The sequence below is a fragment of the Euleptes europaea genome, chromosome 15 (genome assembly GCF_029931775.1).
Source record: "Euleptes europaea isolate rEulEur1 chromosome 15, rEulEur1.hap1, whole genome shotgun sequence".
Taxonomy (NCBI): Eukaryota; Metazoa; Chordata; class Lepidosauria; order Squamata; family Sphaerodactylidae; genus Euleptes; species Euleptes europaea.
In genome coordinates, this window is record NC_079326.1 from 6018704 (window position 1) to 6162882 (window position 144179).

A 144179-nucleotide genomic window follows, 5' to 3' on the forward strand; every position below is an offset into this window, starting at 1 on the left:
AGAGCATCCGCCAGTAGGTTTTGCTTTCCAGGAACATGTTTCAGCACAAAACTGAACTTGGAAAAGAAATCCGCCCACCGCACCTGTTTCGCGGAGAGCTTGCGAACTCCTGTTAGAGCTTCCAAGTTCTTGTGATCACTCCAGACCTCAAAGGGGACTTTAGAGCCTTCTAGATACTGTCTCCATAGTGTCAAGGCATGTTTAACTGCTGCTGCCTCCTTTTCCCATATAGGCCAATTGAGTTGAGATTGGGCGAACTTCTTAGAGAAGTATGCGCAAGGGTGCAGCCGTCCGTCCTCCCCCCTCTGTAGAAGTGCACCCCCCATTGCTACTTCAGAAGCATCTACTTGGACTATGAAGGGCTGTTCGCAGTCAGGGTGTCGCAACACTGGTTCAGAAGTGAACAGTTGTTTAAGATTGTCAAAAGCAGTTTGACATTGGGGGGTCCAATCCACTCGGGCAGAAGGCAGGGCAGCTGCACTCACCTTCCCCTTCGTTTTGAGAAGGTCAGTGATGGGTAGTGCAACTTGTGCGAAGTTGGGGAGGAACCCTCAGTTAAAATTTGCGAAGCCGAGAAATCTTTGCACCTGTTTTCGAGTTGTGGGTGGCTCCCAGTCAATCACTGCCTGCACCTTCTCCGGGTCCATAGTTAATCCATGATGCGAGATAATGTAGCCTAGGAAAGTCGATTGCTTTTGGTGAAATTCGCACTTAGACACCTTAGCATAGAGTTGGTTGTCTCTGAGACGTTGTAACACTTCTTTAACCAGAGCAACGTGCTCTTTGTAGGTTTTAGAGTAAATTAAAATGTCGTCTAGATAAACCACCACCCCCTTAAATAGTAAATCGTGTAGGACTTCGTTAATTAATTGCATGAAGACCCCTGGGGCCCCTTTCAAGCCAAAGGGCATCACCAGATATTCAAACATCCCAAAGCAACTTGAAAAGGCTGTCAAGGGCTCATCCCCTTCCCGGATCCTAACACGGTAGTAGGCTTCAACTAAGTCCAACTTGGTAAAAATGTGCCCCTCCTTCAGTTGCCCCAAAAGATCGGAGATCAGGGGAATAGGGTCAGCGTTTGCTTGAGTCACTGCATTGAGTTTTCGAAAATCAACGCACAATCGTAAATTGCCCGTTTTCTTACGCACAAAAAAGGCTGGTGCCGAGTACGGTGCTGTGGAGGGGCGAATGAAACCAAGAGCCAAATTCTTGTCCAGGAACTCACAGAGCACTGTCCTCTCAGTAGGACTCATGGGATAAATTCTGCTTTTAGGCAGTTTGCCATCCCCCACCACCTCAATCGCACAGTCTGTAGGGCGGTGGTTGGGGTAGCACGTCGCATTCTTGTACATTGAAAACATCCGCAAAGTCCCGATACTCGGGGGGTAGTTGGGACGAATTGGGCGCCTCCGATGCTAGAGCTGGAGTTAAAACGGCTACTTCTCAATGGTGTAGTACACATTGCGGGCTGTTGAAAGCTAAGGTTTTGGCCACCCAGTCTATGGTGGGACTGTGTCCAACTAATCAGTTTGCTCCCAATACAATGGCGTAACGAATCCGGGGACAATGGTAAAATGAATCTGTTCCCAGTGCTGACCTATACCCATCGCTACCCCACTTGTGTGACGGTTTACTGCCCCCCTAAAACCACTGCCATCCATTTGGGCGAACTGGACTGGCGCTGGTAACGGCACAGCTTTCACTTTTAGAGCTTTAAAAGTGTCTTCATTGATTAGAGTGCGAGCACACCCCGAGTCTACTAAGGCTTTCACCTGTACCTGGGGGCCCCCTCTATACTTTTGCAAAACCACATCCAAATATACAGTCTCTTCTACATCTCTCACCATTAATGGAGCCTTGGGTCGTGTAGGAGGCTCTGCAGTGGTCTGCGGTGTTGCTCCATCTACCGCAGACCCTGTCCGTTTTTTGGCTGCTCAAGGAGCGCTACGGGATTCAATGCAGGGGAGTCCCACTGTCCACCTTCCTCGGATGAAGCAGAGCTGTCCCCGCCCGGGGGAGTTGTAATTGTAATCCTGGACCCTGACGGGTCCGCCAGTGGAGGATCCTTGGAGGCCTGCCCGATGTACATTAAAGGTGCTTGGGGTGCCTTCCGCCCGGGAGCAACGCTACGATTGGCTACAGCACTCCTCCTCCGAGTATTTCCCCTCCCCCGGGGAGTCCCCTCCGCTCGGGGGTGTTGGGTTGGCCGCTCCGGGCGCGACGGGCAGGCTGCAGCAAAATGACCCATGGCACCACAAACGAGGCAGGCTCCCTTCTGGAAGTGCATCACCCGATCCAGTGAGGTTTGAGCTTGCCTCCGCAGCTCAACAACTGGAGGTTTGGTAGGGAGCTTGGCCCCTTCCTTAGCCCAGCGTTGGGCAAGGGACACGACCTGGTGGCAGCTCTCCACTTCCTCCGCCAGCAGAATCCACTCCTCTAGGGTGGCTGGATCCCGCTGCATGTATGCCCAATTCAGGATTTCAGGGTGTAAGGCCTCCCGAAAGTAATGTATACGGTTGGCCTCTCTCCAGTCCACAATTTTACTAGTGAGTCTTTGGAACTCATCAGCAAATTCCCTGACTGAGGAGGACCCCTGACGAAGCTGTAGAATGGTGGTTTTGGCCTTCTCACCTCGAAACTGGTCATCAAAACGTTTTCTTAACGCTCGCATGAACTCATTGAAGGAGCGAACGGATCGGGCCCTGGTATCGAATTGTAAAATCATCCACTCAGCGGCCCTCCCTGTCAATAGAGACGAGACAAACCTCACCCAACTGTCTTCTGTAGGGAAAGCGTGCCCTTGTTCTCTCATGTAACTATCCACTTGATGCAGGAAGCAAGGTAGCGCTTCCGCAGACCCGTCAAAAGTCACTTGCAAATGGGGCTGCTGCCATGGCACCACGAGTGCCGCTGGTGGGATTGGGACCACCGGCTGGATTGGGGCAGCCAGCTGAAACGGTGCCGCCGGTTGGAGTGGGACCGCAGGTTGAGCCGGCTGGAGAGGGACCGCTGGCTGAACTGGGGCGGCTGGTTGGAGTGGTGCCGCCAGTTGAGCCAGCCCCCTTCTGGGAGGCACAGCCGAACCCAACTGAGGCAGTCCTGGGGTCGGTGCGGTTACAGTTTGGGTCTGGTGCAAACGTCCATACTCCAGCACCAGAACGTCCATTTGGTCTTGCATCAGGGCCATCCGCTCCAATAGTTCCCGATTCTGGTACTTTAACGCCTGTATTTCCTCTTCGCCCCCCCCCCCCGTACGGTGGGGGTGGCTAACAATGAGGTTAGTATTCCATTCGTCTGAGTCCCCTTCATCTGAATTGCCCTCCTCCATGTAGTTCCATACGTTGGGTGCAAAGGTGCAATGAGAGGTTGCTCCAGCAAGCCGTCGTCTGCGGGCCTCGCTCCATAACGGATGTCCGGAGAGGATGAGGGGAAGGATGGGAGAGAGGGCCAGTCCACACCCCCACTGCCTTTCGGGGGCGCTCCAGCCGCTGCTGCCGCCCGTTCCAGGGAGGCCCTTGCCTGGGCTGCGGCCATCTTCGCCAACAGTTGCTCCGTCACCCATTGCCAGGTGGCAAGAGCTTGTGCCCCCTGCACTTTGGCTGCCCGGGCCACCGCGGCGGCTGCCACCAGCGGCTCAGCCGCTCGCTGTAGCAACAACTTCAGTTCACAATAGTCAGTGAGCAACGGCTGGGCTTGCTGGGCGAGATCCACGGAGGAAGGGTCGTACTCCAGTTCCAGAATTTGCTGGACATCCTCCTCTGTCACCGTCTTCAGCGGCAGATCCATGAGGCATAGAAGCTTCCTGGCGGCGGCATTTTGAGTGTCCAGGCTGGACTGGTCGAGATTCGGGATGTGTTCCCCCTGGCCTTCCGTCATGGGTGAAGGATGGGTGGGCTCCTGGGTTGGAGTGGCCACGTCCCTCCGCGCCATCTGGGATGCACCGAAGTCGGCTACCAGTCGAGTCAGGAGGGCAGAGTCCTCTTGCGCCAAGCACACCTCCTCCAGTCAAGCCACCAAAGTTCGTCCCGGACACGGAGATTAGAGTCCCATGGGGTCGCTGAATTTTTCCCCTAACTCCAAATCTCGCACCGAATTCCATGGATCCGATTCGGGGGAGTTCAGACTTTGGCATTTCCTGAATCAAAACAAGCCAAATTTTGCCGAATCCGAATTTAACCGAATTTTTTTTTCAACAGCCATAGTCAGCATATAAAAACTAACTCTTCTTCTTATCCAAATCTTATACTGATGCAATAGAGGTCTTGAGTTGCAGCCTGGCTGCTGTAGTTAATTGGCTAAAAGAGAACAAATTAAAACTAAACCCTGAAAAGACAGGGGTAATGCTGGCTGGGAAGGTGAAGGTCTTGAAGGACATTGTTCTCCTCACTTTTGATGGAGTTCAGGTGACATTTGCTGACACAGTTTAAAGCCTTGGTGTTATACTAAATCCATCTTTATTACTGGAGAAGCAAGTTAATGTAGCTGCAAAATAACAGCCCAGCCGTTGCTCACTGACTATTGTGAACTGAAGTTGTTGCTACAGCGAGCGGCTGAGCCGCTGGTGGCAGCCGCCGCGGTGGCCCGGGCAGCCAAAGTGCAGGGGGCACAAGCTCTTGCCACCTGGCAATGGGTGACGGAGCAACTACCTATTCAGCCTAGCCTATAAAATGGCCCCTTATTTTGACACAGCTGATCTGGCCAACTGGATCCACACCACAGTAACACTGAGACTAACCTACTGTCATGCACTGTACATTGGCCTCCCTTCAAAATTAATTTGGAAACTCCAACTGGTCCAGAATGCCACAGCTTGATGAAGCATGCAGATTACTCTCATTCCACAGACATTCCATTGGCTGCCCATTTGTTACTGGGCTCAGTTGGCTATCCCATACAAAGGACTTCATGGCTTTGGTCCGTCTTATCTGTGGGACTGCCCATGCTCTACCACAACAACTTCACTCATGTCAACAGGGCTGTTGTGAGTCAGCCTGAACTTTCCTCTTCTGAAAATGAAGGGGTGGCACAGCAGGGCCCCACACCCTCAGAGTACTTACTAGAGAGGCGGGACCTGGACTCTGAGCCAGCAAAAACATCATCTGGGGATAAAGGCTGTTCCTCTTGGCAAGGGACGAAAGAGCAGAGGCAGCAACAGGAGAGCTTATCACCTCCAGGATCTCCCAGGCTGGCCGAACAGCAGAGATTAAAGGCATAGCTCACAATACAAAAAAGAAGAAGGAACACACACTTATCAGCACAGCATCATAAGTTCACACAAGAATTGGCACCACCAGGTGATACGAAACAGCTGAGTGCAGAAGAGGGCTTAGCTACATAGGGCAATAAAAGCTGGGCTGCCAGCCAGATTCCTTGTGGGAACAACTCTGTTGTTTCTGCCAGCTCTGACACTCATGTCAGAGATTCCTCTTGTCTACATCCTACTGATAAGCTCTGTGCTTAGTGTTTTCCTGTCTGGGTGCCAGATTCCAGCTCCTGCATCTGAACTGCCTAGAGACCTCGTGCCAGTGAGTGACCTTGTTCCTTTGCTTTGCATGCTAGCTTTGCACTTTCTCTCGTGCGGCCCGGCATTCCTGGGAAGAGTAAAACCAGTGTAAGGATCTGCTCAATATAGTATCGCCATTGCTGTGATTGGAGTCAGAGGCCAAGCACCACTACCTGGTCCCTGACTGAAGGGCTTTCTGTGGGTGCCAACCTGCAGGTGAACAAATTCGACAGCTGCCAGTACATACGCTTTCTCTACTGTGGTTCCCTTCTTATGGAATAGCCTATCTGAGGAGGTCAGGAAAGCTCCCACTCTCCTGGCTTTCTTCTAACTGTGCAAAACTGATTTATTCAAGAGCCTCCCTTGGATCTGATGGAAATATGAGATAGAGCTGAGTGTCATTCACATATCGGTGGCAACTCAGCACAGATCTCTCAATCACCTCATCCAGTGGCTTCATGTAGATGTTGAAAAGCATAGGGCACAAGATGAAACCTTGTGGGGCCCTGTAGGCCAGAAGCCAATGTGCCAAGCTGTAGCCCCCAGCTGAAATTTTCAAACCTACCTTTGAAGTAGGACTGCAACCACCACAAAACAGTGTCTTCCAGTCCCAGCTCTGAAAGGCGGTCCAGAAGAATACCATGATTGATGGCACTGAAAGCTGTTAAGAGGTCCAGGAGCATTAACAGGGTTGCACTAGGCCTATCTATCTCCTGGCACAGGTTATCCACCAGAGAAGGGGCAACCACCCCCTCTCTCAGGGAGGCATTTCCCTGACCCAATCCTCCAGCTGCATCTACAGAGTGATGGTTTTCTGTATTGCTTTCATGCAACCAAGAAAGCAAAATTCTCTTTACCAGAGTAAACAAATTGAAATGGAAAGGATGTGCTTAAAGAGGAAAGGCTAGAGCCAAAGGGAAGGGATAGAGCCAAATGGAAGGCTAGAGCCAAATGGAAGGGATATAGTTAGGGGAGAAAGGGGTTGTACCATTAGGGAAAGGAGGCTCAGTTATTCTGTGTTGGCCAGGGCCCATGAAAACCTGGAACTGGCTTTAATTTAAATCAGGTGGGACCATAATAACCATCCTGTTGGATCATATGTTTTAGTCCAGCATTCTTATCCTAGATGCCTTTGGTTGTGCATATGCAACAGATGATTGTGAAGGCCATCCATAGCTATTTGACATTACTATTTGGTATTCAGGAATATATAACATAGGGGTTCTGTTTAATTACTATGGCTAATAGTTGTTGACAAATTAAATTGATATTGACTTGTCTATTTTTAATGCTACCTAATCTAGTTAATCATGTCTTGCACAAGTGGACTATGCATTGTGTGAAGAGAAGCTTTATTTTGCCAAAAGCTACCACAAATCAACTCCATTGGGTGACCCTGACCCCTGCATTCTAGTGTTATGGCAGAGGCAGAAGAATATCTTCTCTACCCTGCCCACACTATTACATCTAATTTTTTTAACAGAGTGAACTCATTATAGGGACTGTGATGACAGTAGAAAGGTAAGCCTTTTAAAGTTGTATAGATTAAATCCAGCTCTTTGAATTGTTTTTGTAAAAAAAAAAAAAAAAAAAAAGGAAGGAGAGCACTAATGATCCAGAAGGGCTGCTGCAGTATGAATATCTCTGCATTTGTAAGGATGTCATTTTCTGAACAAATTGAAGATTCTGAACAGTAGTGATTCCCTATTCTACAATAATATATTAAAACAAAATGATTAATTATAGTGCCTTGAAGATATGGATAATGGTTGGTGGGGCTTGATCTATATGAAGGCATTACAATTTCTGTTCCAGATTAATAGTCTTGGTACAACTGCAGTTCCAAAGTTCTAAACCACACTGACCATGGATAGGCCAAACTCCTGCCTGAGAAAAGTATACCCATTCACTTTGGGGTACCTGCATTTTGCAACAGGAACCACACAATAGCATCCCCAGTATGACAAGATGCCCCAAATATTAATAGCATCAAAGTTAGCAAGGAAATTAGATATAAGAATATGATTGTGTGCGCAGAACTGTCATATGAGCTAAGTAGAAAACTATGGTTGTTTACATTTTCTTGCAATAAGAGCTACAAAACCAGCTTGCTCACCCCCCCATCTCTGCTTTGAAACATAGTGTGCATTTGATTCAATGTTTCTTCGAGACCAGGAAATCTCCTGAGTAGAGAACTCTGGTACATATATAAAGAACAGATGGCAGCTTTACAAGATGCAGTTTTGTGAGCAAAAATATTGAGGAGACAATCAAAACATCCTACAAATTCAAAGATACTGAACAAAATCAAATGGAAATCAAAGCAAGAAGTTCCCCAAGGCTATAAAGGATATTAATGAGCAGCACAGATCAAAGAGCCACAGTGCATGTTCCCTGCTTGATGAAATCTTCATATTACCCTTACGTACTCTGTTCAGCACAACTAATGGGATTATTTGACAGGTAACCAGCATAAACCTAGCTTCTCTCAGAGTTGAAGTGGATGATGGGAGTCAGCTGCAGGCAAGTAGCTACCTGCTCCAGAAGTTACCCCTTCTCCAGTTTTGTACAATACATCTGGTGGGCCAGGCTTGATTGACCACTTTGTCATTATTTAATACCTGTCTTTTTTAAAACACTATGGTGATATCCAGAAATGCAATGAAACATAATGATCTTCAAGTAAAAATCAGTTTATTTTTTGCAGTCAATTAAAACATGGGGCCCAATAATCAAGGGAGCCCTAGGGTACTCATAATACCAACTCACCAATGGTTATTTCAGCAGTGAATCAGAGAGACCTGATGAAAAACAAATTACACTCCACCAGAAGAATACTGTTCACAGTCACTTCAGCAATGCTAGCAAGAAATTATAGCGGCTGCAGCAGAGATAGTGGCGATGGCAGCAACTATAGCAATGTATTTGTTAGATCTTTATGATTTCTCAGCAGAGCAAGGAACCAGACTGCTTATAGATCGACAATCTACGTTTAGTGATGAATGTAGGTTAAATGTTTTACCAGATACTCTACAGTGTTTCAATGCTATTCTTAACTGTCCATTCTTGTCCACTAAAACACATACAAAACAAGCTTCAGGGAAACAAACAAACAAACCTTGAGAAGAGGCAGCTGGGGGTGATGACCTAGGCTTTCATTCATCTATATATTTTCTTTAGCAGCCTTTTCTTACCGCATTTCTACTTTTACAAGCATTTGGAAAGAAAAGACATTCAGCTCCTACAGTCATCACTTTGGGAAAAAGAATCAGGCACTTTAAACCAGAGGCAGGTTGACAGTTGAGATGCCTAACCACTCAATGTGTCCCTTTTGCTTCATCCTGCCTTCTCCCAAATGCACTTTCGGGGGGCTGTGGTTTTCAGCACTGTCCTTTCGGCCGTTGCCTGAAGATGCATTCCTTCTAGCACTTCAGCCTCCCGTATGTGGCTGTGCCATCTTCCAGGGAGCTGTCACCAAAATTTAAGGTGGGTTCTGTATGAGCAACTGTTTGCCTTTTATTGTTTAGATCTGCATTCTATTAAAAACAGACTAAAATTTCACTTCCTGTTCCTTGCTTTGATCCAGCTGTTCAGAAAGCCCTGCTGCCGTAGAAAAGCAATTAATCTATTTCTCCAAGTCTTTTGGTAAGCCAAAAGTATGGAACCATCCTTGACCAAATTGTGGATGCAAAAAAGAATAAAGAAATACCTACAGTGCTGTGTATAGCTCTCTTTTACAAACTGTAACACTGAGTTTGCTGAGAATGAAGATTGTTGGGTGGGATTTAAGCATAGTTATATTTTATTTATATATATATTTTTAAAAGCACATAAAATAAAAAGTTCTCTGAAGCTGTACAAGCTTAGACCTCCTTTGCACATACTCTGAGTGGACCAGTTGCCTCTCTCTCCATAGTTGCTTCCACACCAGCTTGGGCTTTTGCCCAAACGGTTCAGCATACCTTGTAAGCCACACCCTGCTCCATTGGTTCTACCTTTCTGATTAGGAAAACACACTGGCTTGGATCCTATGTAGCCTCAGCAGAACTGCATAGATGAAGGGCAACTTTTAAAATTGTACAATTTTGTATATCTAAAATTTTAACGATGTTTTATGAAAGCTGTAAATGTAATTCCTATATTTGAACTTGTATATTTAATCATTATGTTGTTTAACAGTATACCTTTTTCCTATGCTCATGACTGATTGGTCTATGAGCATAAAATAAATGAACTGAACTCTGAAATAAGGACAACTTTCTTCCCTCCCCCGGTTTCTGTGTCCCCTGAAATTGGGTCCCGGTGGGTCAAAGGAACCACAGGAACAGAGTGGGAGGCAAAATGGGGCTCTAGAGTGGGAGTTGCCCTTTCTTCCTCAATCACAAGACATTTATTTATCAAACATTTAAACCTGGCATTACCTCTTGACTCAAGGCAGTTTACAAGTGGCTATTAAAACATTAGAGATTAAAATCAAATAAAACTCCCAAATGCCTTCTGCCCTCCCCCCGCACAAGAAAGTTGCCTGCTGTTAATACCCCTCCAAAGTCCTGGCGAACAAACAAGCCTTGAATTACTTCCTGAATATCTCCAGTGAGTGGACTCCCCAAGGGTCTAATACCAGGCAGGCCACCCTGAGCCAGCAGGGGGTAGCCTGAAGACCACAAGTAGTGCATGGGAAATTATGGGAGGAGACCGACTGTTCTGTTCTGCCAGTGTTTCTGCTGTTATGCTGGCGGAATGGCACTTTAGGAATCCAGCCCGTTGTCTTTAGCCCTCTCACCAGATCACTTCAACATTGCTGTTTGATGTCCGATTCAATACTCAAAAGACTGTGCTGAGAGGCTTTGCAATTACCCAGAAGCTGCTTGTGCTACAGGGCCACAGCTCAGTTGAGCTCCACTCCATTTGTTTCTTGAACAGTATGTGAAGACAGCCACACTCACAGCAGCTTTTGCTTAAAGAATGCCAGGCTCAAGTGCAGATTTATCTGTGCTTTGGACCATTTAGCAGCTGTTCCTTTTTGTTATCTGTGTGGGGTGCCATGTGCTAGGATGTCCTGACACATATCCATCTTAGTAGTTTTAAAGATTTTTATAAAATGGGTGGGTGACAGGGATGATAACAGGGAAGGAGGGAAATAAACAACTCTCATGAGGCTGCGTGAGAATCTGCATGCCCAAATTGATCTGGAGCTAGACAACTTGGCAGCTGTTAATGGAGAGTGAGCGATGCTCTCATATAACAGACATAACAGAGAAGTAATGCTGTACACAAAATGTAAAACATTATTTTCCCCTTTTAATCATTTGCCTTTTAAGTTGGAGGGAACTCCAGACATGGGATGGGGTGTGGACTGCCTCTGTTGGAAAGCAGCATGTAATCACACATCTCCTCCCCTCCACACACACACACCAATTAGACACATTCGTGTCATTCAGATACAGGTGAACAGTCCATGTGGCATTCAGCTTCCTTGATCAAAACCTGTAAACAGGTCACAAGCCAAACTGGTAGCAGCATTCCTAGTCTTTAATGACCTTTTGTTATGGCATTTCCAATAACTGCCTTTGCAAACATTTGGAAATCAAAGAAGATCAGGCACCCATTCATATCTCTGGGGGGAAATCAGTGGCATGGACATAATTGTAGCAACTCAGTATTATTAAGGGGGAAAACTGAATCCTATAGGTACAGGAGTAGAAAGTACCTAGGTATAGGATATGAAGATTAAGCATTACTTCTGGGTGGCAGTCAGTGTAAGATTAAATTTCATAAAACTGGTAAAGTGTGTTGAACAGTGTATGGTTTTAATAACAATTACATTATTATTAATAGTTGTTCTTGTGATTTATATAACCTCATCAATGGGCAGAACACAAGAAGACAGACCCTTGCTCTGAGAGAACTTACCGTTCAAATTTGCCAGAAGGGAGGCAGAAAATGGATGGGAGGAAGGATAAAGTGAAGAAGAACAGGTGTTCGTTCCACTTCCCCATGCTCAGGCTTTGCCTTGCTTTAACTGGGAAGGAGTGACATATAAAACAGGAAGAGCAATGCATGACCATGGAATTGTCTATTCCACATGTTTGTGTTTTTAAAGAACAACGTTTAATGAAAACAACATTAACTGCCACAAAAATCAAGACTCTGTGCAGACAGTTAATTTGGTTTAGCAAAGTCTTGGTTCACTTTATTGTCAATACTATTCTCTTTGTGAGTAGGAAACACCAAATGCTTCTCCCACATGGTCAGGCCTCCATATTGCATAATTGCATTGAAAGCACACCTGCGCTGAAGCTTAGGGCTGTTGAAAAAAATAATTCGGTAAAATTCAGATTTGGCAAAATTCAGCCCGTTTTGATTTGGGAAATGCCAAAGTCCAAACTCCCCCGATTCAGATCCGTGGAATTCAGCATTAAGTTCAGAGTTCGGGGAAAAATTCGGCCGAATAAAGCCATTAAAAACACATTCGCTCCTTTCTGCGGCTCCGGGGGGCATTTTTGGAGGTAGAGGTCCCAAACCTTCAGTGTAGCTTGAGGGGACCCTTCTTGCAAGAACCCCCAAGTTTTGTGACGATTGGGGCAGGGGTTCCCGAGTTATGGGGCTCGGAAGGGGTCCCCCCATGATCAGCCCATTGGACTCGGAGTTTGCAAAACCATGCAAAGCAACATGTGACGCGACCTTGGGAGTTTGCAAGCCATGGAAAAGGACAGAGGCTTGCTAGCTATGCATAAGGAGCAGGTGGGGGTGGAATTTCCCCTTTTGCATCCGACTCGGGAGTCGGGACCAGGCAAATGCATTGTTTAAGTCACAATTTGAACACCAGTTTTTTCCCCCCAGCTGAATTAGCTGAATATAATCCGGATATCCCAGTTGCCATGATATTCATAGATGCAGAGAAGGCTTTTTATAATGTCAACTGGAATTTTATGAAAAAAATCTTACAATTTATGGAATTTGGGGCTGGCTTTAAAAGAGCTATCGAGAGCATATATACGCAACAGACGGCCAGATTGCTCATTAATGGTGAATTACACCACAACTAGAAATTCAGAAAGGAACCAGGCAGGGTTGTCTTCTTTCACCTTTATTGTTTATTTTAGTTTTAGCAATATTGTTGAATAAGATTAGGCAGAATAATAATTTAGTAGGGGTAAGGTTTGGGAGAAATCATTATAAAGTCAAAGCCTATGCAGATGATTTAGTATGTTTTTTGACTAACCCTAATTGTCAAGTCACAAATTGGAATAATATCATTGAGGTCTATGGAAAGCTTGCAGGATTCAAGATAAATAGAAATAAGACAAAAAATTTGGTTGAAAATATGACTATCACAACAAAGAGAATTGATTAGCAAAACTGGATTTTGCATTGAAAGTAAAATAAGATATTTAGGAATTTGGTTAACTTCAAATAATTTAAATCTGTTTCAGAACAATTATGTTAAAATCTGGCAAAACATAGTAAGGGATCTTAAAAAGTGGGAGAAGTTGCCGCTATCGCTTTGGGGATGGATTTCAGTAGTTAAAATGATGGTTTTACCCAAAATGCTTTTTTTAGTTCAGAATTTACCGATCATAAAAGGAGTACAAAAATTTAAACAATGGAAGAAAGAAATTCTAAATTTTATTTGGGGTAATGAAAAGCACAGGATAGCTTATAATAATTTAATTGAGCTAAAAGAATCAGGGGGTTTAGGGCTCCCAGATTTGAAAATGTATTATGAAGCATCTTGTTTTGGCTGGTTAAAAAATTGGATCTTATTAGAAAACTTTAGGTTATTAGAATTGGAAGGTTTTAATCTAAGATTTGGTTGGCATGCATACTTGTGGTATGAAAAGGATAAGGTAAATAGCAATTTTAATCAACATATTATTAGGGCCAGCTTATTACAAGTTTGGAAAAGATATAAGAGATTTTTAGAAAATAAAACCCCAGGCTGGCTCAACCCTATTGAAGCATTTATGAAAAGAGGAAATCAATTTAGATCTGGGTAGTTATAGAGATATTATTGATTATATTAGAGAAGATTGGCAACTTAAATCAAGAGAAGAGCTTAAAATTAGAGATTGGTTTATATATTATAAATTAAACGATATATTTAGTAAAGATAAATGTACAGGTTTTAATAGAAGTAAATCTAAATTGGAATTAATGTTAAATTCAGGAAATAAAGGACTGATAGGTAAGGTATATAGAATTTTAACAGAAATGAATTTAGAACAAGAGAGGATTAAACCAGTGATGATAAAATGGATGAGAGATTTAGATTATACTATTAACTTAGAGGTATGGGAAACCCTATGGAAAAGAGAATTTAAATTTACAATTTGTAATGAAATAAGAGAAAACATGTACAAAATGTTTTACAGATGATATATTACACCAGTAATGGTAAATAAAATGAGAATAGGAAATGTGGAATTGAAAGTGGAACATTTATGCACACTTGGTGGTTTTGTAAAAAGATCAAACATTTTTGGAGAAAGGTAGTTAAAGAAACCAATAATTTGATTAATAATAAGATAAAACTTGATCCGGCTTTTTGTTTATTGGGGATTGTAAGGGAGAAAATTAGCAGAAGTGATAGAGTCATATGCCAATATAGTTTTGCAGTGACAAGAATTACAATAGCAAGATCCTGGAAGCTGTTAATAGACCTGCAATTAAAGACTGGAGAGAGAAATTATGGTTCTATGTGCAAATGGCCAAACTAACAGATTCCCTACATGGGAAAGACATGGAAGAATTTAAACAATCTTGGTCAAAGGCCTTTGCATATTGTGAACGGGCTGTAGATATATATATTTTTAAGTTTAGTAGTAATTGTTGTAATGCTAACCTGTTAAGACACTTCACTGGAAGTTCTGCACAGTGATGGATGGATATGGGGGGTACACTATTGGTGGGTGGTGGATATTAAAAGTACTACATATGGATTTATTTCTTTTTTAATTCAATTAACATAATTCAACTTTTTGTATTTTATTATTCTGTATTTCAAATTGACTTTTTGTATTCTTTTTTATTCATGTTAAAATATTTTTTTAAAACAACAACAACAATTTGAACACCAGTTTTGAGCGAGCATCAAAATAGACCTAACCGATCTTATGAATGAGGGAAAACCTGAGGACACACAACTGAAGCCCCCCCCCAAACCAGAGAGAGAGAGAGACGCGAGTGGGCACCCCCCCAAGGGAGAACGGGCGAAAAAAACCCCTCTCAAACCAGTACAGCTCGGCCCCAAATGGGAAAAAAACCAAGGAGGAGGAGGCGCAGCCCAGGTGCCGAGGGGAGAGAGACTCGCTAGCAGCCGCACAGACTCAACTTTACACTTCAAAACTTTAAAAGCAGAACACACACTCCTGCAGAGGCGAGTGGGCACACACCCCTCAGCAGAATGGGCGAAAGCCCCCTTTGGCTTCCCCCCCACCCACAGAAACTGCTCCCCCCCACACACAGACTCTGCTTCCCCCCCCCCACACACACACAGGAGAAAAGGTATAGAGAAAAAAACCCCAAAATCAAACTGTTTGGATGTCTTCCAGCAGGAGCATGGAGAAGTAAATCTTTAGGCACACACCCCTCAACAGAACGGGCGAAAGCCCCCTTTGGCTCCCCCCCACCCACAGAAACTGCTACCCCACACACAGAGACTCTGCTTCCCCCCCCACACACACACAGGAAAAAAATTATAGAGAAAAGCCCCAAAATGGGTCTTACTGTGGATGTCTTCTCAGGAGTAATCCAATACGATTCCATTTATGCACGGGAGGTTTTGCCTTGGATTTGCCGCTCTCTAGATGCACAGGATCGCAGTGGTTGGATGGGGGGGGACCACATAACTCGGGACCCCCTGACCCAATCTTCACAAAACTTGGGGGTTCTTGCAAGAAGGGTCCCCTGAAGGTACATTGAAATTTTGGGACCTCTACCTTCAAAAATGCCCCCCCCCCCGTAGCCATGGAAAGCCACGAATGTGCACCTCCCCACGGGGATCTCTCTCTCACACAAACAGACACTCTCTCCCCGGGCTGTACAGCAGCTGGGCTCACGCACTCAACCGTGACTGATTGGCCAGAAGAAGACCCAGCTTGGCAACCGATTGGCCGTGGGAGAATGCTGCTTACTAACTGATGGTTATGCTGCTGATTCGGAGCCCCCAAATTTGCCAAATTTATTCAACGATCGCCTCCAACTCGCCGAATTCGGTTCGTTGTTTTCCCGCCTTTTTTTGAATTTGGTTCCATCTGAACTGAAAACCGCTGAATCGGGGAAATTCAGCAGTTTTTCGGTTCGGGATGAACCGAATCGACAGACCTACTGAAGTGATTGCATGATCCTGGTGTTCCCTGTGCACTAACATAGAATTAGAAGACACAACAGGAACAGAGCAACTACCAGTGGTGCAGGAAGGCAGGTCAGTCACTTGCTTTCCTAAAACTAAGCCAGGTTTGCCCTTGCCTCTCCTATCTTGTTAGCCAAATTGCTCGGTTATGAATATTTATGGGAAAATTAGCAAATCAATAACCGGCTAGAGGCATAACCCGCAGGATCTAAACCTGTGTCTACGGGAGTCCAAACCGTGATTCAATGAATAAGGCAGAGTCAATGGATTTTAGTTTCAAGAGTTTTACTTGTTATTATTAAAAATGTGTGCACCAGCACTCAGATATCATACACACACCAACATACAGAGTCTAAGAATAAAAGGGAGGAGTAGAGAGACATTTGCCAATGTGGCAGGCCCATGATGATGGGTTATACTGTATCTTGGAGTGGAGTTGTCCTGAGTTCCGTAGGCTAAGATACTGGGGAAAGGGGGCAAGAAAGAGCAGTTCTCGGGGACTCGACCAGCGAGGCAGGAGGGGAGCGTGGTCAGGCTGCGCAAAACCTCAACCAGCAGAGTGGCGGCAAGTAAGCCAAAGGAAGACCTAAGGTAAAGAAAGGACTGTGGGGACCCCAGATATACTGTTTTCTGGGTGATTGGATTACCCCTTCATGGTTCCTGGGTGACAAAAGGTGATAAAGACCCTAATGGTCGGCTGCCGGGGTGAGGCAATTGGGCAATTGAGTAAACTATCCTATTTCCATTGATTTGCGCAATTCTGGGAGGACCAGGAGCTTCGTGCAGATGGGATTAATGTTCTATCACAAAGGCGCGTACAGCTGTCTCCGGGGCGCGTCACTTTGCATAGCGGAAGGAACAATCTTTCGCTGGTATCTCAACATCTTCCAATGGGCACTTAATTCTGGTCAGTTTCACTTGCTGTCGCGGGAACCATTCCCATTGTGTTTGGGGCTCGGCGCGCGGTTGGAACAGAGTGTGCACGTGTCTGCTGGGGTTGCCATGACCAGTCCGGGAGATTGGCAACCCTTTTGGCAACAAGCTCTTCAGGGAACAGGTGGAATAAAAGTGTAATATCTATATGAGAAAAACTGACACCACTGGCTTTTTGCTATACCATTGCCACTTTGGGAAGGGTATAGGTTGCCAGGATTTTAAACTATTCCCCAAATTATCACCAGTTCTCATAGACTTGGCTGCCAATATATTCAGACAATATGGTCAGGCTGAAGACTATAAATTCTTGAAAGGGGGGGAGACACCTTAAATTTGGTTTCCACTGAAGTTTAGCTCTTTGGGCGGTGGGTGGGGGAGTTTTTCTGCTGCTGACTTATTCAATTTGAAATTTAATTTAAAAAGGGTTGTGCATTTTGATTTATCCGGACTGAAAATAAACCTGAAATTAGCCGTTTCTGAAATATTTGGGTTTCGGTCAACCAAATACCAAAATTTGGGAATCTGCCCGAAGTTGAATAGGCGATTCACGAAAACGCTGAATAGATATTCATCTTTGTCAGGTTTTGGATGTTCGCCTTTGGTCAGATGCACAGCTCTGTACTTTCTCCCATTTTTCTGTCTTTGACTGGTTTTGTTAGGGCCCCATAGTTGGGACCATTTTGAAGTAAGGGTCATGTAATCAGAGACAAATTGTTCTGACCAAACTATCCATCACCATTCAGTGGGTTAATCTGGATCAGGATAGTCTGGAGGCAGAAAGGTCATTTAAAAGACGGGGCTCACCTAGTCCCGTCCAGAGGGATATACCCTTCAACTAAAAAAGCACGAGCTTCAACAGCTTCTGAACAGGCTTCGTTCTGAAGAAGACTGCTCACCTGTGTGGATGTGCACTCTCCTTCACAAGAGCTGCCTTAGTCATGACTTTGGCTGGTTCCAATATCAACACCCCCCTTGAAAACCTGCTCTCAAACTGAAGGTTGCCCCGAGTAGAGGCTTTGTTTCCCCGCACTGTGACTATCTCTTAAATCAGATTTTTGATCACTATAATAAAAGACAGGATGTTGTTTGCCACCAAAAGAAATGTTTTCTGTGCCTTATTTTTCTTGCATGTAAGCCGTTTTCCTCAGTTTTGAAGCTAATTTGAGGCACCAGCCTGCCAATTGGCTCTTTCCACCAGTCCTCAGCAACGCTGAACTTCTAAACCTGAAAACTGATGGACAGCTCAGCTTGCAAATACCTAGAGGATGGGGGTGAACCCTTGCAGGCCCATAAAATTGGACCTCCTGTCCCAAATGTCACCAAACCTCGGTGTCCATCTAAGGAGAATTCCTTGCAGCTACACAGCAGGTTTGGTGACACTATCTCCAAAAATGCCCCCACAGGAGCTTTGGGAAAAAAATCCCCATATTGGGCCTGATTTTTTTTTGGTAAACCTGGAAATAAAGCCAAAATGCCTCTTTACCAATATGCATATTTGGCTGATTCCGGGTTTACCGAAAAAATCGGGCCCGATACACTTGAACCCGAAATTTACCGATTTTGTTTTGCATGACCCTATCCACAATAACAACAAGACAAACATTAGAAAATGAACATCAGTACTTATGTGACTACAGAGCTTTTTGCTGCATAAATACATAGATTGTGAAATGATAAGGGTGGCGGGAAAGGGAGAATGCTAATAAAACAGATTCTAAAAATAAAGAACATGGATAAAAGATGAAGCTTTAGCCCTGAAGCCTCCAGGTTATGGGACAAAAGGTTAGAAGATTTTGATTTCCCATTTCTAATCTTCTATAGCTTGCATCCCATTTTACTATCAGCTTTTTATCTGCCTGTCAAAATCTTTGCCTTTGCCATACAAACCAAAGGAGGATTTCTGAGCATTATAGATCTTTGTGTTTTCAGAGACAGTGATTTACCTTATATCTGACCCTTTTAACATTAGAAAGAGAGTTTAAATATCATTTTTTTCCCCTTCAAATCACAGCTTTATTCTAGAATTGGGAATCTAAGATATATTACTTAGAATTTTGTGACAATTTTCCACTACAGATCCTTGTCTTTCTTTCTTTCTTTCTTTCTTTCTTTCTTTCTTTCTTTCTTTCTTTCTTTCTTTCTTTCTTTCTTTCTTTCTTTCTTTCTTTTTCTTTCTTTCTTTCTTTCTTTCTTTCTTTCTTTCTTTCTTTCTTTCTTTCTTCCTTCCTTCCTTCCTTCCTTCCTTCCTTCCTTCCTTCCTTCCTTCCTTCCTTCCTTTCTTTCCTATTGACACCTACATGTTCTTTTTAAAAAAATAAAAACATCTCTCACTTAGACTAGATGGCAACAATTCCTTCCTTCCTTGAGGTGAGCATATCCTTATTAAAATATTTAACCCAACCTTTCCCTTCCAGCTCAGCGGTTTATAATTAAAACCATTAAAAATAAAAGCCCATTAACCCTCATTAAAAGCTCTAGCAAATCCGACTTAACAGTCCTGAAGACTTTTAAAGATGGTGCTCGCCTTGCCTCCTCAGGGAGTCTGCTCCACAAAGAAAAGGCTCAATTAGATTCCAAGCAGGACCCCTTAACAAGGGAAGGGCTACATGGTAGCTTCTAGATGGAGGACCAAAATTGGAGCACAAGGACATATGGGAAGAGATAGTCTTCCTGGATCATGTTGTGGTCACTAATATTGAACTAGGCATCAGAAAGAGACAAGAGTGCAACAATGACAGAGCATCATCTTACCTGTGTGGGTTCAGAGTATCTCTTTTTCACAAAAAGCTTTATCCATTCCCCAATAAGGCTCCCCAGTACCACCCCAATACCACTCATGGGCTGTGCCTCAACTATTTCACTTATTTGCCACTAGGCCATTTCATCTATATTAAGTAGTGGTGGTTGAACTTCCCTCAGATCAGTTAAGAATAGCATCAATAAGACCAGTTTATAATTCCCCTCCCCACAAATCCCTAGCAACATTGCTGAGAGTACTACATGGCCAGAACACATATCCCTCCCAACTCCTCTATGAGCCTCCTTCTTCCTTCATAAGGCCCTGAACACTACCTTGTAAAGACCTTCCAAAATGTATTTGACAGTGACAACACAGCAACAATTATAGTCAGATTTTTAGGTGGACAAATGAGTAGAATTTGTCCAAGAATGGATAGAAAACCCATACTTGCTGTAGACAGAAGGGACCTGAGGAAAAGGGAGGAAACGTCTGGGGCACTGCCCCTCTTTAGATACTAATTTCCCTTACCCAATATTAAAAAGACTCTTATAGTGATTGAAAGCCTCTCTTTGGAAGCTAGATTTCACTTCATATTAGGTTTGCCAACACTAGCTTGGGAAAGTCTAGGAGACTGGGAGAGAGAGCTCAGAGTCCACTCTCCAAAGTCGATATTTCCTCCAGGGGAATTGATCATTATAGTTTGGATATCAGCTTCATTTCTGAGAGAACTCCAGTCTCTATCACAGACACAAAATGAACCTCCAATTACAGTAACCTGGAAGGGTAAAGAGTATAAACTTGCAGAGGTTATCGTTGAAAGATACTTGGATGGGTCATTAAAGATAAGAGAAGGGGAAACATTTTGGTAAGGGGTGGTCATTTTCAACTCAAGTGCTAACACTTCAAGCAAGTGATTTCTCCAGCCAACTAGAAGGTGATAATTACTGGGGAAATCTACAGAATTTAAAGATTTTTCATTCATGATTCTGACAACCATCTAAAATAGAGGAAGGTTAATAAGATGATGAATTAAAAAGTTGATCAGAAAAAATACTTTTCATTTTCCTTCACAAGGAGGCAGCAAGAAAATCAGCAAGATATACAGACAGCCTGGTGCAGCGCTTTGCTTCCAGCTTCAGCCTGCTCTCAATGTATGTTATGGTACAGAAGAAAAATTTCCCTGAAAGAAATATTGTCTGCCTCCAAAAATCTATGTGGGCAATCTGAAGCAATTTTCCCTTTGTCCGTGTGCACTGAGTTTGCCCGAACCGGATGCTTCTCAGCTCCTGTCAGCTTTCCCCCCAGGTTCAGTTTAAAAGCTGCTCTGCCACCCTTTTTGTATTAAGCACCAGCAGTCTGGTTCCATCCTGGTTCAAGTGGAGCCCATCCCTTTTGTATAGGCCCGGCTTGTCTCAAAATGTTGCCCTGTTCCTTACAAATCTAAAGCCCTCTTCCCTGCACCACCATCTCATCCACACATTGAGACTCACCAACGGTGCCTGCCTAGCTGGTCCTGCACGTGGAACAGGTAGCATTTCTGAGAAAGCTACCTTGGAGGTCCTGGCTTTTAATATCCTGCCTAGCAACCTAAATTTGGATTCCAAGACCTCCAGACTACATTTCCCCATGTCATTGGTGCCAACATGCACCACAACCACTGGCTCCTCCCCAGCACTATCTACCAGACTACCTATATGACGGGTAATGTCCGCAACCTTCGCACCAGACAGGCAAGTCACCATGTGGTCCATGCACCCGCCAGAAACCCAGCTATCTACATTCCTAAGGATTGAATCCCCCACTACAAGAAGCCCCCTTCCTCTCTGAGGCATATCCTCGGTACAAGATGATATCTGTTCATCCACCAAGGAAGAGGTCCCTTCTAAGGTACCATATCCCCTTACCTCAGTGAGATGGCCTCCTTCCCCAAGTGCTCCATCATCCATGACTGGCAGTTTGCTGTCACCTTGGGACTGGGATGTGACTATTTCATCCCTGGAGTCCTTAGTCACCTCTTTCTCTGCCTGCCTCAGCTTATCCAGTTGCGCTACCTTGGCCTCATGGAAGCGAACTCCCTTCCTGAGAGCCAGGAGCTCCCTGCACGGAAAATATAATTTATTAGAAGCACTATATAAAGGTTAAAAATATTTAAAAACATTAAAATAGCACAATGACATTTCTTAGGGTTGGTATCTGTAACCACATACCAAACTCACCGGTCCCAACACTGATCCCTGAGGCACCCCACTGCTCACATCCCTCCATTGTGAGAACTTACCATTGATTCCTACTCTCTGCTTCCTATTTTTCAGCCAGCTCTCAACCCATAAGTCCTCTGGTCCCATGACTAGGAAGTTTGCTTAGCAGTCTTTGGTGGGGGACTTTGTCAAAAGCCTTTTGGAAATCCAAATACACAATGTCCACAGGCTCATTCCTGCCACATGCTTACTGACACTTTCAAAAAAAATCTAATAGGTTAGTGAGACAGGTCCTACCTTTACAGAAGCCATGTTGGGTTTTGTTCAGCAGGCCTTACCCTTCTATATTCTTGACAATTCTATCTTTAATAATGCTTCCCATCAATTTACCTAGAACAGACGTTAAGCTAACTAGTCTGTAATTTCCTGGGTCCCCCCTGGAACCTTTTATTATAAATGGGTGAATGGACATTGGCCATTCTCCAGTCCTCTGGTACAGAGGCTGATCAAAGGGATACATTGGATATCTTTGATAGTAGTTCAGCAATTTCCCATTTGAGTTCTTGAAGAACTCTAGGATGAATGCCGTCTGGGCCCTGTGACTTGTTAGTTTGCAGTTTGTCTAGACGTTCTAGGACTTCCTGCCTTGTTATCACTATTTGCCCCAGTGCCTCGTTCTCCCCTTCCCAAAAGTTCAGAGAAAGTTCAGAGAGAGAGAGAGTTATGCAGTAAATGCAAATATGTTCTGAGATCCAGGCATCGGATAGAGACCATCAGGGTCTGGTCACCAGTGAGTAGAATACATTCAAGATAATCTATAGTGACAATGTCTACTTCCTGAAGAGAAGTTCTAACCTGCTGTTTTATCAAGAACCCTGGTAGGCAGAGACAGGGCAGATTGACCATTAAGGCCACCAAAGTAAGTCCCAGTAGGTGGATAGCCTGGGGGGCTGCCCCCGCACCAGGGTCTCCCTACCCTGCCCCCAATCCAGGGCTATACTGACCCCAACAGAGGGGTGGGTGTGATCTGTCACCATTGTGAGCCAGTGGCAGTCGCTTCATGAGGCAAGCAGAAAAAGGTGCCTGGTCTCACCCCTTCTGGTATGGTGAACAACATGGCTAGCACACCCTTGCCTCACCTGGCATGGTGAAGGATACAGCCAGAGCAGCTTCACCCTACCTTGCCTGGCCTGGCCTCACCCAGTGTAGGAAAGGACACTGCCAGCCCAGCCTTGCCATTCTTGGCATTGCCTCTCATGGCATGGAGAAGGACATGCCTGGCCACAACTTGCCACATCTGACCTCACCTTGTGCTATGAAAGATGTGACTGTTGTAGCTCTGCACTGTGTAGGGTTGCCAGCACTAGGATGGGAAATACCTGGATAATTTTGGTGTAGAGCCTGAGGAGGGCAGGGTGTGGGGAGGGGAGGGATTTCAATGCCATAGAGTCCAATTGCCAAAGCAGACATATTCTCCAGGTGAACTGATCTCTATCGGCTGGAGATCAGTTGTAATAGCAGAAGATCTCCAGTTAGTACCCAGAGGTTGGCAAGCCTAGTAGGGAAATGGCAGTTCCCCTTGTTGCTTCTTCCACCTTTTCGACAATGAAGTTGTCTGCAAGGGAAGCGAAGAATTTGTTGGACCTTATTGTCTTGGCAGAGTTTGTCTTCCAGCAGATGTCAGGATAATTGAAATCTCCCATTACTACTACATGTCTCTTTTTTGAATGCTTGGACATCTGTTCCAGGAAGACATCATCTAACTCTTCAGTCTGGCTTGGGGATCTATAATAGACCCCCACAATGACATCATTGTGTCATTCATAGGGTCGCCATGAGTCGGAAGCGACTTGATGACACTTAAAACACACACACAATGACATCACTGTTTTTCTCCTGCTTTATTTTTACTCAGATGCTTTCAAGCTGGCTTCCAGTGTTTAAGTCCTGGAGCTCCTCGCAGGTGTAATCATCCCTAACATATAATGCTACTCCTCCCCCTTCCGATTTGGTCTATTTCTCCGAAATAGGTTATACCCTTCAAGTAATACATTCCAATCATGAGACTTGTCCCACCAGGTTTCCGTAATGCCTATTATATCATATTTGCTTCATTCTGTTAAGAGTTCTAGTTCATCTTGCTTATTGCCCATGCTCTGTGCATTAGTGTAGAGACATCTTAGACCTCGGGTCCTTCTTTTTGGCAGCTTGTTTAAAATTGTTTCCATCCCATTGTTGAGTTTTTGAGCTGTCTTTCCTTGCATATGTGCTACCCTCCTCAAATCCTTCGTATCTATATCTGCAGTTATTGTCCTCATGTGAGGCTTTAAATTTACGTCTCGCTCCCATGGAAGATTTAGTTTAAAGCCCTCCTTATCAGGCTTGCAAGGCTCTGACCAAACACATTTCCCCCCACCTCTGTGAGGTGTAAGCCATCTCCCGATAGAAGACCATCATCTAGGTAGCGTAAATCATGGTCCAAAAAAACAAACACCAACTTACACTTACTGCATGTGTAGTTGTAGTTACCCTCAGGTAGGAAAACAAACATTCCACAATCTGTGCACGTCACTACCTCCACTCCCTCACCAGCCATTCCGCTTTGATTCATTGCAGATGTTGTATGGTTTCTTAAGAACATAAGAAAGGCCCTGCTGGATCAGACCAAGGCCCATCAAGTCCATCAGTCTGTTCACACAGTGGCCAACCAGGTGCCTCTAGGAAGCCACAAACAAGACGAGTGCAGCAGCACCGTCCTGCCTGTGTTCCACCGCACCCAAAATAATAGGCATGCTCCTCTGATACTAGAGAGAATAGGTATGCAGCATGACTAGTATCCATTCTAACTAATAGCCACGAATACCCTTCTCCTCCATGAATATGTCCACTCCCCTCTTATGGGAGAGGGAGAAAAACTTCTCCCTGTCCATTCTCTCCAAACCATGCATAATTTTATAGACCTCTATCATGTCTCCCCTCAGCCGCCTTCTTTCCAAGCTAAACAGCCCTAAGCGTCTTAACCGCTCCCCATAGGACAGTTGCTCTAGTCCCCTAATCGTTTTGGTTGCTCTTTTCTGCACCTTCTCAAGCTCTGTAATATCCTTTTTTAGGTGTGGTGACCTTGCACAATTCCCCAATGGTAAAAAGCTTACCAAAAGCTTCACGAGACTCACTGGTTTCAGAGTAAAGTACAAATACAAAACTTTGTTTCAAGGCCCCCAGACACGACCCCCAGGCTAAGAGCCACAGGGCAAGAGCCCTTGTGCTCTCGCCAAAGGCTCACACCCCTAGCGAGCTCAGCCGTCTAATGAAGAGCTCTCAGTCCTACCCCTCAATAGCTTACTGCAGAGGGTGGAGCCAGCAATTACCCCCAGCAATTACACTGTGCTCCTCGTAGCAGACCAACCTCGTTTCCTTCTTTGATCAAGTGTCATGCTTACTGGATTGAGGGAATGTGGTTGATGTTGTTTACCTGGATTTCAGAAAGGCTTTTGACAGAGTTTCCCATTATGTTCTGATGGGTAAACCAGAAGACTGTGGACTGGACCCTAGGATAGTTAGGTGGATAGGGAGAACCGCACTGAAAGAGGAGTTGTCAATGGCATTTCATCTGAATAGAGGAAGGTGTCCAGTGGGGTGCCACAGGATTCGGTTATGGGCCCAGTACTTTTCAATATTTTTGTAAATTATCTGGATGAGGGTGTGGAGGGACTACTCATTAAATTTGCAGATGACACCAAATTTGGAGGAGTTGAGAACACACCAGAAGATAGGGATAGAATTCAATGAGATCTGAGCATACTGGAAAAGTGGGTGGATGTGAACAAGATGCAATTCAACAAGGATAAGTTCTGAGTTCTACATCTGGAAAACAAAAATGAGGGATATGTATACTGGATGAGGGATACACTTCTGCGTAGTAGTGTGTATGAATGATATCTTTGGGTACGAGTGGATCGTAAGTTAAATATGAGCAGCCAGTGTGATGCAGTGACAAAAAAAGCTAATGTGATCTTGTGATGCATCAACAGAGGCATAAATCGCAAGATGTCATAGTTTTGCTGTACACTGCATTGGTCAGGCCACACCTGGAGTATTGTCCGCAGTTCTGGAGGCTTCACTTCAGAAAGGATATAGACAGAATCAAGCAACGAGGATGATCAGGGGCTTGGAAACCTAGCCCTATGAGGAAAGGATGAGGGAGTTGGGAATGTTTAGTCTGGAGAAGAGGAAGTTGATTGCTCTCTTTAAGTATTTGAAGGGCTGTCACTTAGAGGAGGGCAGGGAGCTGTTTCTGTTGGCAGCAGAGGATAGGACCCTCAATAATGGGTTTAAATTGTGGGTGGAAAGGTACTGGCTGGATATTAGGGGGGAATTACAGTAAGAGTCGTTCGACAGTGAAATCAGCAACCTAGGGAGGTGGTGAGCTCCCCCTCTCTAGCAGTCTTTAAGCAAAGGCTGGACAAAGGCTTGTCAGGGATGCTCTAGGCTGATCCTGCATTAAGCATGGGGTTGGACTGGATGGCCTGTATGGCCCCTTCCAACTCTATGATTCTCTGTCTGATTCTATGAACAACTGTTTTTTTTTTTAAAAGAACAACTGCTAGATAGTTTTAGCATCATATGGATAGCAAATCAAGGACAGCATTAAATTCTAAATAATCAGTAAGCATTTACTTACAATACAAATGGAGAACCAAAATAAAACCTGTCATAAAGGCTTCACCAAGTACAGACTGCTGCAAGCAATTGCTTAAAATTACGCCTGCATTTTGCCAATTTATTGGACTTACAAAAAATGGTAGTTTCATGATTATCTAGGAACTCAAAATCCCAGTCCATAGGGTTGTTTTAAGGAAGTAAGTATAAAGGCATGAGGCTGAAACTGGTTCCCAGTTCCTTTTTCACACTTCCTAGTATCGAGCTACAGATACTGATGATACTTAAGAAGCTCTGTATCCAAACATAAGTGTTGGACCACCTCAATCCATATACCCCATGTTCAGTGGATTCTGCGCTTGTAGGGGCCCTATTTTTGTGTGACTTGATCCAAAGTGGGGAGAAACACAGATTAGGAAACTGGGTGTAGTGGTACCAAAAATAATCTTTGGATCACTTGAAATCACACATCCTTAGACTCTGGAGACTGTCCCCTGTAAGGTGATATACACTAGTGCATAGTTCAAACACTGGTTCTGTTACCAAGAGAATCTATTCTTGATGCCCCCAGTAAGTCTATATCATTATATTGGGGAAATGCCCTGAATAAAGAACTGGGGCAGCTGCATTCCAAAATAAGCTTTGAAAAACCCTGAATCACATGCACCCACTTTCTGAAGACTGCTGTCTACAATGTACCCCCTAGTGATGCCCAGTCCAAACACTGGTTCTGGCATCAAGAGTTTCTATTTTGGAATGCATCAGTGCATGCCACCACGCTGGGGACAGTCTCCAGAGCATGTGGGGTGATTTGTTGTGGTCCAGAGCTTATTTTGGGGTGCAAATGGCATGCAGCTGCCAACTATTTATCCCTCACCAAGCCAGGTTTCTGAGATATGTTGTTGTTGTTGGTGGTGATGATGATGATGAAGAAGAAGAGTTGGTTTTTATATGCCGACTTTCTCTACTACTTAAGGAAGAATCAAACCAGCTTACAATCACCTTCCCTTCCCCTCCCCACAACAGACACCATGTGAGGTAGGTGGGGCTGAGAGTGTGTGACTAGCCCAAGGTCACCCAGCTGGATTCATGTGTAGGAGTGAAGAAACAAATCCAGTTCACCAAATTAGTGTCCATCGCTCATGTGGAGGAATGGGGAATCAAACCCAATTCTCCAGATCAGAGTCCACCACTCCAAACCACTACACCACGCTGGTTTCATATCCAGAAAGTTGGCCCTCAGATTAAACTATTCATGTGTGACAGGAATTTTATCTCACTCCCCAATTTTTCCCAATGCATTACTCATACATTTCAAATGTACTTGAATAAATATATGTTTTTTTTTCTTTGAGGGATACAACTTTTTATTTAAAAATTAGGATTATTTGATTTGTAAGAGACAATGAAGACAGAGGCTCCTGAGATAGTAGAGCACCTTCCTTCATATGTATTCTCACTGTAGCCTTGCTATAGCAACTCTCCCTGAGTGGAACTTCTCCACCTTAGCTGCTCATGTTCCACTTATACAGCAAATATTTTTTGGGGGGAGCAGTGTTACTGCCTTATAAACCCGGCAAGACTTGCATGCTTCTGCTATTTTCAGTGGTGATGTGACAATTTACCAGGACAGCAAAACCCTTCTTTCTTTTAGGGTGCTCCCCCCACAGTTATGTTTGAGCAGCTGTGATGTTACAGCAACTTTAGAAGATGAAATGAGCCCTCAGAAGTGCGATTTTCTTTGTGCGCTGATATGAAAAAATGTGTTTCAATTAATTAACCACCAAGGGCAGAGGAAATTAAAATTCATGTTTCAACATTGCTCAATGAAAATGGAATCTGCCTTTGTGTTTGTAAAAGGTTTTGCTCTATTGGGTAAAAGCTTACAGGTGCGACTGCCAGTATGCATCTCTGTATATATAACCTTTTGTTCTGTTTGCATTGTACATCCCCTGCCCTGCCAGCAATCAGAACTATGGAGAACACTAGGCTTTTATACCTCCTAGACTAAGAAACATGGGCCGTTGTCTTCATGCTGTGTGGATCTGTGTGTTAGCTCCAGGGGACAAGGTGTTCACCCAGGAGTCATGGGCAAAATAAATTCACTGCCACCATACAATATGAATTCTAATTATCTGGTTGACGTGCTCAAAACAATACATTTGTACTCAATTTACATACATTAAGACATAGATGATATTATCCAATGAGAGCTAATGTAGCATATAGTTAAGAATATCGGGCTAGGACCAGAGAGATCCAGCTTCAAACCTTCACTCAGGGCCTAACTACATGTTACATTTTCTCCAGAAACGTAAATGGGCCAGGTGTAGGGCTGTCAATTCGGTTCGGTCCGAACTGAAAATCAACCGAATTTCCCCTGATTCAGTGATTTTCTGTTCGGACGGATCCGAACTCAAAACTGGCGGGCAACCGGGGGGGGGGGCGAATTCAGCGAGTTCGTGAGTTCGTGAATAAATTCGGCAAATTCGGCCCCCCTTCAGGGGAGCCCGCTGAAAGGCGCGGGCTGCCCTTTAAACTGATCTGAGCCTCCCAGCTGGGAGGCGCAGGTCAGTTTAAAGGGCAGCCCGCCCCCCTTCAGCGGGCTCCGCTGGAGAGGCGCGGGTTGCCCTTTAAACTGACCTGCGCCTCCCAGCTGGGAGGCTCAGATCAGTTTAAAGGGCAGCCCGAGCCTCTCCAGCGGAGCCCGCTGAAGGGGGGCGGGCTGCCCTTTAAACTCATCTGCGCCTTCCAGCTGGGAGGCTCAGATGAGTTTAAAGGGCAGCCCGCCCCCCTTCAGCGGGCTCCGCTGGAGAGGCGCGGGCTGCCCTTTAAACTGACCTGCGCCTCCCAGCTGGGAGGCTCAGATCAGTTTAAAGGGCAGCCCGAGCCTCTCCAGCGGAGCCCGCTGAAGGGGGGCGGGCTGCCCTTTAACCTCATCTGCGCCTTCCAGCTGGGAGGCTCAGATGAGTTTAAAGGGCAGCCCGCCCCCCTTCAGCGGGCTCCGCTGGAGAGGCGCGGGCTGCCCTTTAAACTGACCTGCGCCTCCCGGCCGAGAGACGCAGATGAGTTTAAAGGGCAGCCCGCCCCCCTTCAGCGGGCTCCGCTGGAGAGGCGCGGGCTGTCATTTAAACTGATCTGCACCTCCCGGCCGGGAGGCACAGATGAGTTTAAAGGGCAGCCCGCCCCCCTTCAGCGAGCTCCGCTGGAGAGGCGCGGGCTGCCCTTTAAACTGACCTGCGCCTCCCGGCCGGGAGGCTCAGATCAGTTTAAAGGGCAGCCCGAGCCTCTCCAGCGGAGCCCGCTGAAGGGGGGCGGGCTGCCCTTTAAACTCATCTGCGCCTCCCAGCTGGGAGGCTCAGATCAGTTTAAAGGGCCCCCGCGCGCCTTCAGGGAATCCCTCTGAAGGCGCGCTGGGGCCGAATTTTCCCCCGAACTCCGGATCCCCCCGAATTACCGGGGATCCGAAGCGGGGGAGTTCGGACTTCGGCACGTACCGAACCCACAAGGGTCAAATTCGGCCGAATCCGAACTGTACTGAATGTTTTTTTTTTTGACAGCCCTAGCCAGGTGGAGAGAAGTGTACTGAAGTACCACTCTTCCTAAACTCATATGGTCTCATTTTGAATTAAGACCCTGATACATAGAGAGATGGATTTAGACCTTGTCCACACTCCGTTTTTCCATCTTGAAACAGTCCTGGGGTGTTATTGCCCTACTGGGGAATTTCTGTGGACCTCTAACTCCCAAACTTAGTTTTGGTCAGCTCATTTCTAGAAGAAGGGTTTTTAAAAATGAGGTTCAGGCTACTTGAAGGAAGATTTTAATTTTATTATGAATTCCCTGACTCTCCAAAAACTCAAAGTGGCTTACAAAAACCACTAAAAAAACTTTTAAAAAACTTACAACATTTAGATTTGAGTCCACTAGTACCTTAGAGGCTGCATTTGAATCAGCTGAGCTGGGGACTACAGTCAGGGATAAGTCTTAAGTTTTGCCTTTACTAAACCTAAGCTTAATTCAGCTGAGAAATAACTAAGTGAGGCTTGCTGGGAGAGCATTGTGTTTGTTGTGCCAGAGGGTGAATGGGTAATTAAAGCTTGATTACTGTCTTAAAGCTTGATTGCTGCTCCTAAAGAGGGGGTATTTTGATTGGTGCTGGGTGGAGCTTGTGTGTGAAAGGCAGGGGCTGTGAGCATATAAATTGCAAAGGCTCCTGCTCGCCAGAGGTGTGAGCCTTTGGCGCGAGCCAAAGGGCGAGAGCACAAGGGCTCTTGCCCTGCGGCTCTTAGCCTGGGGATCGTGACTGGAGACATGTAAGGTGGGTAATAAATCTTGTTATCTTGTTATTTTGTATAGGAAGAGTGTGGGGTTTAAAAATCAAAGAATAATATAATAATAAATCAATTAATAAAATACCAGTTATGAAGGTCGAAAGCCGGCAGGGGTCGGGGGGTATCCAGTGTGCTGCATAGAGTGTCACATTTATGATTATCTGCCTGCTGGGCAGAAGTCATGGATGTGTGCTCCATGCAGGGAGCTCCTGGCCCTCAGGAAGGGAGTTCGCTTCCATGAGGCCAAGGTAGCGCAACTGGATAAGCTGAGGCAGGCAGAGAAAGAGGTGACTAAGGACTCCAGGGATGAAATAGTCACATCCCAGTCCCAAGGTGACAGCAAACTGCCAGTCATGGATGATGGAGCACTTGGGGAAGGAGGCCATCTCACTGAGGTAAGGGGATATGGTACCTTAGAAGGGACCTCTTCCTTGGTGGATGAACAGATATCATCTTGTACCGAGGATATGCCTCAGAGAGGAGGGGGGCTTCTTGTAGTGGGGGATTCAATCCTTAGGAATGTAGATAGCTGGGTTTCTGGCGGGTGCATGGACAGCATGGTGACTTGCCTGCCTGGTGCGAAGGTTGCGGACATTACCCATCATATAGGTAGTCTGGTAGATAGTGCTGGGGAGGAGCCAGTGGTTGTGGTGCATGTTGGCACCAATGACATGGGGAAATGTAGTCTGGAGGTCTTGGAATCCAAATTTAGGTTGCTAGGCAGGATATTAAAAGCCAGGACCTCCAAGGTAGCTTTCTCAGATATGCTACCTGTTCCACTTGCAGGACCAGCTAGGCAGGCACCGTTGGTGAGTCTCAATGCATGGATGAGATGGTGGTACAGGGAAGAGGGTTTTAGATTTGTAAGGAACTGGGCAACATTTTGAGACAAGCCGGGCCTATACAAAAGGGATGGGCTCCACTTGAACCAGGATGGAACCAGACTGCTGGTGCTTAATACAAAAAGGGTGGCAGAGCAGCTTTTAAACTGAACCTGGGGGGAAAGCTGACAGGAGCTGAGAAGCATCTGGTTCGGACAAACTCAGTGCACACGGACAAAGGGGAAATTGCTTCAGATTTCCCACATGGGAATTACTTAGACATGAAAGGGGATGGGAAAAAAAGATGGATAGCCACTTAAAGATGCCCAAAAGCACATGCCAGGCAAGTCGAAAGAGAGAAACAGTGTGGAGATGTTTATATGCTAACGCTAGAAGCCTCCAAGCAAAAATGGGGGAGTTACAGTGCATGGTTTTAAGAGAAAACATAGATATAGTGAGCATTACAGAAACCTGGTGGAGGGGAGAGAACCAGTGGGATATGGTCATCCCTAGTTACAAAATGTATAGAAATGACAGGGAAGAGCGTATTGGAGGGGGTGTTGCTATGTATATCAAGGAAGGCATAGTGTCTAATAAGCTAGAGACCATAAAAAGGGCAGACTCGTCCACAGAATCCTTATGGGTGACGATTCCGGGCCCCAAAGGTGATTTAGTACTGGGGACGTTCTATCCCCCTGACCAAATGGCTCAGGGTGATCTTGAGATGGAGAATGAAATTAGGGAAGCATGTAAAGGTAATGAAGTAGTAATAATGGGAGACTTTAACTTCCCTCATATTGATTGGATAAATGTATGTTCCAGTCAAGCCAAAGAGATAAAAAATTTAGACATCCTAAATGACTGAGCCCTCGAACAGTTGGTCAGAGACCCAACCAGAGGGGAGGCAATCCTGGATTTAATACTCTGTGGTGCTGCCAGTGACTTAGTGTGGGATATGGATGTAGTTGAGCTAGTTGGCAATAGTGATCACAATGGCATCACATTTAATTTATATGTAAGTGGGAAAGTGACTGGGAAATCTCACACAATTACCTTTGACTTTAAAAGAGGGAACTTCTCTAAAATGAGAAAACTGGTAAAGAGGAAGTTGAAAGGAACAGTTAGGAGGGTTAAATCTCTGGAAAAGGCTTGGGGGTTACTCAGGTCCACATTACTAGAGGCTCAGCTAGATTGTATACTGCAGGTCAGGAAAGGTAGTAATACGTCCAAGAGGTCACCACCATGGCTAACAGGTAAGGTGAAGAAAGCAATTAGAGAAAAAAGTCTTCCTTCATAGACTGGAAGGTTTGCCCAAACGAGGCGAACAGAAGCAAACACAAACTTGCACAAAGGAAATGCAAGCAGATAATTAGAGATGCAAAAAAAGATTTTGAGGGGCATATTGCTAAACACATCAAAATAAACAATAAGAAATTCTTTAAGTATATTAGGAGTAGGAAACCAGCTGGGAAGCAGTTGGACCATTCGATGACAATGGGAGTAAAGGAACTCTAAGGAAGGATAAAGCAATTGCTGAAAAACTAAATGAATTCTTCTCATCTGTCTTCACTGTTGAAGATACAGGGCAGATTCCTTCTGAACAGAGATTTTGGAGAGGGGAGAATGAGGAACTGAGGCAAATAGTGGTAACAAGGCAGGAAGTCCTAGAACGTCTAGACCAACTGCAAACTAACAAGTCACAGGGACCAGATGGTATTCATCCTAGAGTTCTTCAAGAACTCAAAAGGGAAATTGTTGAACTTCTAACAAAGATATGTAATATGTCCCTTTGATCAGCCTCTGTACCAGAGGACTGGAGAATGGACAATGTAAAACTCATTTATAAAAAAGGTTACGGGGGGACCCAGGTGATAGAATTGTCAAGCATATAGAAGGGCAGGGTCTGTTGAGCAAAATCCAACATGGCTTCTGTAAAAGTAGGTCCTGTCTCACTAACGTATTAGAGTTTTTTGAAAGCGTCAATAACCATGTGGACAGGAATGAGCCTGTGGACATCGTGTATTTGGATTTCCAAAAGGCTTTTGACAAAGTCCCCCACCAAAGACTGCTAAGCAAACTTCATAGTCATGGGATAAGAGGACAAGTGCTCTTATGGATTGAGAGCTGGCTGAAAAATTAGGAAGCAGAAAGTAGGAATCAATGGTCAGTTCTCACAATGGCGGGGTGTGAGCAGTGGGGTGCCTCAGGGATCTGTGTTGGGACCGGTGCTTTTCAACCTGTTCATCAATGACCTGGAGTGGGGGTTAAACAGTGAAGTAGCCAAGTTTTCAGATGACACCAAATTATTTAGGGTGGTTAAAACAAAATTGGACTGTGAAGAGCTCCAGAAGGATCTCTACATACTGGAAGAATGGGCATTAAAATGGCAAATGAGATTCAATGTAAGTGTAAAGTGAAGCATATTGGGGCAAAAAATCCCAACTTCAGATATACACTGATGGGATCTGTGCTGGCAGTGACAGACCAAGAAAGGGATCTCAGGGTGGTAGTGGATAGCTCGATGAAGATGTCAACCCAGTGGACATACTCATGGAGGAAAAGGTATTCATGGCTATTAGTTAGAATGGATACTAGTCATGCTGCATACCTATTCTCTCTAGTATCAGAGAAGCATGCCTGTTATATTGGGTGAGGTGGAACACAGGCAGGACGGTGCTGCTGCACTCGTCTTGTTTGTGGCTTCCTAGAGGCACCTGGTTGGCCACTGTGTGAACAGACTGCTGGACTTGATGGGCCTTGGTCTGATCCAGCAGGGCCTTTCTTATGTTCTTAAAAAGAGTTTCAGGGGATAAGCATTTGAACGTCAAAGCTTCTGAGACGAAAAAATCCTTTTGCCCTCTGAAACTAATTTTTTTAAATTACCCTATCAACAATAAAACATCATTAAAAGCAAACAAAACCAGATCTTATGAATACCACAATGAAAAAGCAATCATTAGCCAACACCCTCACTGTCATTCTCCAGATTTGTCTTAAAAGATGCTCTCTAGACTGCCTTGGGTAGGTCATTTAACTAATTGAGTGCCATATTGGTAGGTCATTTAACTAATTGAGCTCTTGCTGTGGAGGATTTCATTTGATGGGGAGGCAGACATTTCAGGAGCTATTTTTTGTGTGGAATTGAGCTGGTTGGTGGGTTTATAAAAGAGGGAAGTGGTCCCTCAAATATTTTAAAGAACTTTCGAGACTGAAGGCACCAGCTTAATACTAGAGCTAAAGAGAGTTCTGTTCTGATGTGGATGTTTTCAGCAAAGAAAAAAAATCATGACTTTGCTCCTAATAGTGAGGTTAATTTTCAACAATACCAATTTAGCTGACAGCACAGACTGTTTGAGAAACAATCTTTTAGAACAAGGATGTACTACATTTTTACTTCTTAAATATTTTAGTATTTGGGGAATAATGTTGAATGACACTAATAATGTAAACATTTATGACATCTAAATATTTGTCCTTCTACTTCTTTGTTTAGCGACATATTTTAAACATTTTCAGTTGAGCAACACCAGCAATATTAGCATGAAACCTACATAGGGTTGCCAGGTTGGTGTTTTCGGCAGGCAATTGCCTGTCAATCCACCACACTGCTTGGAGTGGCTATAACGTGTGTGTGCGGCCATGCACAATGCGATTACTTACCTGGAAGTGCCACATCACGATGGGATTCTTTAGCACTCAAACACCAAGAGTTTGGGTGTTAAAGCATCCCTTCGCAATGCAGTGCTTCTGGGTTTACCCCTGGAATGATGTAATTGCGTTGTGCACAGCTGCACATGATTTCCACCCCAGCCTCAGTCCCAAAAACAGGGGGGACCTGGCAAACCTAGCCCTGCAGATCCTTCCATCTAATTAGGCAAAATGGCCTAAATCTTAATGAGGAGCGTGTCACTCCAGGCTCATTTCAACCCTTCCCTCCATACAAATAAGATCCATTCACCACTTGTCATTAGCAGGAGTAGGGTTGCCAATGCCAACTTCCAGATGGGGCCTGAAATTCTTTCAAGATTCCAACTAATCTTCAGAGATCGAGTCCCCTGGGGAAATGGCAGTTTTGGAGGGTGGAGAGTGGGCTCTATGGCATCACATCTCTGTTGAGCTCCCTCCTCTTCCCCAACTCTGCCCTTCTCAGGCTTCACCCCCAGATCTGCATGAATTTCCCAACCCCAAGTTGACAACCCTAAGCAGGAAAAATATATAGTTTGCCAACCAAAAGTCTCTCCTCACATACTTTTGTAGCAGTGCTAGGCACATATAGCCTTAAAGAATATATATATTCATGCAACATATGTTAATTAAAGTTAAATCTCCTGCCAGGAGACTGGCAAATACGAAAACTCCATGCTTTAGCTTCATTGCTAGCTAGCAGTTAGATGCTTCTAGGCATGCTGCCAAGACCTTCGATAAATGTCAACATAGATAAAAACGGAAAAATGTTCTCCTCTTTGAATCCTGGATGGGGCGTGTTTTAAATCCATTGAGATGCTTTATTCTGTATGCCTCAAGCATCCTTTCTGTAACTTTCTCACCATATTATAATTAATTGGCTTGACATTGAAGATCTGATTATCTATCTATGCACATCTATATCAGAAAACCTTGCCCAGGGCCGTGTAAAGAAACCTTGGTGGGTGTGAACGATAAATTTTGTTGTGGGATAGTTTCAGATCCTTGAGAAGGTGTAATGTAAAGATTGTGATGCATAACCACAGATTAAGATTCCCATGAAAAAAGGTATATAAGGGGCTGGAAATTGTAAAACGTTGGAGGTCTTTCTTAGACTTCCCGGGTGGTACCTTGGCATGTATAGAAACTTTGTTATATGAATGTTATGATCTGTGTACTCTGTGCAAATCATGTAACCTAGTCTGTTGTGACTTTGCCAATATTGTTATACTCGTGGGGACTAGCCTGTTTTATCTCTACTTCTTTAAGCATAAGCTCAATTGACTTTCTTGTGGCTGATGAATTGGCTCTGTCTTGCACTTAGATTAAATTTTACCTCTTTCTCATTGATTTTATTTTCTCTATATATATCTCCTGCTGGGTCAAGCAACACTGCATGAAACTGGACCTGTCTAGGATAATTATTTGATGATATCAAAAAACAACCATCCAACTATTCCAGTTCTTATGGCTGGTGATTTCAACACATGAATAGGGCCAGACGATCATACTCTTCCAGAATCTCATAGGGAATTTTGATGAATGCTTTCTGAACTCACTATGGTACATTAGAACTTCTAGAGACTCGGTAATAAACTCTGCTGGCTTAAGCTTGGTCCAATTTGCTATTCAGAGAAATCTAATAATAGTAAATGGGTGATCACAGGTTGACCCAAATGAAATTTTACTTTTTTTGGTCAAAATGGTGCCAATGTTACTGACTACTTTCTACCTTTAAAAATGGTAAGCGCTCTGACCCAAGTTGTTATCATCCAATCAGTCTACTGTCTTGCTTAGGCAAACTGTATTCCTCTTACTTATTAAAGAAGCTGCTTGAGTGGATTGAGAGTAATTACATTCTTGGCTGGGAGCAGATTGGCTTTAGAAAAGGTTGGTCTGTCATGGGCCACTGTTTAATACTCTCTTACTTAGCTGAGAAATATTCCTCTCCCCCAACTGGCACCCTTTATGCTGGTTTTATGGATTTTTTTTTAATTTTTATTAGATTTTTTTTCTTTAAGAAAAACATGAAAAACAAACAAATACAACAAGAAAAAACAAAAAAACAAAAAAACACAAAAAAGAATACAAGAGATTATAAAAGGGTATTCATATACCATAATTAATACATTCATAATTACTAATTTATAATGTTAAGCAAAGATACCCTTTCCCCTCCACCCACCTAAAGAGTGACCCTTCACCCGACTTCCGCAGAAGTGTCTTAACAGTTTTATTTTATCCATTAATATTATAAATCACAATTGTTAAAAAATTGATTTCTATATCTCATTAATTAATAAAGTAAAAAGTCCGTTTTTGCCAACTTATCCCAATATGAGGTGGCCTTAACCCGTGTTTTTTTTAATTCTCCCATATCCTTTCCATGAAGAAATTCCGTTAACCTGGCCATCCTCATATACATCCATAATTTCTCTCTCCAGTCAATGATTGAAGGTTTATTTACTTGTTTCCATACTTTGGCTATCACAATTCTTGCAGCAGCAAAACTGTATTGACAGATAATCCTATCCTGGTCAGATATATTTTTTGGTGGGATTCCCAATAAGCAAAATGATGGTTTCCTTTTTACTCTACTATTAATCAAATTATTTGTTTCCCTTAATATTTTTTTCCAATTTTTTTTAAAAAATTTGCATAACCACCATACATGCATATATGTTCCTCTTTCCTTTCCACCTTTCCAACAGATTCCCTTGTCTTCCCTATTCATCTTGGATATCATAATTGGGATTATATGCCATCTATAAAACATTTTATATAAATTTTCTCTGATTTCATTGGTTATTGTAAATCTAAACTCTCTCTTCCATAAATTTTCCCATATATCCAAATTGATATTAAATCCTAATTCCATCCATTTAATCATAACTGGTTTGATTCTTTCTTGTTCTAGATTGGTCGTAATTAGTAATTTATACATTCTACCTATCAGTCCTTTATTTCCTTTATTTAATATTTTCTCTAACTCAGATTTATTTCTGTTAAATCCAAGCTGATTATCTTTATTAAATATATCTCTTAACCTATAATACACAAACCAATCCTTTATATCTAATTCTTCCCTACTTTTTAAAACCCATTTCCCTTCTTTTCAGTCAATAATATTTCTATACATATCTATATCTAAATTCAGCTGTAATCCTCTTCTCATATGGGCTTCTGTTGGATTAACCCATCCCAGAGTCCTTTTTTCTAAAATCCTTCTATATTTTTTCCAAATTTGTAATAACCCTGCTCTAATTATATGAATATTAAAATCCCTATTTACCTTTTCCTTCTCATACCACAAATATGCATGCCAGCCAAAATGGAGATTATAACCTTCTAATTCTAATATTTTGGGATTCTCTAGCATAATCCAGGTCTTTAACCAAACAAAACAAGATGCTTCATAATACATTTTTAAATCTGGCAACCCTAATCCTCCTGTTTCTCTTAATTGAATCAAATTATTATATGCTATTCTATGTTTTGCTTTACCCCACAAAAAGTTTAAAATATATTTTTTCCAGATTTTAAATATTTTAGATTCTTTAATGATTGGTAAATTTTGAAATAAAAAAAGCATTTTAGGTAATACCATCATTTTAATTACCGAAATTCTACCCCATAATGATAAAGGTATTTTTTCCCCAATTCTTCAAATCTATATTGATTTGCTGCCAAGTTTTAATATAATTATTTTTAAATAGATTAAAATTATTTGAGGTTAACCAAATACCCAAATATTTTACCCGATGTTCAATACAAAAACCAGTACATTTTGATAATTCTTGCTGCTGCAAAGGTGTGATATTTTTAACCAAAAGTTTTGTTTTATTTTTATTTATTTTAAAACCTGTGAGCTTCCCATAAACCTCAACCATTTTATTCCATTCCACAATCTGAGTAATAGGATTAGTTAAAAAACAAACTAAATCATCTGCATATGCTTTAACCTTAAAATGATTTCTCCCTATTTTATAACCTACGATATCTACATTATTTCTAATCTTTCTCAACAATACTTCTAACATAATAATAAACAATAAACATGAATGAGGGCAACCTTGCCTGGTGCCCTTTTGAATTTCAAATTGTGAAGTTAATTCCCCATTAATCAACAACCTAGCAGTTTGATAAGTATAAATATTAACAATGGCCGATTGAAATTTCCCCCCGAAATCCATATATTCCAACACTTTTCTCATAAATTTCCAATTTACGTTGTCAAACGCTTTCTCTGCATCCAAAAATATCATTGAAAAAGGTGTAGTATCAAATTCTGCGTATTCTAAAAGATCTAGCACTATTCTAACATTCTGGCTTATCTATCTTCCGGTTTTATGGATCTTGAGGGAGCCTTTGATGCCATTCCTAGAGAAAGACTATGGACAAAATTATCCAATTCTAGTATGAATAGGAGGCTTTTGTGGATTATACAGCAATTTCATATTAACCTTACAGCTCAGGTTCGCTGTGGTGATCAAGGAAAATTAACTGCGCCCTTTGATTTGGCCAAGGGAGGTAGACAAGGTTGACTCCTTGCTCCTCTTGTGTTTAACTTATTTCAGAGTTCTGCCACCCTCCGAAGCTTGCAAGACATAGTATCCCAATCCTACTTTATGCTGACGATGCAGTTCTTCTGTCCCACGCAAGAATTGGTCTGAAAAGATCCCTACAACCTTTCTCCAAGTATTGCTCTAGAGAAGATCCAAGATCATGATCTTCTCTAAGAGGAGAAAAACGTCTTCTTTCCATTGGGTATTAGATGGCTTTGATATTGACCAAGTCAAGGAGTTCATTTATCTTGGTGTTCTTTTTTCTTATAACCTAAACTGGAAAGTTCATCTAAAAACAGTATTTAACAAAATTAAACCTGGGGCTGGGGCTATTGTTAACTTTTTCCAACTAAAGGCAGAAAATATATTCCAGAGGCCATCCAAGTTTTTTATTTAAATTATTTCAATTATTCTTTTTGGTGTTGCCATCTGTATAACTGCTGTTAATGAGTCCATAGATCGACCATTGCTTCAGTTTTAATGAAAATTGTTAAATGCCCCTCTATGTGTTGCTGGCGTTACCCTTTGCTCTGAGTTTGGCCAAATATCTCTCAAGGCTAGGGCATGGTTGTTTGCTTTTAAGCTACAACTTGTTGGTTTTTTTTAGCACTGAAAGGTATCTAGTTTCTCTGAAGCATGACTCATATAGATCCTCATGGCAAAAAATCTTTGATGAAAAACTATCACTGATAGGCATCTCATGGGATATGATATCAGATCTTGGAAAAACAGAAGCTTTTGCTATAATAAAAAATATCAAAGAGGTTGATTATGATAGCACATCTTTCCGTGCTTGTTGCATTTGCTCATCTCAGTTTTTTGGAATACCACCACCACATGGCTTGCCTGCCTATACTTATTACTTGACAGTCTCTTGTCTCTCTAGAGCCTTCTTTCTAGCCAGATCAAACGCTAACCCTTCTATGGTAATGGAAAGCAAAACTTTAAATTTCCTCAGAGGTCAGTATAAAATTATAACTTATCACACATCCTAATATTGTAATCATAACATAATGGGCAGTAAGAAATATCTAAAAGCCCTTCTAGTACAGTGAAGCTCTCTGTGAATTTCTTTATTTCTTATACGTTAAAACTTGGCTTCACTGTCTCACCTTCTGGTGTATGCCGGGTTCTTAAGGATGTGGATGCATCAAGCAGTGTATTAAGTCAAAATGAGGAAGGCCTATCCAGGCCGAAACGCATCTGGTCCTTTTTGGATCTCATATTGGTTAAAAAAGAAAGAAAGAAAGAAAGAAAGAAAGAAAGAAAGAAAGAAAGAAAGAAAGAAAGAAAGAAAGAAAGAAAGAAAGAGAAATATTGTACATCGCAGTTGTTTATGTTTGTATATACTGAATGTGTAAGTTTTTGCCTTTACTAGGAGTTTTATGCTTTTAATCTACAAGTGCACCATATTAAAATTTATATATTTGTAATATTAACTTTTTCCAGCTCAGCCTCTTTGGTTTGCAATCAGGAGTCCCCCCCTCTTTAGTTGTTTTTTCAGAATTTTGAATTTACCATATTCAGAAAGGACTTGTCCCTGTGCTTCTGGCTCTATCGACTCATTAGCTCATGCGCTCTTGGAATGTCGTTTCTGTGAGGATCTTAGATCACAATATATTTATCCTCTTTTAATTCATAAATCCAATGCCTCTGTGTCTGATTTAATGCCTTTTTTTGTTAAGTGATAGGGATCCCAAGGCTACATTGGCAATGGTAAGATTTATCTCAGTCCCTCAAACATTAGACTTAAAAGTACGCTGTTCAAGATCAATGGATCAAGGAGCTTCTAAGGGATAAAGGAAAGGGAAGGAATTTATTCAGCATTATTTGGGGCTGCTATGGCCCTGCCGCCATATTTTAGCCTCCCCCTCCTTTACTTACCTGTACTTAGCTTCACCGCAGCAGCAGAGCTCTGCTACCATGCTGAAGCTAAGTGCAAGTAAGTAAGGGAGGGGAAGGGAGGGGTGCCCTGTGGGGGGAGGGGGAGCCCTGCCTCCTGTCTGCTTCAGCATGGAAGCAGATCTCTGCTGCTGAGCCAAAGCAAACTGAAGACGGGGCTGGATGCAACCTGGATTGCTTTTGGATCCCCCTCCCCCAGTCTTCTCTGGACCCTGGAGAAGGCCAGCAGGGTGGAACTGATAGAAATTCACACTGTGCCACTTCTTCAAAGTCCAGAGAAGTGGCACAGCATGGATTGCTTTCAGATCCCCCCCGGGCTTCTCCAGACCCCAAAGAAGGCTGGCTGGTGGATCTGAAAGATCTTTTGTTTTTGATATTTTTCAGGTTTGTATTTATTAACCAGGAAATTTTCAAACAATCTAGGTTTTCCAGATTTCTTTAAAATTTCCGGGTTTAATAAAACAGAAAAATAAAAAAATAAAAATTGTGCACATCCCTAAAAGTGATATCTTATGGCTATTGGCAAACAGATAGCTAAGAAATATAATAAACATAATCCTCTTTTCCTATATAAAATCAGGAATACCATCTTCAAGGTGGGGCCTGGAGTTTTCCCCAGAATTGCAACTGATTTCCAGACTACAAAGGAAATGACATTTTTGAAATTTCCTTCCCTCCTATGCTCCTGTCCTCCCCGGGCACCTCCCCCAAATCTCTAGGAATTTCTCAAGCAGGAGATGACAACACTGCATCTAAACCTACCTCTTCTGTTACGATATGGGTTGCTTATTTCCCGGACTGGTCATGGCAACCCCAGTCGATGTGTGCCCCCGCCTCTCCAGAGCAAGCGGCAAGCCTAAAGCCGCCTGGAGAGGAGCTCTCTGTCATCCCGCGAACCGGCAGTCAAGGAGCGGAGGCCAGGTCAAACCTCCAGTGAACCAGAGGGAGTCCACTGTTCGCAGTGCCCCCGTTCCAGTGGAAGCCATATTGCAGGGAGCTGACAGCATGCAACCACCGGCAGCGCTTCCCCCCCCTTGAGTTGATCGACTTAATGAACTAATCATCGAGAGACGATAAGACAACAAATAAACACCATTCCTCCGGCTATGCAAAGCCATGCATTCCCGGACATCACAATGTGCAACTTGTGTATGAGCAGTAAAACCCATCAACGAGCGACACCTGACTCCCCCGGGGTTGCGCAAATCAATGGAAACAGTCTAGACTACTAAATTATCACACTCCCCCACCCCGGTAGCCGATCATTAATCCTTTTGTCACCTTTTGTCTTAGCTTGGGAACCACAAGGGTAATCCAATCACCCTCCCCATCAGAAAATAGTATAACTGGGGTCCCCGCAAACCATACGTTACCTTAGGTCTTCCCTTGGCTTCTTTGCCGCCACTCTGTGCGTTGGGTTTTTCATAGCCCAATCACTCACCCCCCTCTCTCTCTCCCCCGACTCGCTGGGTGAGTCCCCGGGAACCCCTCCACTGTGCCCCCGCTCACCCCAGTGTTTTAGCCTACAGAACTCAAGACACCTCCGCTTCAGGACAGGTACCATATAACCCGTCATCTGGACCTGACACATTGGCGACCGTCCCTATACTCCTCTCCTTTGCTCTTAGAATCTGAATGAACATTGTATAAATGAAATTTGCATGCTTGTGAACATATTTAAGTAATAAGTAAACCTTTAAACAAAAGTTCAGTTGCCTTCGTCTTTTCTATTATGTCTCGGATTGGACTCCCGTAAACGTTGGTTAATGATCCCTAGGTTATTCCCACTGCCGGTTATTGTACGCTAATTCCCCCATATTATTCATAACCGAGCATTTTGGCTAACACTTCCTATGCTGTTAATTAATGGAAATGTGTATTAATCTTAGTTACTAGATGTGTTTCCATCTATTTGTGTTGGTTCTGTCCAAGTCACCTCCTGAAGCTATGTTTCTTTCTTCAGCCGGCACACTTGCCATTTTCTTTTTTTCCCTCCAGCCAGGTAAAGAGCCAAAGAGCCCTTTCTTCCTCTACCTCTCAGAAGCTCAGAAATGTCTTCTCTGTTATATCTCATGCATATTGTTTACCAGTATCTTTTAGGTTTGCATACCACTTTTCTGTCAAAGAGGCTTACAATTTAAAATAATGGCTAAGAAACATGGTACAAAATGAGTTTAAGAAACATAATCAAAATGGGAAAGAGGAAAGTAATCAAGTGCAACGTGTCATCACTTTCATAAAACTGTCTCCCCACATATGTCCATGTACAATGACTACAGTCCCCAGGCTGCCACCAACTGGTTGTTCTCCTGCTTAAGGTATCCAATATGGCATCAACCAGACCCTTGGGTCAAATTGTGATTCATGATATTCTAACTGCACATCTTTAATGATCACTATCCTCTTTTATCCAACAATATGATAAGCCACATCATGTTACAAGAGACTGTTTGGTCAGAGATTACCAAATGTTAATGGTGCAAGTATTGGGCACTGCTATTTTCCTAGCAGGAGCAAAAACTTTCAGTGTTTCTGCATGTCTTCATAGAGATGAGTACATTAATATCAAATGACAGGTTGTTGGAATGGTCGAAATGATGCTTGAAAATATATTGTTAACACAGAGTGAAAGTGCCTACAATAATGTAAATCAAATCCAGGTTCAGCAATCAAAGGTGACAGAATGCAAGTAACATCAGCGTTCTTTGCACTTCGTTGAGTGACAGGATGGCATTTAAGGCATGCTCACCCACTGCTTTTGGCAGCAGTCCAGTACTTATAATGCCATGATGAAACCACAAATGCACATAATGTGATAAATACTTTTAAGTGGCTTTGAAAAGTGATTCTCAGTTATCTCTCTCAGAGAGGCATAAACAGGATAATTTCAGCAGCAATGCTGGGGATACAATGTAGGAAGTTTGCCAAGATTTTAAAAGTCATGAAACAAATGGCGCTTCAGATAATTGCTCTGCTATGTGGTGCTAAATTAATCCTTTTCACACTGGATTGGAGAAGGGGTTGGTTAATATTTGTATTCGTTTCATTTCTCTGAATAGCCTTTCCACAAATTAGATGCTCAAGGTGATCTATCCAAACTACAAAAAGAACATTTTAAAAGCACTCTGCTTTAAGAATCCAGCAAGAGGAATAAAAGACTAAAAAAAAAAAAAAAGATTTTCAAAAATGATACTGGCCTTGTTCAGATTATACAACCATCCTGAACATAATAGGTCACATTACTGGAAGTAAATGAAATAATGAGACAAAAATGGTGAGGACACTTTAACAACTGAATTTTTCTGCACTGGTTTCTGATGCTTAGTGACAAAATTCATAGAGGAGAAACTTGATGGTTGAAGAAACATTTTCCAGGCATTTACTTTGCTTTGGACCTTACAGAAGGAAACTAGACTGCAATTAAGAACACTCTCCTGGAAGTAAGACATACTGAATAAAATGAGATTTACTACTGACAAGACCTGATTAGGATTGTCTTCTTAATTTCTGAGTGAATGACCTCTTAATTTGTCCCAGGTCTCAGGAGCCTTTGAGTCAAACCAAACCAAACCAAGCCAAACTACTTGTTTAGCAGTTTCCTTCTCTACTCCATAAAGAACCATGCAATTGGAATACTAGAATCATAGAATCATAGAGTTGGAAAGGTACCACCAGGGTCATCTAGTCCAACCCCCCGAACAATGCAGGAAATTCACAATCACCTCCACCCACACCCCCAGTGTCCCCCACTACATGCCCAGAAGATGACCCAGATGCATTCCCTCTCATCATCTGCTTAAGGTTATAGAATCAGCATTGCTGACAGGGAAGGAGAGCTCACCATCTCCTGAGGAAGTCTGTTCCACTGAGGAATTGCTCTAACTGTTAGAAAATTCTTCCTAATGTCTACACAGAAACTCTTTTGATTCAATTTCAACCCGTTGGTTCTGCTCCGACCTTCTGGGGCAACAGAAAACAACTTGGCACCCTCCTCTATGTGTCAGCCCTTCAAGTACTTGAAGATGGTTATCATCCCCTCTCAGTCATCTCCTCTTCAGGCTAAACATACCCACCTCCTTCAACCTTTCCTCATATGATTTGGTCTCCAGATCCCTCACCATCTTTGTTGCCCTCATATGGACATGTTCCAGCTTGTCTACATCTTTCTTAAATTGTGGTGCCCAAAACTTAAACACAGTATTCTAGGTGAGGTCTAACCAGAGCAGAGTAAAGCGATACCAGCACTTCAGGTGATCTGGACACTATACTTCTGTTGATACACCCCAAAATCGCATTTGCCTTTTTAGCTACTGCATCACACTGCTGACTCATGTTCAGTATTTGGTCTAATAAGACCCCAAGATCCTTTTCACACACACTACTGCTCAGACAAGTCTCCCCCGTCTTATAATTATGAATTTGATTTTTCCTACCTAAATGTAGAACTTTAGATTTATCTGTGTTGAAGTGCATTTTATTAGTTTTAGCCCAGTTCACCAGCCTGTCCAGATCATGTTGTATCCTGGCTGTGTCCTCTACTGTATTTGCTACCCCTCTCAATTTAGTATCATCTGCATAGGGCTGTTGATTCGGTTCCATACTAACTGAAAAACAGCCGAATTTTCCCCGGTTCGCCGGTTTTCAGTTCGGATGGAACCAAATTTAGAAAAAGGCGGGAAAACGACGAGCCGAATTCAGCGAGTTTGGGCAATCGCCGAATAAATTCAGCAAATTCGGAGGGCTCCGAATCAACAGCATAACCGTCAGTTAGTAAGCAACTAGCAGCATTCTCCCGCGGCTAATGGTGGCCAAGCTGGGTCTTCTCCTGGCCAATCAGAACAGGGATTCCCCCTTTTGAATTGGCCAGGAGAAGAGTATAAAAACTCCCGTCCTCCTGTCCCGTCCTGAGTCTGGAACTCATTTCTTTCCATTTTGGTGGTGTTGCTCCTGACTCTGAGAGATCCCGATTCCTGCTTACTGGAATAGGACTGGGTTGGATTTACTTCTCATCCCTGCTCCTGCTGGAAGACATCCACACAGTTTGATTTTTGGGGTTTTCCTCTATACTTTTTCTCCTGGGTGTGTGTGTGTGTGGGGGGGGGGAAAGCAGATTCTCTCTCTGTGTGTGGGGGGGAGCAGTTTCTGTGGGTGGGGGGAAGCCAAAGGGGGGTTTTGCTTGTTCTGCCGTGTGTTTGTGCCCGCTCGCCTCTGTGGGAGTTTACGTTCTGCTATTTTTCTGCCCGTGGCCTGGCCACCCTCGCCTGGAGTTGAGTCCATGCAGCGGTGCACGCGTGTGAGTCTCTCCCTCCACAAGCCAACCGCCCCACCTCCTCCTTGGGTCATTTGTAGGTGGTTGAGCCAAACTGTACTGGCTTGAGGGAGGGGGATTTGGTGCCCACCTTTATTTGGGGTTGAGCCGAGCTGTACTGGTTTGAGGGAGAGGGGGTTTGCCAGTTTTGCCGTATAAGCACCTGAAAGTAAAAAGATTTTAACCAGGAAAAGATTATGTTTTCTTCGCCATTGTACTATTACCATCATACCTTGAAACGTTATGTAAAATTGCTCCCACCCCCTTGGACTGTCCTTAGCTTTTAAAGTGTGCAAAGTTTTTTTCTCCAGCCGGTATTCAAGCCCAAGGTTTTTTTCTACCCTTAAGGTGGGACCTCAACCTCCAAAAATGCCCCCCCTGAGCCGCGGAAAGCCGCAAATGTGTTTGTAATGGCTTTATTGTAGTGGGCAGATGGGGGACCCCTTCCAGGCCCCATAACTAGGGACCTACTGACCCAATCTTCACAAAACTTGGGGGTCTTGCAAGAAGGGTCCCCTCAAGCTACACTGAAAGTTTGGGACCTCTACCTCCAAAAACGCCCCGCCCCCGAAGCCGCAGAAATGCACAAATGTGTTTTTAATGACTTTAAATGGCCGAATTTATTTGCAAACTCCAAACTTAGTGCCGAATTCCACGGATCCGAATCGAGGGAGTTCGGACTTTGGCATTTCCCGAATAAAAACAGGCCAAATTTTGCTGAATCCGAATTTTACCTAATTTTCCCCCCAACATCCCTACATCTGCAAATTTAATAAGCATCCCCTCTTATCAGAAGCCTTACTGAAATCTAGAGAAACTATGTCTACAGCATTCCCCTGATCCAGCAAGGTAGCAACTTTCTCAAAAAAGGAGATAGGTTTAGTCCAGCATGACTTGTTCTTGAGAAACCCATGCTGGCTCTTAGTGATCAGAGCCATCCTTTCTAAATCCTCAAGGACTGACTGTTTGATGATTTGTTCGAAAACTTTTCCTGGTATAGACGTCAAGCTGATGGATCGGTAGTTACCCGGATCCTCCTTTTTCCCCTTCTTGAAGATGGGGACAACATTTGCCCGCCTCCAATCTTCTGGCACCTTTCCTGATCTCCAAGACTTTCCAAAAATAATGGTAAGAGGCTCAGAAATTACATTTTAAAAAGATGTAGACAAGCTGGAATGTGTCCAGAGGAGGGCAACAAAGATGGTGAGGGGTCTGGAGACCAAGCCCTATGAGGAAAGGTTGAAGGAGCTGGGTATGTTTAGCCTGAAGAGGAGAAGACTGAGAGGGGATATGATAACCATGTTCAAGTGCTTGAGGGGCTGTCATATTGAGGATGGTGCTGAGTTGTTTTCTGTTGCTCAAGAAGGTCGGACCAGAACCAACAGGTTGAAATTAAATCAAAAGAGTTTCCGTCTAGACATTAGGAAGAATTTTCTAACAGTTACAGCGGTTCCTCAGTGGAACAGGCTTCCTCGGGAGGTGGTAAGCTCTCCTTCTCTGGAGGTTTTTAAGAAGAGATTAGATGGCCATCTGTCAGCAATGCTGATTCTGTGACCTTAGGCAGATGATGAGAGGGAGGGCATCTTGGCCATCTTCTGGTCACTAGGGGTGTGGAGGGGGGAGGTAGTTGTGAATTTCTTGCATTGTGCAGGGGTTGGACTTGATGACCCTGGTGGTCCCTTCCAACTCTATGATTCTATGATCTGCAAGTTCTTTGAGTACCCTTGGATGCAGTTCATCTGACCCAGAGGACTTTGTTTCATTTAAAGAAACTAGGTGTTTGTGCACTACCCCAATGCCAATCCTAGGATGCAAATCCCTTCCCTCATCATGTGTTCTATTTATGCCTTGTTGAGCACCTCCTCCCTCACAAGAAAAGACTGAGGAAAAGAAGGAATTGAGGAGTTCTGCCCTCTCTTCATCTCCTGTTACAATTTCACTTTCCGGTCCCCGCAATGGGCTTATCTTATTCTTATCCTTACTCTGTACATAGGAAAAGAACTCTTTTTTGTTGTGTTTAGCATCTCTCGCTAGCCTAAGCTCATACTGAGCTTTAGCTTTCCTAACACTCTCCCTACAAGCACTAGTTATTTTTTATATTCCTCTTTGGTTATAAGGCCCTCCTTCCACTTCCTAAATGAATCTTTTTTACTTCTCAACTCTTTAAAAAGCTGTTTATGGAGCCACCCTGGCATCTTTAAGCTCCTCCCATTTCCCTTCTTATAGGAATGGTTTGTGATTGCGCCTTCAGTATTTCATTTTTAAGAAACTCCCACCCTTCTTGAACTCCCTTCTCCTTAAGTATTTCTGACCATGGGATTCTTCCCAGCATAAATTTAAGTTTGTTAAAATTTGCTTTCCTAAAGTCCAACCTATATGTCTGACTACGTACAGTTTTCCCTTTCCCCAAGATTGTAAATTCCAAGATTACATAATCACTACTACCCAGAGTGCCTACTACTTTAACCTCATCAACCAGTTCTTCCCTGTTGGTGAGAATCAAATCTAAGATAGCAGATCCCCTTGTTTCCCTGGTCACTTTCTGGAAAATGAAGTTGTCAGCAAGACAAGTCAGGAATTTATTGGATCTTGCATTTTTAGCAGAGTTGGACTTCCAACAGATATCCGGGTAATTAAAATCCCCCATGACCACCACGTCCCGTCTCTTTGAGAATTTAGTAATCTGATCTAGGAGTGTCTCATCCAAGTCCTCAGCTTTGACAGGAAGTAGGAAGTATCGCGGACCTTCTGCTGTTCCTTTCTTTGGTTGATCAGGACAAATATATCTGTTACACCAGGAAACGCGCTTCTGGTCCTACGATGGTGGTTTGTAACCGGTGTTCTCTGTCTTTGCCTGTTGCCTGTTGCCTGGTACCTCTATATTGCCATGCAGTCGGAGTTTTCCCCCGCAGCAGCCATTGCCAGAAGGAGGGTCTAAGGTGACTTCCTCTTTCTTTCTTGGATTTCACAGCATTTTATTGGAGGTCAGTATGTCAGTTCAACGTCCCTTTTGTTTAGTCTAGCACGCTGTTTAATTGATAAGCCTCTTGCCGATTTTCCACACCAAGTTAAATAGATTCAATTAATCGAACGTCTTTTGGGGGGGAGGTAAGGATTCGCCAGTTATCAAATTCTTAAAACCAAGTTGGTTCTCAGGATGAAAGCAGAGGGGTTCTTGTCACTCACTTGGATTTCGGAGGATGAGGCTTTCATTTCTTTAAGTTGGTTGCATAGATGGTATAGGGTAAGGGAGAATGAAGCCAAAATAAACGTCTGTGGCGAATTCCAATCCCCTCAAGCCCGTGGGACCAAACATTCAAGCCTTCAGGAGTCTTTAAAAAAGCACTCTCGGAAAGCTTAGGGGTCAAACCGCTCTTCTAGGGCAGCAGGAACATTCCTGAGTCCCGATCCACCGTTTAGGAATCGGGGGTGGGGGTGGCAGAGCACCCTAATTTGATATTTTTTGGATCTCCAACCGGAACACCCCGGGGAGACAAATTTGCTTCGGTCAGCGTCCTTACCGGAAGTCCCAAATAAAATTCTTAAGAGCATTGCTTCAGGTTCCTAACTGTGTATCAAACTCTTTGTTGAGGTTGGAGACTGGCCAAACAAAAGTCAAGGCCAGGATCATTTTATTATCGATCGATTCATGGCTTAAATTGAACCTTAGACCCCGTGGACTTCTTCCACTGATTTTAGAGGATAATTGTGCATCAAACTGGCTTAAAGCCGTTAGAAACAAAATAGAACAACTTGGATTTCCCCCAGAATATCTGAGGGCTTTAGGTTATGATACAGCAAGATAAGTATTAAAACAAAGAATAAAAGACACTGAAAGGCAATTCAACTTAGCCAGGGCACCCTTCTTTAGGGCGCCTGCCAATACCAAGTATATCCCTTGCCCAGTGGCATCTTTCAACGTTAGAAGTAAATACTATTAGTAGAGCATTACTTTAGCTTGGTGTTCTGCTTTGCCCTCTGCAGTACTGCAAGGGAAATTTTAAAAGATTTCATATTCACAAAGACTCTGTCCCTGTATTAGTGGAGAACCAGAAACACTGGAACATGACCTAAAGTGCAGTTATTATAATGAGGACCGGGTGAAGATCCTGGGCACTCTTTTGAGAAAGAGTACTGGTTATCCTGAAGCCTATTGAGCCAATATCCTCCCTAAGGATGAATTTCCACAGTTAACAAAGCTGGTGGCCAAGCTTTGTAAAATAGTATATAATTTCCGGAAATTTAAACAGAAATGAAAAGGTGTTTGCCATTACTGATCATATAAATTTATACTCTTTATTAGTTTTTAATCATTTTAAAGATATTAACATTCTGTAGAGTGTTTTAACCAAAACTATTGCAATGGGTAAGGCAATGTAATTTTCTAAAATTATATTTTTGGTCCAGCAACCATAATAATAAATAGATTGATTGCCTTCCAAGCATCACTTAAGAACCTCTTTGTTTCATTTTCCTATCAGGAGCTGCCAAGGTACTTAGTGCCAGCTTTCCTCTCTGATTTCAAAATAAAGAAATAAAAGTATGGTCACTTGACAGTGATTGCAAGGAAAATTCAGTGGCCCTATTTACATGTTACAATGAACGCATGTACATCTTGCATAACACACATGCACTTTACAAATGCAACTGTAGACCAGTACTTGGATAAATGTGGGGTTACATGCATTGACTGTAAATGAGAATTGTTCAACACACAAAAATCAAGCATATACTGAGTTCACTGTAACTTGTGAACAGGGCTAGTAAAGAGGAGAAGACCCATAGTGTTGTTAAAGATGAGACAGTACACATTCAAAATGATGTATGAGCTCAGGGGTGCTTACACAACAATTTCCTGCTCATATGCTCAGTAGGCATGCCACAGACTCTGACACAAATGCGGCACCCAGGTGAACTTACTTTGCTTTAACACCCTTAATGGTTAGCACCTTCATGAGTGTCTGTATCTGGACAAACACTTAGGTGTAGGAATGAGTATCTGAATTTTCTCCTTTTCAGAAGTGGAGAGCCATGGGCTTTTTGTTCCTGCACATGTTTATTGGTTGGCTCAGCCTTCCTCTCAAAAGCTGTCCCACTTGAAAAATAAAGGAGGAGCATCCAAACTATAACAAAGTTTGAAAGAAAACCAACAGATATTACAATATCGAATCTTCATTTTAATAGTCAAAATTATAATTAGCAATGGATAGAAATGGGCTGATGCATTTGGACTGTTTCTTTGGTTAAATCAATACCTTTAACAAGAAGAAAAGAATAAATGCAAATGAAATAAATGGCTAATGTAGTGTCAAAAGCTTGTTTCAGTTGTGGAGACACAATACAGTCGTGGAATCAGTTTTGTGTATTTTATAAATGTGTGTAGGCTTACTGAAAACAATCAATGCAGCTTGAAAATCTTACCCTTTATTGCTGAAAAACGCCTTATTTTTGTAGATAAGTAAAGGCTCAATTGGAGTGAAGGGATCCAGACAAAGGAAAGTCTAGTTCAAAAGGATGTATGACTCATACAAGAGTTGTTAACAGATGACACTGTAGAGATGTTGATAGCAAGTACCAAGGCGAACATGGTTTCCCAAATGGTGCTTATATCATTCAGGATGGATTCAGACACATAAGTCCATTAGTTTTCATAAGGTGAGTAGTCATTTGAATGAATAATATCAGCATCCTTGCCAAGAGCAAGACTGCTGTTCACTGTGTTCTTGACCTCTCTTTACTTTTATTTTAAGTATTTAAATCCCTTTAACCTCAACTCACATTTCAAAGATAACCCAGGACCGCTGACTGCAGTATCATCTTTTGTTACCAAGAGGAAGATTTAAGTAGTCACCTCTAGGTTGTTTTATTGCCTTATTGATTTCCTCACCATTTCCCCCCTGAACCTGCTGAAACACAAAAGGCCCATCTATGCATTAAAATTTCTTCTATGTGGAAACTCTCCACATTCTCCACTCATGGAAACTCTCCACAATGAAACTGGTGACTTCCACATGTTTTTTTTTTTTTTTAACTCCGGTCTGGGATTCCAAGTGCAGCAGATTATTTCTGAGCTTCCACACTGCTTTGATGTCTTCCCATGATTCCCCTATGCTTTCTCCATGTTTTCTCAAACTACGTTTGGTCTGATGTTTCCTACTGGCATGCAGCTGAAACATGTTTGCCTTCCATATGGATTGTACGCTGTGCTTCAAAAGGTGCTGGCTGACCCAGCTGCACTTGGGAAAAATAAAGAAGAGTTGCTTAGATATATGATTACAGCACCAAGAGTGATAATTGCATCTCATTGGATATTAGAAGCAATTCTGTCTACAGATAACTGGCTGGAGACACTAGCTGAATATGCAATGATGGCCAAATTGACAAACATTGACAACAAAAGACTGTTGGAAGAATTTAAAAAGAATTGGAAATTATATTATGAATATGTGTCCAATTAACTACTGTCAAATAAACCTATAGAAGGGAAGCTTTTGTTAGTATATTAGAATATTAAGTAGACTATTAATTGTAGTTTATCAACAATGTAAAGCAGTGATGTATTTTTTCTCTGATTGTAGAATACTATATATGTGTAGCTGACATAATTCAAAGTATTAAAAATGAAATGTTACGTGGATAATTTTGTATGAGGGGAATATAATATTACAGAACATAGTATTTTTGATCATAGGGATGTAAAGGAAGATCTTTAAGTTAGGTTTGGGATGATGTGCCACACATATGTTTATGAAGCGTATAGTACAATGTTGTGTGTGTGTGTTATGTTTGTTATGTTTGAAATAATAAAAATTTAATTTTAAAAAAGGTGTTGGCCAATGTGGTGCCATTTCCCCGGCCCTGTTCCCTCACAGCTGTCATTTCCTCTCCTGTGCCACCTGGACTTCAGGGAGGTTCCGTTTCTTTGTTAAAATTGGCACTGTCTAGATGGTTATTATCAGTGTGTCTAATTCTCAATGTGGCTGGATCTGTGGATACTTAAATCCAGAGACTAGAGCCAAGAACCAACAAGAAAGATCTTTCTACAAACCTGAAAAGAAAAAAAAACAGGTTTGCAGAAAAATCTGAAATCTAAATACACACACTCACACACATGTTGGGGATTACCCTCCCCCCATAATAAAGCAGCACCTGCACACAGTAGCCTTCAAGACAGTAAAAGTCAGGGCCCTTTCCAGGGCTATTTTGGCCTTTGAGGGGGGATCCATTGGGGCCAGGCCTACCAGCAACCACTAGGACACTTGATACCACATGAGTTCCATGGCTCACTCAGGCCCTGCAGCTTGCTACTGTTCCAACAGTAGCTGAAGACAGGGGAGGGATAAAGGTAGGTTGGTTGGTGGGCAGAAAGGAGAGAAGGAAGCAGGGAAAAAAATGAGGATATGGGGGTTGCCAGGAAGAGGGAAAGAGGAAATAGTGTAGGGAAGGGGATATAGGGGGGAAATTAGGTGCCTCTGCAAGTTCTTGTGGGTCCCCCACTGTGCAACTGAGGCTGGTAAGGCAGCTGGCACTGCACAACTGGGCTGTAGTTTTCCCTGAGAGAGGCTGCCGGGGTAGAGAAGGAAGGACAGTTGAAGACAGGCAGGAGGGCAGAAATAGGTAGATAGGCTGGTGGGTAGGGTTACCAGGTCCCTCCTTGCAACCGGCGGGAGGTTTAGGGAGGTGGGGTTAGGGGCTGTGATCAGAGTCAGGTCCAGTTTGTTCAGGGTGGCCCTGTTATGGTTTCCAACATATATAAGGTTAAAAAGAGTAAATATTGACAAACTGCAGCATTAAATTGAACCTTTTTGGCATTGAGTTTGTGTTTCCCCGGGAGAGTGGCATCCGAGAGAGTAGACTGGTTACAGAAAAAGGAAGCCAGGAAAGTATTTAATAAACATCAGCTAGGAAGTCAGCTGAAGTCTGGGCGAAGAGCCAGCCTCAGAAATAAGATTGTTTCTTTCAGAGTGAAGACAGAAAATCAGTAGAGGAAGTACACTTTTAAATTCAGCTGTGAGAAGTGTGATTCTCAGTCTTTATGGTTTATTCAGCATCTTTTTGGCTTGTTAAGTTTAATATAAAGTGCAAATACGTGCATTTTAATAATGATTGTTTATCTTTGTGGTTAGCCAACTTTGAAGTGGGGATGGCAGCAGTGGGGGAAAGGCAGGGAAAGTGCAGGGAAATCCACCATCTGGAAGCCCATTTCCACTGTACTGAATTGGTAGCCACAATGGCAGTAGCAAAACTACAGGTGATTCAGTCTGGAAGACACTACGTTTAGCGTGGTTTGCCACATGGATTTTCCCAGTTATGCGGAGTTTCTACGCCAACAGTGCACACTCTAAAGAACATCCAATACAGGCATGAAATTGAAAGGGTCCATGTTGCAAGCTCTCTCAACAGAGGCAATGAAACTCTAGAACTCTCTCCATAGGGAAATCTATCTCACACTCTCAGGTACCTGGCAAAGATGGGACATTTCTAGCTGTCTTGTCATTTTTGTTATTCTTAGTTGAATGTTGCCAATAATTTCTGACACTGTTAGACTCCTATTGGTTTCATTATTGTGTTTTTGCATTATTGTTCTAGTATATCTTGTGGCATTTTTAAGACTTTTTGAAATTAAAAATTTAATTTAAAAAGCCATTCTAGCTGTTGAATGATATGGCCTGGAGAATGGCATATAGCAATGACCTCCAATGCAGCAACAAAATCCTACCTAATTTGTGGTCACCTATGATGGCTGGCTCAAGGTTGACTCAGCCTTCCATCCTTCCAAGGTCGGTAAAATGAGTACCCAGCTTGCTGGAGGTAAAGGGAAGATGACTGGGGAAGGCACTGGCAAACCACCCCGCAAACAAAGTCTGCCTAGGAAACGTCGGGATGTGATGTCACCCCATGGGTCAGGAATGACCTGGTGCTTGCACAGGGGACCTTTACCTTTATATGATGGCTTAGCAAGCACTGGATAAACTCCTGCTGTTTCTGCCTGCCTTTGGAGGGATAGGTCATGCACATGGCAGGCCATAATGCATGGCTGGTGGGCTATGTTTGACTTGGTGGGTCAGAAGTTGGGCAGGCCTGAGTTGTGTATCCAGGGCAGACTCAGCCTTTGAGAGAGTCTACACATTTTTGAAGCCTGTGCAGACTGGGTTAGTTTAGATAGGATTTAAGGATGAGTCCACATTGTACTTAAACCTCAATCTTCTTTCAGTTGAAGAGGGAGGAATAGTACACAGTAATAGGACAAATGAGTCTTTGTGGACATGAATGATGGCATTTGTGATCATCTCAATAGCTCTTCCTTGTGCAGATCATCCTGGGCTGCAGAAGCACCACTTCAACAAACACTGTGGTTGTAAAACCACCTTGAAAGTTAACTAGTTCAAGACAGATACATAAACACAGTTATACAATTTGAGAAGAGCCCTAGAAGATGATCTACACTCCAGGACAGATGATAATAGGGTTTTAAAAAGAAATGAGTCAAGGGAAGTCCTAAGCAATTCATTCTAGCCTCCTAGCAGAGAAGAAACTGACATTAACACAACATATATTCAGAAACCTAATCCTTTTAAAAACCTTTTGCTAACATTTCCCCATAATGTTTTTCTGCAAGGTTCTAGATATTGGGTTGTTTTGTTGTCAAGGGGGGCAAATCTATGAGGATGTTTTCCATTGGTACTTGCTATTTTTGCCAAATGTCAAGGTTTGACATTTGATGTTATTATCTGCTTCCAGTTAATCACTCATCCTGAGATTTATTTTTTTGTTTCTCCTGATCTGCTATTCAATTGAGCTATGCTGCTAAATCAAATAAACAGCCATGGACCTGGCGTTTAGTTCTTCTTGGGGGCAAACAGCAATATTTCAATTAGTCCCCTTGTTCTCCTCTGTGCAATCTTCATATCCTGATGCTTTTTGATGTAGTGCCTCTGATCAATTCCCTTGAGAAGGAGAGACTTACTAAGTGAGTCTCAGTGGGGCTGCCTTTGCTCTCAGATGAAATATTCTTTCCGGCTCTCATCCATGGCTTCTTGAAGGGTAGGGTCATTTTTCAAAGCAGCATCTGCGCTTTTGGCAAATTCGGTTCCCTTTGCTTCGTTGGTGTGGTAGGTGCCCTTGTGCCGGTACATGTATCGTAGCATCACTACCAAGAGACAAATCAAGACAAAAGCCACAGCAGCAATGACACCTATGGGAACAAGACACATTTGAAAATGTCTTTTCATTACCAATTCCAAATAGCTGTTTTTGTTTTTAATAAAAACTAGATTGGTGCTTTCATCTAGATCCATCAAAGAGAAAACATGCATAGATAACAACACATTAGAAAGGGAGTTTGACATTGTGATGAGAAGACATTTGTTAATTTCTCCCAGAACAGGCAAGATAAATACAAGAAAACAACAACAAATTCAGATCCTTTTCCTTCAAATTCTGGTTACTGTGTTATATACCCCAGCAGTTGATGGAAAGATCCAGATACTAGCTTGGACCCAGTAGAGAATTTCTGTGGGAGGATGATTTATGTCAATCCCCCATCCTGATGCAAATCTCCGACTTCTTCCTCATGCTTTTCTTGGGCATCCCCTCTCCACTCAGAACAATATTTCAGGAGGCATTTTAAGCTGAAGCAGGAGAGGGAATGTGAGCAAGTCACACTCTCTGGATGGAAATTTCTTCCATCTGTGGAAATTATTGGTGATCCAAGACATTGGCAGTGCAGGGCAGCTCATTTTGCTGTCAATCACAAAGTAGAATTAAATACTTTGGACCGTGTCTTGTTTCTGGCCATGGATTTGATTTGTATCTGTACTGTGGCTTCTCATGGGGTGGGGCAGATGGTGGACTGCAGCAGTAAAGGGAGGTGGCACCTACGACAGCAGCTGGTGAATGACCAGTAGGATGGGTTGATGACATTATCAGCCCATCCCCTGTGACTGGACATTCACCAGCCATGCACCAGCATAGTGGTGCCCCAGTCCCCCACCTCCCCTGGCCATTGTTGCTGAGATGAGATGTGGGGCAAGGAGACTCCTTCCTCTCAGCTCCTACACAGTGCCATCGGCCTGTTACAATTTGACATTTTCCCTACCAGCTACAACTGGACTTGTTGCACATGTATTGAACTTGCCGCTTTGCTGTGGCTTTCAGTAGCACTTGGGCAGTTAGCCTCTTGAGCTTGATATAACATGAATATTTAGCTCTAAATCAGTTTCTCTACTGGAAATCTTGAAGCCAGCTTCCAATGGTTATAGCATGAGCATAGGGAAACCACTCTAGCTGTACAAAATCCATGTCAATGTATACCATTAACAAATCTTCAGAGCTTTGTGGTACCTGGTTCCAAACCAAAGTTACAGCTATCAAAAAGAAAATTGCCCATGTAAAGATGTTGCTTCTTCCACAGTAATGCAAGTCCAATAGGGGATCCATAAGTTTTAAAGGACTATTTTCGACTCCCAAAACACAATAGACTTTAATGCTTTTTAGATGTTTTATAGTATTAGTAAGCCTCAGGGACTGAACACAATCCAATTTTCCTCCTAGTAACTGGTAGGAAGCTGAAATTAAAGTCAAAGGAGATGGAACCTGAGGGGAAATGCAGCAGAACTTCACTAATTTGCACTAATGATTGGGAACTCACCTGGCAAATTACTGAAAGTAGCAAGTACAACAAGGAAGTGAGCAAACACAATAGAAATAAAAAAGATTCAGAAAATACACTTAACATTTAAGATGCTGCATTGGGGAGGGATTGTAATTTGAGCGAACAACCTGAATTAGCACGGTAGTGTGCTAATGGGACTGCAGCCAAATTGCTGTACATTTGTGTCAGAATAATATCAGTGGAAAACAATGATCATTTTGATACCAGTTGAAAATTTATCCTGTACATTGTCTATTGTTTATTACAATTTCCACCACCTGCTAATAATTTATTTATTATTATTAAAGGATAACCTGCTTTTATACATGAAAATCAGTATCAAGATTTTTTTATCTTTTACATCATTTTGAAGGATTTATTTCTATGATGCGTTTTTTTTGAGTGATCAAATTGCTATGGTTTTCTTAATATAATGTACAGCCCAGACCTCTAACAGCAGTCTCAGAACTGTGCTATCCAGACCTTCTATGACGCACCTCCCCTTCCAACCACTTCAATATCCCACTCACTCAGCCCGGCCGTATATATATGCTGAGGGGAAAAGGTGTTGGCCTGAGTATATTTGTGAGGAGAATTATTTTCCTTCTTCTCCTCCAGTCCCACACCTGTATTTACCTCAGTGAGAAATAGGAGACAAGAGGCTTTTCAACTTTAACAGAGAAAACAGGGAAGTTTATTAAAGAGAACTTACAGAGATTGGTTTTTAAGAAAAGGCAGAATATTTTGGAGGGAAAACTCAGAGTTAGATTGATACAAGCAAGATTACTTCAGAGAAATAGCTTAGATGTTCCCTTTACTCAAGTTACTTTCAGTGCTCAGTTCTCAAGCTTAGTTCTATCTCTTCAGAACTATTAGACACATTCAGCTTCAGCTTTAGTTCTATCCCTTAGAACTATTGTTCAGACGTTCAGACTCTCAGTCTGTCATTCAGCTTCAGACTCTCAAAACTCTGTCCCCAGCCCAGCTCTCTCTCTCTGACTACCCCACCTCAGTGGCTGTAATCCTCCACACCTTCCTGCTACCGGAATAGCTCCACCTCAGAGACTGAGTCCCCTTGTGACTTGAGAATGGGCCCTCAGTCTCTAACCCAGTTCTCACTCCTGTCACTCCCACAGGGGTTGTGTGTGTCAATAGCTTTGTCTTTCACAGAACCCCCCTCAGGTTCACAGAGTATAGTCTGGCTTCCGCTCGGTCTTGCAACCAAGCTCTGAATCTATCACAGCCTCCTCTCTGGCTGGTCTCAAGCTTCCACTACTTTCCCAGCCTCCTCTCAGGCTGGTTCCACGCTTCAAATCCTATCACAGCCCTCCTATCCAGGCTGGGTCCCAAACTTCGAATCTTTCTCAGCCCTCCTATCCAGGCTGGGTCCCAAACTTCGAATCCTATCACAGCCCTCCTATCCAGGCTGGGTCCCAAACTTCAAATGCTTCCTCTGTCTCTCTCAGCTCAGCGTGTCAGCTCTCTGGCTTGGCCTACTCTTCGCCTATCAGCTCTTGCTGCTGGTTAACCCCTTATTCGTCACACCTTCTATGTCTACCAGACTTTGAGTCATTATCTCTTAAATATATTTCCATGCCCTCAAAACATAGAAACCAGGTGTATCTGCTTGGGGTGCCCCTTGTCCTTTTTCTTTGCCATCCATTCCAACTGGTGAACTAGTTCTTGCCTCACCACACTAGATTCTAAACACTTTCTCTCCATGGGATGTCATTTACAGGTAGAATATATATGGACCTATAGCAGTATGGAATTTAGAACCTTGTTGCTGCATTTTTCAGCATGTATCTGAGGAATGTTTGTTTCCCCCCCCCCCTAAGGTTGAGGAAGAATCTGATTCAGATTGGAGCTACTGTGTGCAGCCATAGGGGGTTTAATTCTTCTCCCTGAGCAATTTGCAAATGAAATCAACCCTTCACCCAGGCTGTTGGTAGCCCTGGAAAAAGAAAACAAGCAAACATTTAATTTTTTTCTTATATCTTAGTATACATTTTAGTTCTGTTTCAATTGTTTTAATGATGTGGTTTTTTCGTGTGGGGGGTTGGTTTTAAAAAGTTCTAAAATGTGATTTGGGAGGGAAGGTGGCATGGTATAGCCTGATCTCATCAGATCTCAGAAGCTTAGGAGGGTCGATACTTGGAAGGGAGACCTCCAAGGAAAACTCTGCAGAGGAAGGCAATGGCAAACCACCTCTGCGTCTCACTTGCCTTGAAAGCTCCTTGCTGGGATAGCCAGAAGTTGTCTGCGACTTGACAGTTCGATATACACACAAAATGTGATTTTATTATGTATTTTTTTAATTTGTTACTTGCTTTGGTAACTCTTGTGAGGGAAGAAAGGCAGGATATAAATTTTGTCAATGATAATAAATAAATAAAAATTATAACATATAAAAAAGATATGTATCCTTTCTTAGCAAGTATTTCCCCCTTTCGGGAATGTAGTAGTGATGGGCATTAAAATAATTGAGATAGCATGGCGGGGGGGAGAGACTGCAAATAAACTTCCTGGAATGCAACCCCAATCCAATTCAGAGCCCTGTCAGGTTTTTTTTAATGTTTTTTTAATGCTAATGGAACATCCATTCATAGCCTGGCTCTATGAAACCTCTGAAGGGCTGTAGCTTTGGGAAACGTTAGCCTTGACTGTTTATATGTTTCTTACAAATACCAAATGTCAAATTTGCTATTCCCTGCTCCCCATGCTATCCCACAATCCCTAGAAGAACCCTCATCCCCTGTGTGAGAAACCTGTTAAATAACAGTTTCTTGAAAGGCGTCTCAGGTTTTGTTTGTTTGTTTGTTTTGCCTGAATGCCGTTGCACATTTTTAGGACTATGGGCACAACTGAGATGGTACTGGATTGCATCATGGTACTGATTTCTATAGAAAGCTGACAAGGGAGGTTTTTTTCTGTCTCTCAGATGGAGAATCTTTTTTTTCCCCCTTCTTCAAAACAATCCCTGAAATCCAGTCATTGTTCTAGAAATATCATAGTCTTACCTCCAATGACAGCAATATCAGCTCCTGCTGGAGAGCTTCCAATATTTGCAGCTAGAAATAAAATATATAAGATCCAATGAGACAGGAGACCTCAGGTGATAGATAGCCACAGCAGAGATGGAGTGATGCTGTTTCTAACCCTTCCATTGAAATAATGAATGTGAAGCATCCAAAAAGCAAAAGGAAGCCTTTGAAAAGTCTCATTCAAACACTGAGATTCGCCAACATTATACAACATACTTCCTTACTGCAGGATACCTTGGATTTTCTTCATAGCTATTCCTAGGGGTCTTCTGTCCTCCAGGAGCAGCATTTTTGGGGGGAGGCATTTGAACTGCCACAGGAGGATGGAATTAGCAAAAATGGTTCTCCCCTCCTATGGAGATCTAGGCAGGATCCAACCTACCAGTGGCCAGAATCAAAATTAGCTCTTGCAAGGCAGGGGAGGGGGAACAACGCAAATCTGGGCTAACTATAATCAGATTAATGAAAGTTAGTAACAATGAAAAAAATAGATAGGTGCATCAGTATCCATTAGTGAGGTTTTTGTTTTTGTTTTGCAATTTGATCCGTAGCCCTTTTTTATATAGATGGAAAGAATAACCATGCCGTAAAAGTCATCAGTACAAGTCCCTCTGCATATATTAAATGGAAGAGAAAGATGAAAGAGGAGAAAATGAATTAGGATCTGCATTGTTTATTTTATTTTATGGTTTTGATTTTCTTTTTTCCCACCAGTATATTTCATGTTACTGTACAACATTGTTATGGGATGCATCTGTGTTAAGATATCTTTACCGGGATATGAAAATAAAGCTAAAAGAAAATTATTTTTACAAAATTAAAAACAAACACAAGAAGATGCAAGTTTGGTCTGATTTCATCTTAATATCATTTATAAACTTTAATATAATATATACTCAGCATGGAACCGCTTGTTCTCTAAATATTCTGCATAATCTGCACAAAATGCAACTAAAATTTTGCCAAACTAAAGAAATGCACGTACACATATCCTCATACTTAAATGACATGCTTCCGTTGTGTGTGTGTGTGTGTTTGGGGGGGGGGGATTAAACTTGGTTTGTGCTTTCTTCTGGCCTTTCAGATAAATTTGATTGTAGTGAGAATCCCCCACCCCCCAGCTACAGCAGTTATTATGACCTAGTTCTCACTGGTATAGTAAACCTCTGTGACGGCTGAACCACATCGGACTGCAGTCAGGGAATTCACAAAATTGTGTGCTCCTATATCTGAAGAATTTCCTTGCGCACAGAAAACAGTCAAGGAAAGTCTTGGCTAGACAAAATGGACATCTAATTTTCTGTATACCGGGAATATTTTGTGTAGATAATTATTCAGCTGCACGAGCTGCCACCTGCAGCCTGAATTGGTACAGCCCAGACACAGGTGTAATAACTTCAGTTAGAACTAGGCATTTCTTTCTGTGAAAGAACAGGGATTTATTACAAACAGCTGCAGCAGCAGTAAAAGTGGAGGGAAGATATCTATCTAGGTCACTTGTCATAAGTAGGTGCATTATTTGTGGAGTGGCATTTTCCTACAGCAGGGATGAATATCTCCAGGAATCCCAATTACATTCGCGACTGGATTATAATAACTCTGGAGTACATGATTTTGCAGTTTAAAAGCTTATGAGTTGAGAAGAAGAAAAACCAAGCATGGTCTTTTAAGGATCTGAGAAAAGGAATTGGTTGGAAAGACTTATGAGAGGCTGAAAGAAGGGGAAACAAAACCTTGGCCTTAATTATAGCTATCACGATCCCTCTTACCTGGGTACTGAGGGAGACAGAGAGCTTTGCTTGTTGCCAGAATGTTTATTTGGAGTTTTAATTTTTAAAATTAAATTTCCTTCTTAGTCCCCTTTACTTATTTTACCTCAAGAAATGAGACACCAGAGGCTTTTTCAAGTTAACAAGCAAGTAACAGAGATTTATTCAACGCTGTACAAGGGATGGATTTGGAGGGGAAACTGTCATTAGGAAAAGCATAGAACTTGAGCTGTTTTATAAGTTTCACTTCAGAGAAGGCATAGATCTTAGATGGCTTAGTTGGTACAAAATTATAGATATACCCCACTTCTGTGGCAGTAATCCCTGAACAGCACCATGTATTTGGAATATGTCCTTCCCAGAACCTATTCCCTTCCAGTGACCTGACAAACGGCCCTTTCCCTCCCAATCTCTGCCTGTCACTCCACATGATTTGTTTTACACCAGCTTAGGCAAATCTGAACCCTCAGGTTCCCAGAGTCAGATTCATTTATTAATACGGCAAATACCATTAAAATTCGTATCAGTTACAGAATTAAAACTGGTTCCCAGAGTCAAACACAGCTTCTGAACAAGCATGTTACCAATATCAGAAACAATTCCTTTCTTCAGAACTGAGAGAGTGAGTTTCTTATCGGACTTTTCGATTGTCTGATATTGTTTTATTACAATTTATGTAGCTCTTGATTAGATGTTCTACTTTTGGTCAAATGACCGTAAAATAAAGATTGATCGATCATGAGTTTCTTAGTTCTACCCACTCCCTCTCTGAGCTTCTCTCAAAGATTAACTCGTTCATCACAATAGCCTTTAAAAAATCCAGACTAATAAAAGGTTAAAGTGTTTTTTCACAAAGAAAATCAAATTTCAGACAAGGCTTTTTTCTTTCTTTCAATGTCTGGTAGGATTTAATGCATCAGTACATTGAGACAGTTTTATTTCCCTATTGCTCTCTTATTTTCTTTGATGCAGTGTCCACAATCTAGAATTCATTTTCTCCATGGCAGTTGTAGAAATAGTCAATGGGTCTTGTGAATCTTTTATTGCATCTTTAAAAATTCTTGTGTATATACATACCATCCATATCCTGTGACTTGTTAATTTGTAATTTATCAATTAGCCATAGAACATCTTAGGATACCATTAGATGATTCAGTGCTTCGCACATCTTGCCTAAAAAAACTGGATCAGAGACAGGCCTGACATCTTTCACAGTGAAGACAGATAATATCCTCCATCAGTAATCTGCTTATAGCTTTTTAATCGAATAGTTCAACAGCTTTCCTTTGTAGTTTTCTGCATCTATTTTGTTGAAAGAGGTTCCTGTTCTTCATCCTAATGCTTATGCCAATGTGTTCCTTGAGTGCTTCTTCTTTTTTTTTTTTTGCTTGCTTTATTGCTGTCTTGGATTTCTTTGGCCAGAGTGCATGTTCCCTCAAATTTTCCCTATTTGGGGTACATTTCCACTTTTTGAAGGATTTCTATTTTCTTTCATGGTTTGTTGACTCTACCTGTTAACCATGCCAACCATTTTTACCCTTCCTAGTCACGGCAAACATTTTAGCTGAATTTCTATTGTGACTTTAAAAAATGTCTAAGCATCATGAATTTTTTATTTTATTTTACTGACTCTTTATTTCATTTCCTCTGGGAGCCTCTATGGATTCTTCCTCCACCCTTGGATCATGCTCTGAGCTTGACAATAGTGTACTCCGGTAGTGTACTCCAAACACTAAGTTACTGTTCTGGTCACCATTCCTAAGGATTTCTAACTCATTAGACTTTCTCACACAGAGAGCTGCTACACTCCCCCCAAATGACTTTCCTTCTTGTTCCTATAGCGCTCATATCTACAGATAAATCTACAGTTTTCAGATGGGGCTTTTACATATATGCCTTCTTGCAGTACTAAGAACTCCAATTTCCTCATCTCGGCTCAGAGTCTTCTAGCATTGGCATTAGGGTTGCCCACCTTTTGTTGGGGCCTGGAGATCTCCTAGAATTACAACTGATCTCCAGAGTACAGATATTAGTCCCCCAGGAGGAAGTGGCTGCTTTGGAGGGTGGACTCAATGGTCCACTGAGATCCCTGTCCTCCTCAGCCAAATCTCCAGGAATTTCCCAGCCCAGGGTTAGTAAACCTAATTGGCATATAAAACTAATTAATTGTATAGAAAACTTGTGTCCTACCACTGAATCACAGGACCTTCCTGCACATAAAACAAGGCATGGATGCATAATGACTTGAAGTGTCCTAAAACCTTTCACTCTTTCTCTGCCCCCCACCCCAGTTCTTCCACCAGCCCAGATGCAATGGCATGTAGGAGGAGTAGACCAACAGGGGGTTGCCCACCCAAAGAGGGCAAATGGCAAGGCTAATCATTAGTGAGTTTTTCTCTTGGTTCAAATTGCCAATAATTCACCAACTGTGAGTGGCACATGCAAATAGTTTGTAAAAGCTTGTTGTTTTATTAATGGTTCTAAATTGGCTCTCTGTTTTTGTGCAAGAGTTTTCTCGCATTGCCACTTAGGGATTGTACTGAGGGATGGACAAAGGCAATGTGATGCCTAGGCAACTATACAATTTTCCCTTTTGCAAATATGTCTCATAATACCTCATACCAGTATGGTAGAGGGCTCCACCCCCCAAAAAAACCCTGTATCCTAATTGGTTTTTGAAGATAGTATTTACTTGACGCATGCCCTGCTGTTGAAGTATATATATAATTTCTGGTCACAATCATTGCTCAAGTCACAACTCATAGGAGCCAGGCAATTTGCAAAGAATTTCCTATGCTTACAAATGTAATCCAGCCTCTAGAAAGGTCAGTTACTGAATTTTAGGCATGTATGTTCTTCTCAACAAAGCATATAGCCTTTCCAGGATAAGTAAGAATCATTTGGAAGAGGCTCATTTATCTGACCTACTCCTGTTCCAAAAAAGGAAACCATTCCTGATTGAACAATTGTTCTGATATAACAAAAGGAAGGGTTCAAGAAAGATTTTTTTTTAAAAAAATATTCATATACAAAAATAGGAGTATATGTATGTACAAAGCACAACAGCTTTGTACATACATTAGCAGCAACAGGATCAGATGATCCCAGGGTGCTGATTTGTCCAGTTGTGTGGGATACCTTTGCAGCTTGTGCAGTCTGAGGATGTGGACAGGATTCTTGGAAGTCAGAGACCTACCGCCTGCTTCTATGACCCTTGCCCTTCCTGACTACTTAAATCTGTTGAGGGGGGCTGGTGGAATAGGTCCAGAAAACAGCATGGTTTCAGAGTGTGGTGCTGGGGACTGTTGCTCTGTCCCTAGGCCTTTGGTCTACAAGGTTCCCCAAGGTTCCATCTTGTCCCCCATGCTTTTCAACAGAGATTTAGGCTGAGCTGCCACCAAAATGCAAAAGTCACTTTGCTCTGTCTTAGCCTACCAGCAGATCCCAAGGAGACTGTGGAAACTGTGAATGGGTACCTGGAGGCAGTTTTGGAATGAGATGAGGCTAACAAACTGAAATTTAATCCCCACAAAACAGAGGTGCTATTGGTGAGGGAAGGTCTGACCTGGGAAATGGGTTATTCCTTTACTGGATGGGGTTGCACTCCCCCCAAAAAGGAGGTTCATAGCTTGGGGGTGCTCTTGGACCTGGGCCCCTGTTGCATAAACAGGTGGCAGTGGTGGCTAGTGGTGACTTTCCACAGCTTCAGCTGGTGTACCAGCACCAGCCCTTCCTGGGCAGGAAAGATCTTGCCATTGTGGTGCATGCCTTGGTAACATCTAGATTAGATTACTGCAGTGCACTCTATGTGGAACTGCCTTTGAAGACTATCAGGAAGCTGTAGTTGGTTCTAAATGCTGAGGCTAGAGTGTTTGGTGGAGTGGGTCATAGGGACCGTATCACTCCAGTCTTGTTCCATCTACACTGACTTCCTATTCATTTCTGGGCTCAATTCAAGGTGCTAGTATTGACCTTTAAAGGAAACCTCCTGGGAGTCTTATGCTGACCTATGCTTTTCCATGCTGGAAGAAAGGCTGGACAGAAATGAAATGAATAAATACAAAAAGCATTTGTTGCAACTTCCAGTTGAGTGTATATGGATTTCATTCATTCCCAGTTCATTCTTGCAGGAGAATGAGATGGCAGATACTGGAGGTGACAAAATGGACCATTTCAGATTGCAGGTGGTAAATTTCAGCTCTGAATGTGCATTTGCATAAAAAAAATTTCTGTGCAAACAGAAAACTAGCACAGCTACTAATCACCTCTCTTCAGTTATTCTGATGGTTTTCTATTTGTATAGAACTTTTAAGAAAGGGTAGCCTACCAAGACACTATTAGGGTTCCCAACACTGCCTCAGCAAATGCCAGGAGATTTGGGGACAGTGTCTGAGGAGGGTGGAGTTTGGGGAGGGTGTGGTGCCACTTCTGGGTGATGATCTAGGCTGCCTCCCCTAGTGTCCCTGGCCTTTACCATAGAAACCAGGTGAAATTCCTTGATGTAGAAGTCATTTTTCTCCCACCTCTCAGGTCTTTAGAGGCAGGAAAATGGGGCTGGGGCAGGTAATGCCCCAGCCAAGAGGGAAAATGGGAGATTTAGACATGATCGTGCAGTCTGCAATTTTATATCAAAAGTATTTACATATTCAGAATCTGATTCAAAACTCGTACATCTTTTAAGGGTTAAGTCTTATTCATTATCTATTTAAATACTTGCTACTAACTCATTGGAGTCAGCATCCACTTTTCTGAAGGGGTCATCAGGGTGAACTCATCAATCTGACACTCTCTGTACTGGATACCCCATTGCCACCTTCTCTTAGATAGTGAAATTCATCAACGCTGCTCTTTGAAAATTAAGGAACAGTTTCTCATCTGTCAATCTGGACAGGAGATAGAATAATTTGTCCTCCTTTTGTGTTCTAAATTATTACAAGGATAATAATGGGGTGGCCAGAAAAAAAAAAGGCTCAGCCAGACCAATCATTTAGGTGACTGTAAATGGATTGGTTTCAAAAGTCAAGGTTAAAAAAATGCAGATAAACACAAGGTTTACTTCAAAATCAAAACTCTCATGGCTCCATGTTCTCTTTCTGCAACTAATGGCCATTCAGATTGCATTCAGATGCAAATATTTAATTGCATCAGTATAAAATAAAACTGACCCTGGGTATTTGCTGAAACAAACATGAAAAAGGCATGGATACTTCAGAACATCTCTGCTAGTGGAAGGGACTTCCATCAGTGGAGCAGATCTTTTTCACTTCACCTGCAGCCCCAAATGCTTCCTCAAATGCTGCTCCTGGGAAACAAGGAAGCTCTAGAAACAGCACAGGGGAGGAGTTCTGCAGCAGGAAAGGGGAATTGGAGAAAATTACCAATTTAATTCACAGAAATTCTCCACAGGATCCAACCAATAGTAAGGGTTGAGATAGCAGGAAATGATAGGCGTGGATATGTATTTGTTTTCAAGCAAATGAAAAACACACACCAAAAATCCCCATTTATTATAGATAATAAATGTGTGTGTGTGTTAAGTGCCGTCAAGTCGCTTCCGACTCATGGCGACCCGATGAATGAAAGTCCTCCAAAATGTCCTATCTTTGACAGCCTTGCTCAGATCTTGCAAATTGAAGGCTGTGGCTTCCTTTATTGAGTCAATCCATCTCTTGTTGGGTCTTCCTCTTTTCCTGCTGCCCTCAACTTTTCCTAGCATGACTGTCTTTTCCAGTGACTCTTGTCGTCTCATGACGTGACCAAAATACGATAGCCTCAGTTTAGTCATTTTAGCTTCTAGGGTCAGTTCAGGCTAATTTATTTATTAAGATAATAAATATGAATGGATAAATAAATCATTGAACAAATGAATTTCTTTTTTTCCCCATGGTGCCTGACAGTCTGGTTTAGAGACTTCAAGCAGATATCCAGCACAGGAAGAGGCAGGATTAAGTCAGGAGAAGTGGAAACACCAATGATGTTTTCAAATTACCTCAGTCAAACAGACCTGGGCATCCCATTCCTGAGCTCTGGGACCAAAAGTCAGCAGTGTGGTGCTGTAACTAAAAAGGCAAGCAGTCTTGGGCTGCATCAACAGAAGTATAGTGTCCAGATCATGCGAAGTGATGGTATTGCTTTACTCTGCTCTGGTTAGACCTCAACTAGAGTACTATGTTCAGTTTTGGGCACCACAATTTAAGAAAGATGTAGACAAGCTGGAACGTGTCCAGAGAAGGGCAACAAAGATGGTGAGGGGTCTGGAGACCAAGTCCTATGAGGAAAGGTTGAAGGAGCTGGGTATGTTTAGCCTGAAGAGGAGAAGACTGAGAGGGGATATGATAACCATGTTCAAGTACTTGAAGGGCTGTCATATAGAGGAGGGTGCCGAGTTGTTTTCTGTTGCTCAAGAAGGTCGAACCAGAACCAACGGGTTGAAATTAAATCAAAAGAGTTTCCGTCTAGACATTAGGAAGAATTTTCTAACAGTTAGAGCGGTTCCTCAGTTGAACAGGCTTCCTCGGGAGGTAGTAAGCTCTCCTTCCCTGGAGGTTTTTAAGAAGAGGTTAGATGGCCATCTGTCAGCAATGCTGATTCTGTGACCTTAGGCAGATGATGAGAGGGAGGGCATCTTGGCCATCTTCTGGTCACTAGGGGTGTGGAGGGGGGAGGTAGTTGTGAATTTCCTGCATTGTGCAGGGGGTTGGACTTGATGGCCCTGGTGGTCCCTTCCAACTCTATGATTTTATGATTCTAAAAGAGCTCAGGAGGTGCGCAAGTGGCTGCGCTGGCATCTGGGCCGCTTGTGCTGGTGCCTGGGCCACTTGCACTACCGAGAGAGGCAGGGACGCTGGCGTTGGGGTGCTCATGCTGGCCTCCCTGCGTTGGCGCTGCAGCACGGCCCTGGGAAACAGGCTCGGCCTCCCACTGGCAACCTGCCAGCACAGATCCCCATGCCGTCATCCCAAGGGGCATTCCTAGGGTGTTCCGGGGGCAGAGCTGCCAGTAGGCAGCTTCCTGACCCCTCCAACAACAGCGTTGCTGCTCCAGGTTTTTCCTTGTGCAGCCTCACTGTTCTCAATAAAGAAAAATGCTCCATTTTAAGGGGAAAAAAGATTTTAAAAGGCTTTTTAAAGTCTTTTGGTGGCCGGGGAACTGCTTTGAAGGTGCCGTGTGTGTGTGGGGGGAAGAGTTTCTGTTCTTGTTTACCACCTTTATGGACCCTCACAAATTTCTCCCTGTTACCAGTAGCTGAGAGGAGGATTTAATACCCCACAGTCTGTCACCTTGCTTAAGTGAGGAGAGTTTCCCTTTCCTTCCCCCCAGTAGAAATAGAAAGGGTTAGAGGCTTAGAGGCTGAATTTTAAAGTTGAATAAAAAGATGTTTATTATTTACAGAAAGGTTTTAAAATTGTTGGTTATTCTTCACGAGAGGCACAAAGCTTAAATGGTTACAGGCAGTTCAAAATCTTAGTTGGTTTCATGCACAGTTCTTAGTTCTCAGTTCAGTTACTTCAAAATACTCGGTAATAAACTTAAATGTTATTCAAAATGTTCACAGACGCAAAATACCTGATGTAGACTCAGACTAACCTGTGTGTGTGTAAAGTACCGTCAAGTCGCAGCCGACTTATGGTGACCCCTTTTGGGGGTTTTCATGGCAAGAGACTAACAGAGGTGGTTTGCCAGTGCCTTCCTCTGCACAGCAACCCTGGTATGCCTTGGTGGTCTCCCATCCAAATACTAACCAGGGCTGAACCTGCTTAGCTTCTGAGATCTGACGAGATCAGGCTAGCCTGGGCCATCCACACACAAAATACCGGTGAGTGGAGGTTCATCCACAACCTTTCCCACTCCTTAGATTTGCCCACCTCCTGTGGAAACAAATCACTCTTCCCCAAAACACTGAGTCAGGAGTCTCCCTGTTTCAGAAGCCACCTACAACCAAGTGACTGAAGAAAGGGGCCATCATCACACACTGCCACAATCTTCCCCTTGCCACTACTCAGGTTTGGTTATAAAACAAGCTAGGTAGTGTTTGAACAAGTGCTCTCAGAGTCTCTCCACACCACCACACAGTTTAGGAGCTCAGAGCTATAACCTTCCCAAGAGCTAACCTCAAGATCTCTTCTCTCCCTCCCAAAAAAAGCCTGTCAGCTTTCCAGACTGCTTGCTGGCATTGGCTGACAGTTACCAAGTTACACAGTTTAACCCTGTATCCGTCACACCATGGTGGCGCCTTGACCATGCTATCCCCAGCCGCTGAAAGGCTCAGGAAGGAACTGTGAGTTGCAACAAAAGAAGATTATCTTGGCTCCTCTGTCTTCCTACACCACTTCTACCTATTTTTCTAGCTCAGTGGATTTCTTGCTATATTTGGAATTTAGTTGATTTGGAAGAAATTCTGATGCTGTACAGAAACGTGCCCATCTCTGGGTTCCATATTTTCCTGAGGTTTTTTTTTGGGGGGGAGAGTGGGTGTTTTCAAGTTCTGTCTTATGCTTTGCTATAGCTAAAATGTGAGGGTTTTGGGAAAGGATTCTGGTATAGTGAAGCAAAACAATATTGTATTCCCAATATCCTCAAATTCCAATACTGGTATGGCATTTGGATTCAGGTTTTATTTGGGAACTTGAAATTATTCGGCTCCATTATAGCCTATGGGGAAGTTATCTGGGGGTGTGGAGGTCTGTAGTTTAAGCTAGAGATGCCAAATTTGCAACAGAGCTGCTGGTGCCTGTCCACAGAAGAACCCCAAAGTTTCAATAAGATTGGCTCAGGGGGTCCAATTTTATGGGCCCCAAAGAAGGTGCCCCCATCCATCCTCCATTGTTTCCAATGGGGGGAAAGCTTTCCCCCCCTCCAGGGTAAAAGCAGAGAGGCATGCCCACAGCAACCACTGGTCAATGCCTGCCATGCCAAGAACCAATACAAGCTCAACAAAACCAAAGCAGAACCCAGGAATCCCATCAGAACCACAAGGCAATGTGGCAAGCCCAACAGAACCAATGTGAAACCAGAGAATCCAAGCAGAACAAAATCAAGCAGGGACACTTTTGCAATCCCAATGTGTAACAGAGAAGTTCAGCAGAACCCAGGGCCAATGTGGCAGTGCAAGCCTGACAGAACCGACGTGAAGCCAGAGAATCCTGGAAAGTCACTTTTAAAAAAAATAATAACCAAGGGCTATCCACAGAAGCCCAGCACAAGAATCTTAAGCACATTGGGCCCACCTTTGCAAGCCCAGCAGAACCAAGAGCAATATGCAGAAGCCCAGCAGAACCCAGGGTCAATGTGGCAGTACCTTGTTGGAACACTCAATATGTCCCTCAGCCTGTTCCACAGGTGAGAATTTTAAATGCCTGTTAAACGGGAGTCTTTATCCCATTGATAGGGAGCCATCTCTCCTTTGGCTCCGCTTTATGAGTAGTGGATGGAAAATAAAGTCATTGCTGACAAAATGTGCTTGCCTTAAACTGACTGTAAAAAAATTGTCTGAAATTTAGCAAGGAGGTTTCCTTTGGTGACTGGTACAATGGCTGAAAATCTCATTCATATTGGATGAAAAAGTTATAGCAAGAAGTCGTTTCCTATTGTCAGCAATGGAAAACAAATACAAATTAATTAATGCCATAATAAATTAAACAAAATGAAGATGAGAGCAGAGAGTAAATAAAGCAAAGGGAGGGAAGGGATTTACAATTCCATCCTAAATTGGACTACTCAGAATCCTACTCAGGTCTATTCAATGGGGCTTACTCCCAGGAACGTGTTCTTAAGACTGATATAAGCTTGGTGTAAAGAGACTGATTCCTTTTTAGGGAAGAGGGAAAGGCTTCTGGCCTATAGGATATCTTGCCAAAGGTACTTCTCATTTGGGACCTTTCAGCAAATATCATGATGCATTTTCATAGAATTTCCAAATAATTTATGCAAGGCAAAGGAGACAGTGCTGTCCAAACTAAACTATTTGACTAGTACTATTAGAACATTTTTAGAACCTCTCTGCTCTCTTAACCCCATCCTCCCTCTGTGCCCTGCCACAATGCCTTTGCCTGATCTTAGGGATGCATTTGTTTATTTCTAATCTGCCTGTTTGCCGCAAAGGGAGACCTGTTCTGATGTCCCAGTGAAATTTTGCAGGTAGGTGTGATTGTCTCTTTGGATGCCATTGGCTAATATTTGCTGATGTCACAGATGGTTTGTCCAATTCTGTGGACATGCAGCTGACTGCAAAGACCAACTTTGGAAACCCTAGCATTGCATTCAACAGTCTTTGGATTTACCATGCTTTTTGTATGATGTTTTGTTGGCGCAAATCAATTTAGTGGTTCTGGAACTTTCAGATGGGGGGGGGGCAGGAAGACAGAAGGACAAATCTTCTCCTTCTGGTATGTGATGTGTGTTCCTTTTAAACATGATGACTATCCAAATACAAAAGTGATAATCTAAATAGACAATATGATACCTTTCCTGGATCAATTTCACTTCTAAAAATCTCTGAAAAACTGTGGCTTTAACAATTTCTTGACTATCCTCCTGTCATAATATAGGCTGCAGCATATTTAATGTGGAACCCCTAGGCATCCAGATGACAGCAGATGTTGTAGAGGCATTGGATCAGACCATTAAGCAGTGACAGAATATGCCATTCATTTCCTCAAGAATAACCCAAGTTCTCTTTTGAAACCCTTTTGTGTCACTTACCAAAGCAGTGTTGATAAAACTCAGCAACACTAAGGGTCAAAGCATAAGATTATGTGGCACAAAGAGGGCAAAAATAGATCACAAGTACACTTCCAAGCAATTATGTCTGTGGAAAAACATGGAGGGTAATCTTTTAAAATTCTTCACACATAAAAATTCAGAAGTGCTACAGATGGGACTCCAAAGTATATGTCAGGCTGCTATCTCGGTTTCGTTATTGCCTCTGTCTCTGTGCTGTATTGTCTGCCCCCCAAGGTCGCATGCCTAAGCCTAAGCCTGGGAACTCAGCTCCTGGGAAACTGTATCCCTGCGTGTAATCTCCCGCCTTTCCTGCCTTATAATATCTCCCAGCTAGTGAGCCTTTCATAGCTGTCATTTTATTCGTTTGCACTGTATGCCTATTTGATCAGTAAAATCCATCTGTTTGGACTCTATACGACTTTGTGGTGATTTCTGGTTCTGTGGGCCAAGGGCTGACATTATGACAGCTATCTCACATCTTCACCGTTCTCCTAGCCAGGCTGGAGCCCAGGGGGGTTCGCCTGCCACTTGGATGGGAGCTGTGCAGCTCTCCAGGTGATCTACTACCCTGGAGCCCTTCTCAGAGGACCCTACTCTGTTACAGGACTTAATCGCTGAACTTTTCCGGACGAACCGAGAGGTTTGCCGCTTGAGGGGACTGGTACACGCGCAGTGGCAATCTCTTACAGGACGTCTCTGGATGTTAACATCGGAGGATACTGATGCTCGTTTAGATCTTCAGGACTTGGATCAATTACTGGACGATGCCCGATTGGCGACTGAGGATTTACAAATATTAACTGGACTTTTGGATAATCTTATTTCTCGACAAACTCTTTCTACCATGGCGGGAGCCCCACCGGAGGGTTTTTCCCTGATCCCGGATGCGGCCAGCTGCCAGGCTGAGGCCAAGCGAGTCGCTATTAGCACCGCTCTTCTCCTTGTGGAATGTACAAAGGACACCCCGGTAGCCACCTTGGCTCAAGTTTTGACCCCGACGTTTGGAGCCGAGGCATCCGCACTGGCGGTTCGAGTACAACCTCTGCTGGGCGGGGAACCTGACCCCATACTCTTGCTCCTCGAGACAGAACTTTTGCCGCGCATTACGGCAGAGGCTGCCCTAAGACTTGAGAACGCCAAAGTTCTTGCGGATCAGCAAGCCGCCGAAGCGGCTAGGGTCGCAAGAGAGAGAGAGGCGGCGGAAGCAGCCAGGGCGGCTGCAGCAAGGAATCAGGCGAACGTGGACACGCGCCCCAAGGACTATGTACTGGGACTATCAGGTCTAACCTTTTCCCCGGCGTTTGTCCCGTCGCGTGCGACTCAACGCGCACGCCGTTTGGCTGACCGACGTCGAGACTCAGATGAGTCTGAAGACGAGGATTTATATGGGGATAGCTCTCAATGGGCCACGAGCTTCCGAACCAGTAAGCCTCATCTTACTGGGGGCCCAAGTGAGGAGGTTCATCTTTTACGAGCCCAGAATCGGGAGCTCTCCGACCGTGTTGATCAACTCCAAGAAGTAATGGAACTTATGCTTCACGAGAACAGGCAATTACAACAAACCCTGATAGCTCAGAGACAGCCCGTTCCGATACCGGGTCAGGCGGTACCCGTACAACCACCCGCTAATGTGCCTGCTCCACCCTTACCTCCTGGAGCTCCTGTTGCTCCTCCGCCCCGACCACCCGTGCAACCACCTGCTAATGTGCCTGCTCCACCCTTGCCTCCTGGAGCTCCTGTTGCTCCTCCGCCCGGACCACCCGTGCAACCGGGTCAGCCCGCGCCCGGCCCTTGGAAGCAACTCAAATTGAGGACTACGTATGACGGATCTCTTGAGACTTTGCCTTGTTTCTTGCATCAAGTGGACAGTTATATGCGAGAACAAGGTCAACTTTTCCCCACGGAAGATAGCCGGGTGCGGTACGTAGCTTCCCTCCTGACAGGCAAAGCGGCTGACTGGATGGTCCTCCAGTTTGACACCCGCTCTCGTGCGATTCGTTCCCTCAACAACTTCATGACTGCCCTAAGAAGGAGGTTTGAGGACCCCTTCCTGGGAGAAAGAGCCAAAACGGAACTTTTACAATTAAAACAAGGCTCTGCTACAGTTCGGGAATTTGCCGATGAATTTCAGCGACTGGCAAGTAAAATTGTAGGTTGGCCCGAGACCACCCTAATCCATCATTTCAGGGAAGCCTTGCATCCTGACATTCTGAACTGGTCTTACATGCGGGGCGATCCCGATACCCTCGAAGGCTGGATCCTATTAGCCGAGGAAGTGGAAAGCCGCCGCCGCTTTATTTCTCTCGTCCGTCAAAAGCACAAGGAGAAGGGCACCCAAAAGCCTCAACCCAAGGCACCACTGCTCGTCCCGCGAAATCCCCCACGTCCGCTCCAGGAACGTGAAGCCCGATTTCAGAGGGGTGCCTGTCTTACATGCGGAGAAATGGGCCACTTTGCAGCCGTTTGCCCACGCCGCCAGGAATTATTTCGTCCCAGCACGACAACCCGCGCCCGAGGTCGTCCACCACGCAGAGGCACCGCGGCCACCCGCAGCGCAGCTCCGGGAAGGCCCACACCCTCTGCACTCCATGCCGGGGACCCAGCCTCCCTGCCTGCTTCCAACGACCCCGCCGGGTCTCGGATTACAAGTGCCCCATTGGGGGACAGCTTTCCCTCTTCGGATGAGGAAAACCCTTGGATTTCTCCAGCCTTAAACCTGGAATCTCCCCTCGACTTGTCAAAAAACGGCTCCGGTCTGTGGTGAATGGAGCATCTCCACAGACCTCTCAGGATCTTCCTATCAAACCGAATGCTCCTACCAAAATCAAAGAAGTGGACTCCACCGTCTACGTAGATGCAGTTTTACAACAACTTAACGGAGGTCCACAAATCCCCGTCAAAGCACTAATTGACTCCGGTTGCTGTCGCACTCTCATAAGCGAAGCCACGTTTGCTGCCCTCAGAGCCGACTCAGAGGCTTTACCCGCCCCCGTCCAATTTGCTCAAATGGACGGGAGCCAATTCCAGGGGGGTCCAGTTGATCATCGCACCATAGGGGTGGCAATGGGAATTGGTTTCCACTGGGAACAAATAGACTTCACTATAGCCCCTATCCGATTTGACGTGGTCTTGGGAATTAACTGGATTAAAGGACATAGTCCCAGTATTGATTGGGAAACAAACACTATTTCTTTCGCTAGTCCCACCTGCGACCAGCATCGGCAAAACTTTGCTCTGCCATTTCCGCCCGTTCCAGCGTTAACCTCTACTGCTCCAGTACCACCGGCTCTACCCGCTGTATACCGGGACTTTGAAGATGTCTTCGACCTTAAGGAATGTGATGCCTTACCCCCCCACCGGGCCTCAGACTGTGCGATTGAAGTAGTAAAGGACTGCACATTAACCAAAAGTAAGATTTACCCTATGAGCGCTTCCGAGCGCACTGTCCTCCGGGACTTTTTGGACAAAAACCTCGCCAGAGGGTTCATTCGCCCTTCGAATGCCCCAAACTCGGCCCCCGCGTTTTTCGTCCGGAAAAAAGAGGGCGACCTTCGCCTGTGCATTGACTTCAGAAAGCTCAATGCGGTTACCCAGACCAACGCCTATCCTATCCCATTAATATCGGATATTTTGGGACAATTACAGGAAGGCCGTGTATTCTCTAAATTAGACTTGGTGGAAGCCTACTACCGAGTCCGTATCCGCGAAGGAGATGAACACCTCACTGCCTTCTCTAGCTGTTTCGGAATGTATGAATTCCTTGTAATGCCGTTCGGATTAAAAGGGGCCCCGGGGGTCTTCATGCAACTCATCAATGAAATCCTACATGACCTTCTATATCGTGGGGTGGTGGTCTACTTAGATGACATTCTCATTTATTCGAAAACTATGGACGAGCATGTGACTCTGGTCAGAGAAGTTCTACAACGCCTGCGTAACCATCAACTGTTCGCTAAACTAGCTAAGTGTGAATTTCACCAAAGCAAACTCACGTTTTTGGGATACATCATCTCCCACCAAGGTCTTCGCATGGACCCCGCCAAAGTCCAAGCCGTCCTCGATTGGACTCCCCCCACCAACCGTAAGCAAGTACAGCAATTTCTGGGATTTGCAAACTTCTATCAAGGATTCATCCCTAACTTCGCCCAAGTGGCTCTACCCATTACGGACCTACTGAAAACTAAAGGAAAAGTAAGCTCGGCTGCCTTGCCCTCCGCAAAAATCCTATGGACTGAGCAATGCCAAGCCGCCTTTCTGGCCCTCAAACGCCTCTTCACTTCGGAGCCGGTGCTACGGCACCCAGACCCAAATCAAATGTTCATTGTGCAAGTCGATGCTTCCGATGTAGCCATGGGAGGGGCTCTCCTCCAACAAGGACCGGACGGTCTTCTTCACCCTTGCGCTTACTTTTCAAAAAAATTTGCGCACGCTCAATTAAACTGGCCCATCTGGGAGAAAGAGGCCTCTGCAGTTCATCATGCACTGACTTTATGGCGGCAATTCTTGGAAGGGTCTAAAGTACCCTTTGAAGTTTGGACCGATCACAAAAATCTAGCTGCCCTCACGGGGTCCCATAAACTATCGGCGAAACAACAACGGTGGGCGGAGTTCTTTGCTCAGTTCCGTTTCACCCTGAAGCACGTCCCTGGGAAGCAGAACGTTCTCGCGGATGCCCTCTCCCGTTTACCACAATATCCGGTAAAACTCGAAAGACCCACCAACTCTCTGTTCACCCCTATGCAACGTGGGGCCCTACCTATGCTGGCTGTGCAAACCCGATCCCAGCATCAACACACCTTCCCTAACTCGCAAGCTCCGCCAGCCCAACCGGCTGCCCAGCCGCCACCGCAACAGACCGGAGTTCCCGCCCCTCCTACCCCTCCGACCGCTCAGCCGCCTGCAGTCTGCGCGCCGCCACACGTAAGCACTAACCCTATAACTATTTCTCAAATCTCCGGGACCGACGGGGGGGCTCCCTCCAAGCTCCCCATCTCCGAATCCTTTTTAACTGTCCTTCGGGACCAGTGCCTTTTAGAACGTTCCGCTCATACCCTACCTCCTGGTGTTTTGGAACAAGGGGGGTCCTGGTACAAAGACTCAAAATTGTATGTACCCAAAGCTCTCCGGAAAGACGTTTTACATTTAGCTCATGGAGCCAAAACAGCTGGGCACTTTGGGTTTCTGAAGACCCTTCACTTATTGCGCAGACAGTTCTGGTGGGGGGGAATGCGTTCCGACATTGACTCCTTCATCCGCAGCTGTCCCGTTTGTGCCGCTGCGAAACGATCGCAGGGCAAACCCCCGGGATTGCTACAACCTCTTGAAACGCCCAGCAGACCTTGGGAAGTGATTGCTATGGACTTCATGACTGATCTCCCTCTCAGTGGGGGTAAAACTGTGTTGTGGGTTGTTACTGATTTGTTTTCTAAGCAAATACATTTGATTCCATGCGCAGGGATCCCCTCTGCTCAGAAACTGGCCCGCCTCTTCGTGACGCATATATTTCGTTTACATTCGTTTCCGCGTAAAATAATTTGTGACCGCGGAAGTGGTTTCGTTTCTAAGTTTTGGAAAGCTTTCCTCAAGTTGGTGGGGGTGGAACAGGGAATGTCTAGTGCATACCATCCTCAAACTGATGGTCAAACTGAACGTGTCAATGCTGTACTCGAATGTTATTTGCGTTGTTATGTTAACTACCACCAGGATAACTGGGTAGAACTGTTACCTTTAGCAGAATATGCCTACAATAATGCCATGCATCAATCCACAGGTTTTAGCCCGTTTTTTGCTGTGTATGGACAAGATTTCAGTCCCATCGTTCCTACAGATGATGTAGAGGGGGAGGGGAACCCCGACATTGCCTCCTGGGCACACGCCCTCCGTACCACTTGGCCCTGGCTCGTTAGCAACCTCGACCGGGCCAAACGTAAATACAAAGCGCAAGCTGACAAACATCGCTCCCCCGGGGGTGATCTGCAAGTGGGTGCTTTGGTTTACCTTTCCACCAAAAACCTCCGTTCCACCCAACCGTGCCATAAACTCAGCGCCAAATTCATTGGCCCTTTCCCCATTACTCGGGTCATAAACCCTGTCACAGTGGAACTGGCTCTCCCCAAATCCTTGAGGCGTGTGCATCCTGTTTTCCACATAAGCCTCCTCAAACCCCATGTTGCTTCTCCACGGTGGCATCCGGACCCACCGCCTGCGCAACCCATCATGGTGGGGGGGGAAGAACACTTCGAAGTCTCCAAGATCCTTGACTCCCGTATTCACCATGGTACTCTCCAATATCTAGTTCGTTGGAAACATTTCCCCCCTGCCTATGACGAATGGGTGCGCGCACGGGATGTCTCCGCCCCCGACCTCGTCGACGCCTTTCACATTGCTTACCCGAACAGGCCAGCCCCCTTGCGAACTAGGAGGGGGCCTTGAGGGGAGCAGAATGTCAGGCTGCTATCTCGGTTTCGTTATTGCCTCTGTCTCTGTGCTGTATTGTCTGCCCCCCAAGGTCGCATGCCTAAGCCTAAGCCTGGGAACTCAGCTCCTGGGAAACTGTATCCCTGCGTGTAATCTCCCGCCTTTCCTGCCTTATAATATCTCCCAGCTAGTGAGCCTTTCATAGCTGTCATTTTATTCGTTTGCACTGTATGCCTATTTGATCAGTAAAATCCATCTGTTTGGACTCTATACGACTTTGTGGTGATTTCTGGTTCTGTGGGCCAAGGGCTGACAGTATAAGACAATCCACAGTTCGGTGATAATCATAAAATGAATGATAACAAATGGGGGCAATCATAAAATAAACGTTTGTGACATTTAAATGTCACATATGTTCCTTTTATGATTATCATCCAAGTATTTGTTGTTTTGGTAGGCTATTGAGGCACATTGTCCTAGCAAAAGACCTGCCTAGGTGCTGAATGTAAGGGAAGATCTACTAATAAAATAGTTCTGGAAAATAAGACTTATAAAGCTCTGCTGGGAAATGTAAACATCTGAATTTGACAGAGAGCCAAATGTTGTCTTCAGATACATAGGCAAAATAGGCCCATATCAAACTAGAGACTGTGTGGCCATTTACCCAGGGGAAAATTTTGCTTGGTTTGCTGCTCTCTTGGTGCACAGTTTTCTACTGTGAGGTTTCAATCCCTGTTCAGGGGGGCATTTTGCCCCGCAAAACGTCCTGGCATTCAGGAATAATTTGCTGCAATGAAGAAGTCATGGCAAAGTGTGGCTCATCAAAACCCCTCCCCCCCAGGCCCTCTTTTATTGGATGGTTTTTCCCCATGGAAAATCATGTCACCATCCCTGTTAAGCCCCGCCATGGTGATGAGCATTTAAAACAAAAACAAAAACTGGCCATATCAGTGTTTGGGGGTATTTGGGAGTGAAGGGGAGAAAGCTTCTCATGCCCAGAGATATGCAAACACTTCTTAAAGTGGACAGGTCAGCATTTGGGGGTGGGGGGGAGTAGCTCTGTGCACAGATATATGCAAATGCTGCTTAAGCTGGGCAAGCACATTTACCTATACAACTCCAGCATTCTCTCCTTCCTACCTTCCACTCACTAAACAAAATGGCTTCCAAGGGGAGGGATTGCATGAAAGAGGGACAAGCAGAACAGTAGGCGTGGGGAGAGAAGCCTGATGTCAGGCACCGGCCTGGTTCTCAGTGGTTAGGCCAGATGGTGCTCCAAGGTCGAATTGTTGTTCAACTCTGTTATGTTTTGTCTCACTCTTCTCTGGGGACAAGGGCTATTTATGGATTGCCGTAGCAACCAGGAGTCTTCCAGAAAGTTCAGTTCAACTTTATATCTACTGTACTCTCATTCCTACCCCCATTAGTATCCTTGCTATTTCCAAGTTGGTTTCCATATTTTCCATTAAATCAACCTTCTAAGGAGAACCTGCCTAGAAGTCGTTTGTGGGATTTGTCTGGTGAGGCCAGAGCTGACATTAGGATACTAATCTGAAATATCTCTTTTTGTCTACTGCGACCGCCCGCGCCCTGGCAGGGTCCGCAGAGGAGGACCTCCAGCGATCGCTCCTGGAGGATGCACGCCACTCTCTTCAGGGGTCCTTGCAGTGGGCCACCCTTGCGGGAGCAGAGACTGTGGAGTCGGAAGAGGCCGCAGTCGTGGAATCATTGCTCCGGCAGCGCCGATGCCTCGACAAGAGTTCCCAAGCCCCGCCATGGAAGGAACCCTACCGGCAGTGCTGCGTGGAGAGGTTGAAGAACAGCAGGGCCAGGCTATTGGACTGATACCACCACGTGGGAGGGAATGCTGCCGCAGGCGGCAGAAACGAGACTTTCCTGGAGGGGCCCGATCCACATGTTCGGGGTCCCATACCATTCTCCCTCATGGTGAAGCAGTTGGAGAAGGTGAGTCCTGATCGACCCCATTTTCACCAGGAGGCTGAAATGCGCGAACCGCCGAGTTGGCAGCGGCGCAAGCAGAGGCACTTGCGGCCGTGCAGGTGGCGGCCGCACTCGGAGCACGGCCCAAAGACCTTGGGATTTCGGACACAGAGGGGGAGGATTGGACACAATCCTCATCCTCCCCCGATCTCCCATTCTACGATCTCCCTAGTAGAGTGACGGCTCGCCCGCAAAGACTGACGGGCCTGGGCCGCTGCAGTAGTTTTTCACAAGATGTTGGGGGGTATCCGGATGAGTACGACCTCGGTGAGTGGAATACAAATCTCCGAGTGCCCCAGGCTGGGTGGACCGGGGGGGCCAGGGACGAGGTCCAACGCTTGCGGTACTGTAACCAGGACTTGCAGGAGCAAGTGACTCAGATGCGGGACTTGGATGCAACCCCCTGCACCGGTTCCGCCGCTCCCTGGGCAACCTGGACCACCGGGAGTGCCCCTCCCGGGACAACCCAGTGTACCCATCCCAGGACAACCAATGCAATTGATTAATGAAATACTTCATGACCTGTTGTTTAAAGGAGTGGTGGTCTACTTAGTTGACATTCTTATTTACTCCAAGTCTTATGAGGAGCGTGTTGCCATGGTCAAAGAAGTGCTACGGTGCCTCAGAGAAAATCAGCTCTATGCCAAAGTATCTAAATGCGAGTTCCACCAGGACCAATTGACTTTCCTAGGCTACATAATTTCGCACCAAGGACTAGCCATGGATCCTGAAAAGGTGCAAGCCGTGATGGAATGGAAACCTCCCTCCACCCGTAAACAAGTGCAACAATTCTTGGGATTCACAAATTTCTATAGGGGGTTCCTCAACAACTTTGCTCAAGTTGCGTTATCCATCACTGACCTCCTTAAGACCAAGGGGAAGGGGAGTGCGGCTTCTCAGCTGGGTGCGTGGGTGGAGTGGACACCGGAGTGTCAAAGGGCTTTTGAGACTCTTAAATGGTTGTTTACAACTGAACCCGTGCTGAAGCATCTGGATTGCGGGCGGCCATTCGTTGTTCAGGTAGATGCTTCCAAGGTAGCCATGGGGGAGGGCCTCTTGCAGCGGGGGGAAGACGGTCAGCTGCACCCCTGTGCTTATTTTTCCAAGAAGTTTTCCCAATCCCAGCTGAACTGGCCCATTTGGGAAAAAGAGGCCGCCGTGGTAAAGCATGCTTTAATGGTGTGGAGACATTTTCTAGTGGGGGCAGACACCCCCTTTGAGGTGTGTACCGATCACAAGAACTTGGAAGCCTTAACGGGGACTCGCAAGCTCTCCGCCAAACAAGTGCGATAGGCGGATTTCTTTTCCAAGTTCAATTTCGTGCTACGCCATGTCCCGGGGAAACAAAACCAGCTGGCGGATGCTTTGTCCCGGCTTCCCAATTACCCAAGCAAGCTGGAGCGCCCCACGGAGTCTGTTTTCACTCCCGCACAGAGGGGTCTGATGCCTACGTTAGCCATGCAGACCCGTGCCCAAGCACAATGGTCCATCGAGGTTATGGACATACTGCGCCCGAGTGAGACGCTCGCCCCCCTCCCTCCATCACAGCAGACTGAAGTGTCAGGGGAACCCACGAGACCTACTCCCGAGGAGCCTTCTGAATCCCCTCCCCCATTTTCTCTCCTGGAGGGACTACCTAATTCCTTCAGAGGCACTTTGGTCCAGGGTTACCAAACGGAACAGTTAACCAATGCCTTCCCTGCAAACCTTGTTAAGCGGGGGGAGCTGTGGTTTAAAGACACCAAGTTGTATGTGCCTGAAATACACTGGGGGGAGGTGTTGGGTCTTGCTCCTGGGGCGAAATCGGCAGGACATTTTGGTTTCGTAAAGTCGCTACACCTACTCCGTCGGCAGTTTTGGTGGCCGAAAATGCGATCAGACTTAGACGCCTTCATTTGCATTTGTCCCACCTGTGCCATCGCCAAACGATCCCCAGGAAAGCCTCCCGGGTTATTGCAGCCGTTGGAAACACCCTCAAGACCGTGGGAAGTCATTGCCATGGATTTCATGACTGATCTCCCTCTCAGCAGGGGGAAAATGGTACTATGGGTGGTTACGGATCTATTTTCCAAGCAAGTACATTTGATTCCGTGTGCGGGCTTGTCCTCCGCCCCAAAATTGGCCCGTTTGTTTGTGTCACATGTCTTCAAATACCATTCTTTCCCGTGCAAGGTAATTTCCTACCGCGGGGTTCAGTATGTAGCCAAGTTTTGGAGGTCTTTTCTCAAATTGGTGGGGGTGGAGCAGGGGCTGTCAAGTGCATTTCACCCTCAGACCGATGGGCAGACCGAATGGGTAAATGCTGTATTGGAGTTTTATTTACGGTGTTATGTCAATTACCATCAAGATGACTGGGTCAACCTCTTGCTTTTTGCGGAGTATGCTTATAATAATGCTGTGCATCAGTCTACAGGATTTAGCCCGTTCTACGCAGTATATGGGAGAGAGTTCGGCCCCCTAGGTAGTGTTGACTTTTCGGGGGAGGAGGGGGATGCCGACATAACTGAGTGGGTCCACGCAATTCAGACCACTTGGCCGTAGTTGCAAAAGAATTTGGAACGGGCTAAACGAAAGTACAAGGCTCAAGCAGATAAACATTGTTCGCCTGGCTGGGAATTCAAGGTGGGGGATCTAGTGTACCTGTCCACCAAAAACGTACGCTCCCTGTGCCTGTGTAGGAAACTCAGTGAAAAGTTTGTAGGACCTTTTCCCATATCGAGAATCATCAACAAAGTGACTGTAGGGCTCTCCCTCCCCAAGGCTTTGAGAAAAGTACATCCAGTGCTCCATATTAGTTTTTTAAAACAACACGTACCCTCGCCTGAATGGCACCCGGAAGCTCCTCCAGAGGTGCCTAGCATGGGGGGGGGAGGAACACTTTGAAATTTCCAAGATCCTCGACTCCCGTGTCCACAGGGGGATGCTGCAGTATCTGGTTCATTGGAAACATTTCAGTCCTGCTTACGATGAATGGGTGAACCATCACCACGTATCTGCCCCCCCCCGGTTGGTTCGCCAATTCCATGCATTATACCCAAAGAGTCCCTCCCCACCAGACATGGGAGGAGGGGGGCCTTAGAGGGGGCAGAATGTCAGACACTGGCCTGGTTTTCAGCGGTTAGGCCAGATGATGCTCCAAGGTCGAATTGTTGTTCAACTTTGTTATGTTTTGTCTCGCTCTTCTCTGGGAACAAGGGCTATCTATGGGTTGCCGTAGCAACCAGGAGTAGTTCAGAAAGTTCATTTCAACTTTATATCTACTGTACTCATTCCTACCCCCATTAGTATCCTTGCTATTTCCAAGTTGGTTTCTGTAACTTGCTGTATATTTTTCATTAAATCAACCTTCTAAGGAGAACCTGCCTAGAAGTCGTTTGTGGGATTTGTCTGGCGAGCCCAGAGCTGACACCTGAAGCTAAAACCTATTCATGGAAATGGTGATGATTTGCCTCACTTTGGAATTGAGGCAAACTTAGAATTCGTGCTAAAACAGGTTGCTTAAAACATGAGTCAAGTGCATGGTGGGGGCAACTTCTGAAGGAAGGAAAAATCATTAATAACTCCAACAAAGCCCCAAAGCAGTCTTGTGGGGATCCCGAGGCAAGTACCCGAGCATAAATGGCCTGTGAGTCTGGTCCAAAGTTATTTTCAATTAGATAAACATAGTTAACTAACTCAAAACAATGTTATTACAAAGGAGGGCCCAGTTTATACTGGGTGGTTATGGATCAGCATTTATGATAGAGGAACCAAAGCTGCCCAACTAGGTAGGTAGCAAGCAGTGAAGGTGAGATGAGCAGGGCCGAGGTGCTCCTTGTAACTAAGAAGTGATGCTCAAAAAAGATATATTTGTCTGGTAGTGAAATATATTTCACAGAAGTGAAATCACATCAGACAGAACTCTAGTGTTCACCCAAAACTATGTGGTTATACAATGGAATTTGGGGCGAATGCTACAGCATCTCTGGTGACCCTGTTGACATCACTGCCCAGTCATGACAGAAGTGGCATCATCATGTCACCTGTGATGATCTTACATGGCTGGCAAGGGACTTCCCCAAATTAGAGTCTCTTGCCAGATTACTTTAGTCACATTATTCTGCTCCATGTATAGACCAGTCCTTAGTTGCACGGTGGAAGAAAAGGGGCTATGCCTACTCCTTCATCACATGTAAAGAAGCATGCTGTCCAGCATGTATATACTGGACCATAACTGATAACCAATGTGGTATAGTGAAATTTCTACTCTCTGGAGCCTCACCAACTGCCTCCTGCAAGGCAGATGGAATCTTACCTTCCCTCAAAGTACCTTCACTCCCTGAACCCAGCAGTGCAATCCATGGTGGACAAGGGCTGAGGATAGGTAAGCCTCTTGTCAACATCCTTAGAATTCAGCATCCTTAGACTTCAGCAGCATCCAAGCAACCATGAAACTAGCTTTGATCAGATAACATTCTGAGATGGGTCTGCATAAATAAGTGGCTTCCAATTCTGAGTAGGTATGAGTGATTGTATCTGCAAAATGCTTTCAAATAAGACATCAAGCTTCTTAGTTAGCTATATTCACATTGTGAGGGATTTGATGGAAGAAGCTGCTCACATGAGAAGCTACATCTTGAGCCTTGATATAAATAGAATCTTGAAAATGTAAAGTGTAAGAATGTCATGTGCTACAGAATTTGCCCCCAATCAACTCATATACACACAGACACTGGAGGTGTCTGTTATGCCTTTGTGTAATCTGTAGAACAGCTATATGACTATTCCCGGGGAAGTGCTCTACATATTTCAAGGTTAACTACTTGATGCCACTAGAGATGTTGTGTAACCATCCTTTCACTCTTGGGCGATGATTCATACTTTGGAAACAGGACCCTGTAACATTGTGGGGGGTTTTATATCCTTGTGAAATGCAGTACTACACAGGAAGTGTTTTATGCTTACACTATTTCCCTGTCCTTTGAAGACAGGCAAAAACATCTTCCTCTGAGAAGCCAATAGTAAGGCAGTATCTCCATACTAGGCCAGGAAACAATAGGAGGTACTCTCCCATGCCCTAAAACATTCATTATAGGCAAGACAAACATCCACTTAAGTAAAACTGCAGTATATATTTGTAAAGGGGTGTGTGTGTGCCTGTGTACTGTGTTTTAGACTCCAAGTTTCTAATGGGAAAGAAGGATTGGGTATGGAAGAGTCCCTGATCTTGCATAAAAATATCAAGGGATCCAAATCCACAGAACAGGATGCAGTTTATGCCTCTGTCCTACTGCTGGGAAATAGATCGATTGATCGATAGATTGATCGATAGATAGATAGATAATTTATTTACGGCCCTTAGCCAGATAAAACAAGATAAAACAGAAAACATGGGCTAATAAATTCTTACAAACAAAGAATTACAGTCCGAGTCTTATAACACTTAAAAAGAAAATTACAGCTGGGACACATCTGTCAATTGCGCTAAGAGGCTGTTCTATGGCGTCCAATTTTCATTGCTGCCATGCAAAATTTCACAACCTGAAGAGTGATTGAAGGATTATCCCCTTGTAGGAGCATCTCAGTCCTTTCTCCTGCCCTGTCAGGTCCCATTCTCGATAAGAGGGGCTCAATAAACTTCGAACGGGGTAATGTATAAAAATTGCAGTTCAGGAGGGCATGCTCAACAGTTTCTAAGTCCCCTGATTTGCAAGGGCAGAATCTCTCCTCCCAGGGTGTCTTCTTAAATTTCCCCTCTAGCAGAGCAGAAGGTAAGGCTGCACATCTGGCCAGGGTAAAGGCCCTTCTATAATTATTTATCTCTAAATAGTGGAGATAGGCTGCTGGTGCTAGGATGTATTTAGAATGGAGGGGTATGCTGGGAAACACTAGTCACAGTGGATAGCAAACAGAGAGAAGGAAAATTGTTGAGATTTCTGGAGATTTGGCGGTAGAGCTTAGGGAGGGTAGGGTTTGTGAAGGGGAAGGACCTCAGTTGGGTATAAATGCATACAGTCTGCCCTCCATTTTCTCCAGGGGAACTGATTTCTGTGGTCTGAAGATCAGTTGTAATTTGGGGAGATATGCAGACTCCATCTGGAGGTTGGCAACCCTACCAAAGGGACAGAGGGCTATGTTACAATGGCAGCCTTAGCCCTCCCCTCATTATAGACTGTGAGAGTGAATTTAGGCTTAGTGCTAGTGGCTTACTAAAAGAACTTCATGCCTAAATAAGGATTTGAAGTTGTTCTTCCCATATCCAAATACAGAAAACACTATGCAATAATAAAATAAGAATTGAGCTGAACACAGCCCACAAGCCAAGTATGATTCAGATCACTTCAAATGAGATTGGCAAGTCTCATCTGATCTCATATGAAGTAATCTAAGACATTCCAGTTATGGGGGGAATGTAGGGTTGCTGACTACCAGGTACTAGCTGAAGATCTCCTGCTATTATAACTGATCTCCAGCCGATAGAGATTAGTTCACCTGGAGCAAATGGCCGCGTTGGCAATTGGACTCTGTGGCATTGAAGTCCCTCCCCTTCCCCAACCCCACCTTCCTCAGGCTCTGCCCCCAAAATCTCCCGCCGGTGGCGAAGAGGGATCTGGCAACCCTAGAGGAATGAGCAGTGAAGAAAAGCAGAAGGGCTGCCCAATGTTTTTGTCCCTGCTTGGCCTTTCTTACTCCCTTCTCCTTCCAGCCCCTCTATTTGATTACCCTATTCATCTCCTTTCAGCAAGTACATGGTGGGTGGGGCACAACCCCTGGGTAGTTTTGGCCTGGGCTTATGGTTGCTAACTCTGGCCTGGGAAATTCCTGGAGATTTGAGGGCAGTGCCCTCGGAGGGCAGAGTTTGTGGAGGGCGCTCAGTGAGGATTTGATGCCATACAGTCTGCCCTCCAAAGCTACCATTTCCTCTAGAGGATCTCCCAGAATTACAACTGCTCTCCAAAGGACAAAGATCACTTCCCCTGGAAAAAAAAAAAAGGCTGCTTTAGAGAGTGGCATTATACCCCACCTTCCTTAGGCTCCACTCCCAAAACTCCAGGAATTCCCCAACCCAAGTAAATGTTACATTTCTCAGGTGTCACATTAATCACCATTCTTATTAGAGGTTAAGATATTTTGTCTGCAGTTTATGGTGTGTACTTGCTTCTTAGAACATACACACGTACCTACTGAGACACTAACTTGCTTCTCCCTCTTTGCTCCAATCCAAAACTGGGTAGGGTGTTCTTTTCTCTGTTTTGGGTATAAGAAAGTGAAGTTCCTTCAGCAACACAAGGAGAAAAGAGAGGAGCTGTGGAGGAATTAATAACCAGCATGATCTTTAATTACAGGACATGTGCTGCAGACGCCTGGAGATAGCTACAATTACCCATCTGACAAAAATAGGCATGTCACGCTTCAGACAAGCAAGCTAGTGTTTCACCTCTGCATGCACTGGTTGGTCACCTCAAGGCAGCTGTCAGGATGTGTAAGTCACAGCACCGTTCTAAGCAACGTTTGAAAAAGAGGAGTCAAGGCAGAGTGTGCTTGGTGTGCCGCTTCATTGATTTAGGAGACTGAAAAGCAATACTGTTGTGAGAACACATGGAATTCATAATTTCATCGGCTCAATTACTGCCTGGGGCAGGGTAGAGGGGAGGCTACAAACATAACACAGGATTCACTTCCTGCCTGGGCAATACTGTGAACAACTCAATACAAAAAACACAGCCTTTCTTTTTCAGGACAGACAAGCCTTTTCAAGAAGGGGAAGGCCCTTTGCCTCGGGACGCTTTGTTTCATTTAAACCACCCTCACACATCAACTCTTTGGCTGGTCCTCTCGCCAAAGCCTCATCTATCATGCGCTTGCTCTGACAAGAAGCTCTTCTAACAAGGCCTCTGACAAGATGGTTATTACTGCTTGTGTCAATCACAAGTCCTATGCCCAAAAATCAGATGCTACCAACCAAAGACTTGATTTGTTTATAACAGTGGTTCCCAACCTTTTTTTGACCAGGGACCACTAGGACTTTTTTGTTCGGTGCAGGGACCCCAAGGTTCAAAATAAAAATGCCGAGAATTTGAAAATAATCTTTAATCATAACTGTTAGTTAAACATTAAACTTAGAATAATATTTGAATATATATTTTTATAACAGAGAACTTTTAATTGAAAATATTAATTTATTATGGGTTTATAACTTTGTTTTGCGGACCTTAATTTAGTTCTCGTGGACCCCTGGGGGTCCACGGACCCCTGGTTGGGAACCAGTGGTTTATAACAAGTAAAAACAGTTTAGAGGGAGTTAACCTTTGGTCACACCACATAAATAGGATGCAAGGATTAGCCAATTGTCCAGGAGTTGTGTGGGGGCAGAGGAATTTTCCTATGCAAAGAATCTGATCGATTCTGGAAAACAGGGAGAAAACAGGGATGATGTAATAGAACTACAATGCAACAGCCACCTGGTCCTGGAGCTGGAGACTAGAGACTGAATTGGAAACCATTGCAAACATCAGTCAGGCTCTGCTTATCCAGACTGTAAATCTCAGAAGGCTTCTCTACATACTACAAATATAAACCGGGTTAATACTGGTTAAATCGTTGTGGATTTCTCCAAGAGTGGCTTGGGAATCATCATTTTGCATTTTGTCAGACATCACTAGATCCTTCACTGAGCTGCAGTTTCCATTGTTTCTTGGTTTGGAGCCATGTCAGTTTAACAGGCTGGAAACATCCTTAGATTTGCAGTGTGTGTTAGCAAAGAGATTATTTTTAAATTAATTACTGACCAAGTAGTCAGAGGCAGGCTGAAGAACTTCATCGGCTTGTGCAAAGCAATTCAAATCCCAGAGCCATAATACAGCCAATGTTGTGTAGTGGTTAGAGTGTCAGACTATGATCTGCAAGACCCAGGTTCAAATCTCCATCATGCTGAGTCCTGCTGAGTGATCTTGGACTAGTCACATGCTCTCAGTGTAACCTTCCTCCCAAGGTAGTTTGAAGATAAAATGGAAGAGAATGGTGTAACATTGTTACATTGTGTAGAAAGCTGGGGAATAAACTCGATGGTAATACTCGACATCAGCCTGATGCACTGATGTCATGTAACATCATTTCTACCACCCAATGCAATTCTCCCGCCAACCCAGGTATGAGGTCACGTGGGAGGGCCAATCCGCCGGAAGATTGCACACCTGAAGTAGACATATGGTAAGCCTGTTCTCAACTTAACACAGCTCTCTTAAGTTATTGTTAAGGAGAAAATGGAGTGGGAGAGAACAGTAGAGTAAGCTACTTTGTGTCTACACTGGGGAGAAAAATGAAGTATAAAAATAAACAGAGATGTGCATTATAATAAAAAATGAAGCCAAACACACCACGCTCATTAACCACAGAAGGTTAATCCAAATGATATTTCTTCCAACTTTTGGACATAAAACCAACTAGGCTAGATCAGGCTGTTTTTTCTTTCTTTCTGGTAGAGCATAATGTCCGTAAATGTGCTTTACCATCAGTTTCCATTTTCCACACTGTCTTTAAGTTTCCGGTTCCTGGGCTGGCAAAGAAAGGGTAGCAAGGGGAAAGAGTGAATTAGCAAATGTGTGCCTGAAAGAAACACCAGCCAATCAGAATCCTTGGCCTATGATCATAAACAACATAATCTACATATCTATTTCTCAAGTGTGCCCCCCATCTGTAGAGATCTAAGCCCTCATATCAGACCCACACTTACCCAAAACAGATAGTCCTGCAAACTACCCAGGTTTGCAGAAAAATCTGAAAACTTTTTAAAAATACAATGTGGGTTTAAATCCCCCCCATAAACACATTTGTTGTCTGTGCATGTGCAGAATACAAACCTACCTCCTCCATAGGGTTGCCAACTGCCAGGTAGTAGCAGGAAATCTCTTGCTAAATCAACTGATCTCCAGCCAATAGAGATCAGTTCCCCTGGAGAAAAATGACCGCTTTGGCAATTGGATTCTATGGCATTTAAGTCCCTCCCCTCCCCAAACCCCGCCCTCCTCAGGCTTCGCCCCCAAAATCTCCCGCCGGTGGCGAAGAGGGACCTGGCAACCCTACTCCTCCAGCAACTCCAATTTTGGGGTTTATGGGCTGCTGCAGCAGGCCAGGCAGAACAGGCCCGGAGCCCAACGCCAGGCTTTGCCAGGAGAGGAGGCCAGGGAGGGTTGGGAGATGCAGTAGGCCTGGCAGTGGAGGCGGAGAGCCACACTGGGCTCTCTGGGTGTAGAGCTGCTTGGGGGAACTGGAGCGGCACTGGGCTTGTGGCCAATGGTGGCTATTGGGAGATGTGGCAAAGGCCCAGCAGCACTGCATGGGATGGGGGGAGCTGGAGGTGTGGTGGGCCTGGTGGTGGAGGCAGGGAGTGAGGGTTGGAGCGGTGGACTCTGATCTGGAGAACCGGGTTTGATTCCCTACTCCTCCACATGAGCAGCGGAGGCTGATCTGGCGAATTGGATTTGTTTCCCCACTCCTCCACATGAAGCCGGGGTGACCTTGGGTTAGTCACACACTCTCAGCCCCACCTACCTCACAGCGTGTCTGTTGTGGGGAGGGGAAGGCGATTGTAAGCCAATTTTCCTTAAGTGGTAGAGTCAGCCTATAAAAACCAACTCTTCTTCTTCTTGCCAGGTCCCTCTTTGCCACCGGCAGGAGGTCTTGGGGGCGGAGCCTGAGAGGGTGGGTTTGGGATGTGAGCTGCCATTTTTTCCAGCGGGAGATCTCCAGCTTATTACCTGGAGGTTGGCAACCCTACAGGGAGCTGGGCTGGGCTTGCTGGAAGTGGAGGTGATTGGGGGGGAGGGGCAAGGCACTTTCTAAGGGCTGTTTTGGCCTTTTAGGGAGGACTAACTGGGGCCCGGCAGCAATCCCTGGGTGACTTGATACCACCGGACTTGCAAGACTCACCTAGGTCTGTCTGCTTGCTGCTGAGCAACAGAAGCCACCCTATGAAAGCCAGTGTGGTTTGTGATTAGAGCTTCAGAGTAGGGTCTGGGAGATCCAGGTTCAAATCCCCAGTCTGCCATGGAAGCTCACTAGGGGATGTTGTGCCAGTCACTAACCGATGGAAACATTTACCAAATGCAGTAACAACTCTAAACAACTCTAAAGAAGCCACAGTTTGTAACCAACAAAGTGAGCCAAACACAAATAACATTTCTGAATACATCCCTCCATCATAAAATGCATGCAGGGTGAGGTGATAGCCATGCGTCCTGCCCTGAGCTCCAAAGGGGCAGATAAAAACGAGACCGATAGCCAGCCTGGTTGTAGTGGTTAGAGTACTGGACTATCTCTGAGGAGACCGAGGTTCAAATCCCTGCTCATTATGAAAAAAAAAAGACAGATGTGGGAACAGAGCAGGTGACGAGGACCAGGCGGTCTGCAGAGGTTCAAAGTATGTGGGTGAGAGAATTTGGGGCAAGGCTGTTGCACAAAGATTCATGAAGCCTGCAAATGACTTCCGGGAGGAAAATGAAGCCAGTGTGGAGACCTGGAGAGAGAGAAAGGACAGTGGAGAAGGATATAGAGCTCCTGGTGGCAATTTGCCACCTGAATTTGTTACATGCAGGACCTTTGAGCAGCTGCTGAGTTAAGTACACAGCAGGAAGGAAGATGATTCATGAAATGAGGTAAAGCAACTTCTCCCCAGAGGAAGGCGTTGTGTTTCATTTATTCTGCGCTCCGCTCGGGGGTCTGTCACGATGGCTACAGGTTTTAAAAGTGACACCTGCCCTCTCTGGGTCCCTCCAGCAAGCAAAAACTCTGTGCAGCACAGAGATGCCGCGACTGCGCGTCTAGTTGCCAAACGTAAATCCCTAGTGGCAATCCCTCTCCCTACTACTTGATTTAAAACCCACAGAACATGAAGCGAGGAGCAGGTGACGGCCCCAGCCTTCATTTGCCATTCCGGAAGCAAAAAGCCACTGAGGCAACTTTGAAAATTGAAAGGAGATCGATAAAATCTGTTGGTTTTTGCAAAGATTTGGTTTTTTAAGTGCCCAAGAATGAAAATGAGGGGGGGGGGATCCTTGGTATCTGGTACCAGCAAAAATTGGAGCTGGGGACATCAAATGTCTCGGGCTGGGATGCTTTGAGAAAGGAAGTGGCTTTTGCACAGAACAATAAAACACTCCAGGCGATAAACTGAAAAGGAAAGAGTTGTGCCTTCCTCCCCTGTGGCTGTAACGTCGCTTCCTTCCTGCTGACATTGCATCTAGAATACCTTGGGAGAAAAGTTTTTTTTAAAGTCCATTTAGTGTAAAATCAGTAGTCTGTGGAGCTATGAACTATGGTCAGGAAAAGGGGGGTGTTGGTGTATAGGCTCAACAAATCCCAGGTGGATTCTGATTATTTTAAGAGTTCCCTTGTCCCCCCTTTTTGGGACCCAAATTTCTATAGCATTTAATGACTATGTCCTGTTGTGGATGGCAAAACTCCTGGGAGCACCTGAGGTTTTTAATTATAACCTTTCCGGCATATCAGCTTGTAAATGTTGAAAGAAGACTGGAGGCTGACTGAGCAACCCTTAGAAAAAGAACCATCAGCTATGAACAGCACTGAAATAAGTATCCTCAGCAATTCCCAGTTTGCATTGGGGCTGCCAGCAATCATTAAAGTCATTGGCATTGTTTGGAGGTAGGTTATAGGGAACACAGGAGAAGCTCACACACAGGAGAGGTCTTTGAAAAAAGACTTGCAATAGACGACACACTTCCATTCAGTCACATGACAGTTGCTGTCACAGAAGGAAAAGAAAAATGTACCAACCCTAGGGTTTCCAACCTCCAGGTGGTGGCTGGAGATCTCTCACTATTGCAACTGATCTCCAGGTGACAGAGAGCAGTTCACCTTAGGGTTGCCAACCTCCAGGTACTAGCTGGAGATCTCCTGCTATTACAACTGATCTCCAGCCGATAGAGATCAGTTCACCTGGAGAAAATGGCTGCTTTGGCAATTGGACTCCATGGCATTGAAGTCCCTCCCCTCCCCAAGCCCTGCCCTCCTCAGGATCCACCCAAAAATCTCCAGGTATTTCCCAACCTGGAGCGGGCAACCCTAGTTCACCTGGAGAAAATGGCTGCTTTGGAAGGTGGACTCTATGGCATTATACTCATTGAAGTCCCTCCCCTGTCATGGTATACTAATAGCCCTAGGCTACCCTGGTACACCCAGCAAGGTGTTCAGGACTAGAGCTAGTGTGTAAAGACAGAACATTGCTGCATGGCCGGAGACAAAAAGGGGTCTCCTGGCATCCATCTTGTTTGTGCCAATGCCGCAGAAGCCGACTGGGCAATGTTCAGACTTGTTTTACCATGCTTTCCCCTGAAAGGAACATTGATGGTGCATTGAAGACAAAAAGAGACAGAGGACAGACTTTTTTTTAGCATTTCTATAGCTCTCCTGCAGTAGACCAGACACACCTTGCCAAATCTCATCAACTCCATTCAGATGGACACAGTAATCTCATCAAGTAGCCAGCCAAGCCCTCTGACTTACCTTGCTAGAACCTTTCCAAACCCTGCCTCAATCTCCAATTCTATAACTCAGGTTGCCAAGTGCCCGGTGGTGGCGGGTAAAATCCTGCCAAACCACCGGGCTGCCCGCCAACCAGCTGAGGGCCGGCGGGCAACTCGTCTGCGCGCTGCACGCATATCACTTCTGGGTTTACCCAAAAGCGATGTGGGCCCTTTGGCAACCTCAGCTAAAACTCTATGGAAACCATAAAGTTTTGGCTAAGATCGCTAGAGCGTCCGTGTCACGTGGGGGGCGCGCGCATGCTGTTATAGGTGCCTATAATAGATTTTCCCCTCTTTATCTTAACGAGCCCCCTCTGATGACCTTCTACCTATTATTATTATTATTTATTTATTAGTTAAATTTATAGCCCACCCTCATTCCCAGTCAAAGCCGGGTTCAGGTCAGGTGTCATGACCCTAAGGAGGCCTATATTAAAGTAGTTACCAGGCCTTCATCTCCTAGGTACCCTCTGGGCCTTGTGATTGGTGGAAGAAAATTTGGAGGGAGGGCTAGAGCCAATCGGGGGTAAGGGAGTGGTGCTTGGGGAGAAAGAATAAAAGGCCTTGCCTGAAAAGGGAAGGGGGTTCACTCCTAAGGAGCAGGGCTGGGGAGAGGCTGCTGCAGATGGAGGGATTCTTCATCCAGGAAGGGGTGAGTTAGCTAAGGCCTAGTGCCAGGAGATGGCTAGAGACAGTAAAGATCGACACGTTAGGGTTTTTATTTGTTTGATTGCCTCCCTTTACTGGCTTGTGGCTTGAGTTACCATTATTATTAGACCTGTTTAATAAACTGTTCGTTACTCTGCCTGGGTCCTCATGCCTCATACCTAGAAAGTATTACCCTGTTGGGAGAAGAAGACAAGGGCAGGGAGGGTGCTCTGGGCCCTCCTGAATTAGGCCCACACCAGAGTGGTGGCAGCTACTGAAGATCCCCACTCCTCTCCCTTACCCGACAGCAGGTAACAACAATCATAATAAAATCATATATTTCTAAAATTCATAAGTAACCAATAAAATTCATAAAACCATTCAATACAATTAATACAGTTAACAAGATGGTACTCATATAATTACAGGGCCATTGGAGGCCTGGCCACACAGCCAGATCCTCATATCAGAAGCCCCGAGGAGGATAGGGAAGGGAGGCCAGTCATGATGACAGCCTGTGGTTGCCCTCAATTGTAGGCCTGGTGGAATAACTCGGTTTTACAGGCCCTGTGGAACTTCTGAAGGTCCCGCAGGGCCCTGATGTCACTCGGAAGAGCATTCCATCAGGCTGGGGCCAGGACTGAAAAAGCCCCGGCCCTTGTTGAGGACAACCACATACTTTTAGAGAACGAACCAATACTTTTCCCGCTCATTGATGTTGGGTGGTGTGACTTTTTGTTTATGTGTAGGGTTGCCAGGTCCCTGTTTGCCACCAGTGGGAGGTTTTTGGGGTGGAGCCTGAGGAGGGCGGGGTTTGGGGAGGGGAGGGACTTCAATGCCATAGAGTCCAATTGCCAAAGCGGCCATTTTCTCCAGGGGAACTGATTTCTATTGGCGGGAGATCAGTTGTAATAGCAGGAGATTTATGTGTATATTCCTAGTGGTTTCATTAACCAGCAACTAGTGCTTCAGTTCCCATATTTACAGAGATATTTCCGTTTTCTAGAGTAAAATTTGTATATTTTGCTTATTCAGTTGAGTTTTTTGGAAGTGACAGACCTGGCTTATTTCTTATTTACTGTATTTCTAGTGGTAGAATTCTTTGTAGACAGTTCAGCATTCATGTAGGTCATGTCAATGGTAATGCCTTTACAATGGTTTATCTGAGTAATTCTTCCTCATGGCATCTTCGGTCCTTCCCAGTGCCAACTACTGAGATTTTATATAACTATTGTTCCACTTCTACAACATTTTCTCCATTCAATATTTACTTTGCAGAATGTGATTGGTTTCGGGCATTTTTTGGGACAGTACTGTTTGAATAAAATATATATTCGGTAAGGAATAAACTAAAATGAACTAATAACAACTTTAAGGCTGTAATTGTATCCCTTTTTATTTATTAGTCAATGCTTTGGCCTTTGGGTATATTTTATATTTAATTGATCAATCATTACAATTTCCCCCTGTATATATATGTGTGTTTGTATGTATGTATGTATGTATGTATGTATGTATGTATATTATTACCATATTATTATTTTATTAGTTATTATTATTATTATTACTGTATGTACAGTAAGTTATTGTTTACTGCAATAGTAAATTTGCAAGGGCAGCAAGGCCCTTTGGACCTTGTTGTATGTTACCCTATTGTTGCTGGTTGCAAAGGGGCCCCCATAACAGTTCAAGCTTCAGGGCCACAAAAATGTAGGTCCGCCACTGGTCTCAGTCCGAGCTTCCCGTTCAGTATGTTTGTCATGGGTATGTAAAACTGTTATATTTTTGATTGTGCTATTTACATCTGTGAAACTTTGTAAACTAGCTTGTTTTGTTTTCTTACATTTTCTTACATTTATTGTATATATACTGATTTTATACTAATAATTCTGAAGCATAGCAATAACAAGAATTAAACTAATTCAATTAGGTTGCATCACTACTTGGGGTGGCTATCTTAAATAAGGAATCATACCTTCCAGTGAGGTATAAATTCTACAATTATAGTAACTGATCACAGTAGCTTGAGCATCTTCACTATCATTTATCAGGGGTTGGTCTTTCCTCATAGAAACTACTACAGCAACTTTAAACATGGCTCCAATAAAGCCAGAAGACACAAAGACAGCCATTTACAATAATAAAAGCCTCAACAGCAAAATGCTTTCTAGAATTAGGGCACCTCCCACTGGCAGCCCTACACATCCTGTCTCTTTTTGCTGGGTTGGTGGGGGAGGAAATGAGGGGCAATTGGTTTTGTGGCAAGGCCATGATGTCACTTCTGGTACGACCTGGTGACATCCCCATGTCTTCTGTTGAATCCTAAAGTGTTACTCCAACAGGATGACATTACTTTCGGGTTGCTTTGGAAGTGACATCAAGTCGATGACAAAAAAGGAAGTCCTCACCCCCTTCAATCTTGTGCTAGTTGTCAGCCAAGGGCTGGCAACCCTCTCAGGAACAGGGTTTAGCACCTCTTACAAAAAAGAGTAAAGGAAGGGAAGTCTCAGACATTTACGGCAGTAACTCCATAGTCTCAGGGCCATTATAGTAAAGGCCTTTCCTTTATAGATGGAAAAGCTGGCACTACTATGATGAGTAAAAGGAACTGTAAATCTATGAAACCCAGTGCTAGGATGCAATCCCTGGAGGTTGGGAACCCTGTGCAACATCAGAGGAGGACCTTGGCCTCTGTGTCCTATTGGGTGGCTCTCCAGGGCAATTGTCGGTTTGTGAAACAGGATGCTGGACTAAATGGACCACTGGTCTGATCCAGTTCTCGTGGGCTGTGGCTCTGTTACCCATAGGAGTACGTGTTTGGTTCCACAAGTGCTTTACTTGTGGTATAGCAAAATACCACAACCTGCCAGTGTTCTCTCCTCCAAAGGGAACTAATCCAGGTAAGCATCATCCTCTGGAACTTCTTACCATCAGAGAAGTAGATCATGCATGTTCTGCCTACCTGTATATATCAGGAGGCAAGTGGTGGCACTGTGCAGCCATGATCTGGACACTATACTTCTGTTGATACAGCCCAAGATCGCATTTGCCTTTTTAGCTACCGCATCACACTTCTGACTCAGGTTCAGTGTTTGGTCTACTAAGACCCCAAGATCCTTTTCGCACACACTACTGCTAAGACAAGTCTCTCCCATCCTATAATTATGCATTTGATTTTTCCTACCTAAATGCAGAACTTTACATTTATCTCTGTTGAAATGCATTTTATTGGTTTTAGCCCAATTCTCCAGCCTGTCAAGATCATCTTGTATCCTGGCTCTGTCTTCTACTGTAATTGCTACCCCTCCCAATTTAGTATCACCTGCAAATTTAATAAGCATCCTGTCTATTCCTTCATCCAAATCATTTATAAAGATATTGAACAACACAGGGCCCAGGACAGATCCCTGAGGCACTCCACTAGTCACTTCTCTCCAAGTGGATGAGGAACCATTAACTAGCACTCTTTGGGTACAATCTGTCAACCAATTACAGATCCACCTAACAATAACAGGATCGAAATCACGTTTTCCCAATTTGTCAACAAGAATATTATGGGGAACCTTATCAAAAGCCTTACTGAAATCAAGATAAACTATGTCTATAGCACTCCCCTGATCCAGCAAGGTAGTAACTTTATCAAAAAAGGAGATAAGATTAGTCTGACATGACTTGTTCTTGAGAAACCCGTGCTGACTATTAGTAATCAGATCTATCCGTTCTAAATGCTCAAGGACTGGCTGTTCGATGATTTGTTCAAAAACATTTCCCAGTATTACGGTATTAGGTGGATTTGCAGTGATTCTCTATGGAGGGGGGGTGACCCCTTCCATACCCCTGACCCAATCTTCACCAAACTTTGGGGTTTGTGCAAGGACAGACCTTCAAGCTACACTGTGAATTTGGGGGCTCTACCTCAAAAAATGACACACACACACCCAGGACCCAAAAATGCAAAATAATTATTCAGCTTTTTCCAGAATTGCCTATTCGGCTTCAGCTTTCTCCCCAAGTTTGTGCATTAGGTAAACCTGAACTGGAAATTTAACAAAATGGCTAATTTTGGGTTTATTTTTGGTTCAGGTTTATCGATATGCACACACCTAAACCCTAGGACTCATGCTTAAAACAAAAATTATATTTTGTTTCTGAAATGACATTATGGTAGTGAGATTGCAGCCTATAGTGGCTCCTTGAACCCTTATATACTGTATCCATTCCTCATTCCCCACTTGAGCCCACTTGAAAGAGCTCTCTCATAAATTTAATGGCCCTAGCCTAGGTTGCTATGCTTCAGGTTGTGGCTGGATATCTCCTGTTAATACATCTGATCTCTAGATGACAGAGATCAGTTCACCTGGAGAAAATGGCCACTTTGGAAGGTGGGTTCTATGGCATTATACCCCACTGAATTCCCTCCCTTCCCCAAAGCCTGCCCTCCTCAGGCTCCATCCCAAAAATCTCCAGGTATTTCCCAATCCAGAGTGAGCTTACTTGATGTTTGAGTGGGTGAAATAATATATCTGTGGATTGAAGCCTTTTTGTTAAAGTGCAACAAGCACTAAAACCAGTAACTGGGTTAAAAACAACAGCAGCCTCCAACCAAATCAGAAGCCACAGAGGGATTAGTTTGTGCTACTTACAAGGAGAGAAGAGGTAAATCATAATCTTTTTTTTTTTTAATATTTTTAATGCAACCTTACTGCATCTTGAACTCATATATATAGCTGCTTTAAACGTGAAGCTCACTTGATTAATTCGCCTAGATTTTAATAAAAACATGCATATGGTCTAATGACAGACACTCCTAACCAGAGTTACACTCTTTTAGATCCATTGAAGTCAATGGGCTCAGAAGCATGTAGTCTTGCTTGGGATGGTACAGGTTGAGTATCCCTTATCCTGAAATCTGAAATGATCCAAAATCCAAAACTTTTTGAGTTCCAACATGATGCCACCTGACCTCATGTGATGGGTGGCAGTCAAGATGCAGGTGCACAACAGTTTATTGAGCATCCCCAAGGAAAAAATGCTTATCGGTAGCATGTAAATTACGAGTCAGGAATGATGGTGATGCCAAACAACCACAGATTGCCCACATGAATGGCTGAGACAGTGACACTTTTGTTTTCTGATGGTTCAATGTACACAAACTGTGTTTCATGCACAAAATTATTAAAGATATTGGGCAATTATTAGATTGGGGAAAGAGACATTGAAAAGCAGGGCAATGTAGTCTGCTCGATCTGTTCTTAAATCTATGGTTTTTAAAATTTTATGCTGGATATTCTCATATTTTCCACTTTCCCCCTTTTTTCCTCTGTACCCTTTATTATAAAATAAAAATATATTTTAAAAGATATTGCATAAAATTACCTTTAGGCTATGTGCATAAGGTATATATAACACATTAATTGATTTAATGTTTAGACTTGGGTCCCATCTTCAAGATATCTCATTATGTATATGCAAATATTCCAAAATCCAAAATAATCCAAAATCCAAAACACTTCTGGTCCCAAGCATTTCGGATAAGAGATAGTCTGTGCCACAGATCACCTAAGTCACCAAGTGATGTTTCCATTCTTGTTTGGATTACTGAAATGTGACAGAAAACCAATAAAAGAGGAAATTGAGGAATTAGGAGCCATTCATATAATACAGGAAAAGATAAATCCTTCAGTCCCAACTGTCCATACAGATCTTTTTGTACATTTTCTATAATAATATTCCAGATATAATAATATTCCAGATGTCTGCAAGCCAGCATATCTTCAATTATCCCTATTAACTAGGGCAGGTACAAGAAAATTGTTCTTCAGGGATAGGACCTGTTGTCTATTATCAGTCTTTTTATTTTGTGCTTATTTTTCCCTTTTAGGAGGTACTGGGGTGAGTTGGTCAATGTGTGTTGCAAGGTTTGTCACCTGTGGGTTTTTGGACATTAGTTGTTCTTGTCTTTAAAGCACATGCATATAAACACCCACAGAGCCTTAAGGAGCCAATGTCATAGAAGACACACAGCAGAGGTGTCAGGAACAAACTTTGGGATGGACACAAACTCAGCAGGGCCAAAGGCAGATTATAGCTTCATGTCTGAAATACACATTACCATCTAAAAAAGCCCCCATAAAACCTATAAGTCCAGAGTCTAATTCACATTCTGGAGAGACCCATTTTGAATGGTTCATAACTACAGATGGTAGGATTTTTTATCCTTAATCTAACTAACAAAGGATCCTGCAAAGTACTGCAAAACAAAAAAGTCAATGACTACAAAGTTCAGCAGAGATTATCACATTGCTAATGTTTTGAAAATATAACCAAGCTTTTCATAGAATCATAGAGTTGGAAGGGACCACCAGGGTCATCAAGTCCAACCCCCTGCACAATGCAGGAAATTCACAACTACCTCCCCCCCACACCTAGTGACCAGAAGATGGCCAAGATGCCCTCCCTCATATAAAAACTCATCATAAAAGAATCCCTAAAAGACAAATTGGGTGGGGGAGCTGTTCTGTATTACAGCAAAAACCAAACAGGGTCTCATGGCACCTTAAAGAATAACAAATTAATCGTTAAAGTACCCAAGACTCATTCAAAAAGCTATTGCTGTATATTTAAAAGGAATAACTCGTCATTAATATGACACTCTTACTATGATGGTCTATGTGAGGAGGCTGCGTAATCAAAATGAACCATTTGAATTTAACAGTTTTATGTCTGAGACTAAACATTGGTATTCATGCTCCAGTCTTACATATAACATTGTGCTCTGATTCGGCACATGTGGAAGCTCTGACGGGGATCCCCACTTATGATTTAGACACTTCCATCTTGCATTCTCAGCCACATCATGATTCTTATGCAAGATGATGAGGACAAGTAATGGGAGTTGCTCAGCTCCAGGCTGTCCAGTGGCATGCCTCCGATTGCCACTGGAAACAGAACGTTACTAGAATAGACAAGCTTCTGGTCTGATCTAGGAGTGATCTTATGTTCCTAAAGGCCTCCCTCTTCATTCACTCAGTAGGGCTGTGCAAAAAAATAAGTTAAATTTCAGGTTCAGGTTTATTTGGCCTGATTTTTTTCTGTAAATCTGAAATAAGCAGAATACCCATACTGGTAAATATTCTGGTATTCGGCATATTTCTGGGTTTACAAAAAAAAAATGGCCCTATGGGGAAAAAATTTGAAGCTCCTGTGGGGGTATTTTTGGAGGTAGAGTTCGCAAATTTTCAGGGTAGCTTGAAGGAACTCTCCTTGCATGAACCCCACAGTTTGGTAAAGATTGGGTCAGGAGGTCCAATTTTATGGGGTCCCAAAAAGGTTGCCTCCATTCTCCATAGGAAAACATTGCAAAGTTCACACAAGAAGACACCAAACTGCCAAAAAATCCCTCTCTAAGTTCAACAATGAGAACTATGATGTCAACAAAAAAGCAGTACCCCCCAAACAATCAAATTACCCCCTACTTTCAGGTGAAAGCCAGCAAGATCTGAAAGAATCTTCAAGATCTGGAGAAAACCCCAAAATTCAAACAGTACAACTTTGAATCAGCAAGCAGTGGAGAAATGGAAGCAGGGCCTCCCACCCAAAATAATCAAATCACCCCCTCAAACTAGCAAAAAACCCCCCACCAACCAACAGGCCAAGGACTGCTGGCTTCTAGCAACATTTAGAAAATAAGCCCTAAATACAACAACTTGTTTAAAAGGGAAATGATGATATCACAAATCCTTTCATGTCTTTTCCCCCAGGCAGCAGGCAGGAAGGAACCCAACCCAAGCAGCAGGTTGTAATTCAGCAAGTGAGGCTCTAGGAACCAGGATTGCAGAGGAAGAATCAGGCATCAGGAGCTAAAGCCAAGCTGTGCCACCAAACTCTCTCAAACGGCCTGATCTGGGAACCAGGCCTGCTTTTATAGTCTTTGGCCAAGCACAGAAAAGTCTGAAAATTATTCCATCCAAAAAACACCTTCTGTGACTGGTGAAAGAACACTTTTTTACCTGGGTTCCTATTGGCCACTGAGAGTTCCTGACCCTCCTCTGTCGTCCTCTCTAGGTTGTCCTGTTGTTGCAATCCAGGTAGATTGCACCAGCTGGCTTTGTAGCTATGCAAAATGCATGGCCACATGGGAAAGCTCCAGTGAGCTTTCCTATTGGCCACTCCAACATGCCTGCACCCTCCCTCCTGCTGCCCTGGAAACCAGCCAGGGGGCAGGAATACGATGAAAGGATATAGCTCTCCTTTAAACACAACAAGGGCCACAAAATGGAGACTCTGCAGAAGGCGAATAGCCGAAACCTGAAAAGCCGAATATCTATTTGGCTTTTTGGGGAATCGCCTATTCAGCTTCAGGCAGATTCCCGTGTTTTGGTATTCGGTCGACCCGAAACTCAAATAATCCTGAAACAGCTAATTTCGGGTTTATTTTCGGTTCAAGTGTATCAATATGCACATCCCTAGTAAGCAGCCCTGCCTGCAAGAGCTCTGTGGATGTACACTGTACATTGTCTGATTACCGTTGTTTGTAGCCTCTGAGTGGCAGAACATGTTTTCTGTTTCATTTTGTTTCTGTTTTTTAAATTTTTTGTTTTTATTTTCATTATTAAACCTATACATTTTTCATCATTTACTTGTTTTTAATAATTCTTCTCTCCTCTTCTCCCACTTACTGTGCAGGCTAGGCAGGGAGTCGATGTAGGCCAAGAATCTCTCTCCCCAATTTCCCTTGACATCTCAGATGATTTAATGCACCCAATGTGTTTTCCTCAGTACATTCAGCAAAAAGTAGTCCCAGGGTGCCTGATACGCATCTTGGGAAATGTATACTAATGTATGACACCTTGAATGCATCAGAGAGAGCATCCCAAACACTGAAGGTGGTAACTAAGGGGAGGAGGCAATGGAAGCCTTGATGTATCTCCCGCACTGTAGTCCTAATCACAATAAAGCCCTTAGGAATTATTCTGAAAACAACAGACTGTTGCATAACTACTTGAACAAGCAGTGGGAAATGTTATGTATGCATTAGATAGCAGCATCTATACAGAGCTTGGAGTTTCTCCAGGCTCCTGAACTGTGTGTTCGTATTGGCTGAAAGACTGTAACTGTCCAATCACAGACTTGAGGGCTTGTGTGTTCTCATTGGCTACCATGGCTGTAGCTGCCCAATAGGCTACTGTGGGGTGGGGTGGCTGGGGAGGTTGAATGAGCATATAAGTGCGATGCACACTGAGTTAGGTAGCTGTAATCACAATAAAGCAATGTTGTATTATCTCTGCCTCCTGCCTCATGCTTTGCCCACGCTACATAATAGTGACAATGAGGATGGGATATAGGCACTGGTAAGCAACCCATCCCATCCCAGCTGAAATCACTCAGGGACCGGTAAGCAGCCCGGCTCATCAGCTGAATCATTACCGATACACTGGGAGAGTCACGGAGGGACGCGATGGCTGCCCCAGGAAAGTTCGAGGCGTTCAACCCTGCCACTCCAGAGAAGTGGGATTTGTACACCATAAGCCTGAAATTCTTCATGGCGGCCAACGACATCACGGATGCCGAAAAGAAACGGACGACTCGCCTCAGCAGCTGCGGCCTGCCCACGTTCGAGATTGCCCAAGGACTCCTGGCTCCCATGCAGTTGGACACGGCCACATTTGAAAACATCATGGTCATGCTGAAAGCCCACTTCGCCCCACAACTGTCCCTACTCGCCAAGCGCAATGCGTTCCAGGTGTGCCAGCAAGGGCTCACGGAGTCGGTAGCCGAGTACGTGTCGACGCTCTGCCAGGCTGCCCAAGGGTGCAAGTTCCCAGACCTCGAGGATAGAATCCAAGACCAACTGACTATCAGACTCCGGGACCAGAAGACAAGGCGGCGGTTGTTTGCTAAGAAGGCCCCCATGTTCGCGGTGGCCCTGGAGGAAGCAATGGCGTCTGAGGCCGCTGAGAAGGTGCCCCGCCCTGCGGCCCCAGCGGCCATTACACCCCCCCGCACAGCAGTCCCTGTCCACCATGAGGACGAGGGTGAGGAGATGGAGACTACCCACAAGATGTCCGCCAGGGGGGCCTGACCGAGGTCCTCGACTGGGAAGCCGTGTGCAAGCTTCAGCGACCCACACAAGAGACAGTCCTGCCGTGTCCGCGACTCGACCTGCAGGGGATGTGGGAAAGTTGGCCACATCACCAAGGTCTGCCGCTCAACGCAGAGAGGGGGGAATTCGAAACTCGTCCAACCAACTTGCTGTCCGCCATGCGCACCAATGGTTGCCGACAGCAGCCCCGGCGCCACACCCGAGGGGAGAAGCCGACCGAGCTCCATGCCGTCGAGAAGGTGTGGGTGACCGTCCACATCCAGGGCTCACCTTGTGAGATGGGGATTGACTCTGGGTCGGCGTTCTCCATCGTGTCGGTGGACACCTTCACGCGCCTGCGCATGAAGGGCAGAACACCTCCGCTCCAGCCTTACAACACCGTCCTGACCTTTTCCCAGAGACATCGGGTTCCGGTGCGGGGCGTCGCGACTGTCCACATCCAGTACAAGCAGTCCTCCGCCTGCTTGTTGTGGAGGGTCAACACGCTAGCCTGCTGGGGATTGAGTGGTTCCCTGCCTTGGGGTTCTTTATGGGCGGCGTCCACAGCATTGACCTCTCACAACTTGAGGCAGTTTGGAAGGACTTTGAGGATGTGTAGAATGCCCCGCTGGGCCGCTACAAGGGCCCGCCTATCTCGCTTCCCCTCGACCCCGCTGTCGCCCGTGTTCGCCTGAAGCCCCAGCGAGTTCCCTTTGCCCTCAAGGATAAAATTGATGTGGAGCTGGATTGTCTCATCGCTCAGGGGGTCCTGGAGCCTGTCCCAAACGCGAAGTGGGAGACTCCGATTGTCACCCCACTCAAGCCAAACGGGGCTGTGCAGATTTGCGCGGACTATAAGTGCACAATCAACAAGGCTCTGCAGCACCACTCGTACCCTGTGCCTGTCGCGAGCCATCTCCTGGCTTCCCCTTTCAACTTCTACCACAACACACAAAACTGACAATATTTGCATATTAACACAACAGATCAATGGTAAGATAGTTAGTGACATATTCAGTTATTCCCCCCCCCCAATATGTACATGTAGAAAAATAAAGATAGGTATCATGGAGCTGTATTGTTCAACAGTATGTAGTCTGAGAAAGAATTTTTTTTTTAAATATAGGGGGAGGTATGACATTTTGTTTATATCAAGCTATCTATCACATCACAAAGTAGTCCATTTATACATATATTCCTTGTGTTTTCAGACTACCATGCAACTATGTGGGCTAGAAGTTTATTTTAAAATATGCTAAAGGAGAAAGAAGGTATGTATCTCTTTTCCTCCCTTGGTACACCTGGCTGAGAACCGGAAAACATGTTCTCATGTTTCACATTGGATATAGGCATACCAAAGCTTGAACAGATATTCCAGCATACTGTATATCAGAAGAACCTTGATACAAATCCTGCTGAGGGTGAAATGGAGGATGCTCACATTCCACCCCTGATTTCCTCTAGTGTCTTCCTCATTGTAGGTTTAAATTATAAATTCTTTGGGGTCAGAGTCCTGTTAATTTTTTTCTCACAATACTCCATAAAGTGTCATGTACATTAATTGTGCTGTAGTAATTGGAGGTTTAGAAGAAGAGAGTAGTAATATAATTTGCTGTAGTGTTCTTAAGCAAAGTCCAGTTGGATTCTCGTATTTCTCACCCCCCACCTCATAACTTGATCTGTGGTTCTGACACTGTTTTGGTGACCCCATTGGAAACCTCCTGCAGCTTTACAGTTGTCAAGGGCTCCACTCATGCAAGACTGCTAACATCAGATGAGGCTCTGGCATGCTTCTGTCTCCTTAATCTCTCATCCAAAGCTCCTAGGGCTAATTTATTTTCTTGTGTAACTTCACTGCAAGCCTGTTGAGCCCTGGAAACAGGAAATGCCGCCTCCCCCTTCACTTCCCCTCGTTTTTGATCATTCAATTGCTGTATTTACCAAAGTTCTGAAAACAAAAATGCATTGTGGCTAAATATAGGCTGTCAGTTTGGGGCTTGGCTCTCATGTTACATAGAGACAGTTCCATGCCTGTGTAAGAGTGAGGTAGTAATGTCCCAGGAGAAAGACACCGAGAGAAAGAAAAACCCTGCCAAACAACTAAATACTTGTTAAATGCAGAAATGCGATTGATTTCTAGTTTCAGCTATACTTTCCATGTAATGACGATTCAGAAGTTTTACTCTAGATATTATTGCAAACCACTGTTTTGTTTGGGTTCTTGCCTCAACTTCTACACATACATTTTTCATTCTCTCTGCTTGCTGCTCAAAACACTCCCGCACGAAAGCAGGAAAGGAGTAAAGTTTCAAGAACGGGAGGTTTCTTTAGATCCTGAATTCTGTTTTAAAGAAAAAGCTTTGCATTAATCTTGTACAGCCACAGCTATAGTAAGGGGGGAAATATCAAGTACTCACGCGGAGGAGATGTTGTACTGTTATCGGAAGTCATCCTTTATGCATTCAGAAATGCTCCCCCCTGTATTTTTGTACAGACAGTCTTGTTTTCCTAGACACAGTCCAAAGATGGATGGAGCAGAACAGCTGGAAGAGCTGGGCAGAGACCAGGAGAAAGCGGCTCTTGTTCAGATGCTTCTTGTCTGGTTTCTGACCAGTTACCACTGGAAAAGGAAGCAGCACATGTGTCATACAGTGTGACCTCTCCAGCTCACATCAGAAGGGGAGGGGCGCTCATTTTCAGATAAGTTCTAGCTTACTTTTTTTTACAGTTAGCCCCATCCTCCAGCCACCCAAAGAGCTTTCTACCTTCAGCAAGTGCCAAAATGAGAAGGAAATACCATTCATATTCCAAACCAAAAACTAAGTGTAATTTTGTACCAGAAATGTATACGCATGCACAAATGCACACACACACACTGTCTGTCTGTCTGTCTATCTATTATGCATAGATAACTGAAAAAGATTAGTGAACAACAAAAATTACTGTCAAAATCCGGCTGAGGTTGATTTAAAAAAGGAGCTTTCATTCTGCCACTTTGGCATAAATTCTAAATTCAGACTGGACACAGAGCATAAATTCTGAGAGACATGAAGGCAGTTTGAAAGAAACTTTGCTGTTTGTGGTATATATACTTATCCAGCTTTTCCTTTGGTAAATAGGTTTTTGCGAGTTTTCAGACCATTTCAGAAATCTGTGGGACCTGAAGTGTGTCTGTCAGGGCTGGCCTATCCATTAGGCACACTGAAGCAACCACCTAGGGAGTCAGAGGTGAAGGGGTGCCCAAACCAGCCCTGTCACTCTCTGCCCACTTGCAGCATCACAGTCTGCCACAGAAAGCAGCAGTCCCAGATGGTGCCCCCAGCCCCAGTTGGTGGCCCAGTCTGAGACTGCTCCTTCCCTCTCTCCATTGGGAGGCAGCGGTATGTCCTCATTCCCTCCCCCCCATCATGGGCAAGGCTCTGGTTGAGGTGGGGGCAGGACCTTTTTCCTGGGCCTTTTTTGCTTCCCAATCCACCCCTGATCCAAATATGTCTCAGAACTAAATTCCCAGCATGGAACTCAGAACAAATCAGCTGAAAGTTCAAGTGTTTTCCACATGGACTTTGTAAGGCATGAATCAGCTCTGACTCAGAAGATATGTAACTGACACAGCTATTTACCATTCCGCAAAATTATACCACTCTTGCCACCTAAGAGGATTTGTCTGGTAAAGGTAAAGGTCCCCTGTGCAAGCACCGGGTCATTCCTGACCCATGGGGAGACGTCACATCCCAACGTTTTCTAGGCAGACTTTGTTTGCGGGGTGGTTTGCCAGTGCCTTCCCCAGTCATCTTCCCTTTACCCCCAGCAAGCTGGGTACTCATTTCACCGACCTCGGAAGGATGGAAGGCTGAGTCAACCTTGAGCAGGCTACCTGAAACCGACTTCCATCGGGATCGAACTCAGGTCGTGAGCAGAGCTTTTGACTGCAGTACTGCAGCTTAACACTCTGCGCCACGGGGCTCCTACTGTCTGATAGACTGGTCTTTTCAGAGTGGTTCCTTCGCGGTACTGGGAGGACTTTGATTCTATGTAAGTTTGCTTGTTTCTGTGATGCTATGCCAGCTAGGAAAAAGACAAGCCTTTGGGTTTTGCAGACTGAGGAATGGAGACTACAGGCAAATGCAACAGACAGTACAACAGAGACAAACATTTTTCTTGCAAGCTTCTGGGTGAGACAACTGCTACACTCGCACTATTCCACACCCATGGACTCTCAAGGCAGCATCTGCTATCCTCTCTCAATAATGTATGCATGTTGTAATCAGTAATACAGTGAGAGACTACAGCATGGGTGGGGCTCCATTCAGAAAGCAAGCCTTAATGAGGAACACAGAACTACATGTCGTGCATTTCTGCCCTCAGGGAAGACACATTCACACCGAATGGGCAGACGAGTGCAAGCTGTGCTCTTCCCAATTTCATCCTCTCTATGCCTGGCACAGAGATTCCTGCTAAACATGGTGCTTGCCAAAAGACATTTTATTACTTATATATTATTTGTGCCTGTTCTGCCACACCATGTGCATTTGAGCTGCCCAACCCTGCCTGTAAACAAGGGACACTTTCACTGTTCTGCCACACCATGTGCATTTGAGCTGCCCAACCCTGCCTGTAAACAAGGGACACTATTCACTCAAAACGTATCAGGGAGATCCTCTTGAAGGAAAGGTACAATCCCTGAGAATTTCTCCTCAGATGGATGAATTTGGAGGGGGAGTGACAGGCAACATGTTCCCTTTTCAAACAGAAAATAAACAGAACAACTATGGGTCAAACTACATGTTAGGTTTTAAAAGAGTTAGGTCTGGGGTCCCTGGACTCAAGTGGTTTTTCCCATGGCCACACAGTAGCAGTGGGGAAAGTCTTTTTATTTTTTTTTAATAAGAGAACCTGGATGGGCTTGGAATGGCACTGCAGGGGGAGGAAGAACAGCAAAATCAACGGAGCAGCAAAATCCATGGAGCAGTAAAACTGGGGAAATACCCCCTTCCCTGGCAAAGGTTTTTGCACAGGAAAATGGCTTGGGGGAGGCAAAAACCCTTCTCCCTCATGGCACCATTTCAAGCCCTTTTGGGCTGTCCCACTGTGATGTTGCATGTAAAGAGCTTTGAAGACTTCAAATGTGCTCTATAAAGCTACATATTAATATTATGGCCCAGACAGATTCAGCTAATGTTTCTCTTCCTCTCTCTGATGGAGAGGAGAACATTTGCTACACATCTTCAGGAGAGCAAAACAAGTTCGCTGTGCATCACTTCCAGCTTTTTTCCCCCTCTTCTGGGATATTGAAGTAAAAATACATGATTCACCAGCAGTAAACCAATCCATCCCTAGGTTTCCCAGCTTCACGATACAGCATCAGATGAACATGAATATCTGTATACATTCTCATCTGATATCAGGTTTTGATGCTTTGTATTCACACTCCTTCAAGATGTAAAAAGTTCTGTATTTAACAAATTGTAGTATTATGTGATTCTTAATTAACTATAAAATGAGAATTTTTTTTTAATGTAGTGTCATAACACCCCAACGGAAGTCCAATGGTGATGGGCACTGAGGTGGGGGCTGGGACTCAGGGCACTATGGAGACATATATTAAGAGAATGTATCTTTTAATTATTAGATAATTAGTGCTCTTTGTATTTTTGTTTGGTTGTTTTGTTTGTATTTTATGTTTTTTTTCTTTTTTGTATGTTTCATTAAAAATTTAATAAAAAAATTATAAAAAAAAGAGATGTAAAAAGTTCAGACCTAAAAAAATCCTTCTTCCTAACATTCTGCACTCTTAACACATCTGTGGAGTGGAAGGTTCCACAGTCACCTGCCAGATTTGCTGAGCTCTGCATTATTTACAGAAATATAGGAGCTCTGTTGTTGTCTGATTTGGCTCTTTGTACTGCTAGACACAGCCATGTGTCTACAGCTCATAATAAACTTTGCCATGACATTCAGATGGATTTGAAACTCTTTGATAGTCTCATACCCCCTAGAGCACATAATAGAGCCTTCTTTATCTGTCTAGGAAAGGATACACAGAGAAGTATGTCCTGTTCCATTCTTTTTCAAATAGACATGGAGCATGGGATACGAACTGAGAACAATCCCGAAGCCTAATTCTCTCTCATTCCTTCTGACCTCAAATGCAACTGCCCCAAGGGGGAGCAGAGACACGGGACAATGAGGAAACAAAAAAGCAACATAGTGGCTATCTCTAATGATGAGAAGGGAATTACTATAAAGCCTGTGAATAAGCCAAGCTTTGTACCTAAACGGGCCAGGTCTCCTACTGTAGCATCTGTTTCCTGCTGCCATCTGAGAGGTTGTGGGAATTGGGGGGGGGGCAATTTAACACAAAATCAAAAGTGATGTCATTCCATCAACACAACACTCCTGATGCTGAATATCTTATCATCACCCCCCAAATTATCCAGTATTCTTCAGGTAGCCAATTTGGGATATCACCACATGACAACAAAATGTAACTCATTGAACAAACAAATAATATAATGTAAGAGGGGTGCATAGGATTGCCAGACCCCCGCTGGGTTTGGGGGATCCCCCCTTTGGGCCCCCTCTCCCTGGCGCTGTCCAGTTGGCTGGTGGGAGTCTTACCTGGCTTAAAATTAGGCCTAGGCCTCGATGTTGCCAGCATGATGACATCAGTTGCTGGCCCAGTGCCTATAAGGAGCAACACAGACCTGGCCTAAGTCCCACATAAGAACCTTTGCCCAAAGATTGGTATCCCCATAACATCCCAGTTCCCAATAAAACACAGAAGCAGTAACTGGATGGAAATGGTGTAAGGAGTAGGCCATGAGGATGGTATGTGGTGGTGCTGTTGTGCGGCTTCCAGGTGCTGTTGTGCTATTCTGTCCAAAACCAGCCTAAGCCCCTTGTTTAGTCTTCATAGATTCCCATACTGTGGGAATCACCGAGTGCTCCTTCCTGCCTGTTGGAGGGGGGGGGGTTGCCTGGGTAACCGGCTATCTCCTTTTGCTCTCCCATATATGCTATGTGCCTTGCCTTTGACCCTTACTAGTGTCCTTTTGAATATGGGTTCTGAAACCTGTCGATTCTAACTAATAAAACTGCTTTCGTGGATTTGCCGTCTGCTGAAATCTGTTTATGGGTTTGCCGCAGGGCTAGAGCTTACATTAGGACACTAGTCCTATCCTTACTTGCTGACCTTGGCTGGAGCCCTGGAGGGTTCGCCTAGACACTTGTCTCCTTGGTTTGGGGCGCAGGATGAGCTCCCCAAGGACCCCAACTTTCTGCGTGCCGTCTTGGAGGAGGCACAGTGGATTTACGCAGAGTCCACCCGGCTGGTTGGGCAGGTGATTGATCAGTGGCATCGCCTGGCAGCGGTGACCTCATGGAGGACTCAGGATGCTGATCTACATGCCCACAACGACCTTTTGGGGCTAGATACTTTGCTGGAGGAGGCCCGGTTGGCGCAAGAGGACTTTGCTCTCCTAACGAACTACCGAGTCAGCCAAGCCCGACGGACTGGGGGGGCTGAGGAGGAGATCCATGCCTAGAGGTTTCAAAACCGAGAGCTGTTGGATCATATGGCCCGTATGCAGGACCAAATGGACGTGTTGATGTGTGAGTACGGTCACCTACAGCAAGCTCAAGGGGAGCCTGTGCAGGCACTGGTCCCAGGCCAACAACCCCCAGGCCAGCAGCCTCCGATGTAGCCGGCTCTGGCGCAGCCGGCTCCAGGGAAACCTCCAGCACAACCTCCGCCAGGGCAGCCGGCCCCTGCGCAACCGCCTCTGGGGCAGCCGGCCCCGGCGCAACCGCCTCTGGGGCAGCCGGCCCCGGCACAACCGCCTCCGGGGCAGCCGGCCCCAGCGCAACCGGCTCTGGGGCAGCCAGCCCCGGCGCAACCGGCTCCTGGGCAGCTGGCCCCTGGACAACCACCGGCACCACCACCAGTGGGACCGGTCTAGACTGTGGTCCCGGTCGTGCAGTGGAAGCAACCCCATTTGCGAGTGACATTTGATGGCTTCGCAGACACTTTGCCCTGTTTTCTACACCAAGTGGACAGTTACATGAGAGAACAAGGGCATTCCTTTCCCATGGAAGACAGCCGAGTAAGATTTGTTTCCTCACTTTTGACTGGAAAGGCTGCAGAATGGATGGTCCTCCAGTTTGATACCCGGGCCCGCTCCATACAGTCGCTTAATGAATTCATGTGAGCGTTGAGAAGATGTTTTGAGGATCCATTTCAAGGGGAGAAGGCCAAAGCAGCCCTCCTACAACGCCGTCAAGGATCCTCCTCAGTCTGAGAGTTTGCGGATGAGTTCCAAAGACTCACTAATAAAATAGAGGATTGGACGGAAACTACCCGGATGCATTACTTCAGAGCAGTGTTGCATCCTGAGATTCTAAACTGGGCATACATGCAGCGGGACCCAGCCACCTTGGAAGAGTGGATTTTACTCGCGGAGGAAGTGGAAAGCCGCCGCCAGTTTATTTCCCTTGCCCGATGGCAGGCCAGGGAGGGGGGAAACCAGAGAAACCCTCCCAAACCTGCCGCTCCTCAGGCCAGCTCTACCTTCACAAGACCAAGCGTTGCGGTTTCAAAGGGGAGCCTACCTCATTTGCGGTGCCATGGGTCACTTTGCTGCCACTTGTCCATCACGTCCGGGACTGCCGAGTCCCACTCCCCAGCCAGAGGGGACTCCTCGTGGGAGTGGATGCGCTCGGGGGAGAGGCACCGTAGCAGAGCGGAGCATCGCTCCAAGACAAAAAGCGCCCCCAGCTCTGCACGCCAGAGAAGTGACAACGGACCTTTCGCCAGCGGACCCGTTGGGGTCCAGGATTACAGTTACTACTCCTGGGGAGGGTAGCTCCGCTTCTTCAGAGGAGGGTGACCACTGGAACTCCCCAGCCCTTAACTTGGAGTCTCCCCTCAAACAGCCAAAAAACGGACTGGGTCTGCGGTAGAAGGAGCGATACTGCAGACCTCCGCAGGTGTTCCTGTGAAACCCAAGGCTCCTTTCATGGTGAGTGAAGTAGAAGAGACTGTGTATGTAGATGTGATATTACGACATTATAGAAAAGGTCCTCAATTACAAGTTAAGGCCTTAATAGACTCTGGGTGTGCCCGCTCATTAATTAACGAAACCACCTTTAAGGAGCTCCACGTGAAATCAGTCCCTTTGCCGGCACCTGTTCAATTTGCTCAAATAGATGGCAGTGATTTCAGGGGGGGCAGTCAACCGTTGCACTGACGGAGTGGCGATGGGAATTGGCCACCATTGGGAACAAATCAACTTTACTATTGTGCCCAATGTTCAATATGCTGTGGTGTTAGAAGCAAATCGGTTCAAAGGACACAGTCCCACCATAGACTGGGAAGCTGAGACTTTAACGTTCAATAGCCCGCTGTGTGAGTTACACCGATATGAAGTGGCCGTTAAAACCGTAATCAAAACAATTCCGGCCCTGACCTCGGACACCTCCAGTCTGACCCAAGTGCCGCCCGAATATCAGGACTTTGCAGACGTGTTTAATGTTCAGGAGTGTGATGTGTTACCCCCCCCCAAACCACCGGATGGACTGCGCTATTGAAGTGGTGGGGAATGGAAAACTGCCAAAGAGTAAGATCTACCCAATGAGTCCTACCAAATGGACGGTTCTCCGCGAATTCAAGAGCCAAGAACTTGGCTCACGGTTTCACCCGATCCTCCACCGCGCCTATTCTGCACCAGCTTTCTTCGTGCATAAGAAAACAGGAGATTTGCGTTTGTGTATTGACTTTCGAAAACTCAATGCTGTTACTCAAACGAATGCTTATCCCATCCCCCTCATTTCTGATCTCTTGGGACAATTGAAGGAGGGACACATTTTTACCAAATTGGACTTAGTCGAGGCTTATTACAGAGTCAGAATCCGGGAGGGGGATGAATCTTTGGCAGCCTTTTCCAGTTGCTTTGGGATGTTCGAATGTATGGTGATGCCTTCTGGATTAAAAGGGGCCCCCGGGGTCTTCATGCAACTCATTAATGAGATCCTCCATGATCTACTGTTCAAAGGAATGGTGGTCTATTTAGATGATATTATCATTTACTCTAAAACGATGGATGAGCATGTCGCCTTGGTTCGAGAGGTGTTGCAATGTCTCAGAGACAATCAGCTGTATGCTAAAGTGTCTAAATGCAAGTTCCATAAAAAGCAATTGACTTTCTTAGGATATATTATCTCGCACCAGGGACTGACTATGAATCCTGACAAAGTGCAAGCAATGCTCAGTTGGGAACCACCCTCTACCCGTAAACAGGTCCAAAGATTTCTCAGGTTCATGAATTTTTACAGGGCATTCCTCCCACATTTCGCTCAGATCGTGCTACCCATCACGAACCTCCTTAAAACTAAAGGAAAGGGGAATACAGCCACCTTACCCAACGGCCGGGTGGAGTGGACCCCCCAGTGTCAAGCCGCCTTCGATAGTCTTAAGCAGCTTTTTACATCCGAGCTTTTTACATCCGATGTAGTGATGGGGGGGTGCGCTCCTGCAGTGGGGGGAGGATGGGCACTTCCATCCGTGCGCTTATTTTTCTAAAAAGTTCACTCAATCCGAACTCAATTGGGCCGTTTGGGAAAAGGAAGTTGCAGCGGTAAAGCATGCCCTGACAGTGTGGGGGCAGTTTTTAGAGGGTTCCAAGGTGCCTTTTGAAGTGTAGTCTGATCACAAAAACCTAGAGGCCCCAACGGGACCTTGCAAGCTGTCCACAAAGCACATGCGCTGGGTGGACTTCTTTACCCAATTTCGATTCGTCCTAAAATAAGTACCTGGGAAGCAAAACCTTCTGGCTGACGCTTTATCCAGACTTCCCCAATATCCCACCAAGGTTGATCGGCCCACAGAGTTGCTCTTCATCCCTGCCCAATGAGGTCTATTACCCACTTTGGCCGTACAAACCCGTTCTCAGACCCGATCCCTACCACCGCCACTTTCGGTGGGAGGGGAAGCCCCACGCCCTGATGAGCCGGCAGCGCCACCCGCCTCGCTTCCTCCTCCTCCTGAACGACTGACAGCCACGGTTCCCAAGGTGCGGGGACCTGAGCGCACCATTCAGTCACTCCCTGCACCTGTGTCGGCTCCGTCCCTGGTCCAGCTGCCCGCTGGCACAACTCAGGAGGGGGTGGAAGGTCTGTCTGAGTCCTTTAGGGACATTCTTCTTCGCAGTTATCAATTAAATGCTGGGAATTTTGGTACAAAGATTCTAAATTGTATGTTCCGGAAGTGTTGTGGGGGAAGGTTTTGGGTTTGGTTCATGGCGCCAAGACTGCAGGACATTTCGGATTTCTTAAGACATTGCATTTGCTACAGAGACAGTTTTGGTGGGCTGGCATGCGGTCAGATGTGGACACCTTCATCCGCAGCTGCCCCATATGTGCAGCAGCCAAACAATCTCAGGGCAAGCCACCCAGACTTTTACAACCATTAGAGACTCCCTCTAAACCATGGGAAGTAATTGCAATGGATTTCATGATGGACCTACCCCCTAGTGGGGGAAAGACAGTTCTTTGGGTGATTACTGACCTGTTTTCGAAACAGGTGCATCTTGTACCCTGCGCAGGTATCCCTTCCGCCCCAAAATTGGCCCGCCTCTTTGTGTCACATGTCTTCCGTCTCCATTCCTTTCCACGCAAGATAGTGACGGACAGGGGGTCAAATTTCATGGCCAAATTTTGGAAAGCTTTTCTCAAATTGGTCGGAGTGGAACAAGGACTGTCTAGTGCCTTCCATCCCCAAACGGATGGTCAAACTGAACGGGTGAATGCGGTATTGGAATGCTATTTACGCTGTTACGTTAATTACCATAAGGATGATTGGGTAGACCTGTTGCCTTTTGCTGAATATGCTTATAATAATGCGGTTCACCAATCCTCAGGTTTCAGCCCCTTCCAGGTTGTCCACGGTAAAGAGTTTGGCCCGCTGGTTATGTTGATGTTTCTGAGGGGGGGGGGGAGCTGACGTGGCCAGATGGGTGCATTCCATTCAAACAACCTGGCCATGGCTGGTTAAAAATCTGGAGTGGGCCAAACGAAAGTACAAGGCTAAGGCTAACAAACATCACTCCCCCGGTAAGGAATGCAAGGTGAAGGAGCTCTGTCCTCCAAGAACCTACGATCCACCTGCCCGTGCGATAAACTCAGTGCCAAGTACATGGGTCCATTCCCCGTTTCCCGGATTATTAATCCAGTGACGGTAGAACTCTCCTGTAGAACATTTTAGTCCCGCCCAGGATGAATGGGTGCATGTCTGTGATGTCTCTGTCCCCCACTTGGTACAAGAATTCCATGCCGCCTACCCTCACAAACCCATGCTGGGAGGATGAAGGGGGGTCTTTAGGGGGGCAGAATGTCAGGAGTAGGCCATGAGGATGGTATGTGGTAGTGCTGTTGTGCTGCTTCCAGGTACTGTTGTGCTATTCTGTCCAAGGCCAGTCTAAGCCCCGTGTTTAGTCTTCATAGATTCCCATACTGTGGGAAACGCCGAGTGCTCCTTCCTGCCTGTTGGAAGGGGGGTTGCCTAGGTAACCGGTTATCTCCTTTTGCTCTCCCATATATGCTATGTGCCTTGCCTTTGACCCTTACTAATGTCCTTTTGAATATGGCTTCTGAAACCTGTCAATTCTAACCAATAAAACTGCTTTCGTGGATTTGCCGTCTGCTGAAATCTGTTTATGGGCTTGCCGCAGGGCTAGAGCTTACAAATGGCCACAACTTTATTGTTACAGCAATAGGCATTGGCATGGCATTGGGGGCATGATCCTTACATCGGCCCACCCGTTGCAGGCCGATGGGCAATCCACCCAGCCACTTGCTGGGAGCCAATGAGATGGCAGTATCAGAACCCAAGTGGACGAAAGCCAGCTGTGTGGTTCTCTGCCACTTGGAAGGAGGCCAACCCACTTGCCCCCACTGGGCAAGTCCCTTGACAGCCCCTGAGTTGGGCTTGTCCTTAGCAGCCTACACCTTTGGGCTTGCTCCAATCCATCTTCAGGCTTCCCCCAAAATCCCTTATTGGGATCCTCAGTGAGGGGAAAAATGGGGTACGCAGGCCGCTTTCCCCCAAACTGGATCCGGCCCCCATGGCAAATGGCCACAAGAGATCGGCGAGCCCCCATCCTGGGGCCTGCCCGACCTCCGCCAAAGCTTAATTCGGCAACCACTCCCGCAGACAGTGCCACACGTTGCTGAGCCAAGTGTCACACCGCCATGATGACAGGTGCACCCCATCCAGGTGATAAAGCACTGCCAAGTGATGCAAAATCTCAGGGTGTTGAATTACAGTCCCACCCAGGGCTCGCACCACAGCCCCCACAGCTGCTGTGACCTTCTGCCTGGCCCTCTCCACCTTCTCCGGCTGCACTGCTCCTCTCCAGGCCTGCTGCTCCAACAGGTCAGACCACAGGATGATGGTGCCTGGAAACCTGGCCGCCCAGGCCCCCAGGTCCCCAGCTGCTGTAAGCTCTAGTCCGGTGATAATCCCATAAACAGACTTCAGCAGATAAACAGTCCAAAGAAAGCTTGATTTATTAGAAAATCCACAGGTAACAGAGGCCAGGAGTCAAATGGACACTTGTAAAAGCTATGGGCATGGCATAGAGCATATATAGAAAAGCAAAAGGGCAAATCGGGGAGATCTGGTTACCATGGCACCCCCCCTCCTTGGAGCTGTCAGGAGGTGTCAGGAGGCATTAGGAGAGTTCCCAGACACTGGGAGTCTAAACACACTATTTACAAGGCATGGAGCTGGCCTTGGTCTGCACGTGGGGAAACCACAACATTCCTTTCTTAGACCCATTCCTGACATTGACAGAGTCAGTGCCAGTGAGGGAGCGAGGGGAGTGGGGCGGATGGCCCATCTGGCATGGACGGACGTTGGGCTTCCCCCCCCCTGCAGAAGCGGCGGCGCTGGGGGCCGGGTCTGCGACTGAGTTTGAACTGCCAGAATGGGTACTAAACCTCTTTGAGCCAGGGTGAAGAGAGACTCTGTGGGTCGATCAATCTTAGTAGGATATTGGGGAAGCCTGGACAAAGCATTGGCCAGCAGGTTTTGCTTCCCTGGTACATGTTTTAGTACGAAGTGGAATTGGGCAAAGAAGTCCGCCCACCGTACTTGTTTTGTGGACAGCTTGCGAGCCCCTGTTTTTGTGATCACTATGAACCTTGAAGGGCACTTTAGAGCCCTCTAAAAACTGTCTCCACACTGTGAGGGCATGCTTAACTGCTGCAGCCTCCTTTTCCCAGATCGGCCAATTGAGTTGGGATTGAGTGAACTTCTTAGAGAAGTAAGCGCACGGATGCACATGGCCGTCCCCCCCTGCTGCAACAGCACACCTCCCATTGCCACATCAGAAGCGTCTACTTGGACAATAAACACTTGTTCACAATCAGGGTGCTTTAGAACCGGTTCGGAGGTGAACAATTGTTTGAGGCTGTCAAAAGCAGTTTGACATTGGGGGGTCCAATTTACTTTGGCTGTAAGCAAAAGCACTTCCCTTTCCTTTAGTTTTAAGGAGGTCTGTGATGGGCAGCGCAATCTGAGCGAAATGTGGGAGGAACCCCCTGTAGAAATTTGTGAACCCGAGAAATCTCTGAACTTGCTTACGTGTGGTGGGCGGCTCCCAATTGGTCACGGCTTGCACCTTTTCTGGATCCATAGTGAGTCCTTGGTGCGAGATTATATATCCCAGGAAAGTCAATTGTTCTTGGTGGAACTCGCACTTGGATAGCTTAGCATAGAGTTGATTGTCTCTGAGACGGGTGACATGTTCATCAAAGGTTTTCGAATAAATGAGAATGTCGTCGAAGGCTTTCACGGTCAGAGTTCATTGGTTCTTGTAGATTATCCGGGCTGTGTAACCGTGGTTAGATGTGCTTTCTTGTTCCGAAGTGTTTCCAATCTCTCGGTCTGTTGAAATATTTCCTCCCCGTAGAGGCATTCAAAATATTGCCGAAGGCTTTCACGGTCAGAGTTCATTGGTTCTTGTAGATTATCCGGGCTGTGTAACCGTGGTAGATTATCCGGGCTGTGTAACCGTCGGTTACACAGCCCGGATAATCTACAAGAACAAATGAGAATGTCATCCAGATAAACCACCACCCCTTTGAACAGCAAGACGTGTAGGATCTCATTAATGAGTTGCATGAAGACCCCCGGGGCGCCTTTCAATCCAAAAGGCATTACCATAAATTCAAACATTCCAAAGCAACTGGAGAAGGTGGTTCTCTCCCTCTCGAATCCTGATCCTGTAATAGGCTTCAACCAAGTCCAATTTGGTAAAAATGTGTCCCTCCTTTAGTTGCCCCAAAAGATCCAAGATTAAAGGAATAGGGTAGGAATTCGTTTGGGTAACCGCATCGAGTTTTCGAAAGTCAATGCACAAACGCAAATCACCAGTTTTTTTTACGCACGAAAAATGCTGGGGCCGAATAAGGTGCGGTAGAGGGTTGGATGAAACCTCTAGCCAGATTCTTGTCTAAGAAATCACGGAGCACTGTCCTTTCAGTAGAGCTCATGGGATAGATTTTGCTTTTTTGCAGTTTTCCATCCCCCACCACCTCAATAGCACAGTCATTTCGGCGGTGGGGGGGTTACACATCACATTCCTGCACATTAAAGACATCCATAAAGTCCTGATATTCGGGAGGCAGTTGGGATGGACTAGAAGTGTCTGAAGCCAAAGCAGGAGTTTATTGAATTACAGTCTTAACAGCTATTTCGTACCGGTGCCGTTCACATATTGGGTTGGAAAACGTTAATGTCTCAGCTTCCCAATCTATGGTGGGACTGTGTCCCCTGAGCCAATTTATTCCCAACACTACAGCGTAACGAACGTTGGGGGCTATAGTAAAGTTGATTCATTCCCAATGGTGGCCTATTCCCACTGCCACTCCATCAGTGCGATAATCAACCAGCCCACCCCTGAAATCACTGCCATCCATCTGGGCGAACTGGACAGGCGCCGGTAAAGGCACTGACTTAACTTTAAGTGCCTTGAAAGTGGCTTCATTGATCAAAGAGCATGCACATCCTGAGTCTATTAAAGCTTTTACTTGTAACCGAGGATCCTTTCTATAATGCTGCAATACTACATCCACATACACAGTCTCTCCCACTTCACTCACCATTAAGGGAGCCTTGGGTTTCACAGAGGCACCTGCGGAGGTCTGCGGTGTCGCTCCATTCACTGCAGACCGCCCATTTTTTGATTGATAGCTGGGAGACTCCAAGTTCAGGGCAGGGGAGTCCCAGTGGCCTCCTTCCTCAGACGAAGCAGAACTGTCTCCTTCCGGAGCATTTGTAATCCTGGACCCCGATGGGTCTGCTGGTGAGGACTCGTTTGTAGTTTCCTCGATGTGGAGGGCTGGGGGCTCTTTCCGTCCCAGAGCGATGCTACAATCAGCTGCGGCACCTCTCCTTCTAGCGCTTCCCCTTCCGCGAGGGGTCCCCTCAGGCCAGGGAGTTGGAGTTGGTCGCTCCAGACACGATGGGCAGGTTGCAGCGAAGTGACCCATGGCACCGCAAACGAGGCAGGCTCTCCTTTGAAACCGTGATGCTCGGTCTTGCGAGGGTTGAGCCGGTCTTCGCGGAGCAGCATAAGTCCCAGCCCAGTGAATGATACTGTGGCCGCAGATCCACACACTCTTGTGGACAAACGTATCCTTTATATGCTTCCGACTTCCACCTCCCAATAGCCTTGATCTTACTCTCAGACAGACCCATACCAGCTGCAGCAGTAGCAGCCCCAATCCTGAATGAGTGAGGGTCATACTCCCCCAAGGGGAGGACCAGTTTAGCTATGCACTTACACAATAGCCCCGTGAACTGTAACCGTGTCAAGGGGAACCATCCCTGTGGCAAAGAAAAAAACCTGTCCACCTGCAGCCAAGCAGCCAAAAAGGTCCTGGTGACCCGTTCGGGACAGGGGGAGCCACGAGGAGCCGCCCCAATGGTCAATGATGCCCCACGTCTGAGCTGATCGGTTTTTGAGCACCTGATAGTCACCCGCACAGTCTCCCTCTCCAAAGCCACATCCTCAGGCTGCAGGGCTCGGCCCAACCCATCCAAACGGGACCCCGCTAACGGCTCCCCCACCCTGAGAGCCCCATAAAAGACCATCGTAAAGGCTGCCTCCAACAAGGTTGCCTCATACCAAGACCAGCAAACCTTGCCCAGGCATTTAAGCAGGCGGGACAAGAGGGGAATAGTTATTGGCTTCCTGCAATCAGGGGCCCAAGGCATGCCCTGCCACCAAACTTCCAATACCCTCCAGGCCAAGAACAAGGCACAGGGGGCCGTGTTCCCATGAGCCTTGCTAAAAAATGAGATTGCTGCCAAATGACCCCCATGGTTCTGGGAGCGAAGCCCCTACCTTGCATGTCTGCCAGGTACTGGAGAACCATCTCCTCCATTGTAGGCCATGCAGGTGACCCCCCCCCCTTGACCACTGAAAAGGCTAAGAAGGGACCCGCCGCCCCATACGACCTCAAGGTGGCTGGTGCTACCGAGTTTAAACACCCCTTCCATTATGGATTGTCTCCAAGTGACCATAGCTCCTCCGGGAATGGATCCAGGTGGGGATTGGCCCATGGGGCCAGACTGTGGAATCTCCTCCTGAAGGTGGGACAGCGCATCGGCTAAGCAATTATCTACCCCGCCACATGTTTTGCCTCAAACATGATATTGGTCAACAAACAGGTAAGTACAAGCTTACGCACCAAGCCCATTACACTCAGAGCATGAGGTTTGCTTATTAACCACCTGTACCACCACTTGGTTGTCACACCAAAACCTCACCCGCTTGTTTTGGAAGGCATCCCCCCAGATCAACACAGCCACAAGGATAGGGAACAGTTTCAGAAAGGTCAGGTCCCTGGTGATGTCCGTCCTTATCCAATGGGCTGGCCAGGGCTGAGCGCACCACCTCCCATTGAAAAACACACCAAAACCAACCCCCCCCAGCCTCATCCAACTGGACCTGCAAGCCCCCACCATGCTCCAATGAAATCCCATTATAATTGTCCAAGAAGGAATGCCAGACTTTTAAGACTTCCTTCATGCCCCTTGTGACCTGTATCTTATGATGAGGGCGAGAAGCTTGTGCTGTAGCTCTGGGCAAGCATGCACAGAGAGACCGCCCTGGGGAGACCACCCTGCACGCAAAGTTAAGGTGACCAACCAGTGATTGCAGCTCCTTCAGCGTGCACTTTTTCCGCCCCAGAAAAAGTGAAAGGAGGGCCCGCAGCACGAGGAGCTTTTCCTCTGGTAAGTGCAACGTACCTGCCCCAGAGTCCAGCTTAATGCCCAAGTATGTAAGCCTGGTGGTAGGGCCCTCAGTTTTCTCCTGAGCCAATGGGACACCCAAATCCCTGGCCAGGGATTGAAAAGAAGCCACCAAGTTAGCACACTCCTCTGAAGAAGCTGGACCCAGGAACAAGAAGTCATCCAAGTAATGGGAAATGGGGAACTGGCCCTGACCATCACTGCCCATTCTAGGAAAGTGCTGAATGTCTCAAAAGTAGCACAGGCAACAGAACACCCCATGGGCATCACCTTATCCACATACCAGTACCCATCAAAGTGGAACCCCAGCAGGCAAAAATCTTCTGGGTGCACAGGGAGCAACCTGAATGCTGACTGAATGTCGCATTTTGCCAGAAGGACATTAGGGCCGCATGCCCTGGCCAATCACACTACATGGTTGAATGAGGCATACTGTACAGAATAGCGTTGCGGCGGTATAGCCTCGTTGACCGAAGAACCCCTTAGATAAGACAGGTGGTGGATTAGGCGATACTCCCTGGGAGCCTTCTTAGGCACGACGCCTAATGGAGAAACTCTTAAGTTCTCCATGAGGGGTCTGAGAAGGGGTCTGCCACCCTCCCCACAGCAATTTCCTTCCCAATTTTTGCTGCCACCACCTCGGGCAAGTCCCTGGCCAACTTCAAGTTCCTTGAGTCCATTGCCCCACGAGAACCAGTGAAAGGGGTGCGAAAACCATGAGAAAACCCAGCCCAAAGGAATGATGCCGCCTCCTTCATGGGGTACTGTGCGAGCCATTGGCCCAGAGGACCCAACTTAATTGGGGAAAAGGCCAAACCACCCAGCAGAACTTGGCTATTTACCGTCACTTCCAGCATTGGTCAGGCTACACCTGGAGTAGTGTGTGCAGTTCTGGAGGCCTCACTTCAAAAATGATGTGGACAGAATCAAGTGGGTACAGAGGAGAGTGACGAGGATAATTAGGGACCTGGAGACCAAGCCCTATGAGGAAAGGCTGAGGGAGTTGGGAATGTTCAGTCTGGAAAAGAAGAGGTTGAATCATAGAATCATAGAGTTGGAAGGGATCACTAGGGTCGTCTAGTCCAACCCCTTGCACAATGCAGGAAATTCCAAACTACCTCCCCCCAACACCCCCAGTGACCCATACTTCATACCCAGAAGATGGCCAAGGTGCCCTCCCTCTCATGATCTGCCAAAGGTCATAGAATCAGCATTGCTGACAGATGGCCATCTAGCCTCTTCTTTAAAACCTCCAGGGAAGGAGAGCTTACCACCTCCCGAGGAAGCCTGTTCCACTGAGGAACTGCTTTAACTGTTAGAAAATTATTATATTATAAAAGTTATTATATTATAAAAACTGTCAGAGATCAGAAAGACACACAGAGGTGGACACCAAACCAGTAAGCATATAGGTTTTTTAATGTGTTTTTCTGTGCATGTACAGTGGTGGCATTTCTGCATTAGCCTTATTTCAGCTGTTAAGATGTAGGCACCTGTGAGATCAAGTAGCAGTTACTGTATGAGGCCAAGAGCCATTATAATCAGATGTAGCACAACACACTCATTAAATGTCAGCTTCCATGATTGCAAGAAGCAATCACAACTTGTGGATATTCAAGCACATCTGTGCTCCACTCTTAAAACAGGTAGAAATTGATTTTTATCAGTGTTGTATTCGAGAAGTTTTATTATTTCCCCCTTCTTCCCCAACTGTATTTTTTATAGGAACCTATTTGTGAATGTTAGTAGGTTTGGCTAATGATCATTTTATTTGATTTTCTGAAATGGTGGCATTACTATTCTGTGATGACTAGAAGAAGAAAAAAAAGTTAAAACATTATGGTTGCTGTAGTCTTTGAATTGTAGTTCCTGACAGGTCATGCAAAAAGTACATTATGGATTTAAAACAGCCCAATGGCCTGTTGGTGTTGCTTCTAGCAGCTCAGAAGTTAAACAATTTTTTAAAAATGGTTTATATCTGCCTGCTGCAATGTGAGTAATGATTTAGCAGAGCTGATTCTAATAATAAATTGCATACTGATCGTTTTTGGAGTGCAGCAGGAGCACATTTAATCTGTATCTGATTGGCTTTCATTCAAGACTCCAACACGCTGAAGAAGAAAAACATTATAACAAACTCATGGTGTTTATAATAGCCACTCAAAACAAATCAGCCTCTCAGATGAACCAAGAAAATTTTTATTGATTGCAACACACTCAGCCCCAAGGTTTTCTTTACATGGATAGTTTGAAGGACTTCCCTCCTGAAAGCTTCCTGTTTTCATCCTTTCTATGACGAATGGCTGCCAACCCCAAGGAGTTGAGAGTCATGAATAGGCTTTGCGAGAGCTTTGCGGGGCCACAGCCAAGGTGCGTGATGTGCGCATGCGCCTGTTGTGGCATGCACGCGCCCCCAGAGCAACATGCCTACGTCACTTCCGGGTTTACTTGGAAGCGACGCAGATGCTCTAGCGATCTCAGCCGAAACTCTATCGTTTCCATAGAGTTTTAGCCAAGGTTGCCAGAGCATCCACGTCGCTTCTGGGTAAACCCAAAAGTGATGCGCACTGCAGTGCACGCCAGCCCTCAGCTGGTCGGTGGGCAGCCTGGTGGATTGGCAGGATTTTACCAGCCAACACCGGGCACTTGGCAACCCTAGTCATGAAAGACATTAATTTCCAATCGTAACAATTGAGGGAAGGGCCTTTTTAAATGAGGCCTCCCTCACTTCTGGGGAACAGAATGTACAAAGTGGCACAAGCTCTGTTGTTTGAAAGCATGTACTATTGACATGTGTAAAGGAGCACAAAGGCCTTTCAGTGTGTGGACAGAGATTCGGTATGTGAAGGTCTTAAGGTCCACTCTTAGATGTTTAAGATTAAATAACAAAAAGGGTATCCTACCGCTATCCTACCTCCACTGAGCAAAGTTTAAAGTCTTTCTTCAGCCCAAGAAGGCTTGCTTAAGCTTAAATTGCTCTTTCTCCCACAATGGAAGCTGGAAAAAGACTCTGGTTGCTTCACCACCAGTTAAGGTTGCCAACCTCCAGGTACTGTGGAGAAACAAAGGTATCAAGCTCACAATAATAATGCAAAAAGTGCTCTATTATTTACAAGTGCAAGCGTCAAAAATATCATGAACATATACAAACATAACACAATGACAATGTGTAGCTGAAAGCTACCCGAAGAAGACAAATGTTTGCAGAAGTAAGTACAATGACTTGTTTGACAACTTTCTTCTTTTAACAGAGAGCAATAATGGAGCCTAGAATTGGGGGAGGCACGCCTCTGCTGGAGCGTTTGCCGGATGATTTAAACTCTTTCGCCATCCGAAGACAGCTTCGTCAGCCGGTGGCCTCAAACTGTTGCTCCTTCAAATCCTTTATAAATAATTTTTCAGTAACAATCTTTCTCTTCCATGCACCTTTCTGGCTGCCTGAGTGAAGCTGTGACAGCTACACATTGTCAATAGAGCACTTTTTGCATTACTATTGTGAGCTTGATACCTTTGTTTCTCCACAGTTCGCTGTTGGTATCTGTGCTGTATTTTTGTTTAACCTCCAGGTACTAGCTAGAGATCTCCTGCTATTACAACTGATGTCCAGCCAATAGAGATCAGTTTACCTGGAGAAAATGGCCTCTTTGGCAATTGGACTCTATGGCATTGAAGTCCCTCCCCTCCCCAAACCCCGCCCTCCTCAGGCTCCACCCCCAAAACCTCCCTCCGTTGGCTAAGAGGGACCTGGTAACCATACCACCAGTGTGTTTTTAAATGGAATTTGTTGTCATTATGTTTTTATACCTCATAATAGCTACAGCAATACTATCAACACCAGTCACTCTTTTACAAAGGGAAAAAATATTTGTGTGTTCAACATATGCAGCTAATACTGGGCCCACGTAGTTGTTATAACAATAATCTCTCTGGGATCAGCCACAAACACATTAGGTGACCTTAGTGAACCACTGTTCTCTCCACCTCAGTATTCCACCTGAAATCTGGAGATTACAATCTATTCTGTATGGGTCTCATAAGAATTATTGCAATAACGTGAAATGCGATGAACACCCTAAAGCTCATCATTATATACCTACACACTAGAAATATAATAATTATTTTTTAAAGTGTGTAATCAGAAAAAAACAAAGCCTCCTCTACACTGGGTTGGAGCCAGTGCAGCATTGATCCATTGGCTTTGCCTTTGGAGAACATCTTTTGTAGCAGTGCCCTCCTCCTATAGCTTGAAATCATGTTCATGGGGGTCCCCTCTTCTTCAGGAGCAGGGTCGGAGGGGCATTATGGGCTGCCACTAGGGTTGCCAGGTTCCTCTTTGCCATCAGCAGGAAGGTTTCATGGCAGAGCCTAAGGAGGGCAGGGTTTGGGGAGGGGAGGGACTTCAATGCCAAAGAGTCCAATTGCCAAAGTGGCCATTTTCTCCAGGGGAACTGATCTCTATTGGCTGGAGATCAGTTTTAGATTCAGATTTATTAATACGGCAAAGCCATTAAAATATTCATAAAGATCAGTTGTAAAACTCACACTCCACAGGCAGAAGTCCTTACACCTGTGAAAACACTATAGTAGATATTCAACCTTCTGTCCTTTCTTAGTGTTTGGAGGGCCTTTGGGGTTTGAACCATGAAGAAAAAGATTTAAAATTAGACTCAAGCCCATGGATGTTCTTGAGTATGTGATTGTCCTTTGGCTTCAGTTCCCTGCCTATAAAATGGTTATAAAAGCTACCTATGTCAAGAGGTTGCTGTGTATGGATGTATATGATGACAACTGAAAAAACACTTTTGCTTACCAAAAGGGCTAAATGGACACTTTACAATAATTATATCGGACTTTACTGCTTTCTTTTTGGAATTGGGATTCTTTTAGGTTTTCAGTGGTTAAGGCAGAGAAAGAAGAAAATCAGTTTTTGTTTTTGGTGTATCATTTATACATGCCATTAAGAGGGCTAAGTTACAGACACAAATGTTTCATGCATATGTTTCATACTTCCAATAGGGCCACAGGTGTATGACTGGACTCCTAGACAGACGTACATCAGGGAACTCTCCTTAAAAATGTGCTCATTCACTCGGTGCTGTGAGGGAGTGCTGCAAGTGGGGAGAAGGAGCTTCCTGTTTCCACCCTGCTTTTGCCAATGGAAAGGGAGTGGGGGAGGTTTTACCCCTTTTCTTTGGCTCCACCCCTACCCCCTTCTGCTGGTGAAAGCATGGGTGAATGGGACCTGAAAACACCTCCTCTCTCACGGAGCTCTGTAGCAGCACTGAGCAGACAAGCACTTTTTAAGGTGAGTTCCCCCGATGTCTGTCTGTCTGCGAGTCTGGTCAGGCATCCATTACTTGACACATATTGGGGGTATCATGTAGCTATGCCCTAAGTGGTGGCATTTTGTGGAGTAGCAGCCAAGAAATCTGCTGAGTTGTCCAGAGGCAACTGAAACAGAGTCAATATGATGTTTACTTTTTATTCCACAATTTCAATAGAGTTACATTCCTCAGCATGACTTTGAAATAATGGAGGTTTCATCCAGTAAAGTTGAAGCCTTCCTCCAGCATCTTGCACATCTGCTAGAATTGCTAAATAAAAAAAAGATATCTTGGCTCTCATGCCATTTCTCTGAAATTCATAACACACTAGCTCTGTAACATAATCTTTTCTTTGGCACTGTTCTATAAAGAACCACCCTATCCTTCCTTTTTATGATTTAAATGGGAAGTACAGTATGGAAAACTCGGACCATGTTGTACTCTCCTTTACACACACTCTCTCCTTTACACACACACAAAACTCAGAGAAGGGGGGGGAGGCACAAAGGAATAAACCAACTATTATACTTGGATATTATTTCTAATCTTACTTGGAAGCCAGCTTCAATGGCTCAAGTGGGACCAAAATGCCTTAAATGTTTTAGTATGAGGCTACTCAAATCCCATCCGTTCTTTCTGGACACAATTCATTTGAAAAGTATTCTGTATAAATTCCATCGAAATGAATGGGAATTCATCAGAAATGTTCAGCCATCTGTGTATGCAGATACCATGGCTATTAATCGGAAGGGCTATTGCATTCGGACCCTGTTTGTAGAGTTATGTCTGGAGCAAGCCAGAAAGATAGTATGTGGCAGTGCGGTTGTGCTGCTCCCAGATGCTGTTGTGCTGTTCTGTCCAAGGCCAATCTGGGCCCCGTGTTTAGTCTTCATAAATTCCCATACTGTGGGAATTGCCAAGTGCTCCTTCCTGCCTCTGGGAGGGGGGTTGTCTAGGTTACCAGTTATCTCCTGTTGCTTTTCCATATATGCTCTGCACCTTGCCTTTGCCCCTTACTAGTGTCCTTTTGAATATGGCTTCTGTAACCTGTCGATTCTAACCAAATAAAACTGCTTTCGTGGACTTGCCGTCTGATGGAATCTGTTTATGGTTTTGCCCCAGGGCTAGAGCTCACAAAACATGGTTTTGTCGCAGGGCTAGAGCTCACAGAGGCATCTTGCTGCCCACCATTGTAAACAAGATACTGGACTCACAGCACATTCCTGAGGCCGCAAGCGCTGTGCAGCAGCATGGCGAAGTGCAGCAATGGTGCAGCTGGGAGGCCTCCTAAGGGGCTTCACAGTGATGTGTGCTGCCAAGGAAAATGTAAAAACAAAAAGAGAAGGGAGTGGGCAAGGAGCGGGGCAGCAATGGCAGCAGCACAGGGCTGCCACTGTGCAGCCCAAGGCCAGGCAGGGCCATCAGAAGGCCGGGGGCAAGGGTGGGTCCCGGCCGGGAGAGGATGGCCAGGGAGCTGCAGGGAGGGATCTGGAGTTGTTGCACCAAGAAGGACCACTGTGGTGGAAATATGGGGTGCTGTCTTGCCAGAGTTGGTACCCCCTGGGTCAGTGCACCGACCTGTAGTGGCACCCAAGCACCACACCCTCACTCCTCGGCATAGCTAGGGAAGCTCACGTGGAGTCGGCAGGAGCCGTATTCCTGTGCCGCCTGTGTCCCCTATTATCTGCAGTAGCCGCGAGGGCTTCACCTGTTGGTGACTGCGGCATTGGGGGTGCCTTGCGGCCGGCAGCACCATCACCAGGACCACAGTTACAGGGGGAGCATCAGGACCCTGTGGCTGGTTCACAGGGGGGGGGGGCTGGAGCGCTTACAGCTGCACAGGGCAGTCATCCACATGAGATGAGGAGGTGGCCACCATGTGGCCACTCCTTTTTGCAGGGCCATCCTTGTCCTGCACAGTGTTATTGTCCCCACAGCTTGTGCCCACCGGTACCTTCCACGGAGTGCTCATGGCTGTCTCAGCAGAGAGCAGGCCTGACAGTAGGTGAGTCTGAGAGAGCATGACTTGCCCAAGGTCACCCAGCTGGCTTTATGTGTAGGAGTGGGGAAACAAATCCAATTCACTAGATTAGCCTCCACCACTCATGTGGAGGAGTGGGGAATCAGACCCAGTTCTCCAGATCAGACTCTATTGCTTCAAACCACTGCTCTTAACCACTACACCACACTGGCTCACCACAGGAATGATGCATCTGTACAGATGGCTGTTCCCATGCCCATGCAGGCCCTGGGCATCCCAGCTGATTTGGCATGGGACGTCCAAGCTCAGAAGATGGCTAGACCCCAGGAGGCTGAATGATCAGCGGTGGAGCCACCTGGGTGGCCATGCCAGGCTGACATGTCATGGGGGCCCGAATCCTGGGGGACTTGGGGGTCTTGGGCAAAGAGGGGAAGCAAGGGACTCCCCTCCCCATTGGTGGAGTTGGCACTGGGAGGGAACATCTGGCAGCATGCATCCACCAAAGGACTGTGGGGTTTCCATGCAAATGACTGCGAGGGTGGCTGGGAGCTGCTAGCACTGCGACGCCGAACCATGCCCTCTCAACATCCCTTTTTGCTCTGCGGCCACCATGGGAGCTAGCCAGCTGCTGAACCTCGCCCTCCCAAGAGTGTGCTCACCAGGCACTGTCCGCTGTGGACATGGTGGCACATGACTCTGTTCCACGGCCGCAGCCATCCCTCCCTGGGGTCTGCCAGCATCACATCTGGTGTGGCACCCAACCACCCACTCTCCCGCCATTCCCCTGGCACCAAGTCAGGAGTTAGGAGACACTGTCATAAGGGAAACCATCTTCAAATGGGGGTCACCAGGGCATTGGGGAACAGGAGCATGAACAGGGAGTGGGTCGGGAAGACGGTAGAGAAACGAGGTGGCCTGGCCATGGTGCAGGGAGGGCTGGCCAGTGACATCCCAACATGCCCTCCATCCCGGCCTCTCAGCCGATGCCAGGCAGCTGGTCAAGGAGGCTCTGTCAGTCCTCAGCCCATGGCAACTCCATTGGCCACCCTTGTAGCAGCAGGTCGCTTGGCCAAGCAGTGGCAGGGTGCAGAGGGGAGAAGTCCCTGTCAGTGGCCATCAATGGAAGGGTGGTGGAGACTCTGGCTGAAGGACCTTCCAAGGTTGGGAAACAGAGCCACAGAGCCTCCCTTGTCAGCCCCCTGGCATGTCGCTGCCTCTGCAAGGGGCACCCGCCCTGGCAATGGCCATGCCAGGATGAGGGCTGCCCCGACCTGGTGGCCATGATCTGACCTGGCCTCAAGGGCCAGGTCTCTCTCTGTGAGGACCACTTGTCACTCCTGCAACACCAGAGGAGAGAACTTGTGTGGGTCTCCAGGGAGTAATGGCCCACATTTGCCCCAACACCCCCCCGGCCCTGCTCCCATCTTCCTGGCATCACGCCAGGCTCTAGCCAGGGGTGCGGGGGCTCGTTCTCCTGGTCCAAGCAGGCCAAGTGCTGTCCTGGCAAGGGCCCCTGGTCACCGGTGGGCCCACTGTAGGCTGGACACTCCAGGAACAAGACGAGTCAGCAGGGCAGGAACAAACGCCAACCTTCCAGTGGGTGAGGCCGCAGGCTGCTGCTGGGGGACCCACTGACGGGTGACTCCTGACCCTGCAAGGCAAAGTAGGGAGCCGTCACCCCCTCACCTGCCTCTCTGCCCATGGAGGGGCTCCCCACGACAAGGCGTCTGATCAGCCACCCAGCCTGAGGGTGGATTGGGCATGAGAGGAACTCACCCCAGCAACTGCCCCCTCAGTGGGCTCCGCGGTGCCTCTGGTGGCTGCCCAGATTGTCCGCACTTCACCCCTCCACGAGTGGAAGTGAAGGGGGGTCTGGGGCCTGTGGCCCTGCCCCTCCAGTCACCCTTTCTCCCTCCCCGTCCATCCTCTCCCGTTCAGTCTGTCACCTCATCCTCGCTACCCTCAACCTGCAAAGGCCAGGTGTGGAGCATGAGGGAATACATTTGGGTGCCAGGGCACCCACACACCGGTAGACACTGGATGGGGGGGGGCGGAACAGCCTCACCAATCATCGACAGGTGAGGGTGGGGCACAATCGGGGTGTGAGGTGCAGGAGAGGTGGCCTTCATGGAGATGCCCAACACCTGTGGGGTGTGTGGCTGTGAGGAAGCATCCTCTGTTGACAGAGGCCAGCTGGTTCTCTTTTGTTGACACAGCAGTGGCCACCCTCCCTGTGAGGAGGGCTTTTATTAGCATTGGTGGTGGGAGTGGTGGTGGGAGTCTTGGTCGGTTTGGAGGTGGAGAGCATGTTAGTCGATGTGGTGGGAGTAATGGTTTGCAATCAGGGCTGTGGAGCTTGCGTGGCCCACATCAGATGACAGCAGGTATTCGGGTTCCAGGGCTGGCTCAACGTCTTCACTTGGAAATTAACAGCCGGGGCCCGTGACCCCCCGCCAAGGGCTAAGCCCACCTGATAGGATGGCTGTTAGGGTGCCTCTGCAATGCCTGAGGCGGGTGGCTGCAGAGGAGAGGCAAGTGGCCATGGCAAAAGAGCCGCAGCCAACTGCCTTCTACTGGGTGCAGGAGTGGGACAGGTCAGGAGGGGAGTGCCGCCAAACATAGGGTGGCCCCAGGAGAGAGGCCGACCAGGACAGGCATGGGTGCGGGATGTCTGAGGCTATCCGCAGGTGAGTTTCTGTGGCTTCCCGGATGGGAGGGGGCCCAGTATGGGCAGCCAGAGACCAAAATAGGTAGCCATGCAAATGAAGGGGCAGATCCTGGCAGCTGGCCTTTCTTGGGGTTCACTAGCACAGCACTAGGGCCTCATTGGGGGCCCACCTCTGCCCCACACCCCACCCTTGCCTCCCATCAGAGATGCCCCCACATAGCCCTCACACACAGAGCTCCCCCCTGCCCCCCAAGAGCTGCTGCCTGAGTCCAGAGTGGGAGCAGGGCACCCTCGAGGGGGTTGGCGCTGAGCCCTCCCTCAGACAGGCCGCCTGCGGAGCCTCCAAAAGACCCTCCTGTCCCCTTCCCCAAGCCATAAGCAGGCACCTCGTGTAACAATAAAACCTTTATTTGAACATTCCATGGTGAGCGGGAGGTGAGAGGGCATGGATGGGCCGGGAGGGCACAGCACAGAGGTTCCTACCCATGTCTGTGTGTGTTTACGGGGGGACACCGAGTTGCTATGGGGTATGGAAGTGGTGGAAGCAGTCCCCCAGCAAAAGTCTCCTGTCGATTTGGCAGTGTGTATGTGTGTGTGTGTGTGTGGGGGGGGGTTCAGGTGGCATGCTGGCCCGCTGAGATTCCTAACATGAGAAAAAAGGGTGTGAGGCAGATGATGAGAGGGAGGGCATCTTGGCCATCTTCTGGTCACTAGGTGTGGAGGGGGGAGGTAGTTGTGAATTTCCTGCATTGTGCAGGGGGTTGGACTTGATGACCCTGGTGGTCCCTTCCAACTCTATGATTCTATTATTCTAGGGGGTTCCGGCAGCAGACCCCTGGGTGACATGTGGGCCGGCCGGGGGTCTGGCAGCTGCAGCATGTTGGTGGTCCCGAGCCTTGGCTGGTGTGCGAAGGCGGCTGGTTCATCCTCAGGCTGCTTGCAGAGGCTGCAGAGGGCTGACGGCAATTGTGGTGTGAGTGGCAGGTGGGCGCCCCGGGGACAGCTGCGGGGAGGGACAGGCAAAGTGACAGAGAGGCGGCAGCAAGCTCCTGTCCTGGCCAGGGTGGCCTCACCATCTGAACAAAAGCACAGAGAGGGATCAGGGGCAGTCTTTGCAAGGGATTTGGCAGAGGCTCTTGCTAGAGTGAGGGCAGGTGTGCGCTTCCACTGCTCCAGTGGAGAGGGTGGAGGGGGCCAGGCTCCCGGCAGCCTGAAGACCTCGGCCGTCCACAGGCAGAGTCCACTGGGTAGACCCGAGAGGCGGCCTACCCCCATTTTTGGGGGCTAGCCCGGGCAGAGTCCCTCAACAGTGGAAGTTGGAGGAGCCAATGCGCAAAGTCTCCCGAGAGTTTGGGAGTTGGAGGAGAGATTGCGCAAAGTCCCCCAAGAGTTCAGAAGTTGGAGGGGGGAAATCACAAAGTCCCGACCCCCCGGTGCAGATTGGCAGCATGCCGGCCCATACAAGGCTTACCTGTCAAGTGAGCGCCTGCTTCGAAGTGCATCTTATGAGGGAATTTCCTCCCTGCGGGGTGTGTGTGTGCTGCCACTTCCTGGGCTGTCCCCATTGGTTGGGCTCCTGGTCGGGTTCCAGAGGTGCCAGGTGGAGATGGCCGGTGCTTCGCCACGGTGGAGAGACAAGGGTCTGGAGCAGTTGCATGAAGGTCAATGGGCTAAGCCAGGTAAATACCTTGCATAACTTTTTGGCAGAAAAAGTGGGCATTCCCGGGCTGAAAGGGCCTTAGGAGGCCTCCTAGCCAGTGAAAGGGTATGCCTCTGTGGCCGCTGGCACCCTCTTCTACGCCTGTCGGGTGCCGGCACAGCTCTTGCATCGGGGCACCCGTGCCTTCCCCTTCTGCCGCCTGCCATTGCCAGCCTAATTCCACTTAAGCGGGCGGCAAGGCCGCTTGCACCCACGTAAGTGCCATTTGTGCTGGCGGGAGGCCCTGCGCACCTCCTAAGCACTTTCACCTCCAAAGCTCAGGAATGCGCTGTCAATGTATCCTTGAGTGGTTAAGAGCAGTAGACTCTAATCTGGAAAACTGGGTTTGATTCCCCACTCCTCCACATGAGCGGTGGACTCTAATCTGGTGAACTGTGCTGGTTTCCCCACTCCTACACATGAAGCCTGCTAGATGACCTTGGGCTAGTCACAGTTTTCTCCAAGCTCTCTCATAAGGTGTCTGTTGCGGGGAGGGGAAAGGAAGGAGATTGATAACAGGTTTAAGTCTCCTTTAAAAAGGTAGAGAAATTTGGGGTATAAAACCCAAAACTTCTTCTTCTGTCCCAAGTTCATTGTGCCACCTATAACTTCTGATGCCTTATAATAAGTGGGGGAAATCCATCATAAACTCAACAGATTGGTTTTAAAATTAATGAGTCTCTGTGCCTACAACTCTCTGTATTCCATTCTTTTCTTAAAGATTTGCTGCTTGTACAAAATGACTATCTACTGTTGGAAATCTTAATTTCCACATCCTCCAGCCCATGCAGTAGTGTGTATCTCATTTAACCAGAGTTGGACAAGCTCAGCAATTAAAGTAAATTACTATAATAGCTTAGATATTACTGGCAACAAGGTGAAATTATGGTAATGGGAAGGACTGTGAAGCTTTATACTTCTCCCAGGTCTCATGTTGCAGGAATGATTCAAACAGATAATTCCTATGTTGTTTCCTACAGATCTGCTTTTGTCAGCAATATTGTACAGATCTTTCATTATCTCAGAGGAAATCAGATTTTTTTTTTAAATCCTAGAAAGTTTAGCCAAAAATGTAACCACATTGACTGGATCATTTTTTTTCCTCACTGAAGCACTGGGGTGTAAATCTATCATCACTTTGCAATGGTCTCATGGTAACGTCCCATCTTCCTGAAATGAAAAAAGTGTGCAGAGAGGTTTGAAGAAACCTTTCAGCTACAGTAATCACCAAATTTTAATTCTGAGGAGGGTTGGGGGCCCGGGTTGTGGCACCCAAGCCAGACATGGGACTCCCAGGCCACGGGGAGAGATGTGGCCACCCATGTCCGGGTCCCTTCTTTTCCCTTCTCCAGGGTGGCCTGCACTTGGTGGCTATACTCTTGGGAGGCTGATATTCAGCGGCTGGCCAGCTCCCACAGTGACCATGGAGGCCGAAGGGAGATGGAGAGGCCATGGTCTGGCGTCGCTGCACTGGCAGTTCCCAGACCTCTCCGCAGACATTTGCATTGAGTCCCTGCCTGCCCCCCTGTGCCGAGGACCCCCAAGTCCCTCGGGACTCGGTCCACCATGACATGTCGGTGTGCCATTCCCACACAGGTGGCACCACCACTGCTCATCCCAGCCTCATTGTATCTGGCTTCATTCTGAGCCAGGTTGTCCCACGCATTCGCTGCTGGTATCCCCAGGGCCTTCAGGAAAGATGAAGATCCCCATTCCATGGCCCACCTTCCCGCAGGGAGATCCATCCCCCGAAAGTTGTCCTGCGAACTCAGCCGGCCCTGGCTGGCCTCAGGCCGCACTGCGGCATTTCTGGACTGCAGCGTTCCTACCCCAGCACGCTGCTCCTTGGCCTCTCACTTCTTTTGCAACTTTTGTCTTTTTCTTGGTGGTGCATGCCGCCACAAAGCCCCTTAGGAGACCTCTGGGCTGTGCCATTGCTTCTCCCCGGCTGGCCACCGCGGCCCACCTGTGGCATCAGGAATGGGCTGTGAGTCTTCCATGATATACATAGCAACACCCCCTCCAATATGCCCTTCCCTGTCGTTTCTATACAGTTTGTAACCAGGAACGACCATATCCCACTGGTTCTCTCCCCTCCACCAGGTTTCTGTAAAGCTCACTATATCTGTTTTCCCACTGGTTCTCTCCCCTCCACCAGGTTTCTGTAAAGCTCACTATATCTCTGTTTTCCCTCAAAACCATGCACTCAAACTCCCCCATTTTTGCTTGGAGGCTTCTAGCATTAGCATAGAAAACCTCTACACTGTCTCTTTCTTTTGACTTGCCTGGCATGTGCCCTAGGGCATCCTTAAGTGTCTATCTCGCTTTTTTTTTACCATCCCCTTTCATATCTACCCCATTCCCGTGTGGGCAATCAGAAGTAATTTTCCTTTGTCCATTTGCATTGAGTCTGCCCAAACTGGGTGCTTCTCAGCTCCTGTCGGCTTTCCCCTCAGGTTCAGTTTTAAAAATGCTCTACCACCTTTTTTATGTTATTTGCCAGCAGTCTGATTCCATCCCAGTTCAAGTGGAGCCCATCTCTTTTGTATAGGCCCAGCTTGTCCCAAATGTTGCCCAGTTCCTAACAAATCTAAAGCCCTCCTTCTTACACCACCATCTCATCCATGCATTGAGACACCCCAACTGTGCCTGCCTAGCTGGTTCTATGCATAAACAGGTAGCATTTAAGATAAAGCTACCTTGGAGGTCCTGGCTTTTAGTCTTCTGCCTATGTCATGTTGCCGGCAGGGAGTGAGGGCTGAAGGCGGGGGGCATAGTCTGGGAAGCAGTCCAAGGTCATTCACAGTTAAGGCAGAGTCCAAGATATCAGTATAGGCAAGGGTAGTCCAAGGAGTTAGTCAGAGTCAGTCCAAGAAGTCAGGATACCAGGAATCCAAAGGATAGCAGGGAAACAAGGCCAGTACACAAGGAGGTTAGTGACAAGTTGCTTGCACAGCAGCCAAGCCTAACTGATGGCTTAAATCCCTTCTTCTGCTGCTGTAGCAGATCCAGCTGATGCTGATTAGGCTGAGTTCACAGGAGATGCTTCAGCCCTGCTCTTCCTCATCACTGCTGCTGAGGAGGTTCCTCTGTAAAGCCTTCAGTCTTGCACTCTGCCATCTCTGCTGCATTGCCAGATGAACCTGTCTTCTTCTCTGTTCCAGTGGCCTTGATGAGGCCTCTGGGGACACTGCATGCTGCAAGGTGTCAGGTCCAACTGGAGTCCTTGAACTGGCAGGATGCAGGCATGGTGAGTCATCTCCTGGCTTTGGCTGATCCTCTATTCTGGCAGGCTGTAGGCCCTGTGGTTGTTCCTGTGGGACTTCTGCCTGAGGATGTCTCTCTGTTCTGGCTTCTATTTCCCCTTTGTCAGAGGAGGTCTCTGAAGGCTGACTCATGGCATCCTAGCAAACTAAATTTGGATTCCAAGACCTCCAGACAACACTTCCCCACATTGTTGGTGCCAATGTGCACCACAGCCACTGGCTCCTCCCCAGCACTATCTACCAGACATCTTAAATGATGGGTAATGTCTGCAACCAGACAAAAGGCTGTGTGTGTGGTCCACAGGCCTTAAGTTACCCATTGTCCAGAAAACTCACTATACCCAAGGGCTGTTTCCAACTGTGTAGAAATGCATTGTTGCTTGGAAGGTTGAACTGAGCAAAACCTTCACTTTAAGTTCAAAAAAGGATTTTTCCTGTTTTGGCAGGGTACAAGTGCGAGGGGGGGGATTCAATTGCTTGCCAGCTTCACCCACTAAGCCTTTAGAACCGCAAATGTTAAGCCTGCTAATCAGGTGAGATTTGGAGGACTAAAGAGGCTAGAAAGCCTTCAGGAAAAAATTCCTGGAGACTTCAGGAAAAGCTTTTTTGACCTGGCTTGACCTGGTGAGTGGGAGGAGAATGAGAGATGGCAAAACACCTGGAAGCAAGAAGGAGGGTCTTTTTTGTGCTGATTCCATCCAGGCAGAACTCTTACCTGAATTCTATAGGAGGTGCCCATTGCCATGTGCCAGCCTGCACACCTGAGCAGTGGCTTCAATGTAATGAACAACCTTTTAAGCTAATGATCCTATCTTATATTAACATCCACTAGGGCATGTACAGAGGGAAGGACAGAGGAACTGCATTTCAACGTTTTCTTTTAGATCCTTTGCTCAATCTGGTGCTGTGCTGAGAGTATGTCTGTGGACATTTTCTTTTAAATAAATGCTTTATAATTTTTAATGCTGTTAGTGGTTCTCTGTACCACATTAGACCCCTACTGTTTCACTTCCGAGGTCGGAGAAGACCGGCAGCAGACACGCGAACAATCACGCCCCGGCCAAGGGCTGCTGGGGGGGTAAAAAGAACTACCCCTCCCCAGGCTAAGCAGCACCCCTCGGTGCAAGAGGGAGTGCTGAGAAGGTGCAGGCGAGCATGCCATCCTAGAAGTGGTCCCTGCCAAGAAATCGGCGGAGACTGCTCGGTGCGACAGCTGAGAGGCGGGCGCCATAACTTCCCCTTGTTGGTAGCCGGGACGAGCCACAGAGACTTTCCAATTCTTAAATAACAGCAAGTACTTTCACTTTTTTTGGGAAACGCACAACTGGGGTGTCTAGCAGGACTCTTTTTCTCTAAACAAGCTATTTTTACTTGCTACAACTCCATTAACAGGATCTGAGCTGAACTTGACGTTTTGCCAGCTGGATTGCGCAGTTTAAATTCCAGCTGTGCCAGCCACTGAACAAAAACTAGAGTGGGGGAAAACGTCTGGCTTTATATGAAGGTTTAACAAATGCTACAGTCCAGAAACTAACATTCTCTAAGGTCTGGATATTATATCTTGGAGATTCCATTTATTGAAGGAAAGACACCCATGTTGATCTATAGAATTTCCCCACAGGAGAGAGTTTAGTGTGCTCCAAAACTCATCCAAAAGCAAAGGCCACAGCATCTTTGTTAATAGAAATGCACCAAAATAATTCAGAATCATAATGTGCCCCAAAAAGAACATTGTGCACAGTCTTGATATTTTATCAGCCTAACCCCAACAGATAATTTCCCATGTAACTGTATTGTTGGGAAACTTGGCTGCAATGCAAAAAAAACACTCCTGCCATTAAATATAATTATATGCTTTGCAAGAATAACCAGATGTTTAGTACAGCTTTGAGCAGATGTCTGTACTTCATACTGAAAGGTTATAACCCTATTTACAATAATGATAAACTACACAAGTATTTATATAACAAAAATGAGCCATTGTTACTTTAAAACCCTATTTGCTAAATAATTCTTCCTCTTTGAATCACTGTCAGGTACCTCTAGGTTTGCAGAAAGGTATATTTCATGCTATCATTTCAATATGCAGGTTGACATTTATTCATTTAATGATAAACAAGTGCCTTAAGTTACTTTATCTTTGAATGTGAAATTTAAAGGTTACTGTGAATGGGTTCATCACATTTGTTTCCATGAAACAATAACTACTGTTGTTGTTTAAAGATCTTCATCTGGCCACAGAAGAAGTGTGAAAGAAAGAATAGAATAACTTTTGAGGCCAAACCAGCCGGGTGGCCTCCGTGTCAGTTCGCAGCGTCTCCTCCAAGACGGCTTGCAGTAAACCGGGATCCTTGGGGAGCTCGTCTCACGCCCCAAGACGAGGAGACGAGTGCCTAGGCAAACCCTCCAGGGCTCCAGTCAAGGTCAGCGATTAAAACCGATGAAGGTGAGGACAAGTGTCATAATGTGAGCTCTAGTCTTGCGGCAAACCCATAAACAGATTCCAGCAGATGGCAAGTCCACGAAAGCAGTTTTATATGACAGGTTACAGAAGCCATATGTCATCTCGCACCAAAGACTAACTATGGATCCAGAAAAGGTGCAAGCTGTGCTCAGTTTGGAACCACCCTCTACTCGCAAGCAAAGTCCAAAGATTCCTCGGGTTTGCGAATTTTTACAGGGTGTTCCTCCTTCATTTCGCTCAGATTGCTCTGCCCATCACAGATCTCCTTAAAACTAAGGGGAAGGGGGATTTGGCCACTTTACCCAATGCCCGGGTGGAGTGGACCCCCCAGTGTCAAGCGGCCTTCAATAGTCTAAAGCAGCTCTTTACGTCCGAGCTGGTCTTGCAACACCCCGACTGCACTCAACCATTCATAGTTCAAGTAGACTCTTCCGATGTAGCAATGGGGGGGTGCACTTCTGCAACGGGGGGAGGATGGACACCTGTGTCCGTGCGCTTGTTTTTCCAAAATGTTTACCCAATCTGAACTCAATTGGGCTATTTGGGAAAAGGAAGCCGCTGCTGTAAAACATGCCCTGACAGTGTGGAGACAGTTTTTGGACGGTTCCATGGTGCCTTTTGAAGTGTGGTCCGATCACAAAAATCTGGTCACCCTAACGGAGGCCCGCAAACTGTCCGCAAAACAAGTGCGTTGGGTGGACTTCTTTGCCCAATTCCGATTCATCCTGAAGCATGTACCAGGGAAGCAAAATCTACTGGCTGACGGTTGCCCGACCCACAGAGTCGCTCTTCACCCCTGCCCAACGGGGTCTAGTACCCACTCTGGCTGTGCAAACCCGTTCTCAGTCTCACTCCCCACCGCTGCCGCTTCCTGAGGGGACGGATGCCCTGCGCCCGGGCAAGCCGGTGACGCCACCCATTTCGCTTCCTCCTCCCTCGGAGCGATCAACAGCCATGTCTCCCAAGGCAAGGGGACAAGGGCAACCTGTTCAGCCACCCCCCCCACTCCGGTATCAACTCCATCCCCAGTCCAGCTGCCCGCCGGCACTACTCCGGAGGGGGTGGAAGGTCTGTCTGAGTCCTTTAGGGACACTCTTCTTTGTAGTTATCAAGCGGAACTTTCCTCGCAGACCCTTCCAGCTTCTCTAGTTAAACACGGGGAATTTTGGTACAAGAATTCTAAACTGTATGTGCCAGAGGTGTTGCGGGGGGAAGTTTTAGGTTTGGTTCATGGTGCCAAGACCGCCGGACATTTTGGATTCCTTAAGACATTGCATTTACTTAGGAGGCAATTTTGGTGGACAGGCATGCGATCAGATGTGGACTCCTTCATCCGCAGCTGCCCCATCTGTGCAGCAGCCAAACGGGCACAGCCCCCTATTAACTGGGCAGCCGAAACCATTGAGTTCACCCAACCACAGTGTGACTGGCATCGCAGAGAAGTAGCAGTTAAGGCACCTGCCATGGCAGCGCAACTCAGTAGCACCTCCAACACCCCCCCAACGGCCCCTCGAATATGTGGACTTTGCTGATGTCTTTGATGTAAAAGAGTGTGATTTGCTGCCTCCCCACCGCAGAACGGACTGCTCTGTTGAGGTGGTG

General features: G+C 45.6%; 1 protein-coding gene across 2 annotated transcripts; it reads right to left on the reverse strand.

Moving 5' to 3' along the window:
* Window positions 1-56667: 56667 nt before the first annotated feature.
* Window positions 56668-109514, reverse strand: GYPC (glycophorin C (Gerbich blood group)). Of its 2 annotated transcripts, XM_056861496.1 has the most exons (3): window positions 109277-109514; window positions 61678-61728; window positions 56668-57199 (listed from the first exon to the last, which is right to left on the reverse strand). In XM_056861496.1, the coding sequence occupies exons 1-3, from the start codon at window positions 109308-109310 to the stop codon at window positions 57003-57005; spliced, it is 282 nt and encodes a 93-aa protein (XP_056717474.1). In that variant the 5' UTR covers window positions 109311-109514; the 3' UTR covers window positions 56668-57002. The 2 variants fall into 2 exon arrangements, with proteins under 2 accessions (XP_056717474.1, XP_056717475.1); XM_056861497.1 differs by lacking the exon at window positions 61678-61728.
* Between the last annotated feature and the right edge of the window lie 34665 nt (window positions 109515-144179).

Bases quoted from the DNA above. Each gene is read 5' to 3' on its own strand.
- GYPC (XM_056861496.1), bottom strand. From the start codon at position 109,310: ATGACTTCCGATAACAGTACAACATCTCCTCCGC. The intron at 61,729-109,276 runs GTGAGTACTTGA...TTTTATTTCTAG, and splicing joins CAGTACAACATCTCCTCCGC to CTGCAAATATTGGAAGCTCT. The intron at 57,200-61,677 runs GTAAGACTATGA...TTGTTCCCATAG, and splicing joins TGATATTGCTGTCATTGGAG to GTGTCATTGCTGCTGTGGCT.